Genomic DNA, 140,831 nt, shown 5'->3' on the forward strand with positions numbered 1-140,831 from the left:
ATTGAGCCATGTCCAACTGGGTAGCAAAAGATGCACTGAAATAACCAATAATATAGGTGCTTATGTGGCCCTTCTCAGTCAAGCATTCCTGGTCTTTCTCCGCTCAGGTGAACAAGCAGCATGTTTGTTTCGCCGGTGCCTCCTCCTCTTTTGCTCCTCCGTCATGCTGCTTTGCCCCCCATCCCCCTCCCATTGGCTGCCAGCCGTCTAAACAGCTCCAGCTGCAATCACCGCCGCCGCTGCTGCTGCAACGAGCTGCCGGCTATTTGATCACCCCCATCCTGCACAGCCTCTGCCTCCGCCGGTCTGCAAGCTCACGGACCTCTGACAACACATTCATTATGACGGGCGTCGCGGCTGCCTCCTTCTTCTCCAACGTTTGCCGGTTTGGCGGATGCGGGCTGCACTTCGAGTCCCTGGGCGAGCTCATCGTTCACATCGAAGACAACCACATCGGTGAGTAGCGCTCCGGTTTCGGCCTGCTGTCCCGCTAACCAGTCGCTCTCAAGCGGCGAGCATTTGGCTGGGTTGTATGCAGTGACGCGCTAATTCACTTGCACGAACTCGCTGCAAATTTAATAACATTAGCATTGACTCGGTTTAATTAAGAGTCGATAAATAGTCATAAGCAGGTTTCAGCGACGGGTGCCCAGTTACCAGACGCTGTGTTTATATCTAGGCCTGTATGTACGTGTGGCAAGCTGTTTTAATATTTATGCTTAAAATAACTAACGTTACCTTATTTTGTTGTCAGCAGTCTTAGTAATTTTAGAGTTGTCAGCAGTGTAATTCATTTTAGGGTTTTCAATAGTAACTACTAATATATAGCCTACGAAGAATTATAAAAAAAATCTGTTTCCCAAATGTATAGATTGGCTACTAGTACTTATGCCAGAAGTGAACATGCATAGAACAGTTTCTAATATCTGTTCCAGATTTCTAGTGTAACCCCTTCTGTTCGAATGACCCGCTCCAAGCAGGTCTCGAAGCTGGGTCCGCCGGCATGAGAGTCGGACGCTCTAACAAGGAGGCTAAAGGCTGCAACCTCTAGCATCAGTCACTAGAGCATCTCTTGAGATCAGAGGAGTGAGGTTTACTCGCACAGCAACTACTAGCTGGCCTCTGTTACACTCCCCCCCCCTAAACCTCACTCTCACCCGGGTCACGGCACCAATGTAACCCCTCCTGTTTGAACCGCCCGCTCCAAGTGGGACTCGAACGCGGGTCCGCCGGCATGAGAGTCGGATGCTCTAACAAGGAGACTAAAGGCTGCATCCTCTAGCGTCAGTCGCTAGAGCGTCTCTTGAGATCAGAGGAGTGAGGTTTACTCGCACAGCAACTACTAGCTGGCCTCTGTTACACTAGTACTAATTAAATAGACACTAGTAACTATGTATTACGCTGAAATACTCTGTATTCCAGCTAAATAGTTGCTGGTAGCCTACTCATTCCTAGAAATGGTATACAATATTGAAAATATAAATAAAAGGAATGTTAATATTTAACCACAGCTTCTAATAGAATTTAATAGTAAAGTTTTGCGGTTTGTTACCAATACCATGGAATAGATACAGTTGACCATTGGGGTGATGACTAGTAGCAACAGAATAAGAATGTATGTAACACTTGTAGTAATATTGTAATAATCACTAGGGTAATTAAACAGATCACTATTGGAATAATAAAACTATGGACCTGTACATAAAATATACATAAATGAATAAGCCTGTCGGCTGTCGCGATAATCAATATATAAACGTATTTTTTGTGAAGTGATGTATTGCCCATTATGTTTACATAAAAATTAATGTCACCAACATTTTGCAGATGGCGCTGCCTCAGTTATCTAATCTGTTCGCCTTGGTAACACTTTATTTTACTGTTACGTAGTTACTATAGTAATAACTATAAATGATGCATAGTTACATCCAACTAACCCTAACCCTATAGAAAGTACACATAGTTAATATTACTCAGTACTTAATTTATAATTACAGTGTAACAAAGACCTTAAAATAAAGGGTAACCCTCTCCTTTATATACAGAGTAGACATCAACAGGTGAAAAGAAGCCGTAATTCGAGGCGTTATATTGTTTTCCTGACAGCTACAGACAGTTTGGAAGAATGTCCAAATGCACTCTGTTTACAAGCTGCACTGTTCTGGTGTAAAATTAAACGTGACTGCGTGAAATAACACATGCTCACAGCTAACGCTAAGGCCATTTCACACGGCATGGCAGTCACAAGTGTCTAGTTCATTTGCATTCCACTGCACTGTTTTTCCATTGGTTTTCTATATAAAGTGCTCTAGACGGACGTGTTTGACCGTTGCGTTTGCTTCTTTTGCAGGATCTTGGGCAAGACAGCGTTATTAGCATACAGCAATTTAAAAATTAAACATTTGAAAAACACGCCTCTAGAAAAGGGAGGAGGCATCTGTGCCTTTGTTTATATAGACATCTGACTACTAAGTAGGGTTTGTGTTTTTCAGCAATAGTGTGAACTCGTATACTGAAAAAATCTGTTGATGGAAAATCTCCATACAAGTGTTTGTGCATTTGCAAGTGTGTTTTTTTCTCTCTACTTGTTACTTTTAAAAAGACTTGCATTATTATGCAGTTATATTATGATTATAAATTAAGTGGCATAAAATGGTCTTAAAATATTGTTTTTGGCAGATATTTTTGGGACAATATAGTGCCCAACAAAAAGTTGTTATTGTGACAGGCCTATAAATGTATACTAGTGACTAGGGATGTAACGGTACACAAAACTGACGGTTCGGTATGTACCTCGGTTTTGAATTCACGGTTCGGTACGGGTTCGGTACAGCAGTTTTACAAAATTGCTTTTTATTTATTTGTATTAAACAGTGGTTTACTGGAAAAAATTGTCTGTCCTTAAATTAATTCAATTATAACTAAAAGTTTTTAAAAGATAATGCTGTAAACTATATAGGGAGCCCTTACTTGCACATTACTATAATATTAAATACTATAATATTAAAGGCACATTACTATAATATTAAAAACAACAGAGCGTCTCGGTTACGTTGGTAACCCTCATTCCCTGAAGGAGGGAACGGAGACGCCACGTCGGAGTACCGACGAATAGGAATCTCGCTCGCGAGAGCCAATCTACTTCAAGTGTAACTAAACGAGCCAATGCACGTTGGCATGCAATGATTGCACCAGGTGCTCATGCCACGCAGCGCGGGTATAAATGAGACACAGGTGTTTGCATCAATTCAGCATTTTGCTTCGCAGCCGAGTAGGTAGACTGGCACCCCAGCAGAGTACAGAGGACATGGCGACGGGACATAGCGTCTCCGTTCCCTCCTTCAGGGAATGAGGGTTACATACGTAACCGAGACGTTCCCATTCAATCCACATCGGAGTACCGACGAATAGGAATCCCTACCAAAGTGCCATGGGCTCTGCCCCCCTCCAGTGCCCTGTGTGAGCCACCTGAGCTCTCTTACCTGATGAGACGGGGCTCACACCGGGAAGTCCATCACAGCTGTTCCGCATGACCCGCTCAGTGACTTATTGGATAACACTGGGAAAGTATGCCCTAGTGGAAGGGAACGCTGCTGAGCCCACATTGTACCCCGCTGAGCCGTAGCCTGCAAAAGAGAGAGGGGGCTCAGTCCCACTAACGGGGAGGCACTCCCAAGGGAAAGACACGGGCTTCCAGTAGGAGTGACCGTGGAAAAATATATGGGATCCCCACAGGGTCACTCATATAACCCCAGCCCAATACTGATTCTTAAGGATTCAGCGGCAAGGGGCCTGATGCCAGACGCTCCGCCACGTCCGGAACCGAGGGTGATGGAGGACTCACAGAGTTTGCTTCTGGAGAATATAAGCGCCGTAGCGCAGCAAGCCGACAAGAGCCAGGGCCAATCAGTGCTTCTACCGTTTTAAGTGAGAACACAGGAGGAAACCGGCTCTACACGTAGGCTATAGAATCTAGCGAACGTGTTGGATGTCGCTCAGCCCGCAGCTCTACAGATGTCTGACAGCGAGGCGCCACGTGCCAGCACCCAGGAGGATGCACACTTCTAGTAGAGTGTGTTCGCACCCCAAGCGGACAGGGCACACCTTGTGCTTGGTAAGCCAAGGTGATGGCATCCACTATCGAGTGGGCTATCCTCTGCTTGGAGACAGCCTTTCCATTCTGCTGGCCTCCGTGACAGACAAAGAGCTGATCTGAGGTCCTGAAGCTTTGAGTTCTATCTACGTAGATCCGCAGCAACATATAGACCTTGAGGGTGGAGGGCGACAGCCAACGGTCCAACCCTTGCTGCAGGAAGAAAAGCACAGACGCGATCGAACATCTTCGGGGGTTTTCTCGGCGAGAAGAACACCACTCAACAAACAGGTTCACTTCAGGGCATAAACCTGTCTTGTAGAAGGTGCTAATGCCGAAGTGATGGTGTTAACTACTGTAATGTTGGTTCGGCTGTGGGGGTGTGGGAAGGAAGAAGACGGGGTCGGCTTGACTGGGACTGCACTCAATTTATTACTCAGAATCATTACAAACATAAAGCACGCACGAGGGCGTTCAGAACAATCAAAATACTCAATATTGCACTCAGTTTCAGTTTCTCAAGAATCTTCCACGCTCTGTCAGGCAGGCAGTCCCAGTCCAGATCTCTCTCTCTCTCTCTCTCTCTCTCTCTCTCTCTCTCTCTCTCTCTCTCTCTCTCTCTCTCTCTGCACTTGACCTATTTACTCACCGCTCGTCTCCTCGCTCTCTCTCTCCCGCTACAGACTTCGCAAAACCACGCCCCCTCCGCCACAACTACCTCCTGTGGTAAGTCACCTAGTACCTCCGTGTCCCATCCAGGGCCCAGACATGAAGCTTCCACAGGTCTGGACGCGGGTGCCACAGGGTGCCCCGTCTCTGAGTCAGAAGGTCCTTCCTCAGAGGAATCGGCCAAGGAGGGGCTGTTGCGAGGAGCATAAGTTTTGGGAACCAGGTCCGGTTGGGCCAGTACGGCGCTACCAACAGGACCTGCTCCTCCTCCTCCCTGACCTTGCACAGTGCCTGTGCAAGTAGGCTCATTGGGGGAAACGCATATTTGCGCAGGCCCTGGGGCCAGCTGAGCGCAAGTGCATCTGTGCAGAGTGTACCCTCGGTGCACTCGGCAGTGGGACGTTTCTGGTGAGGCAAACAGGTTGACCTGTGCCGCCCCAAACTGTCTCCAAATCAGCTGGACCACCTGGGGGTGGAGTCGTCACTCCCCTGGGAGCGCAGCTCGTGAAAAAAGCCCGTCGGCCACACGGTTTCGCACACCAGGGACATGAATGGCCCAAAGCGACCTCAGACACTTCAGTCTCTGAAAATGTTTGAGGCGCACTGTCCGTTTGACCGAATCCAACTCCATACCGAGAAAAGAGATCCTCTGCACAGGGGCGAGTTTGCTCTTTTCCCATTTGACCCAAAGACCCAACTGGCTGAGGTGTCTGAGCACCAGGTCCCTGTGTTCGGGCGAACTGAATCGCATAGCCGAGCCTGATGGTACAAATGAGCCAGCAAGACGCACTGGGGAGACCGTACAAGCGGGACCAAAGGGACCACCGGCGTACCCACCGTGAGGCAGCAAGGTGGAATGCAGGTACTGGGCTGGGGCGGCTGTCTCGTGGAGGCGGCCCGCAGCGGGGTGTGAGTGTGCTGTGCACGAGTGGGCAGAGGGTACGTGAGACCGCTGGCGAAGGAGGAGGATGAGTGTGGTCCGGCGTTAGACCGTCCACAGCTCTCCAAACCCCCTTGGGACCCAGAGATAGGAGGAACTGCTCTTTTTTTTCTTTTTTGAGAATTTGGGTACCACTGGTTGTGACACCCAGCGGCAGAACAGAATTTCGTCTAAAAATATTTTCTGCCCTGCTCATCTCCAGGTCGCCCGTCTCAGAGGGTATGTTTCACCGACCGCTTAAACAGCACCAGAGACAGGTGGGGTCTTCTTCCTGTGACGGACACAGTAGAGCAGGCTGTGCCAAAGTTTTTTTTTTCGCAGGGGACGAAGCCTTTGGCGACAAGCAGACTGAGGGGCGGCCCACAAGGCACTCTGATGGTACGTCGGGGGAAGCTCTTGATTGCCTCAACCTGCTACCGACTGCGAAGAACTGCTGGGCCCAGTTCTCAACAGTGTTGCCCAAAAAGCCACCTTATGGGATTGGAGTATCGAGAAAGTGTATTTTGATGACCACTCGCACCTCCAGGAGGCGTTTCTGGACCACTGAGGTGGACATCGTCTGGCCGAGGGCCTGCGACGTGACTTTGATCATGGTTAGTCAACATGCGCGGCTCTACCTCAACTCAGAATTACCCTCGTGCATTAAGAGTGCAGGGTGGAGGGTACTGTTGAGGGTAGTGAGAGAGGAAAAACTTTGGCGTTCCATATCCAAAGTAGTGCCATACTGCCAAGTTTTCCATGCACATATGGAAATGATCCCGGAAAGCATGGCTGTTAACTCTGAATCTGATTCAGCAAAGCACACACAATTACATTGGCCTAGCATCATCCTCATTCCCAGCCCTCTCTCCGATGCAGCGATTGACATCTCATCCTCAGCTCGAGCCCAGAATGAAATGCTAGGTTCCCCATAAGAAGGGCCAGCAATTCCATCCAGAAGCTGCACATCTTGCAGTGCGCTAGAGGGGGAGGGGTCCTAGGCCTAGGGGGTTGGTTCCCCGAAGGAGAAGTCCTCCCATCCTCAGGTCAACCCAGCTATTTCACTAAAGTAGACCTCTTCTGTTGCCAGTGAGGGCGCTACAACGAGAAATAGGCAAGGGGACCGCGCACCTAGAGCGCCGAGCGAGTTCTGGGTTTCCGTGACAACCGGAGCTGCAGCCCAGCAGCTCAATGGCACACGACACGCAGAGAAGCGAGAGGTCCGTCCGGGTTTCCTCGGGGGCAACTCTCGCTGATCTCCGTGGTCTCCCAGAGTGTCGAGCAGACCCTTTTACACACGAGCGGCGGCTGGCCAACAACAAAGGGGACTCAAGCTTCCCGGAGAAAGATGAGTCGCGACCGGCGTGCCGACGTGGTCATGTTCTCATTAGAAAACGTGAACCACCCACGAACGCCGTCTCAGCATGCATATGCCCAGACATGTGAAACAGTGTTCGTGGCCGTCAGTGAGGACAGGAAACAACCGCATCCAGAAACACACAGATAGAATGTCATCTTTAAAAAGACACAAGCTCTATCTGTGTAGCTCTTCTAGGGAAACTGCTCTCCGCGGTGCTAAAGCACACAGGGGAATAGTCGTGGTGACACAGACAGGGAAAAGTGCAGCCTGTCTCTCATAGAATGCGATCTCTTACCAGCCGTGAAAACGGCTTTTCAGCGCTCTTAACAGTGCACCGAACCAGTTGTGAGAACAGCCTTTTGTTTTTGCTCAATAAAACAAAATAGAAAAAGAAAGAGAGAAAATCGACCCTGCTGCAGTGCCGTCACTCCAACACCAGACAAGGAGAGGTCCACCGAAGAGCTTGACTCGTTATAATGTTAACACGCTTTGTAGAGAGTGATTTCAGGACAAACCATCAACCACTTGGCTCTGAAGCAAAATGCTAATTTGATGCAAACATCTATGTCTCATTTATACCCGCGCTGCGTGGCATGAGCACCTGGTGCAATCATTGCAGGCAATGTGCATTGGCTCGTTTAGTTATACTCAAAGTAGACTGGCTCTCGTGAGCGATAAGGTTGGGCATCGTTTTGATTTGAACGATTCTGATTCCGATTCTTACTTTCAATTTCGGTTATTTTCAAGTCTCGATTCCGATTTTTTGAGGGGTGGAGGCAAAACATGTCACAGGCTCATTTCACAGAGGACATTTTTATTTTGATTCAATAATGAGTTTTAGTTTTGGGACTTTCTCCGCTGGCATTTTCCCCTGCTTTGCTGCAAAGGTGAATGGAGTTTCACACCAAGTCTCCACCGGTTTAGCAATAGCATTAGCAGCAGTCATATTAGGACTGCTACTAGCGTGGGCAATTTGCGTAAAGCTACATTTATCTACAAGGGGGAAAACAAATATTTCAGTAACGTTGTTGTTCACCACAATTAGCAATTTGGTCAAGGGCTTTATTACACTACAATCACTTACCTGATTGTGACGAGGTAACGTTAAAGGGATAACGTTAGTTCACCCTGAAATGAAAATAAAGCCATCTTTTACTCCCCCTGCTGTTGTTCAAATGCGCGTGGTCCTGTGTGTGCGCACTCCAAACCGTCAGTAGCTTCATGCAATGTTGTCATGACAACCGGTACACAACATTCACTTCAGGAGGTTTTATTATTAGTATTATTTCTTATCATATACAGTACGTTATAGAAAAGACGAGAGCCGCGTTTGTTTCTATTGAGCCTGATTTCTCAAAATAGTGCGTGTGTGTGCTTATCCTGGGTGCCATGACAACAGTGCGAGTTATAGTAGGCATGAGCGCCGGCGCCTGCTGACGGCTCTGAGTGCACACACACAGGAACGCGCAAGTAACAGCCGAGCTCAGTATTTTGACTGAATAATACGGTTTCTTTCTCGCAAAACCTTATAGTATGCCTCTGAACACTTTTCATATATGTTGTGCGTCTCACTGTATCATTGCGTGATACATTTGTATATTTTTGTAATTCGTTAGCCTGGTTGCTATTCACTGCCATGATAGGAAGGAGCGCGTGCAGAACTATTTTTAAAATGTCTCATACATTGTATGCAAACATGTAAACTTCACATAAGGCAGTTTTTGCATTAACTTCTAAATCTAATAATAAAATCATTTATACACAGTGGCTGTCATTTTCATAACAGATTTATTTAAACATACATTAAATAAATAGGTTAAGTAGAGTTAATATAGGCTGTATATATTTAGCGAAAGAGATAAAGGTCCTGTTCTTCGTGATCCCATTTTTCAAACTTTAGTTAGTGTGTAATGTTGCTGTTAGAGCATAAATAATACCTGTAAAATTATAAAGCTCAAAGTTCAATGCCAAGCGAGATATTTTATTTAACAGAAGTTCCCTTTCAAAGCCTACAGCGAAACGGCCGGTTTGGACTACATCCTGCTTTAATGACGTCAGTAGAACAGTTTGTTGACTAACCTCCGCCCACCAGAGTGCGCAAAAAAGGGGGCGTGGTCTTGTTGCTCTCCCACGTGGAGAAGAGGAAGTGTTGCGTTTGTAGCGGTTTGTAGAGTGTGTTTGTCGCCATGTCATCGAGACGCTGTTATTTTCATACCGGAGTCAAATCACCTTTGTTTGGCCTTCAGGGACGCTGTACTTTGAGCACATGCATCTCCCCGTTATGGTAAGAGGCGTGACCTTTCCGGGCAACGTGCGCTAATCTGCTGTCGAATCACAACACGGGAACCGCTGGCACAATCAGAACTCGTTACTTATTTCTGAAGGAGGGACTTAAAGGTCCCATGGCATGGCATTTTTCTACTATTTTATAATGTTTCCTGAGGTGTACTTATATTGTTAGTATGATTTTTACATCATAAAATGTCATAATTTAGAAATAAAAGGCATTTTTTCAATACTGATGTTTGCCCTGTGGCTGAATGCCCTGTTTCAAGAGGCGTGTCTGCTGTGAGACTTCAGTAAAGACGCCCACTGTTGTAATTGGCTGACATCTTTGCATTTGAAATGAGCGGAGGGGGCGTGGTTTTAACGAGGTCTACCAGGCACGAGCAGGCACGAGCTGCTGCCAGAGAGATGGATGGACCGGAGTTCACTTCACATCAGTTCTCAGCACGTCTCAGTTCAGTGAACTGTTGTAGTTACTAGAATATACTTCAGGTTATTCGTTTATTTCTAGTCGGAGGGGCTGTCAGTCATGTCAGAAAGTTAGTAACTTTAGTAAATTATGGATCAGCGCTGACTCGAGACGCGAACCCTTTAGAACGATTCAGTCCGATTTGGTGAACTGATTCGGTTCACTAAAAAGAACCGGTTCAAAAGAAAGATTCGTTCGCGAACCGGACATCACTAATGTATCAGAGACGGAGCGATTGCTAACAAAGTTATTTATAGTAACTACTGATTTGTGAGAGAGCTCAGCGCAAGTTTATTGTGTTTGTATCTGAGAGTTCTGAATAAACACGAGTCCCAGTCACACCGAGTCCGTCTTCATCATTATTCTACCAACTTTATAACACATGCAATGTAAGTTACCATTACAGCTGTCGAGATGAACGAGTTACGAGTAAGTGTTGATTATAGCATTATTTTTAGATATGTTCCAATCATATGAAAAGCGTCAGTGACGCGCATTGAGTAGACAGCGCAAACAAAGACACAACAGCAGTAATCGAATGTAATCCAGTTTATTGTGGAGAAAGCTGCCTAGCCAGGATATGCTCACGCTTACCCCCCTTCTGCTTAATCTCGTGCCGCGTAAGGCGCCTCCGCTGTGGGCCAGATGCAGTACTGGGGGTCGGGATGTTGAAGGCCGATCGGTCAGTGCAGCCCGAGCTTCGACGTGCGTGAGGTTTATCTCTAAAGAGATGTGAGTCTGCTGATGTTGCGCAGAAACGACTGTATGCACATTTTAGAACAGATAGACACGACGAGGACGTACAAAACACTGACTCACAAGATAGAAAACACGAAAACACCGTTCTGTCGGGAGAGAGAGAAGCCGCAGTGTGTGCACGAATAATAAATAATTAGCTACACATAAGAAATCACTGATCACAGATCAGAAGGAACTGAAAAAAGACTTCTGTTTTCATTTGTACATCCAAACACTGAGAAACTACCAGCATTCACTTGCTCACAAGCCATGATTTCTCGAGCCTTTGCATGGGCGTGCCAGAATCTCTGGGCGGAGGAAAGGGAGGTAACCGTTCCTGTTTGGACGTCAAAACAGGAGACTTCAGGATTGGCTAGTCTGGCCTGTCATTTTCTCAAAGGCAGAGAAAGACAGCCAGAACTCGGTTTACACCGATCAACATTTCTATCCACTTGGGGACAATATTCAGGCTAGGGGAACTCATATTAATGTTGAAATACCTCATAAAATGAAAATTTCATGCCATGGGACCTTTAATAGAATAAGGAAATCCTCAAGCCTTTTTTAGGACAGTGAAAACAGCGGTATACAGATAAGTAAATTGTGTGAAAAATACTGTTTTTTTTACACGCGAAACATGAACACATGTTATATTGCACACTGTAAACACAATCAAAGCTTCAAAAAAACAGGAAAAACGGGACCTTTAATTTATCTAGTGAACTAACAGCCTTTGGACACTGAATGACTTCTGAGGTAAATGTAATGCTACGTGACATTGTTTACAATATTTGTTTTAATATTGACGTCTTTCCGCGGTTGAAACACTGAGCAATTACACAAAATATGATACGTTTGTTTCAGTTAGGGCTGAACGATTAATCGAAATCGACCGCAATCGCGATTTGGCTTATGTGCGATAATGAAAGCGCAAAGGCTGCGATTTTAATAAAATAAATAAATGCGCAGCGTGTTAGTGAAGAGCAGCTCTGTGATCAGTAGTAAACGCTGCTCCGTCTGAAAGCACTGTGAGTTTGAGTCGCTTATAACGTGCGTTTGAAAAAACAACTGTTACGAACCCCGTATTAAATGTGCTCGTTAGAAAAGGGGAACGCAACATAAAAGGACACGCAAGACCAAAGAAAGCATTTTTATCATTTATTACGTCTCACAGGTGTCGCATCAGGCAACTGGGAGGACGATTTCCAACCCCAACAAAATAAACAAACTAATTAACAAACACACAAAACGAACAACAAAAGAAACACAGAAAAAAGATACTCAAACACACAGCTTCAGCTACCAGCCAGACGGTCGAACCCAAGCAAACTACTCATAATAAGACTATTAATAATCCCAATAATAATAATCAATAATCAAGATAATAATGTTGTTGATAGTAGAGCTTGGATCGTAACACAACACGCGTCAAACATCTTCACGAACTAGTAATGCAAAGCGTTCATAAACCTGTTGTCCAACAAAATACGTTTAATAACCTGTTTTAACTCACTTCATATCATCAGTCGAGTATTTGTGAGCTTTTGTGGCTTCTTATCACAGAATGAGGCAGACAATGTATTATTCTATAGTATTCAATACAGTGATAAAGTCTATGTCAATCAGTACTGCTTTATTATAATGAAAATACCCAAGAAGGCTTGAAGAACTCAAATACACCTTGTTACATCTTTATGCAGTCGTGTTTATTGTCTTCATGTTTAATCAGTCAAAGCGTTTCGATCTTCTTTTATTCAGCCTGCAGCGCTAGCTTCACATAAGGGATTTCCTGAAAACTATTACTTCTTCTGAGGCAAATGTGGAGTTTCTGCTCGAGGGTGCCCTCTGGCTTCAGTATGAATTGAAATCTTGGTAGAAAATAAGAAAAATAATACTTCTCTCTAAATAAATGTATATGACAATCCATATGTTTTTCTTCAGTGTATTTTTTTGTAAAATAAGTTTTCTGTAAAATATAAATATTATTAAATTACATTTTTTTATAAATAAAATGTTATTGTAATAGTAATTTTTCTTATTTTTTTTATTTTATTTAGCAATAATAATAATCATAAAAATTATTATTAGTCATATTAATATATAAACACAAAATGTTTTGTAAAAAAAAAAATCGCATTTTAAATCGTAATCGCTTAAAATAAGCCGACTGTTAACTGTTAAAGATTGCATTTAGAACCGTTCGATACACGCGTGTTCCGAAACGGTTCGGTATGAATATGAGTACCGTTACACCCCTACTAGTGACTAGTAAAAATACATTCTTGTTATAGTAATAAATGTAAAAATGGCTTGCCATGTCTACCATAATTAGCGCTTGCTGTGGAGAGCCATTGTTTTTGCTAATGTTGTGTATTCAAGCTGTCTGTCAAGTCCACAGGAATGATTCTCTTTTTAGGTGCTTAACAGTTGCGTGAAGATTTACATACAAAAATTAGTAACTAAAAATGATCACTATATGAAACAGAATTAACTTTAGGTTTAAGCGGTGTGCACTGTAAGACTTTGTGCACTAAAAAAAAAGTGTACAAAAAAAGTGAAAGTGTATTTGAAGTGATGCCAAAGTTACCACTTTAAATTGAATTACTGATGTATAAATTCAAGTTGAAACTCTGAAAACACATTAAATATAGTTATGATATGATGATGAAAACATATTGTCACCGTATCAATGCAAGGAGTATAATGTTAACTATATATTGTCTAATGTCTATAGTAATTATTGTGTTTTAGTATTCAGCGACTTTACTAATACCCCTACTGAGACTGTTCTTAAAATACTATTTGTATGCATTGTTGATCTGTGATGGAAAATGCATGATATATTTAACTGATATTTAGTTTTTCTTTGCTGTGCTTCTCTTGGCAGTGCCACACTTGTCTCCATAGTGACTGCAGATGTCACAATGAAAGGCCTCTGTCAGAATGAAGCACACCTGCACCCCAGTCTGTGTCTGTCAATGTAGCCTCATAAAAGATCAGCTGGCCTGATTTCCCTCAGGGGTCACAGATCTGACAATTGGGGTTAGGGATTTGATCTCAGAGCTCTTGTTTTAATGAGCACAACAATGAGAGACCCCTAGCCCTCCACAAAGATCATTAATACTACTAATCAATAATAATCCTATTGAGTGGAAACCCCATGCTGTGGCTTGGTTTGGCAGTTTGCCAGTCATGAAGAAGATTGTTAAAATGTATGTAAATTTGAAATTTTACACGATCGTCGTGATAAAATTATTATCTTAGATCATTAAGCAGCACCGTTATGCTTGAGTTAGCGCTAGTTTGTTCTTCACTATTAGTGTTGGGAGATTAATGTGAAAACCTGACTGAGACGACCTATATTTTATCTCTGTCTACATCTCCTGAATTACATCCCATGATTGTCTCCAATTCTTCCTTTCTTTCGTTGCTGTAGGAAATCGCACACACATGTAACAAATGAAGTGTTACTGATGGCAGGCCATTGCTTATTATTTTACTGATATAAATGTAAACAAAATGTGAATTGATAAAATAGCTACTAACAACTTTAAAATAAGTTTTTTTGAAAAAAGCAGTCAGATGTCCTTGATTGACTTTTGACCTTAAAGGGATAGTTCACTCAAAAATGAAAATTACCCCATGATTTACTCACCCTCCAGTCATCCTAGGTGTATATGAAATTCTTCTTTCAGACGCATACAATCAGAGTTATATTAAAATATGTCCTGGCTCTACCAAGCATTATAATGGCAGTGAATGGGAGCCCAAAATTTGACGACCAAAAAAGTGCATCTATCCATTAAAAAAAATAATCCACACGGCTCCAGGGGGTTAATAAAAGCGAATCGATGGGTTTTTAAGAAAAAAAATATACATATTTAACATGTTATAAAGTAAAATATCTAGCTTCCGGTGGACCGCCTTCCGTATACAACTTACAAAGTAGATTTTTAATACTGCGCATTTATCAGTTATTGTCCATAACATTTTAAATATTGTTGATTTTTAAAATGGGTGCATTTCTAATATTAAATGTATTTCTTCAAATAATTTATTAATAAAACAAATCAGGACTTAGCTGGCCTGGAACAGTCTTTTTTGTTGCATTTGTAGTTGGTGTATATCATCAATCAATCAATCAATCAATCAATCAATCAATCAATCAATCAATCAATCAATCAATCAATCAACATTTATTTGTTGAGCACATTTAAAAACAACACGAGTTGGCCAAAGTGCTTTACATGTCTAAAAATTACTCGATAAGCACATAACATAACAACATCAACTCAAAATACAACATTGATCATAGTCCCAAAACCTAGGGGCATTTGTATGCCACTGCATAGAGGTGTGTTTTCATCACGGTTAATTTTTCCCCAGCACTATTTTACACTAATATTCTTCAGGGTGAATTTTTTTTTTTTTTGGCCTCAAGGTCATGTAAGTGATGTTATAGGCAAACAGACAGGTTAACACAATTGTAATTACGCAAATACTTCCAGAATAAAGTGCGTTATCTCAGTGTTACAAGCAGTATCATCTTAGATGTTAAGACGTCATGTTGGTGTTGTCTGTTTTCTTGTCACACAAAGTACTACCATTGTATTTTGTGATGATGCTTGCTTGTGTTGTTTGACTTCCATATGATATTGTTTGTAATTTATTGTTTTTACAATCAAAGTGAACCGATTGATCTGAATGTGAATGGTGTTTTTGTGCATTTTCATTCCTTTAGTTATCCAATGAACTGTAGACATTGTAAAATAATTAGATACACTACCTTGTCCTAGCTGTTTTTCAGATTAACCTGTGGGCTACAGTTTCATGCAGTCAGTCTTAAACGGTGTTGGGTAAGTTACTCTAAAAAAGTAATTCATTACGAGTTACTAATTACATCTTCAATAGTGTAATTAGATTACCGTACAAATTACTCTCTCCAAAAAGTATGTAATTACTTATTAGTAATTACTTTCTAAATCCCATATGAACCTTGACTAGTGATGCAAGGATAGACATTAATTCAAATAAATAATATGTGACCCTGGACCACAAAACCAGTCATAAGTCACACAGGGTATATTAGTGGCAATAGCCAACAATACATTGTATGGGTCAAAATTATAAATTTTTCTTTTATGCCAAAAATCATTAGGATATTAAGATCATGTTCCATGGAAATATTTAGTAAATTACCTAACGTAAATATATCAAAACATTTATTATTAGTAATATGCATTGCTAAGGACTTCATTTGGTCAACTTTAAAGGAGATTTTCCTCAATATTTAGATGTTTTAGTACCCTCAGATTCCAGATTTTCAAATAGTTGTATCTCGGCCAAATATTGTCATATCCTAACAAACATACATCAATTATTCAGCTTTCAGATGATTTATAAATCTCAATTTCAAAAAAATCGACCCTTATGACTGGTTTTGTGGTCCAGGGTCACATATAAAACTACATAAATTATTCTTATTAAGTGACCAAAGTATTACAAATGTGAGAAGGTTACATAAAAACATACTTTAAATGTTGATGTTAAATGTTAATTCTACTATTGTATTATATATATATAATATAAATGGTCTACAGTCTCTACAAAGTATTTAGTTCAATTACATCAGAAGTAACTAATTAAATTACAGAAAAAAATAGAGTAATCCCTTACTTTACTTTTTTAAGGGGAAAGTAATTAAATTACAGTAACTAATTACTTAGTAACTAGTTACACCCAACACTGGTCTTGATGCTTAAAGGGATAGTTCACCCAAAAATGAAAATTCTGTCATCATTTACTCACCCTCAAGTTGTTCCAAACCTGTATGAGTTTCTTTGTTCTGCTGAACACAAAAGAAGATATTTTGAAGAATGTTTGTAACAAAGCAGGCAGAGCAACCATTGACTACCATAGTAGGGAAAAAAATACTATGGTAGTCAATGGTTGCTCTGTCTGCTTTGTTACAAACATTCTTCTAAATATCTTTTGTGTTCAGTAGAACAAAGAAACTCATGCAGGTTTGGAACAGCTTGAGTGTGAGTAAATGATGACAGAATGTTCATTTTTGGGTGAACTATCCCTTTAAAGTGAATACAAAGTTAGTTACAAGAACTTATGTAATATTGCCTCCTTGTGGTAAAAGTGTGGTGTTTTTACCACATGACACGCAGGGGAGCCGTTTGCAGACAGCCATAAGACCGGTGCACATTTACACTATGTAATCTAATGGTACCAAGAAAGAGCAGTCATGTTGCCCTATATAGAAAACTAGATTGTATATTTGCTTTATTGACATATGGTTTAAATAAAATATACCATTTGACATATGAGTATCAAAGATTCCTCAAAACACAGTTGTGCATCTTGCTACTGGTCAGGGTGAGCTTGAGAAAGAGATACATGCATACAATCAAACAAACAAACAAACACACACAGAAAGAGAAAGTTCATTGGGTATATCTGTGTATAGTTGCCTAGGCCGAAAGGAATTTTGCATTATGTCATACCCTCTCCGTGTCAGCTAGACGGTCCTCCGGGTATTCAGACATGTATTTAGGTAAGTTGTTGTTCAGTGTTGTGACAGTGGGAAATTGCTCAGACATGCCCGTTTCATTTCCTCTTTATTGTATTTGCATGTCATAGGTAACAGGTGACATCATTTTAAACAACTGAGAGCCGAGTTACTCTGTTACAGCCTGCGTTTGTTGTCGTATCTTAATATTATCTGCGTATTGCATCACTGCAGATTACTAAAGATTTTGTGCTGACAGCGCAACTATGGCAACAATGAAACTAAATAAAATTTTGGTGAAAGATGAATGTTTTTTGTAAAACATTGGAAGAAATACGTTACAAAACATTTTTCACGGTCACAGGCACAGTATTGTCACTAATTTGAAACTGTATGAAGACATTTTTGTGCTTTTGTTCCCAAAGCATACTACTTCGACCAATAAATGTTTATTTATACATTTATTTAACCCTAAATATAAAACTAGAAGGAATTCGGAGTAGAGTGAATTTTGGAACTTGGCTCAGTTTCTTTCAGTGACCAGAAGATGTCAGGCTTGTTACACAAAATTAGTTTGCACTAGAAGGCTAGTTGGTATAAGGGAAGTGCTAAGTTTAAGATATAAACCAAAAAGTATGTAAAGGCCTGTAAATGTCCAAGTTTTTTTTTTCCTTTTCTTTCTTTGAGGCTCAAAGGGTCTAGTATAACTAATAGCACAGTTCTCCTTTATAGCTTTGAAGTTTGTTTGAGGTTGGTCATGAATAATCATGGCATTTCATGGCATAAGGGAAGTGTTGAATTTTATAATAGCTAGTTAGCTACTAGTTTAGGCTGTATTTGATTTTATGGTGAATATTTGGCACATGTGTTGTTCTTAATCATTTTCTGAAGTTGTACAATAGATTTTAGGGCACCTATTTGAAATAATTGCAATAATAGTTTATGAAACTGATATCAAGAAATTACAACTATAATTATTGAAGTTAATTCTGTTAATCTCTGTTGAGATCATTATGATTTAATTGTGTGTGTGAGTAAGAGAAAGTGTTGCATTAAATGAGTCGTCAGGCCTTTTTATGAGGCAATTAGTGAGATTCAGTGGAAAATCCATTATACCAGCTTTCCTAGACCCACCCAAAAACCCAGTGTGTGTTTGTATGTGCATGATTTGTGTGTGTGAATGCTTATGTTTTTGTTGCCTTTTTCATATGTGCGCTCGTCCTTGAGCTTGCGTGTGTTTGCGTGTACATACGGAAGTGTTTGGAGCGTTGCATCCTGCTGAGCTCTGAGAAGTGTAATTACAGCCTCGTTTAGAGTTCTCTCCATCCCCTCCTTCCCGCCTATCTTCCCCTCCTCCCCCCTTCCCTCCATCCGGAGACCTGCTGCTCTCCAGCACATTAAAACACTCCCCTGCTTTTTAATTAGCCGTCTGGAAAACAAACCCGGCATTCCTGCATCGCCGCTCCATGCCAGGCTCCTCTGACTTATGCACAGACTCACACTAACAGGGACACACATATTGCTTTCTGTTGGTTTATGTGCTGTTCTCCACCACAGGGTGGCACGTTTGCTCTTCTGGTGGTTTCAGCCCCCTTAAAAAGATTCCAGCTACTCTAAAATGTTCTCACAAGAATGTATTTCCGTCTAATTTAGATTCACCTGATCCCAAATCAGTGTTCAGGACAGCAGTAAATATCCCAGTGAGGTTTGATATGAGAGGATTTAATGATATGGCTGTGAATAAAAGGCATGTTTATGGGAGAAAGTTCTTTAATGTCATCACAGAGGGCCCAGTATTATTAGCCCTACATAAAGATTTCATAGGGATTTAATACTGGTCATGGCCCATTAAAATGCAATATTACTGCTACTGGTTGTGACGAGTGGTGCTTTCAACCCAAGTTCCTGCTGCCGTAAGGATGGTTGTTGTTTGTACTGAATTATGACAGCCATTATTGAAAGTTTATGATTTTGCTAAATGTGAAAATGAACTCTGGGGTGTTCAGTTTAAGAGGCACTGAATGTTTAGTGTGTGTGTGTGTGTGTGTGCGCGTTTCTTTTTGTATTTCCTTGCTACTTTTCCTGTGGAAAGACCTTGTGTGCCTCCATTTTCTAGGTGAAGGGAAATCATAAAATTGGAAAACATTAACTCTGCCCTCCCTTCACTGCTCTGCACCTGGCACACATAATTACACTTCACCCACGCATAATACCAGAATAAAGTTAAGATTTAAAGGAGCAGTTCACCCCACAAAAATGGAAATTCTGTCACCATTTTCTTATGTTTTTAAAACCTTGTAAGACTTCTTCCATGAAACACAAAGGAGATATAGCAGATTAGCAGAAAGTCCAAACAGCTCTTTTCCATATAATGACTGCAGTGAAAGTGAACCAAGGCTGCCAAGTAAGATTTAAGTATGTTCCTTAAACAAATCTGTCACACCACTTTAAAAGACCACTTTAATACTTTATGATACTTTTACAATGCTTTTTAGATATTATTCGGATCTTGACAACTCTGGGGTCCCAGTCCACTTTTATTGTAATAAAAAGAGAGCACCATAAACATTCCTCAAAATGTCTCTCTTTATGTCCCATGAAAGAAAGGAAGTCATACTAGTTTGGAACGCTTGAGGGCGATTCATTTCTTTTTATTGTAGCTTTCAGAACTCTTAATTCTGAACAAATGTTTTTGCAAGGATGTCAGTGTAGATACTCCGTAAAGGGACAGTTCACCCAAAAATGTAAATTCTGTCATCATTTACTCACCCTGAACACCCAAAGGAAGAATGTTTGTAACCAAGCAGATATCGATAGCCATTTACTACCATATAGTGGGAAAAATACTATGGTAGTCAATGGCTACCGAGATTTGCTTGGTGAGTAAATGATGACAGAATTAACATTTTTGGGTGAACTATCCCTTTAATGTGAATTTGTGACCATAATTTGTGTATTAAAAGGTTAAGGGAAAATAAAACTATACTTTCATACCAGAAGAGTAACTTTTTGATAGATGTCCTACTGATAAGTATTAACTGTTTGTTGTATTTCATTTTAACCCTTCAGTTGATTTTTTTCACTTGTTTTTTATTTCTTAATTGCTAAATGTAAAGTATGGTTAAGATTGAATGGGTACACCACACCAGCAGGTAAAATGATTTGGAAACGCTAATAAACCACTGATGAAGACCACCTCAGTGGACCACCTGAGATACACAAATGTGTGTGCGTGTGTGTGTGTGTGAGAGGGTGTGTGTCCTCTTTATGAGGTGAGGAAGGCCTAATCCATGCACTGCCGACACCAGAAAGCACTCTGATGGGATTAAGGCATGAAGCAGACCCAGGTAGACTGGTTTCCTTTAAAGACGTCAAGGAAACTTAGCTACTCTGTGCTATTTGTGTTATTCATTTGTGCTTTGGGATTCAAGTCGTGCTATAACAGATTATGTGAAATGTGACAGAGTGCAAAAGATATTTATTCACATGCCAAATCTGGCATGTTCTACAAAGCATTAAGTGAGCCGGTAGAATTTGCTCCATGTTAAAGGAGAATAATGGTTAAGTGAACATGCTGGAATGCTTTTAATGGCTTTGAGTAATACCTCATTTAGACATATGGGAGCTATTATATACACTGCCTGTTATAGACAAATATAACAGTGCACACGCATGCAATGCAACCCATTTGAACGTGAAAACCCCTGCTTTTCTTTTTCTTCTTTCTCCACATGGTCATTGAAACCTCTGTAAAATAATCATGCAGAATGTGCCAGCTTCACTCACACACACTCAGCAGTGTGTCTTTTTTCTCTTTGTGAGGTCTTCTGTGCACCATTTATGTTTTAATGAGCTCTAAGCAGCAATTAACATGCTACAATTTTCTCTCTCTCTCTCTCACACACACACACACACACACACACGCGCGCGCGCATTCAAACATACAGTGCATGGTAAAAATGGCTTCATTAATTAATATTTTGTGTAAGTATTTGCATATATGTAGAAATAAGACGCATCCTAATCGGTCATCATAAGGTAGTCTTTGCCACATGAGGGCAGTCTCAGGCCATGATTCAGACCAGACGCTCACACTCACAAGCACACACACTTGGCAGAGGAACGTTTGAAGTATTGCCTGGTGTGCCTCAGGCACTGGAAGCTGCCTGCTGTCACAAGCAGAATGGAAAAAGTGTGGTGGTGGTTGGGTTGGGCCTGCAGGGCATTAGGGGTACTTGTTTGACTAAACTTACAGTAAGCACAAAACAAAATAATATTTCAAACTGTTGCAAGATGTGATCACCAATGTAGTACTGCATAAACAGCGTATGCCGTGACCTATATGTGTACATCTTTGCCTTCAGCTTTATCCTGTTTGTTTTACAGTAATATGTTTGTGTTCTCTCTCTTCCTCTCTCAGATACAGATCCCAGAGTTCTGGAGAGGCAGGAGCTGCAGCAACCCACATACGTTGCTCTGAGCTACATTAATAGGTATGCATATACTTATTTGCTTAGTAAAATATCGATACAATTATAATTATACACTATATTATATTAATATAACATTCAGAAGTTTGGGATAAGTAAGATTTTTTTTAAATAAATAATAAATGATTACTTTTATTCAGCAAGGGTGCATTAAAGGGTTAGTTCACCCAAAAATGAAAATTCTGTCATTAATTACTTACCCTCATGTCGTTCGACACCCGTCAGACCTCAGAGAAATCTGATGTCTCTGAAAGTCCTCCATTGGCTCAATGGTACTCTACACTGTCAAGACCCTTAAAAGGTACTTAAGACGTCGTTGCAAAGTCCATCTCACTACAGTGGTTCTAAAATAACTTTATGAATCGGCGACAATAGTTTTTGTGCGCAAAAAAACCCTAAATAACGTCTTACATAGTGATGACGATTTCAAAACAAAGCATCATGAAGCTTCGAAGCGTTATGAATCACTGAGTCGATTCAGCAGTTTGAATCGCCAAATTTCAGCAGTTTGGTGGTTTGACACGCGATCCGAAACATCATTCGGCTCAGTGATTCATAACGCTTCGAAGCTTCATGATGCTTTGTTTTGAAATCGTCATCACTATGTAAGACGTTATTTAGGGTTTTTTTTCGCACAAAAACTATTGTCGCCGATTCATAAAGTTATTTTAGAACCACTGTAGTGAGATGGACTTTGTAACAACGTCTTTAGTACCTTTTAAGGGTCTTGACAGTGTAGAGTACCATTGAGCCAATAGAGGACTTTCAGAGACATCAGATTTCAACTAAAATATCTTAATTTCTGTTCCGAAGATGAACGGAGGTCTTATGGGTGTCGAACGACATGAGGGTAAGTAATTAATGACAGAATTTTCATTTTTGGGTGAACTAACCCTTTAAATTGTGTCAGTAAAGAGACATTTATAATGTTACCAAATATTCCAATTTCTAATAAATGATGTTCTGTCATGACAACTCTCTGAGAGATTGGCATGGTAATGGATATGGCATTGTTAATGTATTTGGTCTTGGCGGAATAGATCTGCCCAGCCGCTGCTGCTGCAGAGCAAGTACCGAGACTTGCTACTACCAATACATTCCAGACATTGCTGTGAGCATGTAAGACATGCTGCTGCTGCACATGTAACATACCGTCGCTGTCCGATGAAAACCACGTATGTCCATTTAGCCGATTTTTAGATTTTTCGACGGATTGAATGTCCAGGTTCATTCCCGGATACAGTATGCTTCACATATCTAAATGGCCAATGAAAAGTTGTGAAATCATGTCATCTGATTTTCACGTATTTCCATTTGGTGTGTCAAAGCTGTCAATCACGCTGCGTATCTCCCGCCCTGTGGAAGCATCTCGCCGGTCTCGTGAAGTTTCATCGAAGCTCAGCACTGGATAGCCGAAAGTACGACATTGAAGCTCTCCACAGTTTAGTTCTAATCTAGTTCTTCACAGATTAGTTTGCTTGCTAGTATGTAAATAAACTCGGTCTCATTGATAAGATTCAAACTTTTTTCTTCTTAGTCAAACTGATCAAATTATAGCCTGTAATGCTACTGTCATGATTGTCACTAGAACATGCCTCACTCATATTGCTATCACCGCTTGCCAGAGGCTGAGAATGTCCAGCACGTATTCCTCTGTCAATATGAAACGCGACTTGGCCATTCTAATGAATGATCGGAAGAACGCGTATCGACCACCGTTACTGTAAAATATGCACGTATGTCCATTTAAACTCAATTTTGGTCAAATGTGGATTATATCATTACACTGGCAAGAGTATGGTTACATGTAAAGATGCCGTACCAAGCATGACAACGCTACATTCAACTGCTTTTGAATTACGGTGTTTTTTTCACTTCCTGAAAAGTAACCGTTTTGGACATACGTGAGTTTCATCGGGCAGCGACGATACACTAAATTGCCAAAGGTATTGGGCCACCCCTCCAAATCATTGAATGCAGGTGTTGTGAAAGAATGGGTCGCTGTCAGGACTCAGGAGCTCAGTTAATTAAAGCGTGGGACCGTGATAGGTTGCCATCTGTGCATTAAGTCCATTCCACAAAAATAGTAAAAGAGTCTACACTTATCTTAGATCTACAGGTATTTGTTTGAATGTTGAGCCACGGCTCATTGGCCTCTAATGCAATGCCGATGCGATTGCTACCAAATGAGTTTAAAGACCTGTCAGTCTGCATAGAATCACACATCTAAAGTTTTATGCCAGAACTTGGTATTTCTTTTAAACTTTCTATTTACCAAAGAATCTTCAAAAAAAAGTTTGTTTCCACAAAAATATTAAGCAGCACAACTGTTTTCATCATTGATAATAATAATAAATGTTTCTTGAGCACTAAATCAGCATATTAGAATGATTTCTGAAGCATCATGTGACACTGAAGACTGGAGTAATGATGCTGAAAATGGAGCTTTGCTTTAAAGTTTTAAAACACTGTAATTCCAAGAACAATAGTCCTCAGGTACACCAGTACATGCCCATTCAATCTATTAATGTGGCTTATTTGTTCGTTTTTTAGATTCATGACTGAAGCAGCACGCAGAGAGCAAGAAACTCAGAAGAAGAAGGTCCAACCCAAAATTGCTATATCAGTCACCGGAGGTTTATCGCGTAACAGTACAGCCACGCCTCCACGGCATAGCAACGGCAGCCTTACTCCGCCCGTCACCCCTCCCATCACACCCTCGTCCTCCTTCCGCAGCAGCACACCTACAGGTTATTGGAGTTTGTGTGATTTTTACATAATTTTTAAGTTATTATGCACAAACTGAATGTGTGTGAGGGGGTGTGCATGCCCTCAAAAGTTTCCATTGATTTAAATCCAAGCTCTGGTGACATCCACACTTCCTGCACATGAGCTGCTCCATTTTCTGTTTGTTTTATGCTGTTTAAATAAGCCAGTCATTATATCAATTGATGCTAAGTGTCAGAAACATGTCCTAAATAGTACACTTTCATTTAGTTTTAATTGCGCTGAATCTGTGATGCATAGAAAGTGATTATTTTAGAATATTAAACTGGTCATGAACTGCATTAAAAAAATTAAAAAAATGCAAGCAAGATTTTACATTAAAAACATAATCATTTAGAAGTAATAGGCAATTTTCTGTCCTGATTTCGACCCTCTCTTTAAAGGACCCTCTTTTCTTGCCCAATTCAAGATTTTAATCACCCACTGCTATGGTTGGTTAACAGTTTTGCATATTAAAATAATTTTCAGCATCCCCGCCATTACACGTGTGGAATTGTTTTGAAAACTTCCAATGTTGAAAAATGGCAACCGGTGAAATTCAGCCATACATAAAGTTATTTGAGTTACCACTGTTAAAGTTGACAAAGGATAACCTGTGGTGTTTTGTGTTATGAATGAATGTACCATCGTTTGTTGCACTGTCGTTCTTTCATCGTTTGATTTCATTAAATTAAAAGTAAAGTGAGTACATATCAAACAATCTGTAACAGTCCATAGGCGGAAAAGAATAAGATAAAATTGAAAAATGTATAGAAAATATGAATTATAATATTTTTATTCATAGCTCAGACAAAATCATTGACTCTGGTCTGGGGGTGGGGGGCCACTGATTTTGTCTATGAATAAAAATAATATAATTCATATTTTCTTATTTTATTTGTCTTATCCTTTTAGTGTAGATTGAGTAAAGCTGATTGTATTTAGGAAGACAAAACAATTTAAAAGTTACATTTTTAGGTTGATACATTTTTTAGGCTGCTCTACCTCAGTGGTCTAACAGCGCTCGTCAATATCAAAATGATCGAAATGGCCAATCAGATCAAAGAAGGCGGGTCTTACTGTCACAACAGAACGAGAGTTTGTGGAGAGTTCAAGCACAAAAGTGAAACTCTGCCTATGGGGAAGTCTCTCTGAAAGCCTGCGTCAAATTGTCTTGTTTAAAAAATAATCCACAGTAAAATGAAACGAACAAACGACTGCTTCCGTCGCACTACAATGTTATACCGAGACAAAATCTGAACCTAGTCATTTTGACAGCTTGGTTTCAATAAAAGCTGTTTTTGAACTAAAGTTTAAAGTTCTGAAACTTACTGGATATTTTTAAACGGGCATTTTTTACTATGACTTCTTCTTATATGTCAAAATGCCAAGGAAAATTAGATTTCTTAATTCATGACCTATTTAAGTCTGAACCGAACTGTGGCAAAAAAAAAAACACATTAGGACCCTAATGAAGAAACATTGAATAATTGGAGCAAAGGGCACATTTACACTCTCAGTTCTCATTAGTTCTTTCATCAGCTAATATATGAAGCAAATAAATGACTAATTAAAGAGTTTAACTTTATTTGTGCGCCTCAGGCAGTGAGTGTGATGAGGAGGAAGTGGAGTATGAAGACTCTGACAGCGACGAGTCCTGGACTACAGAAAGTGCCATCAGCTCAGAGTCCATCCTCAGCTCCATGTGCATGAACGGAGGCGATGAGAAACCCTTCGCATGCCCTGTTCCAGGATGCAAGAAGAGATACAAGGTACTGCACTCACAACTATGTGTGATATGGACAAAAGTATTGGGACATACCTCTTAATTCTTGAATTTTGCTGTTTCATTCAGACCCATTGTCACATCTATAAAATCAAGCACCTAGCAATGCAGTCTGCATTTACAAACATGTTTTGAAAAAATGGGTTGTCCTGAAGAGCTCAGTGAATTCAAGCATGGTTCAAGAATGCCACCTTTGCAATAAGTCAGTTTGTAAAATGTCATCCCTGCTAGATAGAGCTGCACGATTAACCGTTAAAAGATCACAATCTCGATTCAAACACCCACACGATCTCATTCCTAAATGACAATGATTCGCCTGTCTATTAAACCTTTGACAAAATCCCACTGGAACATACAAATTTGTGTTTGCGCTGCCACTGAGCCAGAGAAAGCAGCTATCATGTACAGAATAGTTCATGTACACACAACTTTGTAATTTCTGTTACAAATATTCATATAATTACAGAAGTACTGGGATAAAAGTTCAGATAGTTCAGATATAAACACTGATGTTTACTGTAGCGATAAATAGAGCAAATCACCTTTTGAAAGTAACTCGGCGCTTCAAATAACAATTGTATCATTACATTGTTGCGCAACTAGGTGGCGACAAGTGACGTTAAAATGTGCGTTGAATCATTCATTCAAGAGATTCATTCAAAAACGCTGATTCATCCAGTAATGAAACAAGTATTTACGAGTGAGTCATTGAATCATTCATTCTAACTGTTTGATAAAATAGTTCATTCAGATTATTTAGACATTTTAAAATGGACTGCAGCAATTACCATTTTTCCAGAACCGTTTTGTTGTCCATTCAAAATCGTGGGAGAATTGTGATCTCTGTTTGAAACCAAAAACAAATTGGATTCTCAATTTAACTAGAATTGTGCAGCTCTATTGCTAGATATTCCACGGTTTAGGAACAGCAGCAACTCCTCCACGAATCACAAGACCGCGTGGGGTCACTTAGTGCTGAGGTACATGGTGTGTAAAAGTTTCCAATGCTTTGCTGATTCCATAGCTGAAGAGTTCCAAACTTCCATGGCATTAATATCAGCACAAAAACTGTGTGGCGGGAGCATCATGGAATGGGTTTTAGGGGTTGGTCAAGGCTCCTTACTTCCAGTGAAGAGAAATTAATGCTTCAGCATAGATAGTCATTTTGACCAAAGCTATGCTTCCAACTTTGTGGGAACTGTTTGGGGAAGGCTCTTATCTATTCGAGCATGACTGCCCGAGTGCACAAAGCAAGGTCAATAAAGACTTGGTTGGATGAGCTTGGTGTGAAAGAGCCTGACTGGCCTGCACATCAACCCCGTCGAACACCTTTGTGATGAACTGGAACGAAGATTGAGAGCTAGGCTTTCTCGTCCAACATCAGTGCATGACCTCACAAATGGTCTACTGGATGAATGGGCAAATATTCCCACAGAAACACTCCATGGTCCAAGTGTTATTATGATCACATGTTCCAATACTTTTGTACATGTGTGTGTGTGTGTGTGTGTTTATATATTATATACTGTAGTAGGTCACATTAAATGTCATTTTAGATGGTCTCTTCCTGTCTAAGTAAAGATGGGAAAGCTGCAGATAATTACACTATTATGTTCTTTATTTCTGGAAAGTTCCTTAGGCTTTGACTCATTCTCTCTTTTCCAGAATGTGAATGGTATTAAGTACCATGCTAAAAACGGACACAGGACGCAGATCCGTGTGAGAAAGCCCTTCAAGTGTCGCTGTGGGAAAAGCTATAAAACCTCTCAAGGCCTTAGACATCACACTATCAACTTCCACCCACCCCTGTGATACAGTCATTTTCACGTTAACCTAATCATCCTTTCATTTACATTTCTGGATCACGTGTTAACTGGGATCAAATGCGGATTTCATTCTTTTTTTCCTCTTTATGTGTGTGATTTATATATGTTTGTAGATATACTTGTACATTTGCACATTCCATGTATATCATTTTTTAGTGGCACAGTGACTGAAAATTACTCTGAAGATTAGGACAACAAACATTTGTTTCTGATTTTAAAGTCAATTCAGAGAAAATGGTTTTAAATCAGAAAAAGAAGAGTTGAGCGATTCAAGATGATTTCTTTTTTTTGTTCATCAAACCTACTTCAAGTGAAAACTACAGTAGGTACTTTGAAACGTGTACATATAAAATTATATAAAGACATTTATATATATTAGTAGCTAAGTTGTATTATCCAAATATTTTATTTTCCATTATATATTTTGCAGAACATTTATATTATGTTTTATACAAGAACGTTATCACCTTTGTATGGACCATTTCATATTTTTATTTGCTTTGTAGACTTTTATTGTCTGAATTGGAAGGACATTGATCTCAGGTCACAATACAGCTGCCAACTTTCAGACAAACAAACCAGGAAACAGGAAAAACTCACTTCGTTCCAGAACATTCCACACACAATATCAAAACGGCTGACATTACGCTGTGTAAAGTTACATTTCCAGATTTTGTTTTGCATGTGGCTGGCATGCAGACAGCACCTTCGGCGTAAAATTGAATTCTCTGCATGAGGCCTTTTCCAGACGACTGCAAGACGTTATGTGACGTAGACATGGTTTCTGGCTCATGCGCCTAGTTGTATTTGAGTTCTGAGCAATATTTTATACCTCGATCCCTGAATGGAAACACACTTTTGTTGAAGTCAACAATAATCGCATTGGAAATGCGGTGCAGCGTCAGCCTAAAGAGAGACAAAGAAGGGCAGATTTATTCTGCCCTGTTACCCTGCTGATATGCCAGCAGTGCAGAAGTGCCAAGTTATTCTTCTCCAACTGAAAAAGAAACATGGATGATCTGCCAAACACAACGGGTCACATCTGGCTATCCGTTTGGTGCCTGTTAGCGAAGGAGCCTTAAAGAGGACCTAAACTTCTATTTATGTACTCAGCCTTGCAGTATTTTTGTCAGTTTTAGCTTGTAAGATCCTTATTTCAGTCTTTGCTGATGATTATCTTTTATTTTTGACACATTTGGGACTGTCCTTGTGGTTGTGTTTGTGTAAACGTATTTGTTAGCCCTCTGCTTGCCTTGTATTCTAGGCTACGGCTTGCTAGCATGACACGACCGCTTAGCTGCTCTGCTGTCTCTTGGCTTGTAGTCTTACTGTTACAATCTTTGTTGTCAAAAGTATTAAGTCTTTACTTTATATTGTTACTGCTAGTATTACAGTTCGATAGTGCCAGATGCATAGCTACGCCTGAATATATTTTCTCAACTTTAATTCTTGAACGATTTTGCATCGGTCTTGTTGTCGGCCAAATAAAGCATACCACAGTTTACAAAAGTAAAATGTCTTTAACAACTTCTAAGAGCTTCAACTTTTGGTGCAGAGAAGGACCAAGTCATCTTTCCTATCCACTTCCCATCTGTTTTTCTCAGTAAGGGTCGGTCAAATGAAACAACACGGACCAAAAATGGCACTGCCAAATCTCCAGATATGAAGCTTGGAAAAACAAGGTGCTGTTCATGGTACAGTGATGGTATCAGATTGTGTTACCATGGTTCTTTGATATGTCTACCTTGGTATTTATATGGTACTTTAAGGTATTATCCTGGTACATGTCCAAAAAACATGGTTATACATGGTACTTTTTTTGTTAGTGGTGCTAAGATGGGACACAGAATTTAGAGTTGATATGGACAACTATTTGGTGTTAAATGGTCCCTGGGACCAGGATCTGTATCTGTATTTAAACACTAAATATGAATTTTTTTTTTTATGGTAGAGGTGTCAAATTGAATGAATGGATAGTTACTATAATTTAGATGCCAAAAACTGGAGCTAGGGAATGAAGACTATTGGATGCCTATCCGTGAGTGACTCATTGTTGATGACTCACTGTCTTGTTATTTTCCAATTCATCCAGTGTCATGTTTGTTTGTATGCGTGTATTTTTGGATGCTGTACCAGTAAACACATTTGTATCTCTCTTTGGTTACAGAGTCATTTGGTCTCAGCTTTGACACGCAAACTAGAACCCAAGTTAAACATGTTTTTACTGGATAGGATCTGTGTGATTTCCTCACACCTACAATGTAGTAATGTAACTGAGATGCATTTATTTTGGAGGGAGTTTGATATACTATATAGTGAATGTATTGTATTGCAAGTCTTTTGTAAAGTGCTTTTGAAATTATATTTTCGTACTGTATGTTTTTGTGGAAAATGTTTTGTGGAACCGAGGCAATTTGTATGCGAGATGATGTATAATGTGTGCGTGTTTGTGCGAGCGAGTGAGAGACTCTTTTGAGATGTCTTTATCCTCAAGCTGCAATGTAAACTTTAGGACAATGGTACAAAAATAAAGAAAAGCAAACAAGTATGGTGCCTGTTTCTGTGTTTTATTGTCCATACAGCGTCGACGTGAGGATTGATGTGGAATGACTTACCGATGCAAGGACAAACGTTCAGTTTAATGAACTACTGCTTGCAGCATTCTTTATTATTAAACATACACTTGATACACACAGACACAGAGCAACCCTAAGTTAAACATCCTGGCACACGTACAGTGTGAAGCATCAGCCGTGTTGGATAAATGGATTTCAAGCAGATAATGTGCGATGGATAGAATGCTGAAACTGATAACTGCATCTAATGTGCAAGTTGTTTAATGCAAGATGTTTGAACCAATGATGCACTGAAAAGTTGCTGCCAAATTCATAGCCATAGTTTTAACAGTGGTTCTCTGGATTGAGTATTTTTGTCATTTTAGCTGAGCTTCAAGGAAGAGTTCACCTAAAAACATGTTTTGTCATAATTATCACGTAAAATAAGACATTTTAAAGGTCATTGGATTATTGAAAAAAGGTACTAGTAGAATAAATGGAGCTTTCAAACTTCATAAACGAAATGAATTCCTCGAGCCACAAATCCCGTCTGACTGATTCAGTTCTTTGGCTAAACTTAAAATTGTTTAGACCACTTCTATGACATTATAGTGTTGTGGTGTCCTTTTTGAAGTTTAAAAGCTCCAGTTCATGTTCACGCTCCAGTTCCGCAGAAGATTTTCATATGGTTTTAGCGCGACATGAGGGTGATTAAATGACCATTTTCATTTGTAGGTAATCTCTCCCTTTAAATTAGTGCATTAGTGCATGGTGTTTCACACAGAAAGAATTCAGTGCCTCTGAGGTAACAGTATTAGAGTCATTTTTAGTGATTAGGTTTATTAATTATGGCCATCTTTTTTTGGCTGAATAAACTTATACATCATTACATCATTGGTCCTTTAAAATAAATTCTTCATTTTCATAAACAATATCCTAAAGCTTTCTGCTCTCACTTTAAAGCGCACTCAGTTTTACAGTAGTACACAAAATTTTAAACAAAAAAAAGTGCTTTTCATTTTTTTCATATCTATTACACCTGAAGACCATTATTATAGTATTCTGTCCCTTAGAAGTTTAAATATCTGAATTAATGCTTGTCTATGTGCAAATCAAATATTCTGATGGCAAGTCCTCCTGACATGAGTTGTTCAGCGTTTACAACAAAGTGACAACATCAGCGTGTTTCGAACAAAACACTGAAGCCCCTGAATCATCTGAGGCGTTTTATATTGAACTAAAAGCAAATATAATATATTTTTTCATCTCTAATCAAAGTTGTCGAAGTTGAGAACATTGGCATCAAAGTGTGTGTGCACATGCTTTTCGTAGAGATGCTGCTGGCAGTCTAGAGGAAACTGCTCGCTGCAGACGGGACACACCCTCCAGTGAGACTCGACGTGTCGTTCGAAACTGCTTTGCTCAAAGTGTGGTGGGAAGATCACCTCACAAAGTGGACACCGCTTATGAACGTCAGGTCTAAGTGAGGATGACAGAGAGAGGGCGTTTTAATCAATACCTACTAAGGTCAGAAGTGTTTGGAACAAATTATTGTTGCATATATATATATATATATATATATGTGTATGCATGTATATATGTATGTATGTATGTATATATATATGTATGTGTGTGTGTGTGTATGTACACTGTAAAAAAAGTCTGTAAAAATAGGGCACTGTATAAATATGAAGGAATTTTCCGTATTTTTTTTTTTCTGTATTTTGAATTACACATTGCATTAGTTTGTGTTTTAAGGGTTAACGGAAATTTCCGTAAAGTTACTGGATAATGTACTCACAGAAAATTACCAGTACATTTTGCGTTCTTATTTTTTACAGTGTATGTATATATTTACAAACTTTTATGTTAGATGCGATTGATCGAAATTAATCGATTTGACAGTACTATTTTAAAACGTAGTATGCTACACGGTCACATCTAACAATGTTAATTGTTTGTTTTTCCATTTTGTGTATAAAATGTCACATTTTAAGCACTTTAATTAATCAAACTAAAACTAAAAACATTGGCAACGCTTTAATTTAGGATCCAATTCTCACTATTAACTAGTTGCTTATTAGTATGCATATTACTAGGATATTGGCTGTTTATTAGTGCTTATTAAAGCCTTATTCTGCATGACCATATTCTACAGTCCTAATCCTACCCAATACCTAAACGGAACAACTACCTTACTAACTATTAATAAGCAGTAATTAGGAGCTTATTGAGGCAAAAGTTGTAGTTGATAGTTAGTTAATAGTGAGAATTGGACCCTAATCTTAAGTGCGACCAAAAATAAACATTAACTGAAAAAACTAAACAAAAAAACAAACACTTTTATTCAGCTAGTTGCCAAGGCAGCATTTCTCATTTTCATTGATTTTCATGCCAACGATAATAAAATAACACTGCTGCACACTAGACAGTATATATTGTAGTGTCTACAATCTATTATTTAAATTAATTTATAGATTACCATTTACAAAGTGACAAATGACTAGTAATATCAGTTTATTTTATATTTTGTATTCTGAAATTTAATTTAATTTAATTTAATTTAAACGTTAAACTATTCAACTGTAAAAAAAAAAATTTAATTTTATAAACAATTTTCATAAACAGCAGCTGGGCAATTGTCCTGCAGAGTTTAGCTCCAATTCTAATCAAACACATATCTGAACCAGCTAATTAAAGAGAAATGACTCACCCTCATGTCTTACCAAACCTGTAGGACTTTCATTCATCTTCAAAACACAAATGAAGATATTGGAAATTCAATTTGAGAGATTTCTTCCACTTTATAAGTGAATAAAAGCCTAAATTCAGTCTGTTCATCATATAAAGTGATCGTGTTTGGAAAATTTGGACTAAACCACTCAATTCATATGGATTAGTTTTATGATCAAGCGTCAAAGTTGTAGTTGCGTTGACTGTCAATGGAGGGACAGAAATCTCTCGGATTTCATTAAAATATCTTCATTTGTTTTTCTGAAGATGAGCGAAAGTCTTGCTGGTTTGGAACGACATGAGTGAGTAATTAATGACACATTTTTTTCATTTTTGGGTGAACTAACCCTTAAAGGTCTTCAGGATTACTAGAAAGCTACAGGCAGATGAGTTTGATCAGGATTGGAGCTAAACTCTGCAGGAAATTGTATCTCGAGGGCCAGGGTTGCCCAGCCCTGACCTAAAGCTTGCTGCTCTCATTTTAAAGCACCATTTTAGTTTAATTTCAGTATACAAAATAAAATAAAATAAAATTTGATATTACTAGTCTATATTTGTCACTTTGTAAATGGGAAGTCAAGATACAGTAGCTCACATAGTGTGCTTTGTTGTATACCACAGATTTTGGCAAATGTAGTACTTGTAGGTATTCTATGCAAACAAACGGCGTACAGTATACATACTGCACACATAGTATGAGTAGCATGTAATTCTAAACATTTACCTGGTGTCAAAGCAGAAGCTTGTGTGGCTCTCATTAGATTCCAGGCTCTGATGATCACAGACTGCAGGGGCCTCACCATCACCTCCCTAAGAAAGACATTAAAACCAAAATGAAATCATTTCTTCTTGACTGAGACATAACAATACGATGTTCTTCAGCAGACACATTTAGCTAGCTGTCGCCCCTCTATTAAGACAGAACAGCTAAGATCTCACACAGACACACACACCCACACTTTCGACAAAAAGCCACGCCTGTCTGCACACAGCCGGCTTCCTGCAAAGGTTAATGGGCTTTTAACGCAGCAAACGAGAAAGGAGGAGAAAGGGGTCAGTGCCGATCTGCACCCTCAAATATCACAGGCCGGCACCCCTAGCCAATTAGCATAGCCCTCGTCAACATCTCTCTCTAACGAGCCTCTACCCTCGTCACTCTAATCCACTAACGAGCTCAAAAGAGAAAAGCCTTAATTGCCGTTTCATGCAAATTAACCACCTCTGTATTCACCTATGAACTGAGGTCTGAGGGTGCGGGGAATGCAGAGGGCAGTGAAGAAGAGAAGACGAAAAAAAAGAAAAGGAAAGAGCTTGAATCAAACGACGACAAGGTGCAAGTCAAGAGGAAGGGTTGAAAACAGAAAGAAAGGCTGAGAGAAAGGGAGAAGTAGAGAAGGTTGCTGAAGAGTGACAAAAGTAATTGCCACATATCAATTTAAAGACTGACAAAATAATACCTAGGTATTATCGCTGAGGCTTACAAAAAGCTTTGATACATCGATTAAATGACTAAGCGTAAATAGCGTAAAAATCGATATATATTTTTATGATGCACCTTTATTTTGACACTCTCATGCTATAGTCACATCTGCAAGCAATCTCTGTCAACTGTTATAACACATTTCTGTCAAAGTGTGTGTTCTAACCGGTCGTAAAATCTAACTGGTTGTGTAAAATAAGCACATAAATGTTTATATATCGATTAGACCTTGTTTTGAGGTATCTGAAAATATTGTATTGCTGGCAAAGAGAAACGATGTTATATCGTATTGTGACAAATCATCTGATTTACACCCTTATTAATAAAAAACTTTTTTTTACTAAATAATCAAATTAAAACCAATGATTTAAAAACAATCAAAATAAAACATAAAAAAATATATATATTTTATTTGTTTACCTACATGTCATATCATATGACCATTGATTAATGTCAGAAAACCATAAACATGCAAATTGTATTGTTAAATTATTGAAATATTAACAAGTAATATTTATATTATTATATTATACTTATTAGTAATAAGTATTATACAATAGTATAGTAAAAACCACAGACTAAAAAATTCTTGCGGTATAAACAAGCTTATCAATAGGGTTGTGACAAAAATAATTGTGAATCACTGATCTAAAGTTTTAACATCGCAAAAAATCTGCTAAATGTCATTCTAACATCTGACAGGAAGCGTTTTAACAATGTATTGCAGATAGGCAACAGCTTTAAAAAGAACACTGTCCAGATTACTTCTAAGCAGTCTGAAGTTACATTAAATCAGATCATGTCTATTGTACATCTATGTAGCTGCCAAAAGAAGGTACACAGTAAAAGCTGTTGTGGTGCTTTCTAAATATTTCCACTGCTCCAGCCATCTGTGTATGTGCCCTTACATTAGGCCTCTCTTCAGGGGGATTCTCCAGGCCATCAGGGGGGCTGAGACTGCGTGATGGCTGACTGCAGACCACAGGGCCGCCCCACGGTGGAGGAGCCAAGGGAGGGGGCCGGCAGGTTTGTTCTGGGGATAATGCCCCATCTGCTCCATCTGAGGAACAAGAATTCAGCAAGTTTTCAACAGGATTGTTACATTACAAAATTTTTTAGTTGTTAGATACTAATACCACTGAAATTTTCTCAATACTCTACTTCCGATACAAAGGCAAAAACAAATATACTACACTCCCAATATACACCACCATTCAAATATGTTTTTTTATTACTTTTATAATACTTTTATTAAATTAAATTGACAGTAAAGACATTTATCATCTTACAAAATATTTCTATTTCATATATATTGTGTTCTTTTGAACTTTCTTATTAATCAAAAAATCCTGAATACGGTTTCTGAAACTTGGACACAATAGAGGTGATAAACTTCTTATCAAATGTTTGAGCGGCAAATCAGCATATTAGAATGATTTCTGAAGGGTCATGCGATGATGAACCACTGGAGTAATGGATGCTGAAAATTTTGCCATCACAGGAATATATTTAAAATATATTAAAATAGAAAACAGTTACTTGAAATTGTAATAATTTTCACCATATTATTGCTTTACCTGTATTTGAGCAAATAAATAAAGCATTCTAAAACATAAAAAATAACTTTACTGACCCCAAACTTGTGAATGCTAGTATATGAATGATTAGTGATGCACTGATGTATTAGCCAATAATCGATATCGGCCGATAAAAGCAATTACTTTCACAAACTATCGGCCGATTGTTTAAAAACAGCTGATGATCAGGGCCGATTATATTCTGTCAATCAAAAGGGGAAAAAAATGACTAACTTATACTGTGTGTGAAGAAAATGTTGCATGTTGAATTTAGGGCTGTCGAAGTTAACGCAAAAACAACAGTTAAAAAAATAGCGGTGATGAAGCAGGCTCTATTTGACCCTATGGGCCCTATTTTAACGATCTAAGTGCATGGTCTGAAGTGCATGGCGCAGGTGCACTTAGGGCATGTCCGAAACCACTTTTGCAAGTTAACAACGGAAAAAACTGTTGGTGTGCCAGGCGCATGGTCCAAAAGGGTTGTACCTAGTCTCTTACAGATCATGGGTGTGTTTGGGGCGAAACGTGCATTAAACCAATCAGAGTCTCCCATTCCCTTTAAAAGCCACTTCTGCTTGCACCATGGCGAATTCGCTATTTACATGGGCGGAATTTGCGAGCGGAAAGACTGAACGCTGCTCCAGAGAGGAATCCCTTTATTTTTAATATTTAAAAATGTTTGTGTGTGTGTGTAACAATGAGTGTGTATGTGCTTTGTGCACCCACCTATAGGCGCACATTACTAACGCGCCCTTTAAATAACACAAAAATACTGCACTATTGACTTTGGACCAGGTTTTTGTTGGCACAGTAGATTTCAGTAGGGATGCACGATATTTATCGGACAGATAAATTATTGGGCGATATGGGTGAAAATTACATAATTTTTATTGCTCCGATAAATAAAAGAAATCCGATAACTAGATCCGATAAAGTACGCGTGCTGGTCAAAATCAGTCAATCACTCTGATCCGAGGGTGTGTCTCAATCAGCTCCCTAGTTCAGTAGTCAGGGCACTGATCAGGGAGTCAACCCATTGTCTGATTCCCTGATCAGTGCCCTGACTACTGAACTAGGGAGCTGATTGAGACACACCCCAGATTCGTCTGCTTTCCGAGTGCAAGTGACCGTGTAGCGCAGCTCGCGCTCATTACGTCATTATCTGTGAACATGTCTTCGCCGGTCTGGAAGGTTTTCTCTGTGGCAGCAGCGAAGGACAATGCTATTGCTATTTGCAAAGCATGTTCAGCAAGGATTCCGAGAGGGGGAAAAAGGCGTCAAGTTTTAATACAATAAATCTTATATCTCACTTGAAAGGGCGTCATTGCGGCGAAGCTGTATTAAAGGAATATGAAGCGGCTGCAGCTACTAGCGCTAAGCCTAAAACACGGACCGTCGATGTCCCCATTCAGCAGGCATTTGAACAATGTAAAAAGTTTTCCAGAGACAGCGAAAAGGCTAAAGCGATAAATGACAAAGTAATGGATTTCATAGTACTTGATGACCAATGCATTTGATTTATTATGTATTTGAAAAACACTTAAAGATACCTTCCTCATCCCTCATATTTATTTTTGTTAAACTATATAATTTCAGAGAAATCTCAACTATGCCCTATGCTCTTTTGTTGAAGATGCACCTTATTTTTTGTTGAGGATGCACTTTTTTTTCTCTCGAAGTTGATAAATGAAATGTCAATGCATTTTATTTGAAAAACATGTGACTTAAAGTCTATATACCTTCCTCATCCTCATGCACTAAAGGTAAATAGATGCAGTTTTTTATGCATGAAATACTTGAATATAATTTTGTTGTTAATGAGTTAAGTGCAGATAAACCATATAGTTTTGTCATAGTTGTTAAACATAGTTTGTTAAACCCTTTCTGTTACTAAGTATTGTGGTGCCTTACACAAAAAATAAAAGCATTTGAAGAGTCACGACTGAAATTTGCCATTATATAGGACAGAGCTACTAAAATATCAGTTTCATCAGTGCATCTTAGATTTTCTATTCTACTGGGTGCACGAACTGCAGATTATATGGAAATTATAATATAAAAATATGAATTTATTGGTTATCGGTATCGGCCATGAGAAGGACTTAATTATCGGTTATCGGTATCGGTTAAAATTTTTCATATCGTGCATCCCTAGATTTCAGCATTCAAATTCTGTCCATTTTATCACATTTTGATGCTCTTAAATGTTTCGTGACAGATCGCTGTAGTACATCAGTCTTTTCTTCCACTTAAATACAAGTTGTAGCACGAAAAAACACGCATGAATATCAAAAGGTGTGTTGAAAAATACAGTAAAACTTACCGAAATGTATTATGCCTCATGTAATTAGTGTTACTTTCAACCATGGAAAGACGTCAATAAAACAGCTTGTGAACAATGTCACTTAACTTTGCATTTACCTCAGGAAAGTTATCCAATGTTAACAGTTCGTTAGTTAGCTATAAAAAAAACACTAGAGAGGAGCTTAAGAACTGTTAATTATATATGCATGTTTGAATACATTTATCATAAAGACTTATGTGCAACTGAGTTGTATACAAATCAGTTTCAGTTTTTATTTGAGTGTAATTATTATATCTGTAAATAAATAGCAGATGAATACAATATTTTGAGCTCTGTTGTTAATTTTAACATCTAATATTATAGTAATGTACCAAATGAGAGGGTTCCCTGTATAGTTTACAGCATTAGATGTGAGATTTTTTCCCCTTAAGAAAATCTAATTTTATTTTCAATTAAATTAGATATACTTTAGTATACAATTATGGTAACACTTTACAATTTGTTACATTAGCTGATGCATTGACTAACAATTACCAATATATTTTACAGCATTTATTAATGTTATATGTTGAAATATTCTTGTTCATTTTAGTTGCATTAACTAATGTTAACAGATGCAACTTTTGATATTAAATATGTATTAGTAAATGTTGAGATTGACATTAGCTAGGATCACTAAATGATGTTGAAATATTGTCCCTTGTTAGTTCATGTTAACTAATGTACTTAAAGTGTGTAGTATTTATGAGGATCTAGTGACAGAAATCCAATATAATATACATAACTGTGTTTTCAGAGGTGTATAAAGACCTAACATAATGAATCGTTATGTTTTTATTTACTTAGAATGAGCCATTTCTATCTACATACACCGCGGGTCCCCTTACCGTGAAGTCACCATTTTGCACCCTCATGTTTCAACAGTAGCCCTAAACGGAAAAACTGCTCTACAGAGCGCTAGCTACTCTCTGCTGTCTCAGACAACGATATCTTTGTCTTGTGTCAGCCACCGTAGCTTTTCTATGATCTTCGAAAGGGAGTGCGCAATTCGCAACCTCACTGCTAGATGCCGCTAAAATTTACACAGTTCACCTTTAACTTATGTAAACAAATGTAACCTTATTTTCAGGGCATTTAATTAATTACTTTATTTGAAATAAAAAAAATAAATAAATTGAAGAGAAAGGGTGCACCCACCCCGTGTCTCTTGCTCTGAATAGGGGTTTCCATATTGCAGTTCAGCGGGCTGTTGGGGTACCAGTGGAAGCGGAGGCGGGTCTTGTGGATATGGCAGTGGGTAACGCAGCATCACTGGCTCTCTGACCTTTGAATTCTGACTCCCTGCTGTCTCCCCTCTGTTCATACACTGCCGCAATTCCTGTAAGAGAAACAAAGAGTCCATAAAATGATTTGTAGAATGAATCTCATATGATCACAAAGTGAGCTCTCAACATACCTGACAGGAAACACTTATATGCTTATATCAGTAAAACTAGCTAATACAAATTTGTAACCACTTATGAACACTAAGAATATCAGTAATGAAATTGCAAAAGGCTTGCTCAAATGTGCATTGATGTTTAAAAAACAAAACTGCAGTAATCTCATAATGAATGTTACAAATGAGGCACAGGCTATTTAAAGACTACAAGAACCTGAATAAAACTGCCTTTGGCCAATAAACTCCAACCAAAGAAACTGAAACCTTGAGTACTAATGTAAAACAGATTAAATATGACCAGTCTACTACTGACAGAGTATAACTCTCCTTCCTTTTTTACTCTTTTTCTTGTTATTTCTTTCTTCCCCTCTCCTTTGACCCCATATCCGTAAGCCATGATTAGAGGAATTATTCGCACATTTAACATTTAACACAAGTGCTGATGGGTAATCAGGGAGCCGAATTTGGCATTTAGCCGTGACTCTTGGGGCTCAAACATTCACACAGCCTGATTTCAGCATCTTACCGGCTAAGAATCAAATTAAGGTTTTTCATATTTAAACATTCTTGTTAACATTTAGCAGATCAAGCTAATAATACTAGCTTTAGAAGATATTACAGCTTTCAAGACTTTTGAAAAGCAAATAAAGAATACAAGAATTATGTATATAGCAACAAACTGTTTATAAGAACATGTTTATACTATAAATGCTTACCTTTTCCAGTCTCTCCTTCTCCCTGGTCACCACCACAAGACTCTCCCTGAGAGCGGACACCTCTCTGTCCTTCTCTGCCACCTGAGTCTATGACGGAATTCATATGATTTATTTTGTGTGGCATCTGGACATATACAGTCAAACCAAAAGTTATTCTGACACCAGATATAATTTTTTACTAGTGAATAGTGATGCAGTTTGCTGCTGATAGTGATGCAGAACTTAACCAACACACCTTTCAATTCCAGAACTTTTTCCAGAAAAGTCGTTATAGAAGTTTAACCCTGATATTTTGTGTATGTCAGATTCTGGACTTGAAATTTTGATGTGTTCCTCAGGGCTCCGACATTTTCTGACCGAAAAATTTAGATTCATTTTCCATGTCTTTTGAAATGTCTGGTTCAAATTTTATAGAGGTCACACTCAAAAAGTAATAAAAAAATTGGGCATGGTAAATATATTTTGGTAACACTTTACAATGAGGTTGTATTAGTTAACATTAGTTAACATTGTCTAACCATGAACAACACCTCTGTTCAGCATTAGTTAATCTTTGTTAACATTAGTTAATAAAAATACAGCTGTTCATGGTTTGTTCATGTTAGTTCACAGTGTATAAACTAATGTTAACAAAATTTTAATAAAGGATTAGTAAATGTTGAAATTAACAAAGATTAATAAATGCTGTAGAAGCGCAGTTCAAGATTAGTTAATGTTAACTAATGTGGTTAAGTAATGTTACCTAAAGAAACCTTATTGTAAAGTGTTACCGAAATCTCTTATGCCCACCAAAGCAGCATATATTTGATTAAAAAAATACATGGGAAGGTGTTAAATTGTGAATTATAATTATTACAATTTAAAATAACCTTTTTCTCTTTTAATATATTTTAAAATATAATTTATTCCAGTCTTCAGTGGCATATGATCCTTCAGAAATGATTCTAATATGCCTCTTAAAAACATTTGTAATCATTATCAATGTTGAAAACAATTGTGCTCCTTAATATGTGTAAAATCCTTTTTTTGCAGGATTTTTGGATAAAAGTTAAATTGAATAGTATTCATTTGAAATATATTTTTTGTAACATTATAAATGTTTCTACTGTCACTTCTGATCAATTTAATGTATCCTCGCGGAATAAAAGCATTAATTTCTTTAAAATGTACTGAACCCAAATGTCTGAACAGCAGTGTATATTAGACTATATATATATATATATATATATTATATATATATATATATATATATATATATATATATATATATATATATATATATATATATATATATATATATATATATATATATATATATATATATATATATATATATATATAACATAACTTTTTGCGTTTTACAGTGAAACAAATTTGATTGCACTGGGTTAGTTCACTTTAAAATGAAAATTACCTGATGATTTACTCACCCTCAAGCCATCCTAGGTGTATATGACTTTCTTCTTTCTGACCAACTCAATTGGAGCTATATTAATAAATATCTTGATGCTTCCAAGCTTTATAATGGCAGTGATGGGGTCCATTGACTTTGAAGCTCAAAAAAGCACATCCATCATAAAAGTAATCCACACGGCTCCGGAGGGTTAATAAAGGCCTTCTGAAGTGAATCGATTGAGTTTTGTAAGAAAAATATCCATATTTGAAACTTTAGACTGTGTTCCGAATTCAACTTACGAAGAAAGTGTAACGCCTCTTGCAGTTCAAAACACTTACGCTACGTCTGACGTCATAGGCTACGTCGCACCAGTTACGCTTTCTTCATAAGTTAAATACAGAAGGCAGTCCGGCAGAAGCTAGATATTTTACTTTATAAAGATTTAAATATGGATATTATTTGTACAAAACTCAATCGATTCACTTCAGAAGGCCTTTATTAAACCCCCGGAGTTGTGTGGAGTACGTTTATAATGGATGGATGCACTTTTTTGAGCTTCAAACTCAATGGACCCCGTCACTGCCATTATAGAGCTTGGAAGCATCAGGATATTTTTTAATATAACTCTGATTGTGTTCATCAGAAAGAAGAAAGTCATATACACCTAGGATGGCTTGAGGGTGAGTAAATCATGGGGTAATTTTAATTTTAAAGTGAACTAATCCTTTATAATTTTTTGGTGAACTATCCCTTTAATTTTTTCCCTGCCCTATAGAAGACTGTAGGTTAAAGTTTGTTAACTGCGACCTCAAGTTTGAGCTGAGAGTATGTATAACTGAGACAAATTGATAAATGGGCTGACTGCAACCTCCTCACTACGTCTTTGGAACTAGAGATCTTTCATCTAACAGAGAAAGAAAGCAAACACTAGCTTACTGTCTGCTGATCTTGTTCTCTTTCTCTCTTTCCGAGTTACCATCTTGTAAATGCCTGTTTAGGTTTGAAGTTTAGTTGAAATGGTTTTTACTAAGATCTTACTCTGCTCTGCAGTAAACAGTCATAAAGAATCTGGTGAGAACGTGTGCATGCGTTTAAACACGCTGTAAATAAAAGACTTTCCTTTTGATGGTGTCTCCAGCTTTTATCTAAATACTCAGACAAGAAGAGTCCTTTACGACCTCCTTTCCACTTGGCCAGCTCTGTCCTTTATGAGTTCCGTTGCACACACACATGACTGACGGAAATGTGATACCTCCACTCAGTGAAACAGACCTAAAAATCAACCCGTGGAAGTTCAACTGTGTTTGCACGCTTGTGTGCACGGACATCTAATGCAAAATAATGTATGTATCCGTGGCTGGCTCTTCTCTGTGGGATTAAAGAAACCTGAATCATGTATATGCCTCTGTGTGTGTGTGCGTGTGTGTGTTTACATACTTTAAACCGCTTCTCCTCATTGGCTAGCAGGAGCTTCAAGTTTTCATTGACGGTGCACTGGTCTCTCCATTTCTCCTCCATGCAGGCAAGCTCAGATTCTACTGACACGCTGCACTCCTCCTCCTCCTCCTCCTCCTCTTCATCGTCATCTTCCTCCTCCTCCTCCTCTTCCTCTTCCTTCTCCTCCTGTCCAGGTCTACCTTCATCATCCCTCTGTCTCTCAGCAACTCTTTGCACTGCAGGTTTGATCTCAGCAGGATCTTTCAAATTTAAGATGTTAATTTATAATGCATGAAAAGTTGGACAAAATATTACAAAGCATATAAAACATTGAGCATGAAACTACGCAACATGAAACAATCACATTAAAAATTCGATGTCTAGATGTACCTCTATGGAAATTTGGATTAAAGCCAATAACAAACAATGATTTATATTTTGAAGCCAATAACAGATATATTGGCCTATATAAGAAATATACTTAAAACATTTTTTAGACCAATTACAAAAAATGCTCACCTTAAAAATCTCAATATGCTTCAAGTGACACTACTATGAACTACTGGAAAAATGACATATACTTAAAAGGTAGTGTTGTAAAATATTATTACAATTTAAAATGACTTTTCTATTTGAATATATTTTAAAATGTAATTTATTCCTGTGTTGGCAAAGCTGAATGTTCAGCATCATTACTCCAGTCTGCAGTGTCACATGATCCTTCAGGAACCATTCTAATATTCTGATTTCCTGCTCAAGAAACATTTCTTATTATTATCAATGTTGTAAGAGTTGTGCTGTTTAATATTTTTGTTGAAACTGTGATTTTTTTTCCAGGATTCCTTGATGAATATAAAGTAGGAATATAAAAGAACAGCATTTATTTGAAAAATAAATCTTTTGTTACATGCCTTTACTGTAATTTTTGATCAGCATAATGCGCTCTTGCTGAATGAAATGATAAAAAAAAAAACTGACCCCAAAGCTTTTATTAGTGACTTTGAATTCTTTGTAAATTAACTTCTACAAATGTTTGGTTATATATTGGAACTAGTTTGATGATGTGTTTGATGAGATTAATTTCTGTGCATGTCAATACCTGTGGGAGGCGTCTCTGCATCTGGGGTGTGTAACTCCTGTGTGGTCTCTGTAGACGCATCATTCCTGTTAGAGTCCTAAAACACATGTAATAATAATAATATTTTTTTGATTTCTCTCAGAACTTGATGTCAAGCTCTACAAGGTCAAAACAAGGTCAGCTAACATACATAAACACAAAGTGTAATATAGTTTATCATGTTACTTGAACAATAAGGGTCAGATTTACTAAACAGGGCAAATGAGCGTGAGAGCGTAATTAAAAAAAAAACGTAGATGGGAGTGGAAAGATCTGCGCATGATCCACCTATGACGTGCAAATTAAAGAACACAGACGCAACTGGATCATTTCCATAATGACCAACACAATCTACCAAGAGCAGCGCAAATTAGTGTATGGTTTAAGACATGCTTTTTTTGGGGGTGGTAAAAATTGGCGCAAATACCAGTAAATTTACTAGCTTAAACCTTAGTAAATCACCTTGCACGATTCATTTAAATACTCTCCTCCCATTCATTTGCGTCTGAAATAGGGATGCTCAAAACGGTTAATTTTCCCGACCGACAACCGCCGCTCATTATCCGATTATTAACCGTTAACTGATAAGATTATAATATTGAATTGCCATTAAATAAATATACAATTGAAGAGTGTCTGTGACCCGTTAAAAAGACACTTTTTTCCACGGGTTTATTTTACTGTGCAAACCGCAGAATACAGAACAGATCAACAACAACATCAGAACCTGGATTCACATTATCAAATGTTCACGCACCTGCAGCGTTTCTGACAACAGAGAAAAACTGAATCAAATATTTTAAAAAAGCATAAAATAAATAGGCCTACACTAAATATTTTTCACTTAAATAATTTTAACGAAAATGAAAATTTTAACAAAACGAAAACACTGAATCCGTTTGAAGCTTTGAAGAACCGGAATAGTTTTTTTCCCGTCAAACTAAGTTTTTTTCATCATATAAAAATAGCAGGCCTACCTCAATCCACACCTTGACTGGTTTTAAATTTTTTTTAAAGTAGCATGTCTAAGTGGTGCAGGGGCGCGGGAAGTGGGGATGCTGGGGGTGCTGCAAAGGATTGCAAATGCAATGCAAATTTTTGTTCATTTTATTCATTTTTCAAACGTAATAATTTATTTGTAATAAACGTTTTAAGTGGCCCATTAAAAAGTATTATTTATTTGTTAAATTATGTTTTTAAAACAATTCCGTTCATTTCTGAAGCTCATTCCGCTCAGCACCGCACGCTCAACCCAGAACTCAATTTGTGACTTGCTGGATCAAATATAGGTCTATCTGAAATAAATAGTTAGGGCTGCCCCTGACTAAAGTTTTTTTTCTTTTCTAGTTGTTCATTTAAGCCGTTGTTCACGCTGCGTCGCCGCCTCCATGTCATTGTCTGTTATAGGCTATACTATTTGCTTATTATTTATTAAATCCAGGCAATTTGGTTGATTAAACATAGATTAAAATTAAGATACAATTTGTACAAAACGAAATTCACTTTAAAGAAAAGTTTTGTTTTGTTGAAAGCCTATTGACGTGTTCAGGGGCGCCGCTAAGGGGGGGAAAGTTAGGACGATTCTAAGGACCCACACACTTTTGGGGCCCCCAGAGATCGGTTTTATTAGTAGTAACAGCACTAGTTATAATGTATTATAAATGTATCATCTACCAAAGAGTTACAAATATAAAAAAATTATGGCATTTCCAGCAAAATCCAGCAAAACGCTCCCCTCATGAACCGCTCACGCTCACCGGTAAAACTACGTTCACTCAAATCCCACTCCGACATGAAAATTCTCTGTGCTATAATTGTTGCAGCCATTAAGGTATTTATTTTTATATTTATGTTTAAATATTATAATGTTGTTTTTTATGTCTATGTTGTCAATCTGTCAATCTATGTCGATTATGAAAAGTGAACAGCATGAGATAGGACACATCATAAGATGAATGGAGTTGATCAGACATGATTCATTGACCACTTCATTAAGTCTTGTTTTGTATAAATTGTATCTTAATTTTAATCAATGTTTCATCAGCCAATTGGGGCATTCTGGGTTGAGCGAGCGGAGCTTAATTGGTCAGTATTATTAAATTGCAGACAAAAATTTTGGATAGCTAGGTTGGTGTGGGCCCAACATCATATTCTTTCATAGGGCCCAAAATTGCTAGCGCCGCCCCTGGACGTGTTATTGAACTTATTGAAGACCCCCGTCTTCTGACATCATGCATCTTATGTGTCCTGTTCACTTTTCAACGTAAATGAAATTAAAAAATAACATTATAATATTTAAACTGAAACTAATTACGTGTTTTAATGGCTACAAGCATAGTAGGCTACAGTACATAGAAATGTCATGTCGGAGCGGGATTCGACCGCACGTCATTTTACCGGTGAGCAGTTCATGAGTGAAGCTCTGCTTTGCTGACATGCTCTGGTAAGGTAGGCAGGTTTTTTGCATTAATTTTTATTTCCTGTCACTGTGCAAGCTCGTTTATTGTATATGATTGCATTACGTTTGCAAGAAGAATCAACATTGGGAAAATTGTGATATGCATGCATATGCAGTCCCGGTGTATGTAGGCTGTTAAAACGAGTGTTCTCACCGATTTATTTGTTGTTCTTTCGTGTTTAATAGACTCGATATTGTTTCTTATAAAAATGTGGTGACCATGCAGCAAAAAAACAAAAAACCTTTTAAACCGTTTAACTGATAGTATTAATCGGTCAAAATTCATACTATCGGTTAACGGTTAAACGGTTAATATGAGCATCCCTAGTCTGAAAGGGAAACTCCTACAAATGCATATGCAATAAGGTCAGCCGCAAAAATAACTGTGTCCACACCTTTACAGCTCTAATATTTCACTGTGTGTCTTTAGTAAATCCTGACAGTAGTTTTTTTATGCCAATAGAGGGTTTGCACTGGTGCAAGCTGTTAGTAAATCTGGCCCTAAGGCCGTGTGTCCACCAAAGTGTTTTTTCACACGGCTGGAGTATTTTCCAATTGTTTTCAATGGGAGCGCCGTCTGTTTATAGAACGGCATGAGCGTAACGAGGTGCTGAGCGTCTATTTTGATCAAGCACTGGACGTTTTTTATCGGTCGCAGAGAGTTGAAGAATGTTCAACTTGGAGTAAAATGCAGCGCTCTTCACGGTCCCTTTTTACCCAGCCTCCAATCACAGTGGAGGAGGGGCGGGACAAATACAACACCAACCAACCGCCACATTCTGCTTGTACAACGTCAACAGATGACAACGAGCATAATAACGGAACAAAATTATTTAAAACAAGAGCCAGAGCAAATACTTCACATTGTATCTGCATATTTATATAGAAACAATACAGAAACAAACTTTCTGTGAAATGAAATACTATTAACACTTCCGCGGATATTCTGTACCATAGCAAGCAAAGAGTCTCAACTGAAAAAAAAAACCTGCTGCGTTGGCGTTTTCACTTCACTTCACTTCACTTCACTTCACTTCACTTCACTTCACTTCACTTCACTTCACTTCACTTCACTGTTGCGTTTTCGTGAACTTTACAACTGGGTGAAGCCATAATTGCTGTAGCTCACCCCCGGCTGCGTCTCCTGTTGCTGAGTTAGTTTGGTGACTTGTCTTCGCAAACGTTGGCACTCTCTATATTTCTCTTTGTAATGCTCTGCAGCCATATTCAGACGCAGCTTTAGTTCCTCAACCTCCTTTTGTAACTCGGCCTCCAGCTCTGACCCCACACCCACTCCAGCCCTGCCCTGAAATTAAAATAAAGCATAAGAGACATAAGAGAGAAAAAGAGAGTTATCTCTCAGTTCACATTGTGTCTAAACAAACCATGAGTTCTTCATATTGTTATTACTAGATCTTCACAGTCAAATAAACATAAGGGAAAGTTAGTTGTGGTTACCACTTCCTGTGATGCCTGGCTTCTCATCCTGTCCAGCTGATTCTGAGCGTGTCTGCATTCTTCCTGGGCTTCAGCTAGACGTACTTGTAGGTCTTCAGCCTCCTGACGGGCACGGTACAGCTCAGCCATGGTGCGATCTCGTCCGCCGGAGGCGTCACGCAACTCAGAACCCAACATGGCCGCCTGCTGCCGTGTGGCCTGGAGCTGCTCCTCAGCTTTACGCAACTGCTCTTTGAGACCCTGGAGATGCACACAATTGCATTAGGAAGAGGGTGTACACTACCAGTTAAAAGTAGTAGTGGAATAATTAAGATAACTAATTGGAATAAGTACGATTTTTACTAATGCTCATCAAAGCTGCATTTATTTGATTCAAAATACAGTAAAATAGTAATATTAATGAAAAATTCCTGTGGTGGCAAAGCTGAATTTTCAGCACCATTACTCCAGTCTTCAGTGTCACATGATCCTTCACAAATTATTCTAATATGCTGATGGTGCTCAATTATTACTGGTACTTAATTATTACAAATGTTTCTAATTATCAATGTTGCTACAGTTTTTGCAATGTAGTATTTTTGTGGAAATCATGATACATTTTTTCTGATGAATGGAAAGTTCAAAGAACACACATTTATTTGAAATAGACATTTTTATAACATTATAAATGTCTTTACTCTCACTTTAATCAATTTAATGCATCCTTCCTGAAAAAAAGGACTAGTTGCTTTTTTTCTTCTTACTTACCCCAAACTTTTAAATGGTGGTCTATCATGGTAAACTGTTTTCAACATTGATAATAATAAGAAATGTTTCTTGAGCAGCAAATCAACATATTAAAATTATTTCAGTGACACTGAAGACTGGTAATGACCACTGAAAATTAAGCTTTTCCATGACAGGAATAAATAAAATGTTTTTATACATTACAGTAGACAACTGTTATTTTAAATTATAATAATATTTAAACAATATTACTGTTTTGACTGTATTTTTGATTTCTTTCAACAACATTAAAAATGTTAATTATTCAAAAATTTTGACTGGTAGTGTATATGAATATATATTTATTTATTGTATTTGCATATTCCTTAAACGGACGTCTCTTACGACATCAGTGGGGTGTGTGTCTCTCTCTGTACGTAGTCTGTGCAGTTCCTCCTGGTACTGTGCGATGGTGACCTCTCTGTTCAGCTCCACCGCCTTCAGCATCTGCAGCTCTGCACTGAGTTTAGTGTTTTCCAGCTCGGCGCTGCGCACATGAGACTGCAACACACAACGTGAATGAATGCATGTCACACGATTGATTAATTACACTTTATAACCTGTAGATACTACACACACTCACTTTGTAAAGCTCCCTCTCATCTCTCTCATTCTTCAGTTGAGCTTGTAGAACCTCCCTCTCAGAAATCACCTTCTGCAGCCTGTCTCTTAAACTGGAAGACACAAAAAAAATACAAAATACAGCATATAAATCCTCCCCTTTCCAATTACAGTACATAGAGAATAAAAGTCTGGGATTTAAAATCGTATTAAATCCTGACAATAGCCGGAAACATTATATAATAATGTTAAAGTAATTCTTTGTATGTCACAAATCAAATAATAAGATGTTTTTGCCTCCACAGAAACACAAGTTGATCATTGGATGATCATCTCAAATCATTCTGGAGAAGATGATCATCAGGATGACAAACCAGATGCTAACCTTGTAAAATTCATGTTACTTCTTCAAATCATCATCTCAAATTGCTATGCTGATAATAGAATAATTAAAAATTTTATTCAAGTTTATTTGTATAGCACTTCTCACAATACATATTGTTTAAAAGCAGCTTTACAGAAAATGCTTGTTTCAAATGCTACAATTTAAATTAAATTACATTTTTTATTCAAATGTTTTTTTTAAATATCTGACAACTCAGAGATAAAAAATAATTAATTAATTAAATGAAAATGAAAAACAAAATAAACACAATAAAAGCATTTTAACTAGTTGTTTCAGACTTTTGGAGCCCACTGTAAATATTATAATTATATTCAAGTCAGGTAACGTGTGTATGGGCCTTACCAGTCCAGTTCAGTCTCTTTAAGAACAGCTTTTTGTGTGATTTCTTGCAGGTCCTGCTCAAGCTGTCTCACTCTGGCTTGAGCCTCCTCCTTCTCCTCACGCGGGCCTTTCTGCAGCTCCTGCAATTGGACAGCAAATGCTATCAATCATACCTCCCAGCCAATCAAAATACTCCAAGAATTTTACCCAACAGCAAAAAACATTTCCTTCTACCAAACAGCTTTTAGGTTTTTATAGAGTAGTAATCTTTGGAGAATAACAGAGAATTCATAGACACTTTTAATAATGTGGCAGTTAACAAGAGACTTAATTGGAAAAGGAGGAAATACAGGTATTAGCCTGATTCAGCCAACCCCCAAAAAACGAACTAAATGACTAAGTTTTACAATAGTATGATGTCAGAAGGAAAGAAGGGGGCTTCGATTTCACTTTTGTTGCGGTGGCTCATATTTAACAGTCGTCATCAGTAAATCACAGTAACATCTGGTTCTGAAAGCACGCATACACGCCTTGTCCTCCGGCTAATCTGGTGACTCGTGGTGTTTTACGGCCGATGATGTTTCGGAATTGCAGCACAGGCAAATAAAATGTGCGGTCGTAAAATTAGCAGCCACAAAATATATACTTATGTTCTCACGATAAAGAGGAAGTCTATTTTCATATGTAAGTTCTGACAGTTTTACAGACACACGCACACTTATGGTATATGAAAGGGTTTGTGTGACTGGGGTGTGAGAGAGAATTATAAAAGTGTTAATGTTTTATTTGTGGTGTTCTTTGTCCTTTGTGACACTCATAATTCACACTTGCACACTTCAAAAGGGTCTCCAGAAGAAACACTAGGGGGCGCTGAAAGACCAACAAATCAATCAAATCATATCCTGCTGTTTTCTGGGCTCTTTTTAGAGTTTAATGTGCTTGTTGTGCACCCAAACATCAACACCACATCAGAACCAAATGGAATGACTTTTTTTTTTTTGCATATTCTTTGCTGATGTTGAGGGAAAATCCAATTTTATGGAAAGGATTTAAACATGGTACAAAGTAGTAACTGGATGAAATTAGCCAAACATATGCAATAAATAATACAAGGGACTACCTGCAATATTCTTTGGTATTGATGGTACTTACTACTTACATGATTTTATTTATTTACTTGTTTTATGCCAACTATAGAGCTATTTTAATGGCAAGAAAAGGGAAAAGATCTGTTAAAAATAGGTAAATAAATGAATAAACTTTTATAAAGGGATATAAGAGATAGATAAACTGGATAAATTATTTAGATACCATTTAAAGATTATTTAAATTGGTGCACTTAAAATTGTATTTAAATAGTACATGCATATGGTAATCATTTAGTACAACGATACACAACTGTTCAAATGTTATTTTTTTAAAGAAATGAATACTTTTAATTTAGCAAGGATTCATTAAATTGATAAAAATAAAGAGTAAGCTTTTAGGTGCAGTGTGTAATATTTATAAGGATCTATTGACAGAAATGCAATATAATATACATAACTGTTTTCAGTGGTGTATAAAGACCTTACATAACGAACCCTTATGCTTTTATTACCTTAAAATTAGCCATTTCTATCTACATAGTACATATACAGCGGGTACCCTTACAGTGAAATCAGCATTTTGTGCCGCCATGTTTCTACAGTAGCCCTAAACGGACAAACTGCTCTACAGAGCACTAGCTACTCTCTGCTGTTTCAGACGACTTTGTCCTGGGTCAGCCACAATAGCTTCTCTATGTGCTTCGAACTCCCCCTGAAATTACCTCATCGACACTGCATCTTCAATAAACCCGTCTCCGACATGAGGACTCCGATCTTTTGAATATTCCTATTTAATAATTGGTTAATCGGCACATCATCCTCAATAAACCCGTCTCCGGCGTGATGACTCCGATCTTTCGAATATTTATATATTGAAATGAGCTAGATGACATCACCATTTTCTCCGGAACGGCTATACGGCTGAATCAAATGCTGTTGCATTATTTTCCTGTTTAACACTGTGAAGCTGCTTTGAAACAATCTGCATTGTAAAAAGCACTATATAAGTTGACTTGACTTGCTTCGAAAGGGAGGGGTAAGCGGTGGGTGGTTGCAATTTGCAACCTCACCACTAGATGCCGCAAAAATTACACACTGCACCTTTAAGCAGCACGTATTCAACATGATGATATTAATAAGAAATGTTACTTGCTACACCAAATCAGCATATTAGATTTAATTCTGAATGATCACGTCATTGAATACTGGAAATTCCCCTTGACCACAGGAATTATTTACATTTTAAAGAGGTTGTGACGGATTTTTAAAAAATATATATTTTAATGTGTTCCTTGAGGTTCACATATAACGTTAAAAAAGTTTTTTTGCACAAAATAACAAATATATTCATCAATTAACCAATTATTTTCAACCTTCAACCTGACCCTTTGTCTGAAATGATCCGTTTTTAGGGGGGGCTCCTTTAAAGGGATAGTTCACCCTGAAATGAAAATAAAGCCATCTTTTACTCACCCTGCTGTTGTTCTAATGCCCTAGGTCCTTCTATCTTAAGCAGAAAAAAAAATATATTGTCCTGCATGCGCTCCTTCCTATAATGGCAGTGAACAGAGACCAGGCTAAAACATTACAAAAATTATACAAAAGTATCACGCAACGATACAGTGAGACGCGGACCACATATGGAAAGTGTTCAGGAGGCATACTATAAGGTTTTGCAAGAAAACTTTTTTTTTCTCACAAAACCTTATAGTGAACTAACCCTTTAAAAAGTGACAGGAGCCTAATATCCCTGCTGCTGTTTCTGATTTTTTCTTTGTCTTTTGTTGTTTGATTAACATTAATGACACTCACCGCTGTTGAATTACTAACTTTTATAACCTTAATTGTAAGGATTAATCTGTATTTAATTTATTCAGGGACGACCATTCTGTATTATTTTACATTTGATTCCTCATTAAATTTCTTTAGTATTTCTTACCTCACTAACTACTGTTAGATACTTAAAGCACTGTTTATTTTATTTATATCTTTATTCTATTTTATTTATTTATGCTACTGCTTGTAAATATTTTATTTGTTCTTATTTTATTACTGACTGTTGTTTACTTGTCTTTTTTGTGAATTCAATTTAGAGATCGAAATCAGGCGTGTGCTATGTGTAAGCTATTGTGCAACAATTGCCCCATTGTAAAAATAAAAATGCAATGCATGATCAAATATTTAGGTGAAATAATTATATAATTTTTGAAAAATGGCCCCTAAGACAATTTTGTTCTTTTCACAGAGCATGAGGCTGTCAGACAGTTGTGATTTCTCAAGACACCTTTCAGCAATATCTATCAGGTTGTACTAATGACATTTTATGTGTGGTATTTAAAAAAATGGATCACTTACAGCACCTTTAAATATATTCATAACAAGAATGAAAAACCGAAGACAAGAGAGAGGCAGAGAGAGAGAGGAGAGAAAATCGCGTGACTGGCTGCTGTTGTCCCAGTGGATGGGCAGGTCTCCTCCTTTCTGTTGAGTGGTTTTGGTGGACATTTACTCCTGGCTGTGTGCTCACGTTTGACGTCACGTCTACCCTCTGTGGTCGACATGGCACCGCCATGATAACAGTTGCCCATGTCAGCTTTTCTCAGTCTCTCTCTCTGTTTCTCAAACTCCCAGTTCTCTCACTCTCTGTAAATCATCCTCAGCACAGTCAGAATTACATATGGATAAATCACATGACTTTATGGGGAAGGTCAGTAATGCACACAGAGACACACACACAACCATTATCTGATAAGACAAAGTGCTCTGTGGGAGTAAGTTCACCGTCAGTCAAACATAAAGTCGTTTTACACTTGGAGACAGAAAGTCTTAAAGCACAAATGTGAACATACACACGCAGGAGAGCGCTTTGATGTGGAGATAACTTGAACTTGTGATCTCTGGTGTGTTATATGCTGCTCAAACACTGTGTGTGTAAGCCATCTTTGCTGCTTCATTGGCTGGTCACCTTTATATGGGAGAGTGTGTTTAGTACCTGGTTCTGTTGTCTCTGCCTCTCCTGTAGCTGATCTCTCTCCTGTGTGAGGAGGCGTAGTGCTTTCTGAAGCTCTTTGCACTCTTGTTGAACTTCCTCTACACGCTGCTGCTCACAAACACACAGATTGTAAGCCAAAAAAGAACAGACACAAGATCTGTTCCAAAACCTAGTGAGCTGTCTTGCAATCTACAAAGGCAGCCGCCTTCTAAGACAGCATCTATCTAGATAGATGACCGATTTGGACACTCAAAGGCAGTAATTCTGCACGGCACAAAATTAGGGCTCCACACTTCACAACTGATTTGGATAATGTTTAAAACTTTCTTTTTTACTAAGATAATAGTTTGATATGGTAATAAACATATTACAACTCAGAACACACAAATATTGGCTAAATTAATCCATGTTAATTACTTTGAACTATTCAATATTCAATGCTTTTTAGTACTGGACTAAAATGTTTATACATTTTTGTATTTAAGTTTATCTACTCTAATAAGCATAAGAACACAGGAGACAAAAATTGGGTTTTCAATTTTATTTACACTGATCTATTGCTGATGCCTTTTCAGTACTGAACTACACAAATTTATTTTTTAATATGTATTCATTTATTTTTATTTATTCAAACAAGTACCTCACTATGTATTGGAACAGGGCAAAGGTTTGTACTCATGTCTGTGTGATTTGCATACCTCAAGTAGTCCAGTCTTTGTTGTCACAACCAGTATGTCAGAGTTGCCCTCATCTTCCACTGTCAGTAGCTCCTCCCCTGTGGGCGTGGCTGGGCGGAACTGGAATGGCGTGCTCGCACCTCTGATTTCACCCGTATGTGTGACGTAGCAGAACTGATAAAACTCACCATCACTGCGGGGAACATAATAACCTAGGAAACAGCATGTAGAGTATTTGATTACCCGGTTTTGTCTTTATCGAATACAGTCTCTAACTAACAACAGAAAAGCCATTTGAAAACAAAACAAAAAGCAAAACGCCCTAACAAAACAAAACATCAAAGATTAATTTTGCAAAAACTCTTTAAAGGTGCAGCATGTAGTACAGAGGGTATGCATCGCCGTCACTTTCCCGTCGGACTGAGTGGCAAAAGCGATTATCGGTTTAAACTAAAGGTTGGACTCGATATAGTGTTCCTTACAACATACCAAAGATCCAGTGATCCATGGATATTGATATGCAGCCAGAAATAGTGTTTCCTGACATTTATATGTGCCTGATTTCGACGCTGGGGGAAAATATTAAGCAAATTTGCCTGTGAGTTCTTTATATAAATACAATATAGATAGGTCTAAATCCGGGTGATCACTTATCTCAATGTTATATATATCCTCCAGCCTTAAAACGTGTATAGTTAATGTCTGTGTTTATTTAAAAACACCCAATTATGCAGAATATAAGATGCCAAATATTTAATTTATGAGTTGTCTATACAAGATATATAGGGTATGTTTTTTAACCAAAATTCAACATATTGACACAAAATGATAACAGCAAATCCACGTTTTGTTGCCTGGAGTCCAGTTGTTTCTGTGAATTGCAGCGATCTCTTTTCTGTAGCTTTCGGCAGTCTGTAAAAATATACCTCAGATTTCTTTTCAAATCTATAGCTCTTTTCGTTAAAAACGAAAAAGAAAAAAAACAATGCAACCACTCAGCCTTTTTGCCACTTCGTGAGCGTAACCGCAGTCACTCTGGCTGACGGTGATGTCACGTGCATACCCTCTATTGACTGTTAGTGGTTGAAATGGGTACTTCTGTCCAAATTCAAAATACTGAAGAGGGTTGTTTTTCCCGCCCCCTCCTCCTCAGACTCAATGCTCACCTGGGTTGCCAGATTGAGGATAAGAAACAAGCAGGAACAAACAATTGACAATGGAAGGCGATGAGCCTCAAGTTTATCAGTTGATTTTCTATCGTTTTAATATGCAACTGGCCAAAGAGATTTTAAGATTGATCTCGAGGCTTTTTAGGTAGGGTAGTGATCTCTGACCCAGTTTGTTTGCTGGCTTCCATGTCAACAGTATGCTGTTTTCTGCCAACTGGTAACCCGGGGTGTCGATATACTATTGGGTAAATTGGCAGTGGGCGGGATCACACAGACCAAAACAAAAACAGACATTCCGACATTGAAAGTACATTTCAAAGTAGAATAACTGTTGGTAGCACTGTTTTTCGGAGAAACAAGTATGTGAACCTAGCAGCATAATCCCTAAAATCTCTGCAAACAGATTAGTATTTTTTATGCTTTAGTACAGTTAAAAAAAATACATACACCACTTTTAAGATGACATCAAAAACTATAAACTCCATTTGCTTAAATACCACTACTAATTAACTACTACTACTACTAGTAACAATCAATCTCACCCTGGTCTTATTGTGCAAAAGCAAGTTCTGACTATCCAATCAATTCCGGACAAATAAAATGATGTCCCACTCTAGAATTTCTCTTTCTTCACTTGGAAATAAGTTAACACATCGGCCTACTAACGTACAACAGAAAAGCTGCTTGCAAACAAAACAAGCAAAATCATAGCAAAAACAAAATGCGCAAACAAAACAAAAACAGCAAAGACTCATTTTGGACTCAAAGTTTCTTTATGACAAGATGGTTTACTTAATAATAATAATCAACATGGTCTGTGCAAAAAGCAACAAAAAAAAAAACGTCACAATGTAATTACAAATAAATAGCACCCATTTTCACGGTCCCATCCAATCAATTCCCGACAAATAAAATAATGTCCCACTCTACACATCTCTCCTGTTTCACTCGGAAATACATAAAATTATGGAAGAAAAATGGTTGTATTAGGCATTACATGTTGACTTTAGGCATGTGTGTGAGTGCATACCCAGAAAGATGATGGTTCGGTGAACAGTAGATCCCTCAGTGTAGTTTTCAGGCAAAGGAGACCAGAGGAACGTGTAGTAGTCTCTTGCACTGCTCCAGCCAACCTAACACACACATACATACACACACAGCAAACATTAAAGTCAGAACTAAAACTTCTGTGACCAGACCAATGAAGGCCTTTAAAAACAGTTACAGTAAAACGTATAAACACAGACTAGTTCATTTTGGCCATAACAATACAAACTACATAAACACAGAGACAATATAAAAGTTTAAGGAACACCCAGTCAAAACAGAGATGGAAAGAGAGGGAGAAAAAAGACAGAAACATTACTTACTATCAAAACATTAAACTATGTTTTATGGATCTAAAGTCCTAATACTTTGTTTCATATCAATTTCAAAGATTATAAATATCAATAAGCTCAAGGAGGAATGGAAACACTTAGCCTCCCTTTTGCACTTCTTAGCCAGCAGCAAAAGGGGGGCGCAGTGTGTGTGTGTAGGCTTGGAAAAGGAGGCGTAATGGAAAAAAAGACCGGGAAAAAGGTGAAAATTTTACACTTGCTTCAAAGGCGCCTAAAATTATGTGGTTACTCTAAAAAGTGTGCACGTGAATTTCATCATTTCTGCCTTTGAAGCAAGTGTAAAATCTTCACCTCCATAACCACCCATATTTGTGGGTGCACAAATGACTGATTATATGGTTTTATGCATTTTTAAATGAAATATGATGGTAATAAAGTACAGAAAGTAAACCACCATCATAAACATGCCACATACAGTTACATCTTACAGTTACAAACAAGACAAACACACACACACACACACACACACACATTCAGCAATTTGTCATCATGATTTTTCACAACACTACCTGACATTTACTTTGATTACAATTTATCACATCTCTTTTTTTACGGAAAGTATTCTGCTTTTATCTGGCACACAGTCATCTGTGAAGAAATCGCCAATTAATTACAGAGAAGAACAGAGGAGAGCAAGCGGAAAGAGAGAGAGAATGCATCCGAGTGTGTTTCAAACAAGCCAAGCTTGTACATACAGGAACGATAAATGATAAATTAAATAATAAGAGGGCTGACGTAACTATAAATCAAGGGCATAAGAACATGTTCGGCATGTGCACGACAACTTAATTATATAGTACCTGTCTGAGTGTGTGTGTGCCTGTGCACAAACCTATATGTATGACTATATGCATGATTACACAGCATTTTTGAGAATTGCTTAAAGGTAGCCTATTTTTAACGTGCCTCAACATCCTACTTGATAAAGAATTCTACATTTGGTCAGCCTTAAAATATTAAAGAGTTTTCCTTTTTTTTTTTAAACCAATGAACACTTTATACAATGCATAAGGAAATTAAAAACACAAACTAAAAAGCTGCAGCTTTGTATAATTATACAAATAAAAAGATCAAATACAATTATTTAGATACACTAAATTGTCAAAAGTTTTGGGACGCCTGCCTTTATGTGCACATGAACTTTAATGACATCCCATTCTTAATCTGTCGGGTTTAATATGGAGTTGGCCCACCCTTTGCAGCTATAACAGCTTCAACTCTTCTGGGAAGGCTTTCCACAAGGTTTAGGAGTGTGTTTATGGGAATTTTTGACCATTCTTCTAGAAGGGCAGTTGTGAGGTCAGGCACTGGTGTTGGACGAGAAGGCCTGGCTCGCAGTCTCCGCTCAAATTCATCCCAAAGGTGTTCTACTCTGTGAAGGCCAGAAAAGTTCCTCCACACCAAACTGGCTCATCCATGTCTTTATGGACCTTGCTAACTGCACTGGTGCGCAGTCATGTTGGAACAGGAAGGGCCCGTCCCCAAACTGTTCCCACAAAGTTGGGAGCATGAAATTGTCCAAAATGTCTTGGTACACTGAAGCATTAAGAGTTCCTTTCACTGGAACTAAGGGGCCAAGCCCAACCCCTGAAAAACAACCCCACACCATAATCCTCCCTCCACCAAACTTTACACATGGCACAATGCAGTCAGGCAAGTACCGTTCTCTTGGTAACCGCCAAACCCAGACTCATCCATCGGATTGCCAGACAGAGAAGCGTCATTCATCACTCCAGAGCACACATCTCCACTGCCCTAGAGTCCAATGGCGATGTGTTTTACACCACTGCATCAGACGCTTTGCATTGCACTTGGTGATGTAAGGCTTGAAAACCCATTCCATGAAGCTCTCTACGCACTATTCGGACTCAATTTATATTAGGTGGCCTTAACTACTATGTACTAACATTTTAATTAATCCATTTGATACAATGCACTTATTGTGTACATACATGTTTTTACATTGTACTTACATTTAAAAAAATACCTGCATGTAATTACATCTGTAATTAATTTCTGTAGTTACATTTGTAATTACACAGTTGACACGTCCCTTACACCAAACCCTACCCTTAAACTTACCCATACCACCACACCTGTCCATAACTCTACCCGTATCCCACCTCAATATCAGCAAAGGTGTTTTGCAAAACAGTTTGAACACAGTAAGTACATTGTACTTAATTTTTTAAGTACAATGTACTTAAGGCCTTACATTTTTAGGCCTTAAATTTAACTTAAATTTTTTTATGTAAATACTTAGTACTTAAGGCCACCTAATATAAAGTGTGGCCAACTGTTCTTGAGCTAATCTGAAGTCCACACGAAGTTTGGAGGTCTGTAGCTAAAGTTGGAGACTTTTGCCCACTGTGCGCCTCAGCGTGTGCTGACCCCACTCTGTGATTTTATGTGGCCTACCACTTCGTGGCTGAGTTGTTGTTGTTCCAAATTGCTTCCACTTTGTTGTAACGCTAATAACAGTTGACGTGGGATATTTAGTAGTGAGGAAATTTCACGAACGGACTCATTGCACAGGTGGCAACGCTTGAATTCACTGAGCTCCTGAGAGTGACCCTTCTTTCACAAATATTTGTAGAAGCAGTCTGCATGCCTAGGTGCTTGATTTTATACTTCTATGGCTATGGAAATGATTGGAACACCTGAATTAAATTTTTTGGAGGGGTGTCCCAATACTTTTGGCAATATAGTGTATATTACAAAAATATTAAATGAAATAACATAAAACTGAAATTGTATATAATTATAATAATTAATCATTTAATTCTATTTTTGCTGAGTAAAACAAAATCGACAGAAAATGTAAGTAATTTCTAAACTGTTGTTATGCAATACACAGCTGTCTATTCAGAGCAGTACCTTTTCAATACCAGCAGAGGGAGCTTGTGGTTCACTAAGTATTACATTACAAAGCACAGGTTAAGGTGTGTATTAAATGTGTGTGAGTGCCTGAGAATAAGTCCTATATTCCCTCATTGATTATTTTAGTCCATAGATATTGTCAGAATTTATCCATCCATTATTATGGTCTATAATAAGTCTAACTACTATCATCTAGATATGATTTATACATAGCAGGTAATATCAGTTATTTCACTAGATCTTATTGCAGACACAAATATGACAATAGAAATTTCAAAAGAAAAAGCATAAAGGATTCAGTTGTCAAACGATAACAGCATCCAGCACAACAGCACATGCGTGCAAACACACACACACACACATTCACACCGCAACCCTTTTCCCTCATAAACTAACCATCAAAACGAGTGATATTGAGTGGATTAAACATCTTTTTTCCAATCCACATTTTCCCCTGCAACCCACCACTCTAAATGCTGTCTGGAAAGATCTGGTTGATTTGAAGTGCCTTTAATACGAGTCATAAACTGTCATTGTCTCTTAACAAGATGTTAAGTTTCCATGCACTCATTTCCTCCAGATTAAGTGCAAGATTAAATTTCAACATGAAAGGAAGAGCGAGAATAAAGAACGTGAGAATAAATCGGATGGAAGGATATACAGTGAGGAAAATAAGTTTTTGAACACCCTGCTATTTTGCAAGTTCTCCCACTTAGAAATCATGGAGGGGTCTGAAATTGTCATCGTAGGTGCATGTCCACTGTGAGAGACATAATCTAAAAAAAAAAATCCAGAAATCACAATGTATGATTTTTTAACTATTTATTTGTATGATACAGCTGCAAATAAGTATTTGAACACCTGAGAAAATCAATGTTAATATTTGGTACAGTAGCCTTTGTTTGCAATTACAGAGGTCAAACGTTTCCTGTAGTTTTTCACCAGGTTTGCACACACTGCAGGAGGGATTTTGGCCCACTCCTCCACACAGATCTTCTCTAGATCAGTCAGGTTTCTGGCCTGTCGCTGAGAAACACGGAGTTTGAGCTCCCTCCAAAGATTCTCTATTGGGTTTAGGTCTGGAGACTGGCTAGGCCACGCCAGAACCTTGATATGCTTCTTACAGAGCCACTCCTTGGTTATCCTGGCTGTGTGCTTCGGGTCATTGTCATTTTGGAAGAGCCAGCCTCGACCCATCTTCAATGCTCTAACTGAGGGAAGTTTTTGTTCCCCAAAATCTCGCAATACATGGCCCCGGACATCCTCTCCTTAATACAGTGCAGTCGCCCTGTCCCATGTGCAGAAAAACACCCCCAAAGCATGATGATACCACCCCCATGCTTCACAGTAGGGATGGTGTTCTTGGGATGGTACTCATCATTCTTCTTCCTCCAAAAACGTTTAGTGGAATTATGACCAAAAAGTTCTATTTTGGTCTCATCTGACTACATGACTTTCTCCCATGACTCCTCTGGATCATCCAAATGGTCATTGGCAAACTTAAGATGGGCCTGGACATGTGCTGGTTTAAGCAGGGGAACCTTCCGTGCCATGCATGATTTCAAACCATGACGTCTTAGTGTATTACCAACAGTAACCTTGGAAACGGTGGTCCCAGCTCTTTTCAGGTCATTGACCAGCTCCTCCCGTGTTGTTCTGGGCTGATTTCTCACCTTTCTTAGGATCATTGAGACCCCACGAGGTGAGATCTTGCATGGAGCCCCAGTCCGAGGGAGATTGACAGTCATGTTTAGCTTCTTTCATTTTCTAATGATTGCTCCAACAGTGGACCTTTTTTCACCAAGCTGCTTGGCAATTTCCCCGTAGCCCTTTCCAGCCTTGTGGAGGTGTACAATTTTGTCTCTAGTGTCTTTGGACAGCTCTTTGGTCTTGGCCATGTTAGTAGTTGGATTCTTACTGATTGTATGGGGTGGAGGTGGACATTTTAAAGGCAGACTAACAGGTCTTTGAGGGTCAGAATTCTAGCTGATAGACAGGTGTTCAAATACTTATTTGCAGCTGTATCATACAAATAAATAGTTAAAAAATCATACATTGTGATTTCTGGATTTCTTTTTTTTTATTATTATGTCTCTCACAGTGGACATGCACCTACGATGACAATTTCAGACCCCTCGATGATTTTTAAGTGGGAGAACTTGCAAAATAGCAGGGTGTTCAAATACTTATTTTCCTCACTGTAGTTGTTTTCTTACAAAAAGCATTTCTGTGTATGGAAACCTAGGCCATGTTGTAGGCCATGCACAGACCAGGGGCCTGATGTATAAATGTTGCTTATGCACAGAATGGGCATAGAAATGTGCGTAAGCAATTACCAACGCATATATTGGGATTTAAACACTATGTTTTACATCTGATATACACATTTAAATATGTGTATTTAAATACACGATTAAATATGCCACTCTCATTAATGAAGTTAAAGGCACAATATGTACGATTTTTGGATTAAAATATCCAAAAACCACTAGAACAGTGTTATATATTTTGTTGACTTGTGTACCTACCTTATCCCAAATGTCTCCAAGAATGTTTAAATTCAGAGAAATACGCTATTTTATCCAGGACACGGATCGTGTCCATGCGCCGCCTATCAATGACATCATACCCCTGTTACCCTCGATTTCCGGTTTTATTTTGTAGAAACCATGGAAACCCCAAAGCTGTTTAATATATTATGTATTTTATTAGACAGGTGAGCAACTGTTTGGATACATTCATCGACAGAAAAATAATAATTTTTATATATCTTAACACGGTTTGTCTTATTGTTTAAATCTCGTTTTCTTGATTTACCGTGAGTACCATGTTTTTCTATGCCTAATATCGATCTAGCTTACTGCAGTGTGCAACAAGTGTCTCATAGCAGCCAACGAGCAAATGCACAAAGTAGCATTATAACGTAACATTCAACACACTAAAATGTATCTAATATGATAAAACAGTGCTGCGTTGCCCCACATTCTGCTGCGTTGCCCCACATTCGCATGACTGGAAGAAATGGAAGCGGTCATCTGCTGCATAATACAAGTTCCGCGAAATCATGGTGTCATCAAGCTACGCCTTTGTTTTGAATAAGCGACCTCTAGCAGCGAAAAATTACATACTGGGGCTTTTAAACCTTATCCAGAAGTTACAACATTTTTTATATTAATTTTAAAAAGAAATATTTGTAGTGGGTGCACCGCTTATGATCACTTTTCCTGTGGCATGCTGTGTTTTAATGTTTTATTTTTTAATGTTCAATGCGCACTGTACTCCAAGCAGATGGCTTAGCAACATAAGACAGTATAATGCCAGAAGGAATCGCTTGTTGATCAAACCAAATGTTTTGTCAGTGATGCGGCGAGTCAGACAATAATTTACACTGCAAAAAAATAAGGCCTATCGGTTTCCATTAAAAATATTTAAACGTCCTAAAATATATGTTTACCTTAAAGGCAAAGTAACTAAATACTAATTAAGTACAATTAAATACTATTTGGCCAGTGGAAAAGATTGAGAATAACTCTTCTCTGGAAACTTTATCTGAAATGTTATACAATTTTGATTTATTTATTCAAAAACAAGGCAAGGATACTGAATGATTTTTAGCAATGTAATGTGACGGCACATAGTCGTCCGTATCTCATATTTTCCTAAGTACCGTTAAACATGGTATCATATGGATGGGAATATGCATGGATATGCAAATGACCTTGTAAGCTCCATATATGTTTATTTAGGGGAGTAGACGGGGTGGAGATGCATGTACGCACAATCTTCCACTGACTGGGTTTTATAAAGGGAATTTTGCGCAGGTTCTGGTGTACACTTGTGTTATAAAGCTGAACACTTTTGTGCATCCGCAAAATCTAGCTTTTGTGTGTACGCACACTTTTAGGATGAAATCTACGGAAAGTTTTATACATGAGGACCCTGATCTTTTATAGACTTGGATAAGATAATATATACTAACCTTAAAGATGCCAACCCAATCTTTGGGATGTGGGGTGATGAAAGGGGTGAGAGTGTAATGACATTCAAGTGCTGCCTGCGGGAGGAAGCTTTTCCCAACATTCTGGAAGATGACATGGGCGAAGTTGGACGTCTCCATGACAACACTTCCTCCACCAGGAGATGCTCCCGTATTACAGGCTGACGACATCATAAGTGCTCAATGAAAGCCTGTTATTGGTCTACCTGAAACGAGATGGAATAAAACTTACAAATAAATAATGAGGTCTGACACATTTTCTCTTTCATAATATAAGGGATAATGTTCAGTCAGATGGTCATTATCATGAAATAACCCCAACAGGGACCTGTATCACACTAAAGGAGTTTTTCAATTATTATTCTGCATTATTACTTAGCTACTTAACAAATGAATTTAAATTATTAATGCTGTCAAATTAATTAATCATGATCTAATGTAAAAGTTTGTGTATGTCTATATATATATATTTTTTTTTTGTGGTCAGAATTATTGGCACCCCTGGTAAATATGATCAAAAATAAAATAAAATAAATGTATTAATAAATATGTAAAAATAAATATGCATTGTTTATCCTTTTGATCTTTTATTAAAAAAAAAATCACAAAAATCAATGCAGATTTATTTTTACAGCCATCTTTGATCATATTTACCAGGGTTGCCAATAATTCTGACCACAACTGTATATATATATTTGTGTGTGTGTGTAATATTTTTTTCTGTATTTTTGATCAAATAAATGCAGGCTTGACGAGTATAAGAGACGTACACACACACACACACACACACACACACACACACACACACACACACACACACACACACACACACACACACACACACACACACACACACACACACACACACACACACACACACACACACACACACACACACACACACACACACACACACACACACACAGTACTGGTCAAAAGATTGGAAACATTACTATTTTTAATGTTTTTGAAAGAAGTCTCTTATACTCATAATTTATTTGATCAAAAATACTGAAATAATATTGTGAAATATTACAATTTAAAATAATGGTTTTCTATTTTAATATATGTTAAAATATAATTTATTTCTGTGATGCAAAACAAATCATTCTAATATGCTGATTTATTATCAATGTTGGAAACATTTGTGCTCAGTCATTTTTTCTTTCTTTTTTTGAAAGGAATTAATACTTTTATTCAGCATGGATGTGTTAAAGTGATAGTTAAGATTCGTATTGTTAGAAAAGATTTATATTTTTAATAAATGCTGTTCTTTTTAACTTTTTATTCATCAATGAATCCTCCAAAAAGTATCACAGATTACAAAAAAATATTAAGCAGCACAACTGTTTCAATGAGTATCAAATCAGCATATTAGAATGATTTCTGATGAAAATTCAGCTTTGCATTACAGAAATTAAATATATATTAAAGTATATTAATATAGAAAACATTATTTTAAATTGTAATAATATTTTACAATATTACCGTTTTTTCAGTATTTTTGATCAAATAAATGCAGGCTTGATGAGCATAAGAGACTTCTTTTAAAAACATAAAAAATAGTAATGTGTCCAAACTTTTGACCGGTACTGTACAGATGTGTGTGTGCGTAAGACCATGGAATAACCAGTAACACAGGCACAGCTATGTAGAAAACATTGGTTTTACAGAACGAACGGTTACAATGTTGCCCTGAAATTATTATTATTATTTTTTTATTTAGTTGTGATGAACCAATCAGAATCAAGTATTATCTTATATAACATCTCTCCTAATTCATTTTAATTCCTGAAATGTTTACATAAATTTATATTTAGTTCATGATGTTACTGTGAAAGTTTAATGACATTATAGGCTAATATCTGAGGACTTTTTTATTAAAAATTGCATGATGGTGTGTTTAAGCAATATATAGGCTATCATTTTACTGAATATAAATGTTATTTAGATGCTTAAATATTTCCGAGCTGACATATATTTGGAAGAAGACCTGCCCTATTACAGGCCGGATGGGGCGATGCCGATTAGGCCTGTATAGATGCTACTGCTGATGGTGCTGTCATCCCTGTTCAGTGACAGCTCGAATATAGCTGAATATAGCAAATGACATAAGCGCACTAAACTCATTCAACGTGACATTCCTTCTTGATGTTACTAAAACATGACATTCTTAAAACAAAAGCCACTTTATAGATCTATTTCACTTGCATCATTCTGCTAACTACCAAGTCACAGCGGGTTTTAATGATAGTTAGAAGTACACTAGATGACATAGCATTTATTCTATATATATATATATATATATATATATATATATATATATATATATATATATATATATATATATATATATATATATATATATATATATATATATATATACGACATAATCACTGCCGGTGTCCTTAAAGGATGAGCTGATTAAATGAGTTTTAATCAGTCCACTGCAATCCCACCCATACATCGAGATGGACCGCATCCAATTCCATCATATATTTCCAAGATTATCACTATATATATATATATTATAGCCGCCGCTCAATAAATTCGTTATACCTGTAATCCATGTTTACTTGAAGATCTGTAACTCTTGTTGGTTAGATTGCTAGACAACGCAGATTGAGCTCATCCCTGTCATGTAGCTGAACCGGGTGTCAACATGTTTTGGGAATCTAGAAACGTCATTGTTACTTCCGGTCAGTTGCGCCCTGTGATTGGTTTATCTACTCTTGTCACAGAAATTCGCGGTTTACCATTGGTTAGTGAATAACCCCAACAAAATAAGAGATGGGTCGTCCGATTCTTTTCAGCAGATCGGTTCTTTCGAATGGGAACCGGTTAAAAAAAAAACTCTATTCACTTAAAATGTTCGATTCGTGAACGAATCATTTTCAGTCCAAATGAAAAGAATGATTCCTTAACGATTAGGATATTGTTTCACCAAAACATACGTGGAAATTATTTCTAAAAATGTCAAGCATTGCCCAAGACGTTTTAGAATACAGAATGGTCATTGTATGCAACATTTGATCATTTAATATGTTTATGTTTACTTCCTATATTGGCAGCACGGCTGTGTATATTTTAGTTAATCAAAAGTGTATAGTATAGGCTATAGTTTTTTAAGTGTATATATAAATAATATCTAAAATTAAGGGTGATGATAAGCAAGTATTGGGCAAAGCACGAATCTAAGGCACTGAATTAATGGCATTGGAATCAAAATCCGAAAACGGAACATTAATATTGGGGCTCTTGCAGTTCCCATATTATGAAAAATGAATTTCTTGATTACTGGATACAATGTTTTACAAAGCATTTATAAATATTAACCTCACAATCAACACTTTCCAGTGAACAGATAGAAGTGACCATAACTATATATATAAAAAAAAAAATACTAAAGAAACGTACACGTTTGTGGGAACCCTGAACTATGAGTTCAGTCAGTCGGTGTCATTTCAATTCAAGCATTCATATGAGTAATAATATCTAAACATCAGCGAAGAGATTAGCACAAACCGTCACTCTTGGATGTGGAAATGTGATTGTTTCCCTTTAAGTGCAAGGACAACATGATCGTAAGTTTACTTAGACGCTTAAAACGTCTAGCCTTTCGTAATCTTTTAAGAACTCTTTTCAAAGAAATCACAGCAGGAACTGGGGGTCGGTGAGAAACTGCCTGATATCTCGCAGACAAATCCTTATCAGTGATTGGAGGAATGGTGTTGTCAATCATAGAGCCCGCCCCCTGAGTTCCTGACTCGTTCACTGTCACTGAGTCGCTGAGGTCAAGAGAAAAGCATGGCCGCTTTGTTTAGAGGGTATCGGAATTTTTATAAAAGAAGCTGTAAACATGTGGAGCTCACATTCGGTATGTTATTTCTGCATTAATTCTTAATAGACAGTTCAAAGGGATTAAAGCACCGCTAAATTGCAAAAAACATTGAAAATTTAGACTTTTCATCTGATTTGTTTGTCAGTCTGCAAAATATCTGAACATATATTAAATATACTTGCACATATATGTCAAAATATATGAGCAGTCATTGTGCACAATAAGCAAATCACTGCTTTTTAAGAAATGTAAGTTGTGCAATGCAGCTTGGGGTTTGGGAGCTCAACTGTAAACTATAAACAATTAAGTGTTATTAAAAATTAAAGACACTTGTCACCCTTTCCACCAAATTCAGATAATAGACTTAAGCTTTTTTTGTCACCTCATTTAGTCAAGTCAACTTTATTTATATAGCGCTTTTAACAATGTAGATTGTTTCAAAGCAGCTTTACAGTGTTAAACAGGAAAATAATGCAGCATAATTTTATTCAGCTGTATAGCCATTCTGGAAAAATTTCAAGTATCATACAGTGACAGTGTGGGCTTTAGATCAATAATTTGATCAGTAATTTAGTTTAAATGGTTATTTTAGTTTATTATTTAGATGTATTTCGATGTTTAGTTGAAAAATTTAATGTCCCCATTTAGTGAGTTTATACATAATATATATGTTTATTTTGAGTTTTCCTCCAAACATCTGGATAAGGTCTATAAACTTAACTTAAACTATTTATATTGATGGTTAAATGAATTGTATATCTTGCGAAGACTTCTTAATGGTGCTTAATGTTTTATTCTATGAATCTGATTGATTAAACTCCTGTTATACGGACATTACAATTTTACAGGATTGCTTTCACATATTTACTGATTTGTAGATATTAAAACATCTTCTGTTGTCAGTTTTGGTAAACTCTTGAACTATTATGGCTTTTGGTTTAAATAGAGAAGATTGTATATGTTTATGTATGTATGTATGTATGTATGTATGTATGTATGTATGTATGTATGTATATATATATATATATATATATATATATATATATATATATATATATATATATATATATATATATATATATATATATATATATATATATATATATATATATATATATATTTTTTTTTTTTTTTTTTATGTATTTATGTATTATATTTTTTCAGTATCCTGTAGATCAATGGCCTCCAAGACCCCAGTGGGCTTTATTGGACTGGGAAACATGGGGACACCTATGGCTAGAAACTTACTGAAGCATGGATATCCTGTCATTGCTACTGATGTCTTCCCAGAGTGTTGCAAAGAGCTTCAGGATTCAGGAGCACAGGTATAAGTGTCTGTTTCTCACAGAATGTGGTAAAAACAAAATAAATCACCATCATTCCATTGTTTGGTTAATGTCTAGACTGTACAGATCTGTGTATGAGCCTATGGAAATAATTACCCTGCTTTTCCTTCCAGATCCTGGATTCCCCCGCTGAAGTGGCTGATAAAGCTGACCGCATCATCACCATGCTACCATCCAGCCCCAATGTCATTGAGGTTTACACAGGTTCCAATGGCATCCTTAAGTATGTCCTCTCAGAATTAACTGTCAGCAGTGTTTACTCCTAAATCCATACTTACTGAATTTGAACAGATTGGAGAAAGTGCTGAATTCTTACATTTTATACAGTGCCATCCGCTAATATTGGCACCCTTGGTAAATATGAGCAAAGGCAGCAGTGAAAATAAATCTGCATTGTTTATCCTTTTTATCTTACAAAATTCTAACCTTTCAACATTCTCCAATGAATGTTGGCCACAGTAAAATATTTCTGAAGTATATTCCCATTTATATTGGCACACCAGGGTGACTAGGGGCATGATATTGTCCAGCCATGACTTCAATATCCAGCTATGAGTATAAATATGAGGAAACACAAATGCCAAATTCCCTTAATCATCCATCACAATGAGTAAAACCAAATAATATAGTTCTGATGTGCAGCAAAAGATTGTTGACCTTCACAAAATAGAGTTAAGAAAATAGCTAAAGCATTGAAAATCCCTATTTCTACAATCCGGGCAATAATTAAGAATTTCCAATCAACTAAATATGATACAAATCTGCCTGGAAGAGGACGTGTGTCTATATTGTCTTAATGCACGGTGAGGAGGAGAGTTTAAGTGGCCAAAGACTCTAAGGATCACAGCTGGAGAATTGTAGAGATTAGTTGAGGTCAGAAAGCCTAAAAAAAATCATCAAACATCACCTACATCACCACAAGTTGTTTGGGAGGGTTTCAAGAAAAATCCTACTCATTCATCCAAAAGCAAACTCCAGCATATTCAGTTGTCAGATATGACTGGAACTTCAAAAGGGACCTGGTTCTGTGGTCAGATGAAACAAAAAAAAGTACCCCATGCCCAGGGTTAAATTTGTTGCTGGATCTTTGATGTTATGTGCATATTTTTTTGCTGGAGGTCGTGGGCATCTTGTTTAGATATCATGGATTCTAAATACCAACAGATGATAAATCAAAACCTGACCGCTTCTGCTAGAAGTCTTATAATGGGCCGTGGTTGGATCTTCCAGGGACAATGATCTAAAACATCCAAATCAACACAAAATGGGTCACTGAGCACAAAATGAAGCTTCTGCCATGGCCGTCCCAGTCGCCTGACCTGAACCCTATAGAAAATGAGGGGTGAACTAGAAGAAGCACCAACATGGATCTGGGAATCTGGAGAGATTCTGTATGAAGGAATGGTCTCTGATCTCTTGTCGGGTGTTCTCCAAACTCATCAGGCATTATTATTTTTTTAATTTTTTTATTTAACCTTTATTTAACCAGGAAAAGTCCCATTGAGTTACAGTAACTCTTCTCCCAGGGAGTCCTGGCCAAGACTGGCGGCCAAAAGTTTCAATACATAAAAGACAGAACATAAATTACATAATACACCACAAATCTCTATACATACACTATACATACTAGAAAACAAACAAATCATTATACTTGACGTTAGCAGATACAAACATACAATTGTAAAAGGCACCTAGTTAAAAACAACTGCACAGTTCAGTCAGAGTTGACTTTAAAAGGTTTTTAAAAGTATTGATAGATGGAAGTGACACTAGATTTAAGGTGTTTTGGAGTTAATTCCAGACATTTGGTGCATATGATGAGAACGCTTTTTTACCAAGGGCTGTTCTTGTTGATGGAATAATTAGTAGTATTTTCTTTGACGACCTTGTCCTATAAACACTATTTTGGTAAATAAGCAAATTTGAAATATAGATGGGTAATTTACCCATTAGTGCTTTCGCAATAAAAATCAATAAATGGAATTTCCTTCTGAGGGAGAGGGAGGACCATTGTACAGTTTCATACAGAGTGCAGTGGTGAGTCCTAGCTGCTGCACCTGTAATGAAACGTAAAGCTGAGTGGTATAGTACATCTAGTTTTTTTAATAAAAATGAAGAAGAGTGCATATAAATTAGGTCACCATAGTCCAAAACTGATAAGAATGTGCTCTGCACCAACCTTTTCCTTGCTGAATATGGAAAGCACTTCTTTAATCTAAAATAAAAACCTAACTTGGGTCTGAGTTTTTTTAAAAGGCTCTCAATATGGACCCCAAAAGACAATTTATCATCCAACCAAATACCTAGGTATTTGTAGGAAGTCACTCTCTCTATTGGAGTACCACTGTTTTTTTAGCATTTAATACCAACTTTAATCCTACCAGCGATTTTTGTACCTGACTAAAGGCAGACTGTAAGTTATGAATTGCTTCCTTCAATGACATAGCCGAGGTATACAAAATAGTATCATCTGCGTACAAGTGAGCCTTTGCTTGATTCAGATTCAAACCTAAATTATTTATATAAATAGAAAATAAAATAGGACCCAAAATTGATCCTTGGGGGACACCCATTTTTACTTCTAGCAAGGATGAAGTACAATTATCTAATGCCACACACTGAGTTATACCACTCAGATAATTCGAAAACCAATTTAGCACAGTTACTAAAACCTATGTTTTGCAATCTTTGCAGAAGAAGATGATGGTCAACAGTGTCGAATACTTTAGACAAATCAATAAATAAAGCAGCACAAGACTTTTTATCATCTAAAGCATTAACAATATCATTGATAACAGAGGTTACAGCCGTAATTGTACTGTGTCCTTGCCGGACACCAGACTGAGTGGGACTTAAAATACAGTTGTCAGCTAAAAGATGTTTTAGTTGCTCATTTATAAGAGACTCAAACAATTTAGCCAAGACAGATAGCCTGGAGATTGGCCGATAATTGTCTAAGGCTGACGGGTCTCCACTTTTTAATAGTGGGAGGACAAATGCAGATTTCCATGACTTTAGACTTTAGAATTATAGAAGAAGGATCAGAGCTGTTAGGTTTAGGTTAGGTTAACCCTAACCCTAACTTGGGAAAAGCATGTTGCAATAATTGGGTGCCAATAATTGTGGCCAATGTGAACTTGAGTAAAAAGACCCCCCCCCCCCCCCCCCCCCCACTTTCAACGGTTTTACTTCAATGAAATGTTTGAATTTTGTGACTTTTTTTAATGAAAGATCAAAAGGGTAAACAATGCAAATTTATTTTCGCAGCATCTTTTGCTCATTATTTAGCAAGCAAGCTTTAAATTGAAATCAAAAGTGACATTTTAAGACATTTATAATGTTAAAAAAATAATATTTTTTTAATAAATGCTATTCTTTTGAACCTTAATTATTTTCATTGAAGAATCCTAAAAATGTATTGCATGTATCATTCCATGAGAATGGGATGGGAGTTTGGGAGTTGATGATCGGTTTATAATTATTTAAATCATATTTTATGATTTAAATAAATCATTTTAAAATAAAAACAATCAAAATAAAACCCTAACCCTTACTAGGAAAAGATTAAATATTTTTGTTTACCTGCATGTCATGTTACCACAACCAACATCAGAGAACCGTGAACATGCAAATGTGTTGTTAAATTATTTAACATAAAATCTCAAGTTAATATTTTTTGGTAAGAAAAGCAGTTCAGATTACCAAAAAGTTTGGAATCCCTACAATAAGACAAACAAAACCTTTTGTATAGACTTTTTGACAACGTTTATGGTGTGGTTAATGATCAGAACAAGTTAAATTGTTCCGTTAATAGATTAGTTTCTGATTACTGGACTCCTAAATGTGAACATCCATCCATCCATCCATCCATTATTTGGATTTTTCCATTCATCCAATCCATCCATCTATCAATCCAAAAAAATATAGAAAATAGGCAGTGGTAACATGTCTAAATTGGATTGCACAAAATAGACCTGTTTAAATATTCCTAAGCTTTCTATGCTAAATATTCCTAAGCTTTCCAATGATATTTAGCCTTCTGTTTCTTGATTTTGTCCTCTTCTTCAGGAAGATAAAAAAAGGCACCCTTCTTATTGACTCCAGCACCATCGACCCATCAGTGTCAAAGGAGATGGCTATTGCTTCTGAGAAGATGGGTGCAGTGTTCATGGATGCTCCGGTGTCAGGAGGTATGTCCAACCTGGAAACAACCTCTTATTACCAACAACGTAATATTCTCTTTGAGTTTGATTGACAAGATCACATTGTTTAGATTTCTTGGAAGTGCTAACTGTGGAGATGCAATTACAGTGTTACGTGTTGTTTAATGATTGAACTGTGTTCTCACTCAGGATTTATTGTGGTCAGTAGGTTCACAGAATGTGTCTGGGTTTGTCTGTTCAATGACGTCATTTTGGATATTTTTGTTACTAATTTTGATTTCCTGTACCTATATATGCCTGTTCCTATGGCTTATGCTCTACTCACAGATCAGTAAGATATAGCAACACTGAAGTTAACCTTCAAGCTCAGGAAGTAAAAATTCGGTAATTTAAAAAAAGAATACATGTATAATATATAAAATATATTATATACACACTCACCTAAAGGATTATTAGGAACACCATACTAATACTGTGTTTGACCCCCTTTCGCCTTCAGAACTGCCTTAATTCTACGTGGCATTGATTCACAAGGTGCTGAAAGCATTCTTTAGAAAGGTTGGCCCATATTGATAGGATAGCATCTTGCAGTTGATGGAGATTTGTGGGATGCACATCCAGGACACGAAGCTCCCATTCCACCACATCCCAAAGATGCTCTATTGGGTTGAGATCTGGTGACTGTGGGGGCCATTTTAGTACAGTGAACTCATTGTCATGTTCAAGAAACCAATTTGAAATGATTTGAGCTTTGTGACATGGTGCATTATCCTGCTGGAAGTAGCCATCAGAGGATGGGTACATGGTGGTCATAAAGGGATAGACATGGTCAGAAACAATGCTCAGGTAGGCCGTGGCATTTAAACGATGACCAATTGGCACTAAGGGGCCTAAAGTGTGCCACGAAAACATTCCCCACACCATTACACCACCACCACAAGCCTGCACAGTGGTAACAAGGCATGATGGATCCATGTTCTCATTCTGTTTACGCCAAATTCTGACTCTACCATCTGAATGTCTCAAATGAAATCGAGACTCATCAGACCAGGCAACATTTTTCCAGTCTTCAACTGTCCAATTTTGGTGAGCTCATGCAAATTGTAGCCTCTTTTTCCTATTTGTAGTGGAGATGAGTGGTACCCGGTGGGGTCTTCTGCTGTTGTAGCCCATCCGCCTCTAGGTTGTGCGTGTTGTGGCTTCACAAATGCTTTGTTGCATACCTCAGTTGTAACGAGTGGTAATTTCGGTCAAAGTTGCTCTTCTATCAGCTTGAATCAGTCGGTCCATTCTCCTCTGACCTCTAGCATCAACAAGGCATTTTCGCCCTCAGGACTGCCGCATACTGGATGTTTTTCCCTTTTCACACAATTCTTTGTAAACCCTAGAAGTGGTTGTGCATGTTGTACTCAGTACTCAGACCGGCCCGTCTGGCACCAACAACCATGCCACGCTCAAAATTGCTTAAATCACCTTTCTTTCCCATTCTGACATTCAGTTTGGAGTTCAGGAGATTGTCTTGACCAGGACCACACCCCTAAATGCATTGAAGCAACTGCCATGTGATTGGTTTATTAGATAATTGCATTAATGAGAAATTGAACAGGTGTTCCTAATAATCCTTTAGGTGAGTGTGTGTGTATATATATATATATATAATTTAAAAAAAAATATGTATAAAGTTATTTTAGTCCCTTTTAATGGTTGAATTTAGGTTTGTAATTGTTTACCTTAAAGGTAGGGTAGGCAACTTCAGAGAGCAAGCTAGCTTTGAAAGCATTAGATCCCATGTCTCCAAAGCCACGCCTCCTTCAAAACACATGAAGGCACACAGCAGAGTCTGCAAAGCATCATGAGAGATGCTGTTAAATTATCTCATGTCTCAGAAATGCAAAAATCTGATTCTGAGGATGTTAACAGCTCTGAGTAGACCGTCACGGGTTGCCATCCAATAATTACAGTTATAACATGGCGTGAACGCAGCATAAGCTCGTTGTTTTACTTCAGGAGGAACTGTAAAAGGTGGCTGCTGTTGGTTTATGGTTGGTTTATTCCCGGTGAATATGAGTCTACAACTCTGCATAGCCTCATGGAACGTGCTGATGTGCAGGGTGTGCAGGGGAATGGAAATACATATGTTGACAGGCAGGCAGGACACCGTATCGAATGCAATGATTTTGAAAAAACATCTTTTTCTCTCTGTTTTGGACTTCCGTTCACACTGAGATGGCATTTTTGTCCTGCGAAAACTGAGCTTTTTGAAAACGCATTCCCAAATGGATAAATATGAATATTGTGTTGTAGTGTGGACTGTGAAAACAGATGTATTTAAACACGATTACGATGTTTAGTCATGTGATGCATATTGAACCTATAGATATGGTAATGTGTGTGCTATTCACTTTCACACTGTTGCTAAAGATATGTACGCTATTCATATCGCAGTCCTGTGAAGATGACAGAAAATTTGCTCGCAATTGCTGTCCAGCGGCAAAACATGAGAGCAGTTGCGTTTTAGAACAAACATATAATAGTGTCTGAGAGCAACCTGGAAGCATCAGTGAATGGTGGAATAGCGAAGAATAGCATGATAACTTTATGATGTCTGTTCTGTCTATATCATCTCAGGTTTTACGCATGCGCAGTAAGGTGAATTTAGAGTTTTCCAATGTTTCAGTTAGGGGTGGTGAAAAAAATCGATTATCGATTAATCGCGAGTATGTTATGGACAAGTATGAATCGATAATTAAATTTTCAAAAATCGATTTTTTTATTAATCTAAACCTGACACTACCACCGTGTGTGTGTGTGTTCATTAGATGAATGTAAATCTGTCGTTAATGCTGAGATGATTCTGAGGGAACACTCTAGAAATCCTCCCGCCTCGCCTCCTCTGGAGCTCAGGCACATTAGCATTGGCGCGTTAGCACGGCTCAGATTCGCGCACAAACACCGAATAAACGCCTTCAATCCGCAGATTTATGAGTGCGTCAGATGAGCGAGCGCGACACACATCGACGCGCACATTCGCGGGAATAAAGGTGATCCTGAGGACGCGATGAGCGGATAACACACACACACACACACACACACACACTCACAGCCGGACTGATGCTGGAAACACACACAACGCCACACTAAAGCAGCACAGATGTCTGATAACGGGATGTGTTAACCGGACAGGCCCGTCTGATCTCCCCGGGTTCGAGTCCCGCGCTCCGCTGCACCGACCCGCGGCTCCCGCTCACGGAACCGAACATTCATTTTGTCTTCTTAATGATTAAATTGGACAATTTTCTTCTAGAAAGACAAGGTGTTTAGGTGGAGAAAAAACTTCTTCTTTACCTTGACATGTTTCGACTGCAACCTGCAGTCTTCCTCCACCTGAACAAGTTGTCTTTCTAGAAGAAAATTGTCCAATTTCTACAGTATGTTGGTTCTGATCTACTTCCTAAAGGAAATAAGCCTTTCATTTATTTGTTATTGTTTAGTTCAACTTGATGAGTCACAACACAATGTGATGTATTCATTTCTGTGTAACTACACGACACTACACGACAAGTGCTTTGAGTTGTTGTTACTCAATAAAAGAGTTAAGTAATTCAGTAGCTGACTTTTTTTTTTATACTGCAATCACTTTGTAGTGTATTTTCGTTTACTGTTGTGAAATGGAAAATCAATAATCGCTAATCGAGAATTGTTGATAATCGAAAATCGACTGTAATCGAATCGGGACTTCAATAATCGTAATCGAATCGGGAAATCAGACAGATTAACCACCCCTAGTTTCAGTGTGGATGAGATACTTTTGGAAAACGCTAGTGTGGACGGAAAGCGCTTTGAAACGAAAAGCTGTTTTCAAATGTATCTGTATTAATGTAGTTTAGTAATCCTGAAGACATTTAGCTTGTTCAGGTGTGTTTTATTAGGGTTGGAGCTAAACTCTGCAGAACAGCAGCACTTTCCCGTGGTGTGGTCTGTGTTAAGAGTGATTGCATCTGCTTGGGAGAATGTCGGGGCCGCACCACAACATGTTGAATATTTATGATCAGAACGATACCCAATCAGAAAGCGAGCTTTTTTTTATCGTCATGTTTGTGGTCTCTCACATTTTGAAAATCTGATAAGATTTTAAAAGTCTTTTAGTGTGAGCCAGCCTTTATTGTCAGTGTTGCTAAATCAATTTCTGTAGAGTTGATTGAAGAAACCTACAATTTTCCAGAAACACAAGCACACTCCCGTTATATTATGCAGATTCTCTGGGAAGGCTCTGTGACAGGGCCTTTAATGGCCTGAGCCGTTATGGAGGACAGCGCTGTCAGTAGATTTCACTTTGATGGAGCCGTAATGTTGGCTCTCCCAGTGCCAGGGCCTTTCATGTAGATAAAAGGCCATAAAGAGCTGAGAAACTGCCCTGGACAAGCACATGTTTAAGATGCACAACTTGTGTGAGTGGGGAAACTCCTCAGGCTTTAAAGGTTTGCTGGATGTATGTTTACTGATTGGCGTCTGTAGTGCAGACAAGATTTTAAAGAGCTTGTGTTTGGACTAGGCTATAAAAAAGTGAATGGGTGTATGTGTCCAAGCCCTTGGAATAGACTGTGATCTAATCCTTCCTTAACATCTTAGCGGTGACGATTTGCCATTTTCTTCAGATTATATCCTTCTTTCCTTATGGATGGAAGCCAAATGAAGGGGTCAGAGAAGACTATTTTTGCAAAATAAAAAAAATCATCTTGATGCAAAAAAATGCTAAGAAAATGTGTTTGAGATTTTAAAGAAATACTTCACCCCAAATTATTATTTTTTTAAACATTATTTACGTAGCCTTTTGTCATTTCAAATCCATGGAATAAAAAGGAGAAATTTTTTAAATATAAAAAGTAAATGAGGACAATCAAGCTCAAAGATGACAAAAAAAGTTATAAAAGAGCTTTGTACAACTCCTGCACCATATTCCAAATCCTTGGGTAGCCCTTCAATAGCTTTTTATAGAGAAAAGACCAAAGTTTTAGTTATTAATTTTTTTTTATCATTCCTATTTATTGTAATTGCATGGATAACAGCAACCAGCACATCATTTAGAAATTCTCTATTTGTGTTCCACAGAAATTCATACAAATGAAGTCCCTTTTTGCCCATTCATTTGGCCAACAAGTCATGTCAAAAGCATTTTATAGTGCACACTAAAAGTGCAAATCAGATAAAAAACACAAAACTAAAAATAGTATAAAGCCCTCAGCATTCAATAAATCCAAGCATAGTACACATAAACAATACATTATGACCTGAAATTTGAGAGAGAATGTATACGTATCAGTAGTGACAACAAATCAACCTCCACACTTTTATCAGGTCTATGGGGAACATTTATCAGACCACTTTAGAAAACATAGCAGCACTAGTGCTTATAAACAGAGTGTCCAGAAGGTGGCACTCCAGCCATCATGACGCCATTGTGCCTGTTCACAGCATTCTCCCATCGCCTGTCCTCTCACATAAGGTCTCTGTTGTGGAAAGGAGTATTTGCATGTGTGTGTGAGATCATGTTGTACTTTTTTAAAGCTGATTTTCTTTTGATATAATTTTATACTCTTGGTTTTGTGTTCTTCTCTCTGTGCGTCACTAAGGTTTGGCACATCAGACTATGTTTCTCAAATAATACACTCGTAAAATGACGAACAAACTCTGTCTTTCTTTCTTTTTTCTCTCTCTCTTTGTCCTTTTGCGTAGATTTGTAATAAACTCAAAAGCACAAACCTCACTGTCTGCTGTTGCAGAATTGGACCCACAACAAACCCCCGGCTAACGTCACACGCTCTGAAACGTGGGGTGTATGGCCATTGCTGCGTCTAACAAGTGCTCGGCTAGTTAACAGTAATTACCCACATTCCTCGGTTTTTGCTGAGATTGCGGCCACACTGTTGCTCACTCTCACTATGAAGCTCACGTGGGAACACTTTCTGTGCAAAAGAGCATTTGTGTCACAGTTTTGTGTGTGGTGGGACTGGGTTAAATCTGTTTATTTTATATTGTGTAGGGCAGTGTTTGTGCATTGCTCTCACGATGTCTTAACCTCAAGTCAGTGAGGTATTTACTAACGTACGTAACTCCTAATGTATATTTGTCTACCGTGGTCACTAACGGTGCCATATTCACATTTAACAGTTAAACTCCCCTTTGTTGTCCTTGTCTCAAATCTAGGCCCTTACTGAATGTGTGAAATTGTCTTTTCTTCTCTCCTCTCATTTATTATCACTGATCTAACAGCCTGCATGCACGAGCTGTCTCGATGGAACAGCCTTCACCCATCAGGCCCATATGTAGATCAGGGCTAATAAAGGAGAACATGACAATCTCTGGCTTTCAGATGGTCCTTTCAAAATGCATTACAAGTTTATGTGTTAATGTGTCAACTAAGTCTCTCACGTGACCAAACAGACTAGAAAAGAATATTTACTCCTTTATGTTTATTTTCTATTTTTGACTACAATTTTGACTATTGAGTTTGGTTGTTTTTTCATCAATTTTGTTTTAAAAATGAGTTAATAAATAAATAAAAATAAAAATGAATAATAAAGATGTTAATCAGACAGACTGATGAAATGTATTTATTTACATTTATTTAAATTATTGTTAATAAAAAGTCAAAATCTTTTTTTTTTCTTTGAAGATATTATTTTTTTTTATATTATAGGGACTGCCAAAAGTGTAATTTGTTTTTGAAGTAATTGTTCTATAATGGATTAGCAAACCATTAAAAAAAAAAAATGTTAATCTTTTTTTTTATATATATATATATATATATATATATTTCCAGAACTTTCAGTGCTTTTTCTTGAAAGATTTTTATATATTTTTTTTTCTATTTTTTTTTTTTAAATCTATATATTTTGAGGATTTCCTGAAAAATAAAAGGATATTTATTTTTTCAGAGATAAAATATATGTGTGACTATGACAAGGAGTTTTCTTGTTTCATAGCATTCCGTGTTAATAGAGTCTGTTATGCTGTTAGCTGATAGTATTCAAATTATTCACTCATAACGGTAGCTCCGCTATCCTGATGGGACAGCAGATGCCCCTTCACAATAAAAAATCTGGTTTTAGATTGACCAGAAATAAGATCACTCATGGAGAGGTGGGACCCCAGATATGTCCTAATGTAGATCAGCTTTCCCCGTGCTGTTTTTGGGCACTGTGAGCACACTCATTAATATCTCTGCCCTCTGTCGGCCGGAGCAGGAGGGGGAGGAAGAGACTGGCTGATAGATAGGTGAGTGACAGAGGAATTAGCATAACAAGATCCTTGCTGGGAAGGCCAGGGACTGGGAGACGTGTGTGAAGGGGGTGGTCGGTGTCTGTCCTGAACTCCAGATGGAAACAGACCCATAGCAGCTGTCTAACTGGGACTTTATACCACTGTGTGTGTGTGTTTGTGTTATATTGATATTGAGTCTGATTGAGCAGGAAAGAATAATCAGATATTACGATATCATGCCATTTTAAGACTTTAAGAATTGTAATGTTTGTATATTCTGATGTGTACATGATTGCTTCTAAGAAGTAAATTAAAAGCTGTCTGTCATTTTCTGGTGTCATCTGGTATGCACTTATGCCCCCTGTCGAGGGACTGTCATTCAAAAAAAAAAAAAAAACCTCCCATTTAAACAGTCACTGTGGATCACAGAATTGTATGTGTGTGTGTAAAAAATGGGTGTTATTATGCAGCTTTTGAGTCCTCAATTATGGATATATGTTTAAAATGCTGATGATGGTACTATTAGAGGAACATGTGTGCATGTGTGAAGGGCCGCTAATCAGCATCCTTATAGGAGCCGATACACTGATGGCTCCTGGCCTGGGAGAGCATTGATTCCAGATCATTCTTCACTTGTTGTCCATACTCAAAGGGACCGTGCAGTCGCGTGCAGAGGATGTGGTTGACAATGGTGGTGATTAAAGTCCTGCTTATCTGAATGATGAAGATAATCCAGAAGCTGCCTCTGTATATGCAAGACTCCCTTGTGACCGTGTGAAGGTTTACATCTTTTTGTGGTGGCTTGTAAACTCTTTTGCCTCTGTGATCCTGTCAGTACGCCACAAGGGCTGCTGGCGTAGAAACTATTAATCCATGTGAAGTTCTCGTGTGTGTGCTTTTATATACAAAAAGAAGTGTATTAAGTTTTCTTGGTTTTAATTTGTCTGAGAAAATATCTCCTCTTGGTTGTAATTTGCTTGTTTTAATTCGTCTGAGAAAATATCTCCTCTTAGTTGTAATTATAAGGTTTAGCCACATGAAGCTAGTAAATATGTTTGTTCCTCTTACGCTAGTAAGAGTGTTCCCACTGCATCAAAAGCCAAAAAAATACAAAAAGGTTTCTTAAAGGGATAATTCACCCAATAATGAACTACGCAACAACAACAACAAAAATCTCAGCCATCATTTACTCACCCTCATAATGTGTATGACTTTCTTTCTTCTGTGAAACACAACAGAAGATCAAGTCAATTAAAATTTATTTATACAGAAATTCAGGATGTTATGTTTATAAAATCTTAACTTCATGCTTTTATGGTCGCATTCAGCAGATTAGAGCTGGACAAAAATATCAAAAAGCAAGCAAGCGGTTGAGATATTCTATATTATATGTATCGCCTTATGCGCATAACTGTATCTATGCTGAAAAATTATATATAGATATATAATTTATATATAGAGCTAGGCAAAAATATAGTTACATTTTGCGACAAAATAAAGCAGGAAGTTAAGATATATAGTGTATATAGTATATTTGCTATATAGTATATTTCGCATATATTGTAGTGTACTATATGTATCCATATAAAGTTGGATTATACACCGATCAGGCATAAAATTATGACTACTGACAGGTGAAGTGAATAAAACTGATTATCTCTTCATCACGGCACCTGTTAGTGGTTGGGATATATTAGGCAGCAAGTGAACATTTTGTGCTCAAAGTTTTTTTTTTTTTTTTTCGGTCTGCAGTGATCAGTATCTATCAAAAGTGGTCCAAAGATGGAACACTAGTTAACTGGCAACAGGGTCATGGGTGGCCAAGGCTCATTGATGCATGTGGGGAGCGAAGGCTGGCCCGTGTGGTCCGATCAAACAGACAAGCTACTGTAGCTCAAATTGCTCAAGAAGTTAATGCTGGTTCTGATAGAAAGGTGTCAGAATACACAGTGCGTCGCAGTTTGTTGTGTACGGGGCGGCATAGCCGCAGACTAGTCAGGGTGCCCATGCTGACCCCTGTCCACCGCCGAAAGCGCCAACAGTGGGCACGTGAGCATCAGAACTGGACCACGGAGCAATGGAAGAAGGTGACCTGGTCTGATGAATCATGTTTTCTTTTACATCACGTGTATGGATGGGTGTGTGTGCGTCGCTTACCTGTGGAACACATGACACCAGGATGCACTATGGGAAGAAGGCAAGCTGGCGGAGGCAGTGTGATGCTTTGGTCAATGTTCTGTTGGGAAACCTTGGGTCCTGCCCTCCATGTGGCTTTGACACACGTACCACCTACCTAAGCATTGTTGCAGACCATTTACACCCTTTCATGGAAGTGGTGGCTGTGGCTGTGGCCTCTTTCAGCAGGATAATGCGCCCTGCATCAAAGCACAAATGATTTAGGAATGGTTTGAGGAGCACAACAACAAGTTTGAGGTGTTGACCTCAATCCAGGTGTTGGATCTCAATCCAATCGAGCATCTGTGGGATGTGCTGAACAAACAAGTCCGATCCATGGAGGCCCCACCTCGCAACTTACAGGACTTAAAGGATCTGCTGCTAACTTAATGGTGCCAGATACCACAGCACACCTTCAGGGGTCTAGTGGAGTCCATGCCTCGACGGGTCAGGGCTATTTGCAGCAACAGGGGGACCAACACAATATTAGGAATCAGTATAGCCTGATTTGTGTGTGTGTGTGTGTGTGTGTGTGTGTGTGTGTGTGTGTGTGTGTGTGTGTGTGTGTGTGTGTGTGTGTGTGTGTGTGTGTGTGTGTGTGTGTGTGTGTGTGTGTGTGTGTGTGTGTGTGTGTGTGTGTGTGTGTGTGTGTGTGTGTGTGTGTGTGTGTGTGTGTGTGTGTATATATATATACACACACACAAACTTTTATATATAGAGCTGTGCAATAATAGGGAACATTTCTGTGACTGTTTACATTTTGCAATAATATAAACAATCATGCACCTGAGATTATATTGCTTTACATGAATAATACCATATGTATGTGTAACAAATGTGGTTCAATCAAACGAAGGAGAATATATAAAATTCCAAGAATTAATCTTTTAATAATAAACCAACATTTTCTGGAGATCATACAAATATGCAGACGAATGCAGAAGCGTAATATCATACAGGTATACATTATTTTTTTTATTTGATTATTAAATTGCTTAATTTAGGTTTATACATAGTTTCCATGAAAGAGTTCAAGATAAATCTTTTCATCTTACTGCTGGAGCTGCCAGTTTGCTAAATTTCAAATAATTGTTAAACAGCAAGCACAAACTATGCAAAAGTGGCAGCCCTTCCAGTGCAGCAGTGTCCAAATGCACTCACTCGTTTTCAATCACTACTTCAAGTGAACTATATTAGTGGAGTAATGTAAGGAATTGTGAATGAGGGTAGGGGGTGATTTCGAACACAGCATCGGTCAACTAAGAAGACATGAAATGAACACAGGAACTGCAAGCACAAAACTAAGCCAAAACAGAACATAACCGCCACAGTATGCAGGTGAAATAGGATGTACTGTATACTTTTAATGTATCGCTACTAGGCCTGTCGCAATTGGTCGATACAATCGACTGCGTCAACGTCAATATTTTTAGTCGACTGGGTAAGTTGGGTACAATATGAAATTGTATTAGTAGCCTACCAGTACTTTAAAAATGACAGCACTCTAATAAGAGCAGTATTTCTTAATTTGCGTCGATGTGTGACAGGAGGAGTGAGGACGTGTGTGAGAGCTTTGCTTCCATCGTTCACTAAACAATGGAAGCAGAACAGTCAAATATATACGCGCAGCTCAGGAAAAAGAAAGCAACAGAAAAGTGCGGCGCGGCCGGGACGTTTGAGCCCTGTCAAGGGTGAGTTTCCAGACCCAACATCTTGATGTGGGTCTGGCTTGTCAGGCTAAGTTTTTATGTTTTTTTTAACCCTAAAACAATGATAAAACAATGAATAGTAAGTTCTGTCATATTATTCAATTAATTTTACTGTTTTTTGCCATGGTTTCGATTCAGTATCAGTATTGAGGTATTTTAGTCTGGTATCGTATCAAAGTCATAATTTTGGTATTGTGACAACACTATTCTATATAAAAAGTATTTGCTGATATTCTCTTTTTTTGTTTTGTTGGTTTACAAATGTGTACCTTTTTACATTTTTACTCTTTTAGTTTTACATTTTGTCAAGGGCTTGTTTACATATATACTTTTTTATACTGAAGGCCAACGTGGCAAGTTAAATTAAATGTTTTTAAGTAAAATTGTTGAAAATTATTGTGATAAATTAGTCGATAGATTAATCTATCGTCTAATTTATCGATTAAAGTTTTTTTTTTCTAGGCTTGGTTATGTTTATGGGGCGCAGTATAACATGTCTTAATACTTCTTTCTTTTTTTTACGCCGTATTTTTCTTATATTTTACCTTTATTCCACACCGCTGTCTCCACTGTCCTTTGAACGGCTCGTTTGCTTCCTGCTTCAATGAAGCCCATCCCTCCGAAAAACGCAATGGTCTTAGATTGGTTAGATGGCCAAATGTAGTTTGTAGTTCTGCAACAGCTCTCTCTCTCTTTCGTAATGACTGCGACGTGGCCTCGCCCACTTTGTTGCGTGTTCGCGGGGGCAGTGTTTATGTTAATAGCAAGGGTTTATGATGTCACCAACCCGGGAAGAAGCTTGTTGTAGTCCAAACCGGCCATTTTTGTAGGCAATAAACTGCCATAACTTTAAAAGACAATATCTCCGTTTACATTGAACTTTCAGCGCTAACTTTGCAGATACTGTTTGTGCTCAAGCAGCAACATTACACACTAACTAAAGTTTAAAAAGTGAAATTGCATGCAACCACCCCTTTAATCGATTAATCTTTAGTAAAAGATTAAATCGTTAGTGGCAGCCCTAATCGCTACATGCCGCTGGACAATAATACAGTTTTGAAAATACAGTATATAAATATATTTAAAATATAAAATAAAAGCCTAAATTCAAAGTGATCGTCATATAAAGTGATTGTGTCTCTTCAGGAAATTTGGACTAAACAGCTTAATTCATATGGATTAGTTTTACAATCTCTTTAGGAACTTTTTGATGCATCAAAGTGGGGTAGCTGTCAATGGAGGGACAAAAATCTCTCAGATTTCATAAAAAATATCTTCATTTGTGTTCTGAAGATGAACAAAAGTCTTATGGATTTGGAACAACATGAGAGTGAGTAATTAATGAACGAATTTTCATTTTTGGTTGAACCCTTTAAGTAACTTACAATGTGCATTTAAGAATGCAACATGTGCCAACCATCTTCCCAAACTTGTAGTCAGAAGCACTTATAAACTTACTGTTGTCAACAAAAAAAAGTGCAGTTTTCTGTCAAAATAGAAGCTTTTAAATAATAATTGTAAGTATTTTACACAAAATGTTGGACCAAATTGTGCAACCTTACAAACGTGGAGTTTTAGCAGGTTTTAAATCGCAATCCCAATTTTTTTTATATTTTTTCCAAATCCTGAAGCCCCCTGTATCGTTGTTGTCGTTGTTGTTGTTTCATACAGTATTGTTTTGGACCCCATTGGCTTTCATTATATGGACAAAAACAGCTGAAACATTCTTTTTAACATATCTACTTTTGTGTTCCACACAAGAAAGAAAGTCATATACAACATGCGGGAGAGGAAATGAGAGATTATTCATTTTAAACGGCATGAGCAGCATGAGAAAACTGGCTTATGAAAATCCTCAGTTTGAGTAGTTTAAGTGGCACGAGGACTGTATGCATTTATAGACCTGATTATCCAATATGGACAAATATAGCTTTGATCGTAAAACTGAATGAATCATTGACATCCTCTGATATAGCGTCTATTTTATCGAGGTTTGCCTAATGTTTTTACAGCAGTGTTTCTGGTATTGGAAACACAATAAGAACGGTTCCTAGAATGTTCTCTCGAGATCTCTTTAATGCCCTGCCAGTGCAGTCTTTTAGAGAGACAATCACTTTCGAATCCCTATTGTCTGTTTGCAATCAATGCTGGTCTTTTTACAGTCAAAAAGAAAAAGTTATTGATCAGCTCAGGAGGCTAGCTGATAGATCGCAAAAAAGGTTGTGTTTGTGTGTGTGTGTATGCGTCTGGTGGGGTGGGCTGGGCTGTGCTGGAAAAAGAAATGATTTAGTAATTTAGAGTCTTTATTACTGTCAGCAGTTCTTGAGGTTTGTTGAAAGACGACAAGAGGTTGCATGGGGTTTTTATTTACACACAATAAAGGCTCCGAGATCTACACGCTCGTTGAGGTGGTTCAACGTCTTGCTCTGCCTGGGAAAAGAGGCTCATATCCACAAATGTAGTTTAATGTAACTGTGCCACTAATGAAATGTTTTGGTGTGTTTTTTTTTAAGTGCTTAAAGCACTAAGTGTTTTTTTTTCAAGTTTAAGATGCTGGAAAGAGAGTTTGTGGTATCTAACACCACAAACAACTGCGCACTTCTCCGTCAGTGTTCACGTTTATGTGGGTTTCTTCATTATATATTTGCTGTTATAGACTTAGTCTTTTAAAGATTTGACTTTCTGCTTGTTTGAGTACTTTGGTTAACTGGATTATGTTTTCAGCTATAATAAGAGATTCTCTGTCAGTCAGTTTAACACATTTTATCATTTTAAACGTTTATTTTGCAATGCATATTATGTTTATTTATTTTATTAAATGACTGGATAAATACACAAATGCAATGCAATGTCATCAAATTAAATACTTTATTGACATTATTGTATTATTTGGCTCTGTCTGCATTTGCATATTGTTTTTGCATTGACTTTAAATGGATTATTATTAGCATTGTAAATATGCTAATGTGATGTCTTCATTTTACGTGATAAACCAGTTTAATTTCAATAATGTACACATTTTTATAAAGGTAAAATTTCATATTAATGCTTGTTTATAGATAAATAAAGCACACTATGCACACATTTACTCTTTGAGATTGCTATGTAGCATAAGGGAAATGACAGACACGCTGAGCTAATGAGAGAATTATTGATGACTGATAAGTACGGCAAAAATCAATACAGGGGAAGTCATAAAGTCTCTCTTTTCCTTTCACTCTCACTCTCTTTCTTTATCCCCATTTCACTCGATCTATCTTACATCAGCTCTTTTCTCTTGGTCTTTAATAATTAACTTCAACATTATTAGCTTCTCAGTATAAACAGCCTATTCATTAGTGTTGACACACAACACACACACACACACACACAAACAGACCACTCATCTCAAAGCACTGCATGCTTTTTTCCAGGTCACATTGTATCCAGTGTTTGATATAAATTAGGATAAATTTGATTTTTTTTTTGTGTGCATTTATGTGGGTATTTAGGGATTTTAGTGCAGCAGATGAGGTTGTAGTGTTTTAAAAAAAATCGGCCTATTTTATTGCTTTAATTGCATTCTAATCGGGCAAATCCCTGGACACGCATATCTATGTCAGTAGCATTAAAAGCACCCCTCCCATGTAGAACATGGCACGCTTTAACGTGATTGGCCACGCTTGGTCTTCATAAGGCGTGGCGCTTAATTGAACATGATAAAGTGTAAAGTTAATTACCCCTTAGAGCTGTCACTCATACCCCAGGGGGCGTGTTCACTTAGGGGGAGGAGTGTCGCTTTAGGCACAGCTGTTGTACGCAAGTGTATGTGTTTGTGGGGAGGAGGACAATGGGTCCTTGTCCTCAGAGAGTTGTGAAGGATGATTTGGACAATCGGCTTTTAAAGGCAAACACTCAAATGTTGTCCCGCTGGTGCCAGACAGCTTATTAATACCCACCTCTTCCCCAAAACACAAGCACACACACACACACACGCACACACACACGTTGACTGAATGAGTCAAATTAGCAGGTTACATTTGATTTTTTTACATTTATATACAAGTTATATAATAAGTGTACAAAAGAAATGATTACATCACAAAAAAAATCTTTGGATCTTTGAACATGTAATATGTCTGTACTATTGTTTTTTTTTGTTTGTTTTTTACCATTTTGATGTAATACCATGCTTTTCTTAGAAGTGCTTTGTTTGGAGTACCATGAAAATACCATGGTATATGAATATATTTATTTATTTATTTTATTTGAATGTAGTACCTTGGCATAATCGTCTTGATAATGGTACTGCCACAGCATTGCATTTAATTGACAATCATTGATTTTGAGCGCATTTTTTTATGATTTTCAAAAGCATGACTGTGTTTTGTCCAGGTGTTGGTGCAGCTAGTCTGGCTAAACTCACCTTCATGGTGGGCGGAGTCGAGGAGGAATTTAATGCTGCCCAGGAGCTGCTCACCTGTATGGGAGCAAAAGTAGTGTACTGTGGTCAAGTGGGAAGTGGACAGGTAAATACACACATACTTTAATGCACTTTAGCCTGTAATTGATTAGATAATGTAGTACAGTGATGGTGACATCAACAGTACTTCAAAGAATACCATGATATGACCATGGTACATGTCATAAAAGTCCCCCAAAAACATTTTCTTGCTATCTTCTAAAATGCCAAATACAGTGTGTTTTCTGTTAAAGGTCCTGTTCTTCGTGATCCCATTTTTCAAACTTTAGTTAGTGTGTAATGTTGCTGTTAGAGCATAAATAATACCTGTAAAATTATAAAGCTCAAAGTTCAATGCCAAGTGAGATATTTTATTTAACAGAAGTTCCCTTTCAAAGCCTACAGCGAACGGCCGGTTTGGACTACATCCCTGTACATCCTGCTTTAATGACGTCAGTAGATCAGTTTGTTGACTAACCTCCGCCCACAAGAATACGCAAAAAAAGGGGGCGTGGTCTTGTTGCTCTCCCACGTGGAGAAGAGGAAGTGTTGCGTTCGGTTGCGTTTGTAGTGTATTTGTCACCATGTCGTCCAGACGCTGTTATTTTCATCCCGGAGTCAAATCACCTCTGTTTGGCCTTCAGGGACGCTGTACTTTGAGCACATGCATCTCCCCGTTATGGTAAGAGGCGTGACCTTTCCGGGCAACGTGTGCTAAACTGCTGTCGAATCACAACATGGGAACCGCTGGCACAATCAGAACTCGTTACTTATTTCTGAAGGAGGGACTTCATAGAATAAGGAAATCATCAAGACGTTTTTAGGACAGTGAAAACAGCGGTATACAGATAAGTAAATTGTGTGAAAAATACTGTGTTTTTTTACACGCGAAACATGAACACATGTTATATTGCACACTGTAAACACAATCAAAGCTTCAAAAAATCGGAAAAACGGGACCTTTAAAGACATTAAAGGTAGGGTAGGCAACTTCGGAGAGGCTATAGCAATAGCAAGCTAGCTTTGAAAGCATAAGATCCCACCATCCATTCAGAGCGCTCTCCAAAGCCACGCCTCCTGTCCAAAGTGCATAGCCAGAGCAGAGTATGCAAAGCGTCACAAGAGACTCAAAGCACACAACATTACAATAATAATGAATGTAAACAACTTAGAGCTCTGACTTGTACCACCTGACTGCTGCTGTCGAACCGAGATGATTGCAGTGATTGGACGTGACGTTTTTTGGTCCTCAGACTTCAACAGAAGATATATGTATTTATATAAGTGGTGGGCATAGATTAATTTTTTTAATCTAGATTAATCTCACTGTAATCTTGAAATTAATCTAGATTAAAATGGCTCATTTGAATTCTGCCGAAGGCATTCAGAATATGTGTGCTCGTAAGTGATCGTTTGTCTTTTTGTAGTTTGAATAATAAATAACTTCTGTCCCTTTAAAACCTGACGCACGCATGGATCCCAAACACTGTTCCTGTGAGCTGGTTACGACTGTGTTTACGTTAAAACTCACCAAGATGGGCATTGAGACATTTTTGAGTGTATTTGACCATTAATAAGCTGGAAAAAGGAGCTCATTTTTGCACTTGTATGTCAGAGGCGGCTTTATTACGGTATGTGTGTGTGCGCTTCAGATGCGAGCGCGAAATCTGCGGGAATTAGTCAAATTAACGTTATGTGCAAGCCCGCGCGAAATTCAGACCGGTCACACCAGTACTAACACGCTGTCATGAGGAAAAATCCAGCAGAACACCCGTTCGCTATGTTCAGAGGGTTAAACGGACTGAATGAGAGGAGGCGGGTGCGTGTTAACTCGTTGTCGGTCGGAGAGGAGAGGAGAGCGCAGCTGATATCGATACTGTAGAAAATGAGTATCGTATTGTTTCAGATATTTCAGTATCGATACATATCGAAATATTGATATTTTTGACAACACTAGTAGGCATACACACAGGTTCGAAGACTCGTTCTCTCGCCCCTACAGTGCAATTCGGCTAGGTATACATCCGCACTAAAATATCAAGGTGAAAGTCATCATAGCTTGCGTAGTATAGACCCAGCTCCCAACCCAACTTTGAGAATAGATTAATGGCCATATTTTTTTATCGCCCGATAAGAGTCTCACGTTAACGCATGCTACCGTTAACGCCGATAACGGTCCACCACTAATTTATATATATAAATTATAATCTATATTTAGACAACTTCTATTATTGATTGCTATCAGGATGTGAAGAGAGTTTCAACAAGTATAACAAAAAGTGTTCATGATAAACATTGGCTACCTTTATGAATATAAAAACATATTGTCACATTGTTTTTGTCCATTTTTATTACCCTTTGTGACTAGAAAATTAAAAAGTTAAGATCAGTCTTAAACGGTCAGGAAACTTGTAAAAAATAAAAATACTTCTGCTGCTCATTTCAAACTTTTCTCTCATTTCCATTTATATTGTTTGTTTTTCTGCCGTTTAGAAATAAAAGCTTACTGTATCATGTGTCAAGTTTATGAATGCCCATTAGCAGTAATGCATTAGAAGTAACAGGAGTTATGTAATCAGATTACTTTTTCAAGTATCTAGTAAAGTAACACATTACTTTTAAATTCAAATCAAATATCTAAGTTAGTTTTTCAAATAAGTAATGCAAGTTTGTTTTCCCATTTATTGACTAACACTGCTCCTATTCCCACATTGAAAGAAATCGGGAGTAAGTGCAGAGGTGTTGTGTGCGCTGTGTAAACATGAGGCTTATTGTAGTTCTAGACTAAAATGTGAGCATGCATTTACTCTCACTTGTACAAAAACAGATTCAATATTCCTCAAAATGAATAAAAACAGTGAAATGCAATAATTAAATGTTAACTACAAATTTACATTTATGTATTTAATCTCAATTTATTAACCAATGTCTTTGCTGCTTACCTCCAATGGCCCAATTCAACTATATTTAATAAGCAAAAATTATTTTAGATAAACATTACATTTGTGTTTCAATTTATGTGTTTATTGCTGAAGTAAGAGTGTCGAACTTTCTATTTTTCTGCAATCCAGAAAGGTTTGTTTGAGCTGCGCCCTCTACTGTACAGGCGTAAATTTGCATTTCCTTCAGCCTGAGCCTTATTCATTGAACTTTTGGTGATAAAGGGCCTTTACATTTTCCAAAAATAAAACTTTTTTAATTTAAATTTTTTCTGTTATTAAAAAGCAAACAAGCAAGCCCCGGCCAGATGAGTATATTAACGCAATACATTACTTTCCATTTAAAAGTAACTAAGCAATGTAATTAGTAATTAGTTCGTTTTAGGGAGTAAAGCAATATTGTAAGTTATTACTTTTAAAAGTAACTTTCCCTAACACTGCCCATTAGGAGTGTTGATCTGTTTTATGTCAAAGTTGTTGCAGCTTTGTTTCCATAAATTATGATTTTTAACCCGTTAAGTTCTGAAAGTTACAGTATGGTATAATATCTTCATACGATATTATATATCCCATTTAATACAAAAAAAAACTATGGAGATGCATTTTAATTAGATGGCATTAGACTCCACATGTGTTAATTGGTGCATAACAAATTTATTTTATTGGCCGATGTCGATAAAAGACCACAGGTTAAAAAGCCTTAAAATAAATTACTTCTGTGGCTGAACTGATGTTTTGCAATTTTCTCTTTCAGGCAGCAAAAATCTGCAACAACATGCTGTTAGCAATTGGCATGATTGGTACAGCAGAGACCATGAACCTCGGAATTAGGTGAAGATGTGTGTGTGTGTATGTGTGTACGTGAATCAGGGTGCTGTATAGCTCAAAAAAAAAAAAAAGTTATAAAAGTAGTCCATATGTTCTCTGCTCTAGTTTCAAGCTGTTTTAAACTGCTGCACGATAACTTTGTATAAAAAAACGGACTGATATTTAAAGGGGTCAAGCCATTATTTAAATAAGGAACCTTTTACTGTGATGTTAACCTTATAATGTTAGTAAAAAAAATTTGAATACATATATTTGCAAAAATTCTATTTCTTGCAAATAATACATCACTACACGCTTCACTTGCCCTTGCACTGCACTTTATTAAATGTGTATATTGTTATTTATGTATAGTGTTAACTTTTCAAACATTGTGTTGCCTTACTGCCGTGTTACAGAGACTTGCACCTAAGAATTTCACCGCTGGTTCACTTGTGTATACAATGTGTGAAAATAAAGAGAATTGAATCGAATTTAATTTAATTTAAAAAGTATATATTTTGACCCTCTGTCTGAATCGCTCAATTTTAAGGTTTTCACTGAAAATCTTGCCATTCGCTCTGAAATCATTTCATTCATTTAAATTAAAATAAAAGAGTTTGTTCTTAGTTAATTGCATTTAAAAAACATTAATGTGTAGGCAATATCTTTTCTTCTTATTAGTACTGGTGAATGCAGAAGTAGTCAGTGTTGCTTGCATATGCAGCTCAATAGGCTGGACTCTTCACTTGTATGAGATATGTATTCATATTCACTTGAGGGCAGTCTTAAAATCTAGCACACACCAAGCGATGTTATCCTTCTTCTCAGGGATATCAGGAGGGTGTAGACATCTACACTCTCAAATGCACTTATGCAGACTCATTTAGATGCCTTGGGTTCCTGGCTGTCATAAATCTCCCATGCTGCACTGCAGCGTGTCTTCTCATGCAGCAAACTGCACATAGAGAATGTAAAGAGGATGAATGTTTGACTGAGATATTATGATTTTTTTCTTTCCACCAGAAAGCAAAGGGATGCGCGGGAGGAATAAATCTCTCACTATGGAGAATTATAAATATTTTTTCCACCTTTCATGTAATATCTTTTTGTTCTTAAAGTTTTTACCTTCATTTTTTGGATTGTTTTTCCAAAATGGAGTATGTCTAAATTAAGTATTCATTTTAAATAAAATTAAAGTAATAACATTTAAAAATACAAAAAATAGAAATTCAATGCAACAGGGTTGCAAACTTCCACAAAAATTAAAGAAAATATATTTTTGTAAATATTTATTTTGCAATAACTTTGGAAACAAGGCTGAATGCAGTCAACACTACAATTTGTGTAAAAAATTATAAAATGGAATCAGATTATTTACTTGTAAATACCATTAGTGGTAACACTTCACAATAAGGTCCCATTAGTTAACATGAACTAACAATGATCAATACATTTGTTATAGTATTTATTCATCTTTGTCAACATTAGTTCATATAAATACAACTGTTCATTGTCAGTTCATGTTATCTCAGGTCCATTTAAATAACATTTACAGGTACAATTTAACATTTTAATAATATTACTAAGATTAAAAAAGGCTTTAGAAGTATTTTTCATTGCTAGTTAATGTTAACTATAACCAAGTGTTGGGTGTCTCTAGTCATGCATGATGTTTTGTTTGGAAAAGAAGTGTCCCCAAACGACCGCTATCTCCCCTCTCACTCTCTCTCTCTCTCTCTATCCATCTATCTTCACTTATGCATGCATATGCTGCTGTCTACACTTTAAAAACAGTAGCTACAACTGAGAATGAGCCCTATTTTTTAATGATCCCACATACACACTGAATTGAGAGGCTTTGAAAGTTCATCCACTACACAAATGCCCTCACACACACACAGCCTGTGTACAGATGTTTAAAAAGATAATTGACATTTGGTAATAAACTCGTTTGTTGCCTCTTAAAGACATTAATAAAATTGTGGCCTGTGTGTGTTTGCTTATAAGACTATGTGTTTATAATCTTGAGAGCATCAGGGTTTGATGAAGATGAAATAAGAACAAGGAGTATAGTGTATAAACATAAGTATTTAACAAAATGGGGCCCCCTTCTAATGCAGTGATCAAACATCAAACGCCTCTAGTTTATTTCCTCTTTTCCTTATTCTTAAACTGTAATTTACTCATCCTGTTTAACCAGACACTCACATCTGTTTTCCTTTCCCTCGCTGCCATGGTATTAACCTGCACACATTTTACACTCGGTTTAATTTGCCAAATTTGCACAAGTGTCTTTTGAAAGTGTCTCTTTCATGTAAATTTGATGTGTAAATGGTTTGGATAATATCCATAGGAGCAGAATGAGTGCTATACAAAGTGACGTTTAGCATTTTAACTGTGAAGGCGCTTCCCCTCCTTCACGCACACACACTCGTTTCTCTTGCAGAGAGTGATTTGTGTTGTAGAAGAGAAGCCAGGTTGCAGTTGAGGCGGTAACCTTTTCAGTCACTGACCCAGAACGTGAGTGTGAGTGTGAGCTGGGGGAAGGAGGGGGACGATGTTGAACATATGTCACCGGTTGTCCCCAAGAGACAGAGAGACACAGACATAAAGGGAGAGAGAGCGAGAACAGGAGATTGATACGAGGTCAGTCAGTGGGCTGTTTACAGACATTAAAACCCCCAAAAACAACTGTCAAATGACAACATAGCTCACATACACATTATGGAGAATAACATTTCCAAAACAGTCTGTAAAAACAGACAGTGTGGGACGGACGGATGGATGGAATAATAGAAAGGGGAAAGAAATAGAGTTTTTATGCACAGCTGTGTGTCCTTGTATCTTAATTATTGCGTAGACTTATAAAAGTCTTTGTGCATGTGAGTGTGTATATGAAGGCGCGGCCCCCTGAATGAGAGACAGGTGGAGTTACTGTATAACTGGCCTTAAACACTCATCATAGTTTAATAGACATAAGAAAGCTAAAAAGCGCACTTTACTGTCTCACCACCGCTGCCGCTCCGACGTGAGTGTGCACGCACACGCGTGTGTGTCGAGTTGCTCTTGATGTGGTCATATTTATGTTCTTGTTAAAGCAAGAGACGGCAGCTCTTTGTCCAGTTACACATCATCCGCAGATTTCCCTCTTTTTTCCCCTCTTCTCTTCATAATCCTTTTCTTTCAAAATGGCTTTTTGTCAACTGCCACCCATTTTTATTTATTTATTTATTGTCTCAGGAAACAGTGTGCTAGTTGAAATGTGTTTTGTTAGTTTATTAGTGGTGTTTGGGTCAATATTGTGATACTATTTTTCCTAACTATTAATTTATTCAAAAATACACAAGTTAGTTTAATGTACTATTTTATTTTCTGTGATAAAGTTGAAAATGTCACAGTGAGACAACTGTCCTAATCTATCCTCATTGTCATCATGATGAAAAATATTTTGTCAAAATATTTAAAAAAAAACTATTTTATTATTATTTTATTATTATTATTTGAATAATATTTAAAACTTATCAGATAGTTGAAATCTTGGCTCGTCACAAGCCAAGGCTAGTTCATGTTGAGTGACTCTTTTAACTGATGACTTGAACACGTGTGTGATTAGATCAAAACATTTTAAAGTAAAACATGTAAAACATGAAACTAACATGGATACGAAGAGTATTTTTCCAAGAACTTGGCACATGTTTTTTTCATGAATCTTAAATATTTGTTCTTAATATCATAGAGACTTGAGGGTGAACTCGACTAAATAAGCAACTAGCAATGCCCTAGCAACCACATACTAAGCCCTGGCTTTTTTTAGGTAATGCCACAAATAGTTGTTTTTCCTGTCTGTCAGCTTCTTTCTTTATTATACAATGTCGTTTAGGTGCACAATCATCTGTAAAGCAGCAAGGCCTATTTCACTCAGATCTACTTTAAATGCAGGACTGAAATCACCCCGGTTACTCTTATAGGGGGACAGATTGGTGGGGGTGAGTTAATAAGACAGCTGCTTGTGTCAGAGTTTTATTACCCCTGCATTTGTGTGGGGGACAACAAGCGAGAGAGTGGAAAATGATGAACTGCAGCTCCTGTTAAATATCAATACTGTATTATCCAGGCCCACTTTCCACTTAGGGCTGATCTGGTCCTGAGCCTGAAGGTCAGCACTCTGTCTGACCTCTGTCCTTTGACCTTTCTCTCTCTCTTTCTCTCTTTCGTTCAGACTGGGTTTGGATCCAAAGCTGCTGTCGGAGATTCTGAACATGAGCTCAGGGCGATGTTGGTCCAGCGACACATATAACCCTGTCCCAGGTGTCATGGAAGGAGTGCCGTCCGCAAACAACTACCAGGGAGGCTTCGGCACAATGTTAATGGCTAAAGTAAGTGGAGGCATTTTTTTTTCTTTCTTTTAATATATATACTGTATGAATTTACACATACTGTATTTCCCAGGAAAAAAATTATTTACATTTAACAGTATTCAGAACAGAAAAGGAATGAAATAAAAATGTATTTATAAAAAATGTACATAAATTATAGTGACATTCATTATTATAATTATATATATATATATATATATATATATATATATATATATATATATATATATATATATATATATATATATATATATATATATATATATATATATATATATATATATATATATATATATATATCATTATTATTTATTTTTTAGAATTTTAGTGGGTGGGATATATTAAGAAGCAAGTGAACATTTTATCCTCAAAGTTGATGTGTTAGAAGCAGGGAAAATGGGCAAGCGTAAGGATTTGGGTAAGTTTGACAAGGGCCAAATTATAATGGCTCGATGACTGGGTCAGAGCATCTCCAAAACTGCAGCTCTTGAGGGGTGTTCCCGGTCTGCAGTGGTCAGTGTCTATCAAAAGTGGTCCAAGGAAGGAACAGTGGAGAACCGGCGACAGGGTCATGGGCAGCCAAGGCTCATTGATGCACGTGGGGGGTAAAGGCTGGCCCATGTGGTCTGATCAAACAGACAAACAACTGTAGCTCAAATTTCTCAAGAAGTTAATGCTGATTCAGATAGAAAGGTGTCAGAATACACAGTGCATCAAAGTTTGTTGCATATGGGGCTGCATTGCCACAGACCAGCCAGGGTGACCATGCTGACTCCTGTCCACTGCCGATAGCGCCAACAGTGGGCACGTGAGCATCAGAACTGGACCACAGAGCAATGGAAGAAGGTGGCCTGGTCTGATGAGTAACGTTTTCTTTTACATCACGTGGATGGCCGGGTGCGTGTGCATCGCTTACCTGGGCAACACATGGCACCAGGATGCACTATGGGAAGAAGGCAAGCCGGCGGAGGCAGTGTGATGCTTTAGGCAATGTTCTGCTGGGAAACCTTGGTTCCTGCCATCCACGTCGATGTTACTTTGACACATACCACCTACCTAAGCATTGTTGCAGACCATGTACAGTACACCCTTTCATGCAAACGGTAATCCCTGGTGGCTGTGACAGCGTTCGGCACAATAATGTGTCCTGCCATAAAGCAAAAATGGTTCAGGAATGGTTCAGGAGCACAACAACGAGTTTGAAGTGTTGACTTGGCCTTCAAATTCCCCAGATCTCAATCCAATTGAACATCTGTGGGATGTGCTGAACCAAAAAGTCTGATCCATGGAGGCCCAACCTCGCAACGTACAGGACTTAAAGGATCTGCTGCTAACATCTTGGTGCCAGATGCACACCTTCAGGGGTCTAGTGGAGTCCAAGACTCGACAGGTCAGGGCTGTTTTGAAAAGGGGGACAAACACAATATTAGGAAGGTGGTCATAATGTTATGCCTGTATGTATGGTATGTATGTATATGTGCATGGCTAAAGTAGTTCCAGGCAGGTCTTGACCGCATTACATCACTTCAACAAATGATTTCACATATTTCAAAGGTCCTTACAGCCTACAACAGCAAACGAACCAACACCCACAATGACACTCAACAAGCAAATAAATACAGTAAACAATAGGTTAAAAAAACGACAAATGATTTTGCCTCAAAATTACATTTTATTGTGTATTTTGTATTTATTATTTATTATGGAAAAGCACATACTCTCTTTCTTCCGCTCTCTCTCACTCAAACTCACACACATACAGTATTGACACACTCACACAGAAACGTGTTGTCAGCACTGCTCTGACGATTTTATCAGTAAAATAGTTTAACAACTTAAAAGCTACATGACATTTCTCACTAGTGAGGCAATAACGGCGCTGTTCTTAAAGCAGATAAACTTACAGTTATTCTATTAGTAGAGACGCTGCTGCCAAACACTGTTGAGACCCACACAGACAGGTCATTCAGACACACTTAATCTCTCTCTCTCTAATAACTGCATGAATCTGCTATCAGCTATCAACCTTTGTTACTATAGCTCTAAAAATGTATGTTTTGCAATTAGATGTGTAAGAAATTAGTAAGGACAAAAACCTGACAAAACAATGTTTTAAGGTGTGATAACCTTAGTATAAGCGGAATAATTGACTTCGGGCCGTTGAATTATTGAAAAATATATGTTTTATTTTATTTTTTTTAAACAAAAGAAAATAACAATGTTGTGTTCACAGGATCTTGGTTTTGCTCAGAACACTGCGACCAGTACCCGGACCCCAATTCCTCTTGGTTCTTTGGCACACCAGATCTACCGTGCCATGTGTTTTGGTGGCTACTCTAACAAAGACTTTTCCTCCGTCTTCCAGTTCTTACGAGAGGAGGGGGTACAGTAGGTCTGTGTAATCCGGTTCAAGTGGATGTGACCCAGACTCTGTGTGGGTTAAAATGGACAATATGATAAGCCGGTTTAGTATTGATATGCATGTGTGTCTGTTTTGAAAGGGATGTTGTATGTTGAAGCTAAGGAGTGTGGCATTGAGAGTCTGATAACTCTGTTAGGTTGCAGCCTGATGTTGACATTCAAAACTTTACAGAACCATGTTTAACTAGTTCTGTATGACCTGATCAAACTGTTACTCAAATACCAATTGTTTACAATCATTCATTTTCATTTCATTTTACTTTGACCCAGTTCTGAGCCAAAATTGATTTTAGGTCTTGATCAGACGCTGCTAAAAATGCTTAAGGATCCAGAAGACATACCTCATCTGTGTCAGTTTTGCTTAAACTGAATCTAAACTGTGAAAAATGTTACAGAAAAGTAGTAGGTCCCTCATTTTATCTGTAGTTTGCACACCTCAAAACTGACCTCCGTTTTACACTACATCTCTATATTATTTGTGCCTGATTCCGACCATCATTTCTCTCATTCTCCATTTCTTTTCCACTAAACAAAGGGCTTTAAGCCATCCTGGTGTGTATGTACATATGTATAGCCTAAATGTAAAGGTGCTGTACTGAGTTTGAGCAGTGTTAATAATTGTCTCTGCTTTATAGAGGTCCTGTTGAGACTCGCACTAAAAAGAGACAGATGCCATCTGTGCTAGCCACATACACTCGCCCATGTCCTCTATACAAAAATGTTCTTGTTCATATGTTGTCCTCAATAAAGAAGTTAATTAAGTTATTAACTGTCATCTTTTTCAGACTAAGATGATATCTACACCATCAAACTGATTTTCAACAATAATGAATTAAACCTTTTCTGCCATTGGTCTGGAAAAACCATTGTCCCGTCCCAAACTCCCACTGTTGGTTGCACTAATGTGGCTGTGTTGGGCTGGTTGGAATGGTCAAACGATAAGAACAAAGTTTTGATAGCAGTGTTTATGAGTTGGTTTTTCTATGAAATCAGCCAACAAATGGTTTCTTTATAGTTGTCTCTGCAATTTAATCTGAGTATTTTAACATTCAAACATTCCCTTTATGCTGTATCTCTGACATAATGCGGTTTATAGCTTTTTTTGTTTAATAAGGCTGCGTTTATGTTTGATGTCTGTTTAACTAGAGGGCCGGTGTGCATTGGTTAGGTAAGGACAAGGGACTTGGCATCACTTTCAGGTTTAGATGTTAGCATAAGTTAGCTATAACAAGAAAATCAAAGGTTTACAGGTGTACATGTAAAAATGATCAGTGTTTATAGCTTATGATGTTTACAAAAGGAGAAGTAAGGTTGTAGTAACAGTACAAATGAATTAGTTCCCTCACTGCCCTCTGACTTCCTGTCCTGATGTTGGTCCTCCGGTGTCTGCGGCCTGCCTTGCTTTTCCATTGTTCTGTCCACGTGTTCACACGCACTCATGCTCTAAAATGATTTCCATCATCACAATCAGAAAGCCAACAAAACAAGGCATCACCCGTGGGCTCTTTCTTTAATGGTGTTTTTGGTCTTTCGTTCTTGTGTTTTTATAATTCCGGCAGTGCTGTTTGTGTCTGTAGACAGCCTCAGACAGGCCAACCCAGTCTGAACTAGCGCAGAAGTCGTTAAAACTGCTCTTATCCTCAACTTTTAATTGTAGGACTTAATTTTATGACCAATGCTCGTGATGTGCAGTTATGTGGCTGTAGTCTCAGACAGTCCTACACACTATAAGTACACTAATTGTTTAACTGAGACTGCCGGTTGTTAACTGTGAGCTGGATAAGTATTTAAAATGAAAATGCAGACATTTTAGCTTTACCAGATGGTAGGTTTTGGTGAATAATAATGCTTTACTTAATTTAAAAAAAAAGATAATTTATTGATTTTTTTTATTATTATTATTATTATTATTTTTAAATATTATTGATTTAGTTTAAAAAGGAGCAATAGACCTTTGGTTTGCATGATCTAATTATAGATCACAAAGTTCATAGTCTAACTTATAGTAGTTTAGTTTATCAGTAATGTGTAAACATCTAGTCCATGCTGTTGAGAAATTCTGTACAAATTTGAATTAAGTATTGCCAATGTGTGAACAGCTTGTAACGAAACTTAAATAACGAGACCGTCCACGACTTCCTAGGTTGTCTATGAAAGACTGATTTTCATGTGAAGGACTCGGGCCGGTTTAGCCAAGAAAATCCAATGGATGTGACTGCTACACGCACTCCCAAGAGCCTCTCTTCCATTCTATGACACATGAAATGAATGCTTATACAATGTTCAGGATAATGCTGAAAGAGCAGTTCTCAGTGCTGGGTAGTAACTGACTACTTGTAATCTGGATAACGTAATCAGATTATAAAAATGTTGTACTTGTAATTATATTATGTTATAAAATGTTCATAATCAGATTACAGTTACTTTATGGATTACTTTTTTAAGGCAGTAAATTATTCATAATTTTTTGATTCTCCCTAATTCTTCTTTTTACTCTTTGTAAATGGTCCTTTCTAAAAAATCATATTGTGTATCATCCCCTTTAGACTGTATTCACAATATAGAATGACCATGTAAATGTCATGTAAATAAATGGGTGATGCTTCTAAATTTGGGGACAACAGCCTCTCAATTATACCATGTATGAGATCAATAATTTATCAACACGTTCACAGTTCTCTGATGTCTGATAATGGTCAAATTGACATGCAGGTAAACAAATGAAATATTAATACTTTTTTACTTTTGATTATTCATTTTAATTTGTCATTTTTATGATTTAATTAGTCCTTAGCTTTTTATAAACTCACAATCCCCCTGGATTCTTTCATTAATCCCAGTTTGGGAAACCCTGGCATAGGTCTAATAATGCTTAATGCATTGCATGTTGTTGATAAAGAATGGAATCGCTATAATCAGATACTAGATGCTCTCTTAATTGCTGTTTTCTCGTCATTTTTGTTGTATTTATTTTGTTATTGAGAGGAAAGCGTGCAGCACATACTTACATATTCATCTAAACATCTCTCTCTGCAGCGTGGACGCCATTGGGATGTTCGTTAACATATCGCTGCAAAGGTATTTCCAACAAAAAATAACTTTGCTATGTGTATATCGGGGCATTGAATCACGTTCAACCTCTTGTGCGTTACGTGTGCACTAGTGCAAGCACAAGCAATAAGTTGCTGGCTGCAGTTCACTTAACAGCCAGCGGTGCCACTAATAACAAGGGTTTCTGAATTCTTAATATAGCCCCTTTAAATGTAATTACCACTCAAATGTTTAGGACCCTATTTTAAGGATCTGAGCACATGGTCTGAAGTGCAATGTGCAGGTGTACTTAGGATGTGTCCAAATCCACTTTTGCTGGTTTAACGACGGAAAAAAAACGGTCGTCGCACCACCAGGCGCATGGTCCAAAGGTTGTATCTAGTCTCTTAATGAGTCATGAGTGTGTTTTGGGCGTAATGCACAATAAACCAATCAGAGTCTCATCTCCCATTCTCTTTAAAAGCCAGTTGCGCTTGCACCATGGTGGATTCGCTATTTTCATGGTGGAATTTGCGAGCAGAAAGACTGAACGCTTCTCCAGAAAGGAGTCCTTTAATTCTTAATATTTAAAAATGTTTGTGTGCTGCTGCGCATCCCTATGTGTGTAACAAGCAGAGTGTACGGGCGTTGTGCATTTGCCTATAGGCACATATTACTAACTTTAAATAACACAAAAAATACTGCTAAAAAAAACAAAGACTTTAGACCAGGTTTTTGTTGGTCAATGGTGCAGTCGATTTGAGTTGCCTCAAAATAGCAATTCGCCAACAATGCACCTGAACACACCTAATTTTCAGACCAGCATGCCATGGGCGAACAGATGGGTGCCAGTGCATTTGCTTTTTAAACGTGACGCTGGACGTGAAAATTATAACTGCGCCGCGCTGAAACAAGCAAAAAACACAAACATTGCACCGGGTGCTTTTGAAAGAATTTGGTTATGCTCATCAAGGCTGCATTTATTTAATCAAAAACACAGCAATATTATTATGAAATACTATTACAATTTAAAATATATTTTCTATTTGAATATATTTTAAAACTTATTTTATTCCTGTGATTGCAACGCTGAATTTTCAGCATAATTTCTCCAGTCTTCAGTGTCACATGATCCTTCGGAAATCATTTTAATATGCTGATTTAATGCTTTTGAAATATTTCTTATTATTATCAATGTTAAAAACTCTAGCGCTGCTTAATATTTTTGTGGAAACTGAGATATATTCTTGATGATTAATAAGTTCCTTTTTGAATGTTAATTTCTTAAAAATTAAATTAAAAAACTGTATTGACCCCAAACTTTTGAATGTTAGTGCATTTCATTTTGTCATCTACTTTAAAAAACCTAGCTATATTAATCAGGTATAGTTTAAAATAGAACCATGTAACATATTTATCTTAAAGACAAAGGTAATTTTTATATATAGGTTATACTTGTATATAAAGGATATAGCCGAATTAAGAAAGAGACCTTTGGTAAATTGCAGCAATAATACAGACATGCCATGAATGGGTGTCATTAGCCACCCAGACGATGTGCTGTCCAGTCTGACCTCGGTGAAAATCTACTACTTTTGAGCGTCAGCCACGTTGAGTGTGATTCATATTTGGGTTTTAATTTGTCCTCGTTTACAAGGGGAATGCTGGGTGCTGTGGTTTTCTCATTAACAGGACATGAAAGGAGCTGTAAAGAGAGCAGTGGTGAGACCGGCCCACACTGACGTCTGTGCATTCACACACACATGGACATGCAGACACTTTAGACGGGCCTGGTCACATCCACTGCAGAGGTCATAACTATCTTAAGCATCTCAACCCACCCAGCCAATCAAGATGTTGTCCAGTTTTAGACATGCAAATTTAAAGGATCTGTTGATATGAACTACTCACTAAAGGTGTTTTTTGTTTTTTGAAAATATCACTTTTAATCCACAAGGATGCATTGAATTGATCAAAAATAATAGTAAAGATTCCTCTTTTCAAAAAATGCTGTTTATTCATCAAAGATAAAAAATGTATCACGTTTTCCACTAAAATATTAAGGGTTACACTTTATTTTGATGGTCCGCTTTTGACATTCTAATAACTATAAGTAACTTTGCAACTACATATCAACTAACTAACTCTCATTAGAATATTAGTAGACTATTAGGGTTAGTAGAATAAGTTGACATTTAGTTGTAAAGTTACTTATAGTCAGTAGAATGTCTGTTGTGGGACCATCAAAATAGTGTTACCATATTGAGCAGCACAACTGTTGTCAACATGATGAAACAGAAATGTTTCTTGAGCAGCAAATCAGCAGATTTCTGAAGGGTCATGTGACATTGAAGACTGGAGTAAAGGCTGATGAAAAGCTTTGTCATCACAGGAATAAATAACATTTGTAAATCTTTTTTTGTTTGTTTGTTTGTTTTTTTACTTTTATCAAATAAATAGTCTTGGTAAGCATAAGAGACTTTTTTTTCAAAAACATAAAAAAAAAAAAACTTTTACAGACCCAAACATTTGAACTGACCGTGTATACGGTACAGCCTCTTCAAAGGTGAGTTTCAGGCCAGTTGAGGGAGAAATTGTCACTTTTGCTTTTGTGCTAGTACTGTATTGTCACTAAATGTTACTTTTTTAAGCATGCACATCTAAACATTATCCATCTGGCTACATAAATTGCAAGTATCTCTTGTAATAGTCTTGGAAGGTTTGAAATTATAAACAGCCAGTAAAGTTTTGATGTAACTCCATACATACACACATCGTATAAAGCAAAAAAAGGTAAATGTAGCAGATAATGAAATATTGTAATATTTTTTTTTAATCTTACATTTTACATAAAGACGTTACTATTTTCTCCGCCTTAAAATTCCTGACTATTTAATAGTGGAAAGTTTTGAATTACCGTAGGCTGATTGTGGAAGGTGTATTTCTGTATCTCTCCATCTCAGTAAAGAACTGAAATATACAGTCTCCTTTTAAAACATAGACAACAACCACAGATAGGCCTATCATCTTCTGAGGATTGATACCTTTTAAAGAATGTGAAAGAGGAGTACACTCTAAACAAAAAAGGTTCTATATGGCACCAAAAATGGTTCTTGGCTCGTAATCATATGGAACCTTTTTCAGTGCTATATAGCACCAATTTTGGTGCTTCAGTGGTTCTTCAGCGGTTCTTCAGAGGTGCTATATAGCACCTTAGTCAAAGAACCTCTGAAGAACCACTGAAGCATTGGTGCTATATAGCACTGAAAAAGGTTCCCCTATGATTACGAGCCAAGAACCATTTTTGGTGCCATATAGAACCTTTTTTTTTTTAGAGTGTACCTAAACAATACAACAGGAAGCCTGTCAGAAATGGACAGATGGGAAACAATTGCGGATTAACAATTGCATTTAAGAATCGCTGATTAATAGTGGAAAAAAGGGAGGAAAGAGAGAGAGAGAGCAGAACGAAAGAGGATGAGACATTCTGCACCACTGGGAGTCTGCGGTTTTCTCTCATTACATTCCTGTTGCCCAGCCCTTTAAAAGTGCTTAAGATGATTAAGTGTGTGAGAGGCACTAGATTAGCCAATTAGTCACATCCCACGACATATCTGCATATGTACTCATGTTGTGCAGTGGGAGGTCCCTCTCTGTCTTCTTGTGTATGTGTGTGTGTGAGTGTTATGGGGGTCAGGTTGAAAGGCCTACACTAATTGCCCTTTCCCCAGTGAGTGTATGTATGTAGACTCATTTAGATTCCTCTGTGGTGAGCCCTCAGTTCATTCCACTGTGTTCATTATCATACTCTAATAACCAGAACTGCGGCTTTTACAGATAGAGAGATGCATGCGTAAGTGCCCTAGGGGTAGGAGGTGGGGAGGGGTGTTCAGGCTAGTATATCAAGGGCCCTTGATTCATTTCCAGTGTCTTGAAAGGGCAATCTGTAATTTCAGACACTGCATCACTTGGTGCTTCCCAATGTGTCTTGTGTTTTGAAACACAGCGGTGGCATCTCCAAAGAAGTATGTATGCTGTTCATCATAATAATATAATGTAATATAATATATATGAAAAGTGCTCTTTTAAGCTAGTGAGTTAAAAGCTGCAACTATAGTAATTATAGGAAATGCAAGTATTGTGCATTTCCTGAGCATTTTTTTGGTTGCTTGTTTTCGGAGCCAGTGCTTGTTTTGTGCATTATGTGAATCTTTTCCCCTTGCTCTCTCTCTGTATGATGTCATATATGAGTAACGAGCGATGGGCACTGGTATTCATCACCCGCTCTTGCACGTGTTCGGAGGGTCTTCATTATATTAATTACTCTTATTGGAAGAGTGATCATCGACCCAATCAGAATCCATCACATGCTGGTACCCGTGGTGATCAGAATCCATCGCCAGCCGGTTCCCATGACGATTGGCCTGGTAAATGATGACAGTAGTGTAAGGGCTGATGGCACACTGTACCCCGCGGGGTGGATATTGTACATTTATTTATGTTAGCACAGGCTAGGCTAACAGCAGTCTGCTGCTAGCCACTACTTCTCAGCCAAATTTTAGAGTGCAACTTATTACTCAAACAGGTTTATTAAACTTTCCCAGTGTTTTGTGTGGAAATATCACATTTTTTCAATTGTGTGCAGCTGTGTGTACCTTATTGTGGTACCTGGGCCTTCAGAAGCAAACATATGGGACACTAAAATGCTCTCACAAATGCTTTCTTGTTCCACATCATAATTCTATAAGCTAGTGATATACATTCTTCAGATCGCATTAATATATCCAAGTCAATTGTAGTACCCTAGAGGGCTTAATTTTTCTCCTCTTTATGTTTCAAAATTTACTTTGACAGCTTATAAACACTGCTTCAGGGCTTGTTTGGCGACACTAATTGGGTTGAATGAACCAGGGCAATCAAGTTGTATAAATTAGGCAATATAACAACGTAATCAATACACCTAAGCATGTCACTTTAACAGCGGAATTCACATTATGGAGATAAAGCTCTTAAAGCCATCATGTCGTAATGAAAGAATAACTGTTTCCAATACCACTGCTGCTGCACTTGATGTTTGCTTCATGGTCAATTGACTTGGCAGTTCATCCATGCCTCTGTTAATTGAACGAGGTAAGAAGGCAAGAGATAGAAAGACTGAGAGAGGGAGTTGGTGTTGAAAAGATGGTAGAAAAATGTGTGCAAGAGAGAGAAAGTGATTTAGCACTAAAGCACCATTGATTAGCTGTTCAGCTTTGCAGTGTTTCTCGGCCAACTCAGCCTCATCACAGCAACACAAACACATAAACACCCATAATTGGCTCATTTAGAAATGGGAGGAGCCTGTGGATAATGGACCCGGGAATTAGCCACTGTTCTTCAGCAGGGATAGCCAATGAAAATCTTTTAACTCTACAATCTTTTAACTCTATAAAATATTTTGCGTCTACAAAGCAATAGCGAGTGTGTGTGTTTTGAATAACGGAGAGAAAAGATACGGAGGACAAAGGTGGTCACAGTGTATCGTTTTCTCTCCCTTCTCCCACAGCTCCAATCATTCATCACCCCATCATGCCCTCTCGATGGGGTGGAACTGGCCAGGGGCTTCTGGGATACGGTGCTGGACAGGGAATGATGGGATAGCGTAGTCGCGATGTCATCACTAATATGGCGCTCTCATCCACTGAGCTAAATCTTCATCTATCAGCGAGACCCTGTGCCATTAAAGCTGCTGCACACACGCACACACACACATACAGCTCAGTGAAGCATTGGGCTGGGCAGATGGAGTAAATATAGATAGAATTGGTTTGATTGGAAAAGAAAAGGCCAGTGAGTTCCTATGTGGCTGTCAGAGGGTAAAGAGAATAAATGGACATGGGGGTGCCCTCTCACTGCCTTTCTAACACACACTCAATGTACACAAATACATGCAAAACGTTTTCCTTGCACATAAAACATCTCTCGTTATTATTAGCTGACAGTTCATTTTTAACAAACTGTTCACATTCACACACACTGGAAATTATGTGCTTCTAAATCGCATTTTTTATATTTGATGCAGAATTTCTATATCTGCAATGTATGGCGCATGAAGTGTAAAAACAGGATGAAAAGCTGAGTTAGGTGAGATGGACCAGACAGTGAAAGAAAAATACATAGGAACAGAACACAAAACATGACCAAATATCCAGAAAAGTTGTCACACTATGTGGCGCTAGTTGTCACAACAGAACGTCTATAGGTTACTATTGTAACCCCTGTTCCCTGAAGGAGAGAACGACGATGTTGTTAGAACTGAACTGACAAATTGGGATCTCGTCTGAGATCTCGTCACTTTTGAATGTAAACTAAACGAGCCAATGCACATTTTGTATATTTTGTGCATTTTTGGTATTTTTTGTTATTTGCGCCACACACCCCACAAAGTCAAGTCAAGTCAACTTTATTTATATAGCGCTTTTTACAATGCAGATTGTTTCAAAGCAGCTTTACAGTGTTAAACAGGAAAATAATGCAGCATAATTTTATTCAGCTGTATAGCCATTCTGGAAAAAACGCTGATGTCATCAGTTCATTTCAATTATCAATTAATTATAATTAATTTGGATCAATAATTAGATCAGTAATTTAGTTTAAATGGTTAATTTAGTTTATTAATTAGATTTATTTAGATGTTTAGTTGAAAAATTTAGTGTCCCCAACTGAGCACGCCAAGCCAGAGGCAACAGTGGCAAGGAAACCAAAACCCCATTAGGTGACCTAATGGAGAAAAATAAACCTTGGGAGAAACCAGGCTCAGTCGGGGTGCCAGTTCTCCTCTGGCCAATTAACAAACAGCGTATTATTAATATTATTCTGGCAGCTTTACAGCTCAGAGGTCATAATAGATCAGAATATTCGAGGGACCAGGGGCAATATGCTGGAGACGGGTTTATTGAGGATGATGTTGATTAAATAATTATTAAAGTGCAATATTCGAATGATCGGAGGCAACACACTGGAGACGGGTTTATTGAGGATGACATATCGATTTAAGTATAATTTAATTGTAATATTCGAACAATCGGAGTCAACACGCCGGAGACGGGTTTATTGAGATGCCGTGTCGATGAGGCAGTTTCAGGGGGAGTCTAATCACGGTCTCTGCAGACACTTCGGGGTCCTGTGTTGGTCATGTGTTGGTCATGTGTTGGTCTTCTCTGGGCGCAGGTCCACCATCTGAACTTGATTAGGCCCGGATCCGGCTGACTGCAGTAAACCTCGGGATAAAACAGAGAGACTATCATTAGCGTAGATGCCATTCTTCTGATGATGTCACGAGTACATCAGGTGTTATGGGAAGTGTTCCCGGTTCCGGCTGACCTAGTTAATGCAGCCTAACAAGCATTTCATTGAAAAAGTGTTTTATGTGTATGCCACAGTAAAGAGATGTGTTTTTAGTCTAGATTTAAACTGACAGTGTGTCTGCTTCCCGAACAATGTTAGGAAGACTGTTCCAGAGTTTCGGAGCTAAATAGGAAAAGGATCGACCGCCTGCAGTTGATTTGGATATTCTCGGTATTATCAACTGGCTAGAATTTTGAGACCGCAGTAGACGTGATGGAGTATAATATGTTCAGAGCTCGCTCAAGTATTGGGGAGCTAAACCATTTAGTGCTTTGTAAGTAATAAGCAAGATTTTAAAATGTATGCAATGTTTAATAGGCAGCCAGTGCAGTGTTGACAGAACTGGGCTAATATGGTCATACTTCCTGATTCTAGTAAGAACTCGAGCTGCTGTGTTTTGGACCTACTGGAGTTTATTTATTAAGCGAGCAGGGCAACCACCCGGTAGAGCATTACAATAATCTAGCCTTGAGGTCATGAACGCATTAACTAACTGTTCAGCATTTTGCATTGAGAGCATGTGCCGTAATTTAGATATATTTTTAAGATGGTAGAAAACAGTTTTACAGATGCTAGAAACGTGGCTTTCAAACGAAAGATTGGTATCAAAGAGCACACCCAGGTTCCTCACTGACGATGAGGACTTGACAGAGCAGCCATCAAGTGTTAGACAGTATTCTAGGTTACTACTTGTGGAGCTTTTTTGTCCAATAATTAAAAATTAATTTTTTTCTGAATTGAGTTGCAGGAAATTACCGGTCATCCAATGTTTTATATCAGCTATGCATTCCGTTAATCTTGTGAATTGGTAAGTTTCTTCAGGGCGTGAAGAAATATAGAGCTGAGTATCGTCAGCATAACAATGAAAACTAATGCCATGCTTCCTAATGATATCTCCCAGTGGTAGCATGTACAGGGTGAAGAGTAGCGGTCCTAGCACTGAGCCCTGCGGTACTCCATACTGAACTTGCGATCGGTGTGACATCTCTTCATTTACTGCTACAAACTGATAACGGTCGCATAGGTATGATTTAAACCATGATAAAGCAATTCCACTAATACCTACATAATTTTCGAGTCTATTCAAAAGAATGTTGTGGTCGATAGTATCAAATGCAGCGCTAAAATCGAGTAACACTAATAGAGAGATACAGCCACGATCGGATGATAAGAGTAAATCATTTGTAACTCTGATGAGAGCAGTCTCAGTGCTATGATACGGTCTAAATCCTGACTGGAAATCCTCACAGATACCATTTCTTTCTAAAAAGGAACATAATTGTGAAGACACTGCCTTTTCAAAAATGAATTAATGATATTAAGAAGAGGATCTATGACCTCTGTTAGCATCTCTTTTAATAGCCTAGTCGGTATAGGGTCGAGCATACATGTTGTTGATTTTGATGATTTAACGGGTTTAGCCAATTCTTCTTCTCCTATAGCAGTGAAGAGTGTAATTTTTCCTCAGTGACACTACAATGCTCTGTCTGATGTGATACTGTAGTAGACGGCTGCAGGGTTAAAAAAAAATGTCCTAATATTATCAATCTTACATGTGAAGAAGTTCATAAAGTCATTACTGCTGTGCTGTTTACAATCATCAGAAGTTGAAGCTTTATTTTTGGTTAATTTAGCCACTGTATCGAATAAATACCTTGGGTTATGTTTGTTTTCTTCCAAGAGAGTTGAGAAATAAGCAGATCTAGCAGTTTTTACGGCCTTTCTGTATGTGATCATGTGCTCTTTCCACGAATTACGAAATACCTCTAATTTTGTTTTCTTCCAGCTGCGCTCCATTTTTCTGGCTGCTGTTTTAAGGGCCCGGGTGTGCTCGTTGTACCACGACGTTGGACTATTTTCTTTAATCTTCTTTAAGCGCAGAGGAGCAACTGTGTCTAAAGTACTGGAAAAGAGAGAGTCAATAGTTTCTATTGCAACATCGAGTTCTTCTATACTATCTGGGATGCTGAGGAGATGATACTGATGAGGAAGATTATTTAAAAAGCAATCTTTAGTAGCGGCAGTGATTGTCCTGCCATTTTTGAAGCGAGGGGGCAGCTTTGCAACCTTTAATTAAGTATACATGATACTAAGTAATGATCTGAGATGTCATCGCTCTGCTGCAGAATTTCAACGGTATCAACATTTATTCCATGGGACAATATTAGGTCTAAAGTATGATTATGGCGATGAGTGGCTCCTGACACGTGTTGCCTAACTCCAATAGAGTTTAGTGTGTCTTTAAATGCTAATCCCAATACGTCTTTTCCGTTGTCTACATGGATATTAAAATCACCAACAATTAGTACTTTATCTACGGCCAGTACTAACTCTGATAGAAAATCAGCAAATTCTTTGATAAAGTCTGTATTATGCCCTGGTGGCCTGTATACAGTAGCTAACACAAATGTTGAACGGGTTTTATCATGTACACTACATAGCGTTACATAAAGCACCAAAACTTCGAAGGAATTATATTTCAAACTAGACTTCTGAGTAATACTGAAGATATTATTATAAATTACAGCAACCCCTCCCCCTTTACCTTTCAGACGCGGCTCATGTTTATAACAATAATCTTGGGGGGTGGACTCATTTAAGGTAATGTAGTCGTCAGGTTTTAGCCAGGTTTCTGTCAAACAGAGCACATCTAGATTATTATCTGTTATAATATCATTAACAATAAGCGCTTTTGGGGAAAGGGATCTAATATTCAGCAACCCAAGCTTTATCAATTGTTCATCTGTATTATATCTTTTGTTTATTTGTTGGACATCAATTAAATTTTTACTGTTGAATGGTTTTGATGTTTTTTTGTATTTACTAATTCGGGGAACAGACACAGTCTCTATATGATAATATCTAGGTGAAAGAGTCTCTATGTGCTGGGATTTATCTGACTCTGGTAACGTGAGACAGCTAGCAGACGGTCGGTTTAGCCAGTTTGTCTGCTTCTTGACCTGGGCCCTATATGAGTCAAGGTTTAGCTCTAAGACTATGTGCCAAATTACTAGAGAGAAGAGCGGCACCACCCCAAGAGGGATGGATGCCATCCTTCTTCAACAGGTCAGGTCTGCCCCAAAAACTTTTCCAATTGTCTATGAACCCTATGTTATTTTGCAGACACCACTTAGACAACCAGCCATTGAATGATGATAGTCTGCTAACTATCTCATCACTCCTTTTTACAGGGAGCGGTCCAGAACAAAAAACAGCCTCTGACATCGTACTAGCAAGTTCACACACCTCTTTAATGTTAATTTTGGTGATCTCCGACTGGCGAAGTCGAACATCATTAGTGCCGACGTGAATAACAATCTCAGAGAATTTACAATTCGCTTTAGCCAGCACTTTTAAATTTGCTTTGATATCAGGTCAGTGCTTTAAGTGGGCCGGTACGCGCCGGTACTCAGTACCGCCACTTCCAAATATAGCTCTTGAGCGTACCGCCACCTCTCCGTGCGCCCAAAACGTGCTTTTAGCGTACCGGTACGCTCATTTGCGAGCAGAGACTACATTACCCATACACCCTTGAGTTTTACAAGTGAAAAGCGAATGCGTCGCTTTTGCCACTGTCAGTGTCAACAACTCAAAGTGGTCCGGAGAGGGTGTGTGAAACGCCACGTGAGACTGGGTTGGAAACGCGCAACCATAGCTGCTCGTTTAAAATCTATGGTTAAAATACAAAGCACTTGTGCCGCGGACGAGGACGAGAGTGGCACCACTTCTACCGATGACAACAGCCGCATGTTGTAGCTGGGTCGTTCCTGTTATACAGTGACTTTTCTGTCTTTATGATTTGCTTACTCATATTTTCTATAAAATGAGTCACATAAGAAATGGCTTAAATTATAAATGTAGGTCTTCTTTATCACTTAAACAGATATAATAGGTATTAAAAATACTATTTTGTATTTTACACACCTTTTTATTGATATATGCATTCAATTTTATCATGTCCTCAGTGCAAAGTAATCAACTTCCACAAGAACTATAAACCATGAAATGATGAAAATCTCAAAATATTTGTAGATTATGTAATAGAATAGGCTAAACTACCTCTAGTTATACATATAAATCATGTGAAACTAGTTTTTTTTTTTTTTTACAATTGTCTTCATTTACTGTGTCCCTGAAGTCATCTTCCACCCTGTTAGTATGTATTTCTCGACTTCCAAAAAAGACCACAATTTCATTGAGACAATTTTCAGGAAATTACATAATTAGTTTTTCCTTCTGGAATTCAACCGTACAAAATTAAGTAAGCTTCAACTCCCCTCTACCTTTTTTTTTTGTTTTTGAAATGTTATCCTGCTTGCCCCACTCTTAAAGTTCCACCCTGTTAGGCTCTGTTATGAAGAATGTTTGTCCGGTCAAAAAAATGTTAAAACATATCTGACATAGTTATAAAAGTTCTGTTTATCTGTAAAAGGTTAGTTAGCTAAACGTTGATCACTCAAAGAGCTACGGCTAACTTATCTTAAAATGTTCCACCCTGTTGATTCCGCCCTGTTAGATCTATAAACCTAACAGGGTGGAAATTCTAATAGAATAAATTGTATTTTGTGTATATTGCAAATTCTATAAACACATATATGCATATATAAATATTATATATAAAACCATGTTATATAGGTGCAGTGCCACACATTACTGATGGCAAATCATGCAGGACAATGAGGGAAAACTCATCCACTGTTATGGTCTTCCACCCTGTTAGGAGAGTCATTTTTAAATAATAATTTGACAGCAACGTTAAATGTTTTGCATACTTATGTTTCATTTTGGGAGGTGAGGATCATTAAAAGCATATACAATATATGTTTTTAAACACATTTTTTTATTATTTACCATCCTGTTGGCAAAAATGGGTACAAAAAGTACCTGTTCTTAATAATCAAGACATTCTATTCATCAATAATAGTTTTGTTATTGTTTCAAGAATTTAAAAAAAATACCATGATGGCATAAGGGACATATACTATCCAAGAAAAACTTGTTATTGTTTAACATTTACATTATTAACATTTTGTGATAACTATGCATATGTCCCTAACAGGGTGGAACACCTTCGTGTCTGAACAATGAAACTACCCATAATTATTATTTTTTTAGTCCCTGAGCTTGACCAATATGTATTCCGACTAGTTAAACATGTCACCATTTTGGTAGAATGCTAAAAACATGAAAATCATGTACTTTTTTTTTCAAACATTTATGAAGCCAATAGTTACCGCATACCAGGAATGACCCAGCTATAGTTTCTAACTGTGTTGCTATTTGATTAGAAAAAAGAAAGAAAAAAGTTAACATTGGCCTGCATGGTAGCCTCATGAGGTGCCGTCAATGGTCTTGCTTTGTAAATAAACCCTTATTGTAACAAATGATATATTTACACAATTACAAGAACTATATGTAAGTTCTAAGGCTGAGAACAAGTTAGAAAGAGCTTTAAAATACGGACCTTCTTGAATTATTGACTAAACAATCCCCCCATAGCCACGCCCCCAACAAAGCCCCGCCCCCTCTGGTGAGTACCGGCACTTTATTTTTTCCACTTAAAGCACTGTATCAGGTGCTCTGGCTCCCGGTAAACAAGTGACTATGGTGGCTGGTGTCTCTATCTTCACGTTCCGTGTAATAGAATCGCCAATGACTAGGGCACTTTCAACAGGATACTCAGTGGGTGCTTCACTGAGAGGGGAGAACCTGTTTGATGTTCTAACCGGAACGGAAAAGCGGTTCTTTGGTCTGCGACTATGCTGCCTCACTGTTACCCAGTTTCCCTGCTGTGAGGGCCCTGCTGCCGGAACCGATGAATGTACAGAGTTCACTAAGCTATTCGCATCCAAATCAGTGTCTAAAGCTGTTACATCCTCACCACTCTCAGATAAAGTATGGATGCGTGTTTCTAATTCTGAAATCTTCTCCGTCAGCCTAACTATCTCCTTACATTTATCACATGTGAAGCCCTGTTCGCCAGCGGAGAAGCCTATACTGAACATGCAGCATGTGGTGCAAGTGATAATGACAGGAGAAGACATGACTTACCGTGTTTGTTGATTAATCCAATTTACCACTTACCACAATCGTTTGCTGGACACTTTTTACTAATCCAACTTATGAACTCAGAAAAAGGGAGACCCGGGGGCAGAGATAACAAGCTAACAGGCTAGCGAAATGCTAACGTGTGATGGTGATTTAGATTAAAAGCTAGCGATGTCAAATTTAACGTGATAGGCAATTTTTAAACAATGTATGGTGATGAGTAAGTTATATTTAGCAGTAGAAGAAAGAGGAAATATCAAAATAAAGATTCAAACGTAAGCAAGGCTCTACAGAGCTACAGATTTGAGCTACAGAGCAACAGACACAGCAGGAGGCAGACAGGAGCAATCGATCCCAGACAGGAGCAATCGATCGGATAGTCGTGAGTACAAAGTGAGTATATAAGGAAGCGTGTGTGCGATCGCATGTTCCTTATCAATCAGTCACGCTCAACGTTACATCAGAACTTTAGTGACAAATTGGGATCCCTAGCACCACTATTGCTGCCCCTTTCAGCCCTCTGCATAAGCCACCTGATCCCCCTGCACCTACTGGGGCGAAAGATGGGACAGGGCTTTACGCAGAGAAAGTCGATCACTGATGTTCCTTCTGACCCATACATTGAGAATATTGGATAACGTCTCAGGTTACTTGCGTAACCTATGTTCTCTGAGTAGGGAACGAGACGCTGCGTCACTTTAATGACTTAATGGGACGCCCTCTGGGTGTGCCGATTGTCTGAAGCCCTTATAGAATCACACCAATTGATTGGCTGATGGCGCGCACGTCGCCCCACCTGACGTAGTCACCTATATTAGCGCGTGCGCGCCATCTGCTCCTCAGATTTCTCTGCCGAAAAGGAAGGCCTGTCGGCAGCGTGAGGAGCTTGGCCGCTTACGCAGCGTCTCGTTCCCTACTCAGAGAACATAGGTTACGCAAGTAACCTGAGACGTTCTCTTTCATAGGTTCACTCGACGCTGCGTCACTTTAATGACGTAATGGGAACGATATACCAAACACGCCAAGCTAAAGCGCTGCCGTATCTGGCTCAAAGAACACCAGATAACCTGCATGACTAGGTTAAGCAGACAGGACATGCGAACCCAGAGCCATGTCGAGATCCAAACTATAGAATCTCACAAAAGTGTGCGGAGAGGACCAACCTGCCGCTACACAAATATCCTCCAAAAGAGCCCCTCTAAAAAGTGCTTGAGAGGAAGCCACAACTCTGGTAGAATGCGCTATAATATCAAGAGGTGAAGGTAAACCACGCACCTCATAAGCTAAGGAAATAGCCTCTGTCACCCAATGGGAAACCCTTTGCTTCGAAGCGGCAAGCCCGCGGCGGCCAGCACCGAAGCACACCAACAGCTAGATTTCCTCCACCCGTCAGAACGGTCAACATAACACTTCAACGCTCGAACTGGGCAGAGCAAATGAAGTTTCTCGTCTTCCTCCGAGCCAAACGGAGGGGGGTGAAAGGAGTGAAGAGTAATAACCTGAGAGCGAAATGACGTGGACAAAACTTTGGGCACATAACCCGGCCTAGGTCTTAAGGTAACCTTGACTAGGCCAGGGGCAAAATCCATACAGGTCCCGTTAACAGAAAGAGCCTGTAGATCGCCCACTCGTTTCAAAGAAGACAGAGCTAACAAAAGAGCAACTTTGAGAGTCAGAATTCGCTCAGGAGCTGACTCCAAAGGCTCAAATGGAGCCAAAGTTAGCCCTTCAAGGACCACGGAAAGGTCCCAAGAGGGAATACCAGGCGAGCGTGCTGGTCTCAGGCGCTTAACCCCTCGCATGAAAGATGAAACCAGTCTATGCTTGCCTAGAGGGATTTCGTCCGACTCCCTACCGGCAGCTATAGCTGCGACATAGACCCGAAGGGTGGTGGCTGCTGCTCCAGCAGCAAACTTCTCCTGCAGGAACTCCAGAACCGAACCAACCGGGCAGTTAACTGGATCTGCTGCATGAGTCGAGCACCACGACTCAAAGACCCTCCACTTGGAGGAATAGAGCTTCCTTGTGGAGGGGGCTCTCGCATTAGCAATGATCTCCTGAACTTCCGCAGAAAGACCAGCGTTTAGTGTCGTTGGCCCTTGATGGGCCATACCCACAACTTCCAAATCTCCGGGTGAGGGTGCCAAATCCTGCCCTGAAGTTGTGTCAAAAGGTCCTTCCTGACCGGTATCTCCCATGGGGAGGAGTCCAGGAGGAGAACCATCTTCGAGAACCAAGTCTGGGATGGCCAGTGTGGAGCCACCAGCAAGAGGCTGGCCCCACTCTCCCTTACTCTGTACAGAACCGCCGGAATCAGCTTGATGGGCGGGAACGCATAGAGTTTCAGATTGGGCCATGGATGCGCGAACGCATCTATCCCCAACGGGGCCGGAGAGCTCAGAGAAAACCAGAGCCGACACTGGGACGACTCCTTCGAGGCAAAGAGGTCCACTTCCGCTTTCCCGAACATCTCCCGAATCTGTGACACAGTTTGAGGGTTCAGCATCCATTCCCCCGACCGGAGCTTCTGTCTCGACAGATAATCTGCAGCGAGGTTTAAGACTCCGGGTACATGGACTGCTCTCAGGGACAAAAACTTGTCCTGAGACCACAGGAGGAGTTGGCGCGCATGCCTGTCCAGGGTGCGCGACCGTGATCCTCCCTGCCGATTTAAGTGAGACACCACTGCCATGTTGTCGGTCCTGACAATGACATGATGCCCCCTGAGTGAGGGGAGAAAATGCTGAAGGACCAGGGATACCGCTCTCAACTCCAGGCAATTTATGTGCCAGGAGAGAACTTCCCCCTCCCAGATCCCCATAGCTGGTCTGCCCTCGAATACCGCACCCCAGCCGGTAAGAGAGGCGTCCGTCGTAACCATTTGGCGACGGAAAACAGCACACATCTTGACCCCTTTCTGAAGAAAAAGAGGGTCTCGCCACATTGATAGGGCACGAAAGCAGCCGCGTGACACCTTCAATAGGCAAAGGGCCGATCCTGTTGACCGAGCCCCTGAGCGTTTCATCCACCAGAGGAAGGGCCTCATATGGAGCAGTCCCAGGGGAAGCACCGGGGAAGCTGCGGCCATGAGACCCAGGAGCCTGCGACACGTACCCACAGAAACATGATGGCCTAGCCTGAAGCGGACCAAGCATGTTGTGATACTGGAAATCCGAGCAGGGGCCAAACGGGCCTGCATCGGAACGGAATCCAGACGAACACCTAAGAAGGTGGTCTGCTGAGCTGGAGTAAGAACGCTCTTGTCGGTGTTCACTCTCAAGCCAAGAGATTGAACGTGTCGAAGAACGACATCTCTGTGATGACAGGCTAACTCCCTGGAGTGGGCCAGAATGAGCCAGTCGTCCAGGTAATTGAGAATACGGATGCCCTGGAGCCTCAGCGGGGCCAGAGCAGCATCCATACACTTCGTGAACGTCCTTGGTGCCAGGGCAAGGCTGAAGGGAAGGACTTTGTATTGATAAGCCTTCCCTTTGAAGGCGAACCTGAGAAACTTCCTGTGTCGTCTGACAACCTGAATATGGAAGTAAGCATCTCTCAGATCTATAGTGACAAACCAGTCCTCCGCACGTATCTGAGACAAGATAGTCTTTAGCGTTAGCATCTTGAACTTCCCTTTGTAGAGGGTGAAGTTCAGGCGGCGGAGGTCCAGGATGGGACGCAGACCGCCGTCTTTCATCAGAACAAGGAAATAACGGCTGAAGAAGCCACATTTCTCCTCTGTTGCCGGAACTTCCTCTATTGCCCCCTTTAGGAGGAGAGAAGAGAGCTCTTGTTGTAGTACAGAAGCCTGAGAGGCGCTGTTTACTACCGTTTGAGCGACCCCGTCGAAGCGAGGAGGGTTGCGACAGAACTGAAGCGTGTAGCCCGACTGAATCGTGCGGAGGACCCAGGATGATATCCCTGGCAAAAGCTTCCACTCGTGGAAGAAATTTGACAAAGTGGGAGGTATGATGAGGTGCGGTGGACATACCTGAGATAGGGTGTCGAGATGGACCTCTGAGGGGGGTGTGGCCATCCGCAGAGGAGGGCACGTGGCGTCCTGGTGCGGAGTAGGCAGTGGAAGGCTGGGCCGCTCTGGTTCCCGGAGAAAACCGGATGTGTCTCCGTCTGGACGAGGGGCGGATGGTGAGCCAATCAGACGTGAGGGGAGAAAGCAAACAGCGTCTCCTTCCTTCAGCGCCGGAAAAGGCGAGGATAGAGTCGGTTCTGTATTCCGAAGCGCGCTGGGCGGCGTAAATGACAGAGCTGGATAGGGAGAGCTGGTGGGGGGCGGGCAGAAACATTTGCGCGGTCTGACCCAGCCCCAGTCGTGAACTGCAGCTCCCCTTTTTCTGACCAGAGGGTCAGGAGCGACTCGAAGTGGCCGAAGCAGAAGGTTTGCTGGGCCGCTTTGGGTCGATGCGCATGTGAGGACGTTGACGGGGAAATGGACGACCGCGAGCTCCCCAGACTGTGGTGGGTGGAGGATGACTCCTGGTCGCTCCTCCTGGCGGTAAACTCCCTTCTGAAAGAGGGGCGATCTCTGGACTGAGAGGGGGAGGGGGAAGGAGCGTCCCTCGCTCTCGTCGGCATGAACTGCTTAAAGGGTTAGTTCACCCAAAAATGAAAATTCTGTCATTAATTACTCACCCTCATGTCGTTGGACACCCGTAAGACCTCCGTTCATATTCGGAACACAAATGAAGATATTTTAGTTGAAAGCTGATGGCTGAGAAAGGCTTCACACAGGCCTCCATTGGCATTCAGTACATTGACACTTCCAAGATCCATGAAAGGCACTTAAAACGTCGTTACAAAGTCTATCTCACCACAGTGGCTCTACAATAATCATACAATGCGACGACAATAGTTTTTGTGCGCAAAAAAAAATCAAAATAACACCTTTATCCAACTTGTTCTCGACTTCCGTGTGTGCCTCCACGACGCATGCACGAGAATATGACGTAGCGCCGGTGTTCGGGAATCGATGAAATACACACTTAAGCCCCATTTTGAGCACTACGCCGAGACCTAAAGCACGATCAATGTAGAATCCAACAGCTTAGACACGCGCGTCTTCCTCTGCTTCATAAACAAATCGCTTCTGGGTCATATGTCCGAACGCCGGATCTGCGTCATATTCTCGCGCATGCGTCGTGGAGGCATACACGGAAGTCGAGAACAAGTTGGATAAAGGTGTTATTTTGATTTTTTTTTGCGCACAAAAACTATTGTCGTCGCATTGTATGATTATTGTAGAGCCACTGTGGTGAGATAGACTTTGTAACGACGTTTTAAGTGCCTTTCATGGATCTTGGAAGTGTCAATGTACTGAATGCCAATGGAGGCCTGTGTGAAGCCTTTCTCAGCCATCAGCTTTCAACTAAAATATCTTCATTTGTGTTCCGAATATGAACGGAGGTCTTACGGGTGTCCAACGACATGAGGGTGAGTAATTAATGACAGAATTTTCATTTTTGGGTGAACTAACCCTTTAAGAGCGGCAGACTGGGATTTTGCAGATCTGAACTTCTCAACCACAGTATTAACCGCCTCCCCAAACAATCCGGACTGAGAAATCGGAGCGTCCATAAGGAAAACTTTTTCCTTATCGCGAATTTCAGTGAGATTGAGCCATAGGTGGCGCTCCGCCGCCACCGCGCCCGCCATAGAGCGTCCTACAGCGCGAGCTGTGTGTTTAGTAGCCCGTAACGCCAAATCCGTGGCTTTGCGAAGCTCCTTCACTGCTTCCGGTGTCAACCCGGTGCCCTCGTCCATTTCCTTCAATACATCCGCCTGATAGGCCTGGAGAATGGCCATAGTATGAAGGGCCATGCCAGCTTGACCAGCCGCCATGCAGGATTTGCCAATGAGGGCAGAAGTGGTCCTACACGGCTTAGTGGGAAGAAGGGGGCGGGACTTCCACGAGGGAGCTGAAGATGGCGCGAGGTGAGTGGCCAGCGTGTCCTCAACCGCGGGAATTGCGGAATAGCCCTGTTCCTCAAAACCCACGAGGTTGGTGAAATCAGCGGCTGCCGCGTTAGTTAGGCGGGCTGAGAACGGCTGCTTCCAGGATCTGGAAATCTCACTGTGTTGGCTGGAAGGACCGGCTCTATCGTGTCCTTTGCCAGTAGGACTGTGATTTCTCCCTGAAAAGAGCATTTTTGTCCAGCACTGAGGTGAATTGAATGCCCCTGAACTTGGGGGGACGCCGGACAAACTGAATCACATAGCTGAGTCTGATGGTCCGAATGAGCCAGCAAGATGGTCTGGGAAGCTCTAGCCAGGCCTGCAGAGACCATACAAGTGGGTTCAGAAGAACCACATACGTACCCGCAGTGGGGCAGCGAGTTGGAGCACAGGGACCCAACCCGGAAGGCAAAGCGCCCCAGAGTGGGGTCTGAGTGTGCGGTGCAACACTTACCTGGCTCTATACGGTTGGGCAGGAGGTGTGTGAGAAGGCATTGCATCCTTGGAGCGCACCCCGCTGACTGCTGGCGATAGGAGAGGGGCATGAAAGTGGCAAGGCATTGCATCATACACTGCCATCCACAAACTCTTGGGACCCAGAGATAGAGGAAACTGTTCTCTTTTTTTAAAGTTTTGGGTACAGAAAGAAAGAAAACCAAACAAAGGATTCTCCACAGGGCCCTCCTCCGAGGGAGGGAGTAGTGCGGTCATCGCCCAGGCTCTTATGCTTGACGTGTCTGGCAGGTGCCGGGACAGGCTGCAGCGCTTTCCTGAGGCTGGCTCCACCAGTGGCGAAACTAGACTTTTATACATGGGGTGGCCGGGGGGTAGCCAAGGCTACTTTAGGGTGTCCATAGAATGTGAAAGAATATCATGTGTAATATTTATTTGTTTTCATTATTTTGAGCCATGTAACATTGTATTCTAATAAATTTGTTTGGTTAAAAAACAAAATTGTTGAAATTTCACAATTCTTGATTCCACCGGATATTCCACAGCAAAAACTACAAGTAGGCTAGTACATACAGTACATTTAAAACATTATTGAATACAAGTGAACAGTCAGCCATAAAGTGAGAACAGTGCTAAGGATTAAGTGCTTGAAGGTTTAACAGTAATTAAGGTACAGAAATGGAATAATCAAACGTAAAATAACATTGCATAATCTTCACTGTATAAACTAAATATAGATTAATGCATGTTAAAGCTAGCTACAAAAGTTATTCAGTAAAGATCAGTGGGAGTTATTTTTTTTATTTTGTTCTTTGATTAACTTTAATGACAGATTGAAGGAGGTGTGGTCACTTTGAGATCAAATGCACAATGTTGAATCCAAAATATAGACATGCATCCAATTTCACATGTCAACTGCTTACATTCGGTTAAGACATAGCCAACTGTGTTTACTATGATACTCGCTGTTTTTGGCATACCTTTATGCATATTTATCCGTTCAAGTGCAAGACATTCTCTCTGTGTTCGCGCTATTGATGAAGCACCATATGCCGCGCACCAGACACACCGCATTCTCATGTTCAAGGCGGCAATGCAAAACAGTAAATCTAATCACCATACAGGCAAAAAGGTTCACTTCAAGAATGAAAAAAGTGGCATCAATGTGTTTTGCTGTAAAAAAAATGCTTAAAGCTACACTATGTAACTTTTCCGTCCACTAGAGGTCGCCTGTTCAAAACAAAGGCGTAGTTTGATGACGGCACGTTTGAGCGCAGAATCTCGGGACATGTGGTCTTCACCTCACAGCCTGTGGAAAACAGTCAGGATAGGACTCGGGCAGAAATCCTGTTCAAGGGTGCGATTATTAACATTACTGTAGTGAAGCAGAGCAGGACCGAGTGTTGTGGAGCGGAGCAAGGCCGCAGGAGCGATTGAAGAGCGGGACTGTTATTATGGCATAGTCGCTGGCGGGACTTTTATTATGACACGGTTGCCGGCGCAACTTCCTCTTTTCCAGTCATGAGTTTGAGGTAACGCAACTCTGTTTATCGTATTAGATATATCTGAGTGTGTTGAAAAGGAAGTTATGATGTTCGCTCGGCGGCTGCTATGACACTTGTTCACAATGCAGTGAGAGTAAAGTGTTTCACTGAATAAAACCGGAGACCGAGGGTGACGCAGATATGACGCAATCGACAGGCGACTCCCTCACACGCATAGCTCACACGTCCCGGTTCCTTGGTTAAAATAGCAATTTTCTCACGATTTACAAATAGTTGAAAACATTTGGGATATTCTAAGTACTCAACTGAACAAAATATATAACACTGGCCTGGTGGTTTCTGGATATTTTACTGCAAAAATCCTACATAGTTCACCTTTAAACGGAAACAAAAAAGTGCAAACCACACTGAACAAAATTATAAACGCAACACTTTTGTTTTTGCCCCCATATTTCATGAGCTGAACTCAAATATCTAAGACTTTTTCTATGTACACAAAAGGCCTATTTCTCTCAAATATTGTTCACAAATCTGTCTAAATCTGTGTTAGTGAGCACTTCTCCTTTGCCGAGATAATCCATCCACCTGCAGGTTTAGCATATCAAGATGCTGATTAGACAGCATTATTATTACACAGGTGTGCCTTAGGCTGGCCACAATAAAAAGTCACTCTAAAATGTGCAGTTTTATCACACAGTACAATGCCACAGATGTCGCAAGTTTTGAGGGAGCGTGCAATTGGCATGTTGACTGCAGGAATGTCCACCAGAGCTGTTGCCCGTGAATTGAATGTTCATTTCTCTACCATAAGCCGTCTCCAAAAGCATTTCAGAGAATTTGGCTGTACATCCAACCGGCCTCACAACCACAGACCACGTGTAACCACACCAGCCCAGGACCTCCACATCCAGCATCTTCACCTCCAAAATCACCTGAGACCAGCCACCCGGACTGCTGCTGCAACAATCGGTTTGCATAACCAAAGAATTTCTGCACAAACTGTCAGAAACCGTCTCAGGGAAGCTCATCTGCATACTCGTTGTCCTCATTGGGGTCTTGACCTGATTGCAGTTTGTCGTCGTAACCGACTTGAGTGGGCAAATGCACACATTCGATGGTGTCTGGCACTTGAGAGAGTATCTGGAGAGGTGTTCTCTTCACGAATGAATCCCGGTTTTTACTGTACAGGGCAGATGGCAGACAGCGTGTATGGCGTCGTATGAGGTGGATTATCTCGGCAAAGGAGAAGTGCTCACTAACACAAATTTAGACAGATTTATGAACAATATTTGAGAGAAATAGGCCTTTGTGTACATAGAAAAAGTCTTAGATCTTTGAGTTCAGCTCATGAAAAATGGGGGCAAAAACAAAAGTGTTGCGTTTATAATTTTGTTCAGTGTATATAATATCTTTCCATAAACACATAATTTACACAGAAAGAAAAATACTTTAAAAAGTCTAAGTGCATTCTTCCAGCCTAAGGTGAAAACATTATATATTAACAACGTTTTAAGACAAATTGTGTCGTTTAATAGAAAACTATGAATGACGGTGCAGGATTGTGAACAACTCTGCCCTTATGCGTGACCCCTTTTATTATTAATCATCTGTTTGGCAACAAACGTTAATATATTCTCTTAATATTTAGCGTTAATACATGAACAATGTACCGCGCCACCGCACGTCAAAATACATGCTTCTTTCAATAGGATGTGAAATGGAAATAGCGATCTAAATTTTGGGATGGCACCCAGGGCGGCCAGTCAAATGTCAGTGGTGTCCAGTCATCTGGCTCCGCCACTGGGCTCCAAGCTGCAGCCTAGGTGGAGTCTGCTTCTGAGGCTGTGTAGGATCAGAGGTGGAAGCTGCAGCCGGGTGCCCTTGGCAATGAGTGGGTGGGGACGCTGCAGTCGGTGGCGGGGTTGAGACAGCAGCGGGCCGCCATGGCAGGATGTGCTTGATAGCCTCCGTATGCCATAGTGGACATCACTTGACCCCCAGTGACTTTCGTCGCACATAGGGCAAGATCCGTCACTGTGCGGAGTCCCTGTATCAAACCTGGGTCAGAACTACCCTCGTGCAGCTCTTTAAGTGCCTTGGCCTGGTATACTTGCAGGAGGGCCATGGTGTGCAGGGCGGGGGCGGCCTGTCCAGCGGCTCTGTAAGCCTTGGCTGTAAGTACGGACAAAAACTTACAGGCCTTGGAATGTAGATGTGGATTACCCCAACAGGCGGCAGCGCTTTGTGGACACAGGAAGCATTGCTCTGGACATGCCACTCGAGCCCGAAGCTCTCAGCGACCCGGGAAAGCTAGGGGTCAGCTCTGGGTCAGACTCAATCAAAACTACATTCCCCAAAGTGTCACCCTCTGATGCTGCGATTGACATCTGATCCTCCACCGGAGCCCCGATTGAAACATTAAGAGATCTGAGATGATAGAAAGAGCTTCTGACCACAGCATTGATTTATTTGTCAAAAATTAAAGCTGAATAAAAAATAACAACTAGATTTCTAACATGTGTATGACAATCAAGAGTGTCCAATGCCGCACTGATGTCTAGCAAAATTAGAACAGCACAGTTACTAGGGGCCTATTGCATAAACATAGCCATTATGTCAAGACTGTGTCTTAAGAACTAGTATGACCAACTAGCAGTCATTTAGGTGTAATCAGCCTTACTTTTCGGTATCAAAGTAGACCAATCTACGTTTTATGTAACAGACTTAACTGAAAAGTTATGAGCAAGAAAAAAAGTTATTTTAAAGAAGAAAAAAAATTATGACTAACTTGTAAGACTAGTCTTAAGGCCCGTTTACACCAAGGACAATAAAGATAAAGATAAAGATATAGTTCTAAAAATCATTCTCAATATTAAAGAATAGCAGACTTCACACCACAGCTAAAACGATAACGATATAGAGAAACGATATCGTTGGAATCATTTTCAGAACGATTTTATCTAGCTCAGGAACTGACAGCCAATCAGAATCCATCCTGCTGTAACGAGCTTGAACATGGGGCTTAGAATAAACAGAACGATATTGTCCGTTAGTGTGGATGCTAATAATATAGTTATCTTTATAGTTATCTTTCTTTGTGTGAACGGTTAGCAGTTTATGCAACCAACCGGCCCTAAAATAAACAGAAATAAACCATTTAAGACATTGAGCAAAGCAGACTCTGTTATGTGATCTAAAGACAGACTGATATTTATCCAACATACCATACTTTGACATTTAAGAAAGCTGGTTAAAAACAACCTTCTCCAAAACTTTTGTCAGAAATTTAGAGATGGGGTCGTTAATTAAAAGTAATGGATTACTGTCACATGCCTGTCCTGTCTATGCTGCGCATGGGTGTTTTGTTATTTTGGGCCATGTGCTCGTGTCGTTGTCTGATCCCTGCCCTTTGTTATCTGATTATTGTTTGATTTCTCCCACCTGTTCCCTCCTGACTTATTTCCCTTTATAAGTCCCTTTGTGTTTGCAGTCTGGTGTCAGAACGTTGTCTCACGTCTCCTGTTTCCCTGTGATCCCATTGGTATGTTTTTGAGTTGTTGTTTTTCTAGTTTCATGTTTTCCCCCTCATGGGTTTTTGTTTTTGTATAATGTTAATTTGTCATAAATTCCATCTACCCGCATTTGAGTCCTCCCTTCAGTTTCCTATCCTGACATAACGTTCTGACCAACATGAGGACTAAGCGGAGGAAGAACTCAGGGCAAACTCTCACCTGTCCTCTTTTTGAGCGTATGCTCAAATTCAAGGTTTTGGTCTCTCTCCGACAGCAGGGGTATTAGAGAGTTTGCCCTGAGGTTCAGTAGCGCTGCAGAAGGTTTGGAACTTAGCCAAGCGGCTCGGAAGGAACTTCTAAACTATGCCCTTGACGAGCCTGTGGACTGGGTGGTCATGAGGGCATGCGACGAGCTGGGATTTGAGGCTATGGTGGAGTTTCTTGCTCGCCAGCTGGAGAAAGCTGTTGGGGAGACGGTTCCGGTGGACCCAGTTCCGGTGGGCTCGAAACGGAGGAGAAGGAAGGCTCCCTCCGTGACTGGTCCGGTGGTCCCAGGTCTGGTGGTCCCAGGTCCGGTGGTCGCTGCCGTTCCAGACCAACACCCTGGCACCCTGCTCTGCCCGCTCCGCCCTGGCGCCCTGCTCTGCCCGCACCGCCCTGGCACCCTGCTCTGCCCGCGCCGCCCTGGTGCCCTGCTCTGCCCGGGCCGCCCTGGTCTCCGGAACTTTCTGTCCCTCCCGTCCCGCCCTGGTCTAGTGGAGCGTCTGGTAGGCGCTCCGTAAGGAGGGGGTAATGTCACATGTCTGTCCTGTCTCGTGTTGCACATGTGATGTGTTGTTATTTTGGGCCATGTGCTCCTGTCTGCAGTCTTGACCCCACCCTCCTTGTCATCTAATTAGTGATTCATTTTCCCCAACTGTTGTCCTCGTTACCTGCCTTGTTTGTCTCCTATTGAATCTCCTTCCGTTTTCTGTCCTGTGCTGGTACGTTGTCAATGTTACGTTGTCTTTCATCTCCTGTCGTTCCCGTGTTCCTGGTGTTCTGTTACAAGTTGGTTTGTTTTTTCATGTTTGATTATTTCCCCCTCGTGGGTTTGTTTTTGTATTATGTTTAATAAATTATCCATTCCCTGCACTTGAGTTCTCAACCAGTTTCTCTTTTTTTAAAATATGACAATTACATTTGTGTATTGATTTGGCGTAATTGTCACAAGCAGGAGCTAAAATTTCGACAAGGAGCAGAAAGTGGGCTTCATATGTTAGAGACATTACTATGATATACAGGAGTAAATTCAGATAAATGTGATCCAATTGGTGTAGACTGATGTTAGGTCCAACAATCTTATTCCTTCAATTTTATTCATTATAAAACTTGAGACAATTTTCACAATCTGTGGGACTAGGATCAGGAAGTAGATCAGTCACATGATTTAACAGTGTTTAATAGTATTTTAGGACTATATGGATTTTTTTTGTGATTAGAACCAAAAAATATTTAGCTTTTGCAGTCTTAATGGCATTTTGATAATTAATCAGTCACGTTCCTATTCATAAGAGACTTGTGATTTGCCCCTCTTTAATTTATTTTCCGATTTCTCTCTAACATGAGTTTCATTAATAATCTGAGGTTGTACTCAAAAGCATCCAGAATATTTGGAACACCCCATATTGAACATGCTCACTAGCTCATCAGAATTTACATTAAGATGGGATAACACTATAAGTGATGGGGGGAATTAATACAGGCATCTGAGAATTTTACAGCTGCGAGTGAGTTAAAAGAGCGAACATGCTGGCCTACAGACACATGGTCTAATGGAGGACTAGAAAGAACTATATAAAAAAAATAAGCTTATGATCGAACAAGAAAATGTCTTTTTTTAAAGGAAAAATTGAAGACCTGCTTATTTTGTGATTTAGATTTTTGGCCTTTGCACCAAATGGCCAACATTATTCTGATTGGATTATAAGAGTAGACTGATTGCTATAAAAGGAGGGAAGAAGTGCTTCCAATCATTGTGTTCCTGTGTTAGCGATGGTTACCTCCAAAGAAAGACATGCAGCCATCATTGCTTTGCATCAAAATAGCCTCATGCAAGGAAGTTGCTGCAAAGAATATTGCACCTGAAAGAACCATTTACCGGATCATCAAGAACTTCAAGGAGAAAGGTTCAAATGCAGTGAAAAAAGCTTTTGGACGTCCCAGATTATTCATCAACACCAAGACTGTCTCCTCCTGAAGAGTCAGCTATCATGTCACCACCAGGGCAGAGCTTAGGTGTGAGAGTATCTGCATGCACAGTCAGGGCGAAGCATTTTGGACAACGGCCTGGTGTCAAGAAGAAAATTCTGCAGTAAGAATAAGGATTGATTGAAGTCTTTTTTCTTTTTTGAGACATCTAGATAATCGATTGAAGAAAAGGTGAACACTACCATGTCATGCCAACAATGAAGCATCCTGAGACCATTCGTGTGTGGGGTTGCTTTTCATCCAAAGGAGAGGGCTCTCTCACAATTCTGCCCGCACCACAATGACTTGAGAATGGTATCAAAATGCCCTGCAAGAGCAACGTCTCCCAGCAATCCAAGAGCACTTTGGCGGTGATGCACTTTGCAGCATGGTAGAGCACCATGTAACAAGGCAAAAGTAGTAATGAAGTGGCTTGAGAAATTTTCTATTGGTGGCCAGCCAACTCCCCTTATCTTAAACCCATAGAGAACCTGTGGTAAATCCTCAAAAGGCGAGTGGACAAGCAGAAGCCCACAAATTGTGATCAACTCCGAGCACTAATAAGGCAATAATGGATCGCCATCAATCAGGATTAAATTGCAGAGGTTATGAAGAAGGGTCAACACTGTAAGTATTTACTCTTTGCATAGTTTTTTTTTTTTTTTTCAAAACAACACTGGTTTAGATCACCCTGATCCACACTTTTTTCAGATTACCAAATTCGGATTATTTAGGCTACTAGCTACTCTATGCTGCCAAAAGTTTTGGGACACCTGCCTTTACATGCACATTAACTTTAATGACATCCCATTCTTAATCCATAGGGTTTAATATGGAGTTGGCCCACCCGTTGCAGCTATAACAGCTTCAGTTCTTCTGGGAAGGCTTTCCACAAGGTTTAGGAGTGTGTTTATGGGAATTTTTGACCATTCTTCTAGAAGCGCATTTGTGAGGTCAGGCACTGATGTTGGACGAGAAGGCCTGGCTCGCAGTCTCCGCTCTAATTCATCCCAAATGGGTTCTATCGGGTTGAGGTAAGGACAGTCAAGTTCCTCCACACCAAACTCGCTCATCCATGTCACTGTGAACCTTGCTTTGTGCACTGGTGCGCAGTCATGTTGGAACAGGAAGAGGCCATCCCCAAACTAAGTTGGGAGCATGAAATTGTCCAAAATGTCCTGGTATGCTGAAGCATTAAGAGTTCCTTTCACTGGAACTAAGGGGCCATGCCCAACCCCTGAAAACAAACCCACACCCTAACACTCTAACAACAAAACCAGCGGTGCCTGATAGAGTGCAGCAGACCAGCGAACATCAAATATTGGGGGTGACATTTTGGGCATTTCTAATTATTTGGACATCATAATGTCTTATGGTGGCTACGGCCCTGGGCACAGGACACTCGAAAAATGCCCACATTTACACCTCAACAATGCTTGTTCGGTATACAGAAACCTGCCCTGCTCAGTCGCGCTAAGAAGGCTGTAGGATTGATACTCTTTACTAAACCGGAAATGTAGTATTGTCAAGTTGGTGGAGTTAGAAGACTGCCAAACTCTGTATTGTGTCAAGTAAAAAAAATTTACTCTCCCCTATTGTTTGCAAAAGAGTTGTTATGGAAGGATTAAGGGCAGTGTCAGCTATTGAACTTGCCATAAAACCCACAGTGAGTGAGTATGGTGTTACTCATTTTAAATTTGAAAAGCATGTTTACGTAGAGGGTTTTAAAGGCACATCAACCAAAAAAATAAGTCGTTTAACACTGTAATTGGAAATACACCACATATGGCATCAATCTTAATATTCCGAAATCTGTACATTCCGAATTCATTCCAATTCTAGGAGGTCACTCTGTCGCTGTATGGAATTGAGGCCTTGAATCACTGTCTGCACTCCCGTTGGTATTCAAAAATCTGAAATCTCTCCTGAGATGACGGTGGCCCATGTGACCAGATAGAGCTTTAGGGAGAAAATTGCTGTTACTGTGAATGGCTTACCTCGCAAAAGTAAAAAAAGCAACTTAATGCAACTTTATTTCATGGAAAAAAAAAACATACACAAACTTACATAAAATAAAATAAAGATAAAATAAACACAAATAAGGCTTTATTATTTACATTTTGTCCCCATAACGTGGGGTTTACCTCTGCCACACACACACACACACACACACACACACACACACACACAAGCACACACTGCTCTTTAACAGAGCACATTGAGGCTCTATCCTCTAAATCTCATTGATTCTGTCAAGCTTCAAATGGCGAGGAGTCGATTCAACCCTCTTTCTCTCTTTCTCTCCCCCTCCTGCCTTTACCACCCCGACATGCACACTTTTTTCCTTTTCTACCTCTCCATGTATCCATTCCTTCTCCATCGCTCTCCTCTATTATTCCCCGTTTTATTCCCTCTCACTCACTAAAAATCAATATTGATTATTATCTTTTAAGAGTCATGTCTAGTCTGCAGCATAGAGAAAAGGGAGGCAGCATAGCTGTATTTTATTTCACATCATCATCATCATCATTTCTACTGTCTGGGAGTTACTACTTATCAGTGAGCATAAATTGCAAGAGGAGAAGAGAAAAGAAGGATGCGAGGGAAATGGGAATGAGGAGGAGGAGAGAAGGAAAGACACACAACCTATAGAGCAGGCCATATTGATTTCTTGTATGAAGTGAGGAGAGGAAATGTGTGTATGTGTTCAAATCACACAGCAACTTTATATGCTAAGTTCCCATTTTAGTCTTATTGTATTCAATTACACCTTTCAAATGCATGACAAGCATCATCTTAATGCAAATTAAATATATGAGAGCATATGAGTACTTTGAATCTGTTTGTGTTAACTTGTAATGTTTTTGTGTGTTTGTGTGTGTGTGTCCTTTCATGGTTGGAGCTCCATCACACTGTTTCTGATTGGTCCATGATTACTATTGACACTCTGATGATGGACATGAATAAAAGTGACTGTGATGAGATAAGACTTTTACAAGGCTATCTCTCACCCACCTTTATCACCTGTGTGTATGTGTGTGAGTGAGTGAGTGAGTGAGTGTGTGTGTCTGAGTACTGGACAGGGTATACAGAGAACAGGGAATGAGAATAGAGTGAAGCGGTGAGAGAAAGAGAGATGGGAGCTCATATTCAGTGTTTTTTTTCAGCTGTCGCTGATAAATCTGATGCAGTTGACACTTTCAAAATCTGCAAAAATCCATCAAAGTGGAGGTCAGCCATTAATACCCATATACCTTATTGTTCGAAGTATTACTTTCTGTCATTTATGAATTTTGTGCATGTAAGGGAACTGTAAATCTGCTTGCTGTAGGGGTGTGTGTACTTGTCTGTAAAACTGACCCTGGATGTATTATTTAAAAAAGGGGGATGATCTTGCAGTTTTTGAAACAACATTTTCCAGTAGGTGAAAGAGAGACAGAATAGAGAGAGCAAGAGAGAGAGAGAGTAAAATAGACGGAGAGAAATTCAAGAGGTCAACTGATTGTAAGAGAGACCCATAAAAGTTCCATTAACCTGTTCAGAGTTAAGAGCTTGTTCAGCTTAGCTACAGACAACTAGCACAAACAGAACATCACCATAAAAACCAAACACGCATACAGGTTACACTCAGAGCCCTGCTATCTTCAACATACTTTATCTGGTTGAGCTTAAAGCGGTGCATTTCCTCTGTATGAGTCACAACACAGAGACGCCAGTGTGTGTGCTGAAGTTTGTATGATTTAATGTGCTTGACTAGTACACTCAAAGTAAGTGGCTCAAACACAAACAATGAGTTATCTTTAAAGTTGTTCATTAAATATGGAAACTCAGATCCACCTTCTGTTCTTCCATCCCTTTTTCTTTCATCCCTTCTTTCCTATTATTCTTCCATTTCAAAAATCTATTCTTATTCCACTTGAACACACCGAAGTCAGGCCCTTTCCCAAATGGCACACATGTGCACTTGCGGTCTTGTGGACTAACAATGACCGTCATTTAGAACATTGTTTCATAGTGTCACTGAAATAACATATATGTATGGCATGTAAGTCTTGTCACCGCCATAACTATAATGGCTAAGATTTATAGTTCAGAAAGTTATCATAATGCTGCTAAGGAATGCTGCTAAGACTATTTGTATCATTAAGGTTTGTGCACTATTTAGTTGAGTTGAAAAAGCCAGTTAAATTAAATTTAAATTCCTGAATTTGAATTTTACAAACAGCATGTGGAATTCCAATTGAAGTTTGATGAGTAGAATTAAAAATGAATTCAATTCGAATTAAATTCTGTATTTAATTCAAAACTGTATTTTTTTAAATGAAGATTGTCAAGACAAATTTTGAACGCCTTGTTTGAAAAAAGTTTTAAAGCATCTATCTAGATAGTCAAAATGCCTCCTATAGAAATGTGCATTTAATATATTTTATCATATTTAATTGATTTATTTGATACATTATTTGGACCATGGGGTGCATTACAATACATTACCAGAATGCATTACCTGTGCTCTCCTTTCATTCCAATTTAAAATTTGAACTTTATGTGGAGCATTCAATTTCAATTAAAATTCAGTTAAAATACAGTTCTTATGTTTCCAATGTGACTCAGTGCTGCCCATGCAAAAATGTCATGCTGCTTGCTGAAAACTATTATTCTAGCTTGATTTCATCTGAATAGAACAAGAACAAGAACAAAGAATATATTTAATAAGTATAGCTTAGTACAATCTAATGAAAGCCTGAGCAAGCAGCTTAGCCAGTCCACATAGCTCATGTCTTGAATCTTTAACAGAAGCTAGCGTGTAGAAGGGGGAAAGCAGGACACCCCTGTCATGCGCCAATGATTCTCCTGTCAGTGTGCGCCTTGTCCTGTTGTCTTCTGGGGGTTGGGGGTTGGAGCATATCGGACACAAGTAAAAGGGCCAGAGAGCTGTAATGAAAACACATCTCTTGTTCCCAGGGTTACAGCATCACACTCATACACAGTGTTGGGGTGTAACTAGTTACATGTAACAACGTTACGTAATTCAATTACAAAATAAATGTAACTGTAATCCATTACAGTTACTGACATTTTTAAAACATTTTAATTACAATTAATTACAGTTAAAATATGTTAGTGATTGCTTTTGATTGGTTCTCTTGATTGAATTTGCAGTTTACCACATCTGTAAATTAGATCAATCCCTATTGCCGCTGAAAGCTTTAGGCTACAAGCTATGCAAAGAATTGATTTCAAAAACAGCATCATAGTTATTAAACTATTTCTTATGTTTTTAAATCTGTTTTTAACCACAGAACGATCTCAAAGTAAAAAAGTGCTAAAGTCTGTGGTGGCTGAGCTTTAAAATTAAATTATTATTATTATAATCTTAATTCAAGGGATGAAGGATTTTGAAAGTCTGACAGTAATCAGTGTTGAGTACATACTGTAAGGTTAACCCTGCCTGGTTTAAATGTTTGAAAATGATTAACAGTTGAAAACATCCGTTATAAATTTTTTTTTTAATCAAATGTAATCAATTACATTACTTTAATAAAGTAATTTAAATAATTACACTACTTACTACATTTTAAATAGAGTAACTTGTAATCTGTAACCTATTACATTTCCAAAGTAACCTTCCAAAACCTGCTTACACGCTTTTCTACTTACTGTAGAATTCACCAGCTACATTCACCTCTCATAATGCTTTCTAAAACTTTATGTGAAATATTCCTCTTTATTAGCAAATGCCAGTAGAGTACAAATACTCTCAAGAATTGTTTTTGAGAACATTGATTGAACTGTACTTTTTTTTTTTCAATAATTACATTGATATTCATCAGCATGCATGAAGTTATTTTGATATTTCACAGTGCTATAGAATTCTCTGATAGAGAACTGGGAAAGGATGGGAAAACTCAGGGTTTGGCACGGTTGCTGTGCAGCTCGGCGGCATGGTTGCCGAATAATAAAGCATAGTGCTGTAAAATAAAACGAGGTGTGGAGAGAGCTGGAGAGCACTGCAAAGCCATTGGCTCCCTGAGTCATCATAAAACAATAACTCACTCCCATAAAACAAAGTGCTTATTAAATTATTTTAGACAATATTGCATGATTTGGGCGCACTTCAGCTGAGCTTCACTCTTGCAGCTGCATGAGAAAATAAATGGAAGAGTAACTTCAGCAGCATTGGAACTTGCCAATGTACATGAGTGTGAACACAGTAGAATGTTTACATATTCTTGATTGTGATCACAATACAATTGTTGTAGGTATAATCTTTTTGAACCGTAATGAAAACAAAAATATAGTTAAAAACAGGAATTTCAGAAAAGTAATTTTACGAATATAATATACGAATATAATAAACTGAATTGATGTACCTGAATAGATGTAACATCCTTAATAAAACCTAATTATAACTTAAAAAATAACACATAACTGGTCAGAATGAATGTTTTCAATTATGTACTATTATTGTTACAATAGACATTTAGGTTTGTGTTAGCCGACTAGAGCAGAGACACAAGAAAGGGGTGGAGTTACTAGATGAAAAAAAAACAGGCAGCCATGATCTTGACTATTGATTTTATATTGTTTAAATATGTTTAAATATGTCCTCAAATAAAATGGGTTTATTTTAAAATGGAAATGTTTTACTGTTTCTGTCTTCATAATTATTAATGACTTAACCAGTGTTTTCTCAACTCTGTAGTCACCAAGGGGAATAAAAAATATAAACCTTGTCCTCTTTATGTGAAATGAAATACTGCTATGGCTTAAAATGGTCTGTATTAATAATTTCATTTGGATTCTATTGTTTTGGCATTTGATAAAAGAAAAATGTTTTCTCGTATGACTTAGGTATGGATTCAGAACTACATTCAGAACATCCCATAACATCCCTGTTTAGAAGGTGAAATTAATATTACACTGTCTCAGTGGATGCACCAAATTTGTATCTTCTACATTCTGAGCCAAAATTGTTAAGGTTCCATATGCTCATAATTTGTGGATTTTATTCTCAAAAGCTACACGTTGAACTTAGTAAGACACACATGGAATATGTACACTTTGATACATTTTAATAATCTTCTAAGCAAGAACCAATGATCCAGTGGTCCATGTTGCACCCTAACCAGCAGGAGAGATTCTGCCTCTGAGCATTGACCGGGTTAAACACATTGCATGGCCTCTGTCTCTCTCTCACTCACTGGTAAATGAAGAATGTGGGGGCATCGACCAGACGCTCTTCTGATATGGGAATCCATCAGTATAGGCAATGAAGAGCTGGACAGAGCCACTATTACTACTGCAGCTACTGGAGATAGACACAGTAGATCTATATAGAACAAGAGAGAGAGAGAGAGAGAGAGAGAGAGAGAGAGAGAGAGAGAGAGAGAGAGAGAGAGAGAGAGAGAGAGAGAGAGAGAGAGAGAGAGAGAGAGAGAGAGAGAGAGAGAGAGAGAGAGAGACAGAGAGAGACAATGAGAGACAGAGAGAGACAGAGAGAGACAATGAGAGACAGAGAGAGACAATGAGAGACAGAGAGAGAGAGAGAGAATAACTCTACCGGGGGTTTATAGCCAAAAATTATTTATGGCTCTCTGTGGTGAAATTGACCATACATCCTTAAGTGTGCATTGGTAGCCACGGACAAAACACTTAACAATAGTGTTCTAATACAGGACTGAATGGATAATTTAATTGACTGTTACAACAATAAGATTTAGCTCCAAGCTTTAAAGATCCCGAAACACATACAGCCGTCTAACATTGTAGTCATCACTGGGATTTATAGTCTCCTGCAAATTATATGTATTATATTATATTATATTATATTATATATATAAAATCTACATTAAGTTTTTTGCCTTGAAAAATATTGATCACTTTCGACAATTATGTTGTGAGGCTGACAAACAGTTAGATTCTGATTTATATGCTGTGGTATCTTGGAGTTTCTACAACATATTTTTTAAACAATGTTTACTTGTTTAAAATAAAGGATATAGATTTTCACTGCACATTTTGGATATCTCCACCTATCTGACACATTCATTTCAGGTGTTGGTGCCTCAACTATCAAGTGTGTCAAATATGCATCTAAAATGTGCAATGCTGGAGTACCCAGATTGAAAACCACTGTTTTAAATGATCATTGTAGGTGCTCAGTAAGGTTTGGACATTCTGCAGGAATGTAGATCTTCAGGATTCTGCAGAATTGAGCATGCGATTATACTAATTATTGTGGTTAAGAAAACATCTCAGCAACAAGATTTTCTCAGTAGATCAATGTTTGAGAGAAAATGCAATTACATTCCCCTGTAGAGCAAAAGCAAAGTACAAAGAAATACTTGAGATATTAATGATTACCTAAAATATTAAATGAAATTGCACACGTTTTTTCACCTTGTAGTGAACACACCACTATTGTTTGAAGTTGTGTTATTAATAGGTTAAAATGTTTATGAGCTCTCCAAAGTGACTAATGATGTGAACCAGGTAATTGAGTGTTTTGTAACCAATTTAACAGATCCAAATAAAAAGATATAGGCTATTTGAAGGACTGAATAGTGAATGTCAGTGATATTTCTGAAATATTTGGGTTTTTACTATAATCTAAGCCAGAAGATCTCGTACAGATCCATGTACTATTCTTCAATACCCATTAAATTATATATATATATGCTGTGAAAGATCAAATGTTTGGAAGATGTTCTCAGCTAGCCTATATAAGGAGGTTGCAAATTTGACTCAAGTATGACTATGACCAACAATATCTGTTTCTTGAGTTAGCCCTGATCAAGCCTGCTTTGGAGAGAGGAACTTCACCTGTAATACATGGGAGGAGGAAGCTTAATATGCTAAGAAAACCTGAAGTAGAAGCCTATCCCAGGCATAGCTTGGCTGCCATGGTAACAGAAAATGTAGGCCTACAAAATATGCTGTGTTGAACGAAATGCTATAAATGAAGACATTCACTTCAATAACACGCTAAGCCAGACATGTTCTAACAATAAAACGGTATTCGTCATGCTTGCTCTCTCTTGAATAAATAAATAAGAATTTGCGCATGTGACGTTACTTTGTTTCTTCAACCTGGACTAACTGTCTCCGGTGCACCGTGAATACGCTGATTGACGCCAGCGGAATATGACTTTCACACACCCAGTTGATTTAATGTGACCTCTACTTTCTTGATAATACTGGATGCCTATAACCAGATGAAGGCTCAGATTGTCCCGTACACTTGTGCATTAATTCCCCATTCATCATCATTAGGCAGTGAGCGGTCCATTCACGCCTCGATCTGCCTGCTGTAAATTAGAACGTAAACAGCCTTTTAAACAATCGCCGCCTTGAGATGCGCTCTAACGGACAGATGCGCGGTACCGCCCCTGCCTTTGGAGTATTGTCGCTCCAGAAAAAAGGACACGATATGTTAATTCTAATTCACACAATACAGTCATCCAGATCTTTAACACTCTTTTTTCATAGATTTGGTATTCTACTGTTGGTGTGTATTGTGATCATCTGATTCATTGTACATTTTTAAGATGATGGATATGCAAGAGAACAGATCAGAGAACAGAATAATTAGTCCGAGGGCTGAAAATAAGATAATTCTACTTGCATAAGGACTGAAAATAACTATATGAACTGACAGATGTTTTTTTTTTTTATCCCACATGCTCATGTGGGATAAAAAAAAAAAACCTGTCAGTTCATAGTTATTGTGCAAGTAAACCGGCGTTGGGTACGCGCATAAAATGTCACATTTTAAGTATCAAACAAGCTGAATGTATTAGACGGTGGTGAACTATCAGCCCCATGTGGTAGGCATATTTATATTTTTTCCCTTTTATTATGAATTGTCAATTTAGTCGTTGGCCATTTCTTACCTTCGCCTTTGGCAATTTAATGTAACAAGCGGACATAAATCCGACTTTGAGTTAACTGCTCTGGTTTAAATGGCGTATTATTCCAAACATATGCATTTTAATCAATTTGGTCACACTTACAAGAACTGCTTCTAATAAGGCCATCAATCACGTGCGCAACCAGGACCTTCTGGTGGGGGCTAGTGTGTGGGAGGAGGTAAATTGTTTGGGCAAGCGATCACAAGCAATTGTTGACATTTTGTTTATAACATAGCAGATGAAAAGAACAATTAAAAATGGAAAAACCTATTTTCAAACTATTCTTTTAGTTAAAAGTACCTGAACATGCCAATGCATGGTTAACTGAAAAACAAACAAACAAGAATAATTATTTTCCGTTAAAACGATTAGCTCTAATAAATAGTTTTATATTCAGTAACTGCAATTTAGAAAATTTGAATGTATTTACTTTGTCTATTTGTTTTCGTTCTGCATGCTGG

The 140,831-nt window shown here is 38.6% G+C and overlaps 3 protein-coding genes across 3 annotated transcripts; 2 read left to right on the forward strand and 1 right to left on the reverse strand.

Annotated features, from left to right (window-relative positions):
* Positions 1–230: 230 nt before the first annotated feature.
* jazf1a (JAZF zinc finger 1a) lies at positions 231–30,442 on the forward strand. The gene is made up of 5 exons (XM_079828821.1): positions 231–456; positions 21,472–21,544; positions 24,095–24,291; positions 25,910–26,079; positions 27,759–30,442. The coding sequence occupies exons 1-5, from the start codon at positions 342–344 to the stop codon at positions 27,903–27,905; spliced, it is 702 nt and encodes a 233-aa protein (XP_079684947.1). The 5' UTR covers positions 231–341; the 3' UTR covers positions 27,906–30,442.
* A 23-nt stretch (positions 30,443–30,465) lies between these two features.
* Positions 30,466–67,525, reverse strand: tax1bp1a (Tax1 (human T-cell leukemia virus type I) binding protein 1a). The gene is made up of 17 exons (XM_079828820.1): positions 67,408–67,525; positions 64,831–65,054; positions 57,602–57,704; positions 55,424–55,614; positions 54,726–54,833; positions 50,667–50,785; positions 49,941–50,031; positions 49,703–49,858; positions 48,593–48,832; positions 48,264–48,440; positions 44,659–44,734; positions 43,560–43,819; positions 40,727–40,813; positions 39,767–39,947; positions 35,596–35,747; positions 33,932–34,017; positions 30,466–31,953 (listed from the first exon to the last, which is right to left on the reverse strand). The coding sequence occupies exons 2-17, from the start codon at positions 65,020–65,022 to the stop codon at positions 31,743–31,745; spliced, it is 2,430 nt and encodes an 809-aa protein (XP_079684946.1). The 5' UTR covers positions 65,023–65,054; positions 67,408–67,525; the 3' UTR covers positions 30,466–31,742.
* Positions 67,526–68,612: 1,087 nt separating this feature from the next.
* hibadha (3-hydroxyisobutyrate dehydrogenase a) lies at positions 68,613–101,091 on the forward strand. Its single transcript, XM_079828983.1, has 8 exons — positions 68,613–68,725; positions 69,854–70,014; positions 70,149–70,258; positions 74,104–74,225; positions 89,717–89,850; positions 93,477–93,553; positions 97,749–97,905; positions 100,139–101,091. Exons 1-8 carry the CDS (start codon positions 68,656–68,658, stop codon positions 100,295–100,297), a joined length of 990 nt encoding a protein of 329 aa, XP_079685109.1. The 5' UTR covers positions 68,613–68,655; the 3' UTR covers positions 100,298–101,091.
* Positions 101,092–140,831: the final 39,740 nt, after the last annotated feature.

Source organism: Gobio gobio (assembly GCF_949357685.1).
Source record: "Gobio gobio genome assembly, chromosome: 11".
Taxonomy (NCBI): domain Eukaryota; kingdom Metazoa; phylum Chordata; class Actinopteri; order Cypriniformes; family Gobionidae; genus Gobio; species Gobio gobio.

Excerpts from the sequence above, each read along its gene's own strand:
- jazf1a (XM_079828821.1), top strand. The coding sequence starts at position 342 with ATGACGGGCGTCGCGGCTGCCTCCTTCTTCTCCAACGTTTGCCGGTTT. Across the intron at positions 21,545-24,094 it reads GCTCTGAGCTACATTAATAG|ATTCATGACTGAAGCAGCAC; the intron begins GTATGCATATAC and ends TTCGTTTTTTAG. Across the intron at positions 26,080-27,758 it reads GATGCAAGAAGAGATACAAG|AATGTGAATGGTATTAAGTA; the intron begins GTACTGCACTCA and ends TCTCTTTTCCAG.
- tax1bp1a (XM_079828820.1), bottom strand. The coding sequence starts at position 65,022 with ATGATGTCGTCAGCCTGTAATACGGGAGCATCTCCTGGTGGAGGAAGT. Across the intron at positions 35,748-39,766 it reads TTCAGAGCAAGAGACACGGG|ATGGAGCAGATGGGGCATTA; the intron begins GTGGGTGCACCC and ends CTTGTTCCTCAG. Across the intron at positions 34,018-35,595 it reads CCCCTGAAGAGAGGCCTAAT|GGAGGTGATGGTGAGGCCCC; the intron begins GTAAGGGCACAT and ends TGTCTTTCTTAG.
- hibadha (XM_079828983.1), top strand. The coding sequence starts at position 68,656 with ATGGCCGCTTTGTTTAGAGGGTATCGGAATTTTTATAAAAGAAGCTGT. Across the intron at positions 68,726-69,853 it reads ACATGTGGAGCTCACATTCG|TATCCTGTAGATCAATGGCC; the intron begins GTATGTTATTTC and ends ATATTTTTTCAG. Across the intron at positions 70,259-74,103 it reads GGTTCCAATGGCATCCTTAA|GAAGATAAAAAAAGGCACCC; the intron begins GTATGTCCTCTC and ends CCTCTTCTTCAG.